The sequence below is a fragment of the Anomalospiza imberbis genome, chromosome 6, assembly GCF_031753505.1.
Source record: "Anomalospiza imberbis isolate Cuckoo-Finch-1a 21T00152 chromosome 6, ASM3175350v1, whole genome shotgun sequence".
In the NCBI taxonomy this organism is placed as follows: domain Eukaryota; kingdom Metazoa; phylum Chordata; class Aves; order Passeriformes; family Viduidae; genus Anomalospiza; species Anomalospiza imberbis.
In genome coordinates this window covers 58,812,698-58,956,113 of record NC_089686.1, presented here as the reverse complement: position 1 = coordinate 58,956,113, position 143,416 = coordinate 58,812,698, and the positions used below count along the sequence as shown (strand labels likewise).

Here is a 143,416-nt window from a genome sequence, read left to right as displayed (position 1 = left end):
TCATTTAATTCTCTTGACTACTAAAACCCCCAAATTATCCAACATATAACATCCTCATTTTTGCTAGAAAGTTCAAAGTCACTTTGAATTTGAGGACCTGTTCTCAGGGAAAAAAAAAAAAAAAAAAAGGTTGAGTTTTAGTCACAAAACCTTCAGGGAAAGAAAAAATACCAAAAAGTTAAAATCAAAATACATCACAATGTAAGCACAGTTTCATTTAAAAGTCAGAGGAACAAACAAGGCAGAGCCAGTCACCATTACCTTGGGCTTCTTCCAGTAATCCTGAGGTAGGTATCATACAGGAATGCTGGGGCCTTATGGCTTACAGCAATCCAGTAATGATATAAAAGGTGATTGGAAGTTAGATTTACATTGGGCCGTCTGAAGGCCTGTTCGAGAGGGTTCCTCTTGAAAGTGGAAATTACATGGTATTCTGAGAAAGAAAAGTTGCACAACAGCTTCGATAATCACCATGTAAAATGTAATGCTTTTCAAAGTACATTACAGGGTACAGCATCAACAGCAGAGTTTTTTTAAATAACCACCCTAACTCTTCTTCAATGCACAGAAACTAAAACAGTTATAAGCTTTATAACTTAAAATACTGTTGAACGGGTTATTATTATAATCCAGAGGTGGTTTATGCCTTCATCTTCAGTACCGTATTTTATTGCAGCTTCTCTCTTGTGGTTCTCTACCTTAGAAGTTGGTGGTTTCAAACACTGACAGCAATTTCAGTTTATAAAGCAAGTAAAGCTATTTAAATAGTCATCTCTATTTCATCAAGAGGGTTATTCTGCTCACTTGTGTGAAGAATTTAGAATTTTAGAATTTCTCACTTTGTGTGAAGACTGAGGACTCTGCAGTCATCTGAAGTGATTTTAAATTATATTTTCAACCAATTTATCTAAATTTAGGCATTAAGAAAAAAGCAATTAGAGTAGGACTCCATGAGAAATTCTTGGTAACACCTGTCAATTCAGTACATAACAGATATTGCAGGATCAGGGTCTTTAAAAGTTATGTGGAAATTCACCTCTCCTTTTAATCTTCTCTTATAACTTTATGCTGTTGTTTATAGACAGCACTTAAATACCCTGATCCAAACTGGGATATAAGTGAAGTCAGCAATTTTCCAAGTTTAATTGAAGCAATAATGTTTGCAACAAATCCACGTAAAATGGGCAAAAGCAAGTAAAATAGATTTAAGTACTGAGGTTAACTGAAAGAAAAAAAATAATCTGAGCTTCAGGACTCAATTTCTAAAAAAACTGAAAACTAATAAATGGTTTTACTATGCCAAAGAGCTTGTATTGTTCTTTACATTAACTATTACAAAGCTGCTGGCCCGTGGCTTACATCCTAGGCAGGATATCTTAGAGTTGAAAATATGTAGTTATATTTCCTTAAAGGCTACTCTTCCCTGTACATTAATTGTTCAAGTGTCATGCAACAATCTGAATATTAAAAAACCCACCTCAACCAACAATCAGCTTAAGCCAAACACAAAGAGCTACACAAGGGCAAAACTACTACCAGACCTCTCAATTATGCAGATGTACAAAACATTTAATTGTGGGCTGCTTATTCATATGTTTTTTCATATGTATTTATTGATGTTGGCATTACACCCAGCATCACTACTGCTCCTCTGAGCAATACTTCTCTCCACACACTACTTACATTCTGTGGATTAGGTCATGGCAGCAGCAAACAGAAAAAGCAGTTTTCCCATAGTTTAAATTATTAATGGAATAAGAGTAACAAAAAAAATACCAATAAGAACGAAACGAGATGGAGGCAATGCTGCAAGGGAAGAGGGAGGGAGAGCATTAACAGTGGAAGCTAATGAGAATGCACAATTCACTGCAAAATTGAGAGGTATGGCTAAAATGCCAGTTTCAAAAATAAAATGCATTATGGTTTACTGATTATAACTTGTTTGATTTTCTTTTTGTATTAAGGCTAATGAGAAAAAAGAAACATGCCATACCAACTTCACTCCAGTGGAAAGGATTGGTGCCACCTGTTGTACAGTTATACACCATAACTTTTCTTGGTCTGGGGAAAAAAAAAAGATAACAGAGCAAGTTAGAAGAAAAACAGCCTTTTAAATACACAGAAAACAGAAGAGATGCCCAAAGTTATCCTTTCCCTCAACAGCATCATTTATATAAAGCAGAAAGCATCAGTCTCGTGGTCAATTTTTTGCTTTAGCAACTTTCAGTATTTTTCTCCTTCTTTAATTATCTTTTTTTTATATCAGAGAAGGCATCACCCACACTACTGCAGGTTGTATTGATTACAAACAAGACCCAGGAAAGAATTTTCAGACATAGCTTCACAGTATGATGTCTTCCTCTGGCATAAGCAAGTTACTCTTTGAGAGACTAACCTGCCAGAACCTTAGATTCCTTTGCTGAGGGAACAGCAGGACACTGATGAGGATTTCAATACAAGGCTGTTTTACTAAATACACAGTATCATTTCCAAATATTCAGTACTCTCTTTTGTCACCGTTTATACCTATTAATTGCAGAATACCAGGCTGCAGCGAGTGTGGTATTGACAACAACATCTATTGGGACAAGATCTGCTAACGCATCGTTGGAAGCTCTCATTGTTCGAAGAATTCCTTTTCCTGCCTTGAAGAACAAAACAACAAAGAGAGACAGAAGAAGACCCAGCAGTGAAACATATGAAGCTTTTCTGCCTCCCAAAAGGAAGGGGAACATTAAGTATATTCATTACTTACAGCAATGAAGATACCACTAGGTCCATTGAAGTTATCAATCCAGCCCTATTAGGAAGGGGGAGAGGGAAAGGATTTGGTTAGAGCATACTGAAGTCAGCAGCTTCAAGTGAAAATCTGAGCAGTTTCTACATGCATAAGGGGTGGAGGAAACGGAGACCGAAGAGGAGAAAGATTTTTTACTCCATGTTGCTAATTTAAGTTTTTCCATAGCAAATTCTGGTGATGTAACAAGCTCCTATGACTCAGACAAGAGATCTACGCACAGGACACCGTAGTTCTTCAGAGAGAGGGGTTTATTTATTTCTTAGTGAATGAACTGCAATTGTCCATAAAAATATGTTCATGTTCAAAGTATTCAGGTTTACAAGTATTTTTAGACTAGGAATTTAGGTGTATTTCATTTTTCAACCACAATACATTCTTGCTCAGCTTTGATGACAGTATTTAGACTCTATATATTGTTATCAGTCATCCCGAAGCAACCAAGACACAACTTCATGGTGCAAGAGATTTTCCTCTATGAAGGTCACTGGATAAAGAGGCTCCCAGTGTGTACTACAGTCTACAGCAAGATGGTCAGGTGACAACTCAGGGACTTACAGGAAAAGGCTCCTTCCAGCTGGCACCAATGATGGATGGCCTTACAATGGCAATGTTTAAATTTGCACCTTCCTGCTGCACCACGGATTCAGCTAAGGCTTTTGTGTATGTGTACGTATTAGGTCTCTTGCCTAACAGTTTAGGAGTAATATCATTCACTAGGTCATCATCCATCCACCTAAAGAAACAAAAGAAAAAGCAAGTGTAAATTACTGCATGCTGCTTCACTGGAGGGGTGAGGTGTGAAATGATGAAGTTACCATGACTATTTTTTTTCTCATTTAAAGAAAAAGGGACACACACCTAAACAAAAACAAGTTTCTCAGAAAAACAAAGGATTGCACGTTCAGTGTCCATCAAAAGAAGCATACTGGCATTTATTTTTTGCCCTGGTAATTCATTTATAACACACCACCTACAGAGCACGCAGTACACTCATTTACAATAATCCAAATTCTGCCAACCAAGTTCTCAAAGATGGAGTGCAGACACTGCAAATTAGTCTTTGGAACATGGGCTCACTGCATTATGATCTACATAGTGATACCCCTCTAATGGAGTCCCAGCTATATTGCTAGCATCCCCTCCACCTTTGTGGTGGTGAGCAATCACATACCATCCCTGAAGCAAGCTGGTCACAATGGTTCTCCCTTTAAATTAGTTAAATCTTGCCATTTAGTCTTGCTTCCCAGTTCATATTAAAAATGTAATAACCTTCAGTCATAGCACACAAGTAAAAAAGATGTGCCTCTTCAACTGTTGCTACTTTGGTATTTTCACTGCAAAACAGGACTTGAATTTTATTTGCTTTGGTCTCTTAGTCACAGAAATGGAAATTATTGTTTTTCACCAATGTCATGTTACAAAATGGCCACACATCAGACTCCTTTCATGGTATGAACAGGGTAGGAAGAGGGGTAGTAAAGGCTAGAGATCACTCTTTTATAACTTAATAAAAGCCTCCCCTCAGGAGTTCTAAAGTACACACAGCTGTCCCAGCCCATACCAAACAGTTTAAGTTACATTTGTCTCTTCACAAGTCAGATAATCAAAAATATGACCGTTTTGCAATCCCTCATTTTTAAGTGCATTTAAAGTCAATGTTACCAAAAAGGCTGGCTCAATGTGCATTCTAGGTGGTAGCTCACTTGGTTTTAATGTTAGCACTCTTCCACCTAAAATAACAAGTTAAAGTAGGTATTTTACTTTTCAATTAGTTTTTTTCAGTTTCATGCTTCTCTTCCAAGAGGTGATACTTTGTACAACTGGTAAGAAGGAAGAGAGACTGATGTAGAGCTGCATTACACTTATCCCACATTGTCAGTGGTTTCAGAGTTTGACAGCTACCAAGTAAGACCTCAGGACAGTTAATATACACAAAAAAATACCAAATGGAAAGTGATTTTTCCAACCCATAATGCCCAATTCAAGACTTAAAGCTAGAGAAAACAGATTTTTAATGTCTGGGCTCTCAGGATACCTAACAGAACCACTTCTACAATAAGTAATATTTGAGCATCTCCGTCTCATCTTGCAATGGCATTTAGGTGGATGTAGTAGAGGCAGCTGTTCAAGGCACCTCAGTTTTATCCTCTCCTTCACAACGCTGGTACCAGCACAAGTTATCAGCATCTCCTGATTCAGCCAATCATACAGCTGAAAGACCGGCACTCTCAGCACAGAGGAGGCATCACGAGCAGATGCGAGCATCCCTATCCTTCAGTACCCCTCCACACCCAGCCCAGCTTAAAGGAAGCATAAACCTTAACCCATGTCCCTTACAGGAAGGGGAGTGTCAGTCATGCTGTCAGACCTATGGGACAGCATAAGCTAACTCTTCATCTTTACAGCTCCTAACTGTTTTTTTAACACTTCAATAGCAGGAACAAAAAGGATACAGATTACCCAAGTAAATTCATAAAACATAACACGTACTCAAGGGAATCTATCAGCTTCTTGGGATCCACAGGAGGTGGGTACACGACTTCCTCAATTTGTTTCCGATTGCAATATGCATAGGCAGTGGAAACGTGCATGAACACCTCCAGATTCTTCATTCGGTGTGCCAAGGAGAGGAGCTGTTGTGTGGCAACCACATTTAACTGCACTGCATCTCTATGGATTAAACAGAAATGTCATTAGTAGAAAGCAAGACAAAAACAAGAAATTTATTCCTAAACGCCTCAGTGCTGGGTATATAAAGTGTCCCTGAATTCTCCACCCTACCCCAAAAAAGCAGCATGGGGATTGCCCTAATTTTCTGCTTAGACTAATATACCACAGTCCTAATCTAGAACATCTTGCAATGTTCAAGATATTTCTCCTTTTCTTACCAGCATCCTTTGATTTCTTCTATCTAAATCCCAATTATGTGCTTTCCATAAAACATAAAGGAAATAATCCAACACAACACCAGGCTTCCATAAGATGCACCTCTGAACTTCCAAGTTCAAGGTGAGTTGGGTCAACAACTTGGAAGCTTAGTGGGCCAGTAAGTTGGAGACTGGCATCTTCTTGTAGGATAGCAAAAGGCTCCATACAGGATGGAAGTAAAGGGGGAAAAAAAGGCAAACCACCAAGAACCACACCTCCACTCCAGGTTCACTGCTGCTCATTACTATCTTTAAAGACACTAGAGCAGAGTAGGTGTATCTCTACAGCTCCCAGCAGATAACAGCTTGCTGACCAACTCCTATGATTATTTTATTGTTTACATCTTCTCTCCAGCCTACAGGCTTGCTGTGGGCACCAGTTTCCTTGTACAGAGTGTACTATCAAGTTTCAAGAGCACAGCTAAGCAACACTTCTTTGCAATAAAAGTGTTCAATTAACAACAACAACATCAGTATCCCCCAAACAATCACTAAGTTCCAGAATGCTTTATCTCACATTATTACTGAAGTGGGGGACAGAAAAGGGGAGCATTACTCCAAAGCAATTAACATCAATGGTAACTAATTAGTTTGCTATCTCCTTCAACAAGTCAAAGGAGCCCATAATCCCAGCTGTGTGCACCACTTTTTCCACTTCTTGTTTTCATCTCTCTCCCAGTGCATCTACTTCTCCCCACTTCTTCCAATGCCAACCTCATTTATTAATAAGGGACTTTTAAAAGACAGGAAGAAAAGCTGAACTGTATTTCATCTCCTGTTTTTCTTATCAGGTAAGAGAGCAAGCACTAGAGCCTCCCACACACAACTTTTCTCACAAAACTCTATCCTCTGAAAATATGCATTTCCTTTCTAACAAGGCAGGCCAAAGGAATAGTTTGCACTGCCCTTTATACACCAGGACAAGAACAAACATTACTAGGGAGCACAGTAGGTGTACCTACAGCTTATTTGTAGCCTTTCTACCCAAATTTGCACTATTGGGCAGACACCTGATTCACTCCCTCCCTTTGAGCACCACTGGTTTACCAGAGCAGGGTAAACAAAATTTTAGACTCACCTTAGTGTTTCATTGAATCTGACTGTAGCAGCACAATGAAATATGATATTAATGCATTCTATAAGTTCTTCCTTGACTGGTTTACCAAGATCCAGTTCAGGCTGCGTAAGTTCACTCACTACTACTATTATTTTTTCTTTGAAGTCTGGTTGCTCTTCTCTCAATCTGTCAAAGAGCTGTCAAAAATAACAGGACTATAAACTCAGTGAAGGTAAGAGAAACATTTCACTTAAATGAAGAAAAATCCCACATTCTTTGTCTATACCTCCTAACTGCTCAAGATCATCAGGAAGTTAGGACAGTGCATTAGCAATACCATAAGAATATGTTACAGACTTCCTATGAAGTAAACTATATTTTTTTCCAACATAAGGAAAGGGAACAATCTACCCACTTCTCAAGCTTGATAACAGCTATTCAAATTCTTATAAAAGTCATGCTGGATTTTAGGTTTAGAAATCTTGCATTAAGATTCACAAATTTCCAATTATTTAAGAAATACTATCATCAAATTATGCCAGTCTTGGAGAACTTCCAGATTATTAAAAACACAAATAGTTTCTCAGGCTAGTTAAACAAAAAAGGCATATGACATTAGAACATCTGATTAAGTCTTATCAAATTGGTGTTTAACAGTTCCCTCCGAAAAAGATCTCACCAAAATTATATTTCATCACAAACTCTCCTGATAAATAGCTGGGTTCTAACCAGGTGGCTTAACACACAGATCAAAATTCTTACCTCATCTTATTTACACTCATTAGTATGCAAGTTTTCCTGAGTCACACAGTAGTGTGGCAATAAAACACCTTTGAAAACTGCAGAAGAGTAGACCCTTCTTTACTGTCCAGGGGACAATATCTTGCAACTGCTTCAACACCAGTCAACTATAATGTATTAAAATCACAGCAGTGCTTTCTTTTTCCCACCCAAGCATAAGGTTACACCAAACACAAATAGTCAAAAGACATTTCCTTACAGAATGACGTTAATTAATTTTAAACTATAAATTAAGTCACCTAAAGGTGCAGTTTCACAACACTTCAGGCAATCTAAGTTTATATTTCTACCAGAGATTGGTCCTTCTAATTTCTTTATTCCTGTTGCTTCTCTGACACTGGAAGAGCAAGAAGCCCTAGAGCTGTGTGAGCAGCTGCTCAGGTCCAGCTCTTTTTTTTAGAGATGTTTTTTTCAGCCCAAACATGAGTTAATGCAGCTCATTGTGTGGCCACCTGAAGTAGCAGTGTTAATTCCACAGTGAGAACACAGGACATCTCCACTTTTCGAGGCTCGACTGCACTTTGCAAACATGAAGCTTCACTTTATAGGATAAAGCTGCCAAGACAGCATTTAAAGCCTCTGCAACTCTTATGTGTACAGCAAACAGTTCTTACCTAAGGGCAGAAACTTTGTATGATTTTAAAAAATTAGCCTGCTATGTTTTCGGTTGGAATGATGGCATCTTCCTCCAGGGAGCTGAAGCAGCTGCCTGTTAACCATATTAATGTGTGATACTGCATTGTAACAGAAAAGCAGTACCATGGATGAGCTCTTAAAGAGCCAGTTTTTATTTTTAATGCATCTATTACATCTCTTATATCCCTTTTCACAACCATAGTCATGCACTATTCCTACACGCCTCTCACTAGCATTGACTCCAGTACTAAGGAGAAGAAATGCCTAGACTGTATGCAATACATATGGCAAATGAAGTCCAAAGAAAGTAGAAATCTCAACACTGTTTTGCTATTTGTAGCCCAGTTTACTTCACATTTATTTTATTTATTACCGCATTCACCCATTTAGATTTCAAATTCTTCAAGAAACAGAATGTTGAAACATCTGCCGAACACTTAATGAGTCCACCTAAATTGTGAAGAATTACTGGCAGTGCCTTGCAACTGGACAGCTTAAGACAATAGATCTCATAAAAATTTTCATAGACTTTCGGAAGAATCTTGATGACATTAAAGCCATTTAAACAATGGACTTTTAATCTTTTCTAATCACTTGACGAAGACAGAACAAAGATCTGGCCCTATTCTCCATCTCTGCACAGATGAGCAACTCCATCCCTGCAGGTTCCTGCCTCAAGCCGTAACTCTGCTTACCAGGACTTCTGTGAACCTGCTCCAGCAATAAGCGCTCACCAAGACTCAAATCACATCAGATTTTTATCTCAGTGAGAGCTGGTACAGACGACAAGGAAACTTTGACTCAAATTTAAAAGCCTTTTATAGGAGGTTTCCTAAAAACCATACTGAGCCTTACAGCTTACCAAAGTTTAAGTCAGTCCATACTTAGGGCTACTTCTCTCTCTGCCCAAATACTCCCCACCTTTCTTTGAGTAATAGTGTATACAAAAAGTGGATTGAGAAATTTTTCCTTCTGCATCTCAGAGCTTAGTCTGGAGATATTTTCCTTGTTTCAGGGCAGTGACAAACTGAAGGTTTTATGTAGAGAGAACATGCAACTGAATTTTAAGCTAGAACCCACTGTAACTCATTCTGTTGTGTTTTATGATATTGCACAAGATTACAGGAAGATGCTTTTTGAGCAATGAGTCACAGTTTTTTGACTGGTTACAGAAAATAATTACCTAGGGAACAGCCATCCTCATATCTGCTATAATCCCAGCTAGTCAGAGTTGTAGAAATCCATTGCTGTACTTTAAACAACTTACCCCTAAGTGCATTCATAGTTCCTTATTGATTCCCCTTTAGCACCTTCTAAGAACACACTTTGTACAGACTACACTGTATCGCAATGAAAAAATTAAACTGCTGATACCTGTGTTTCTCAAGACAAAAGCCTAGACAGAAATAAACAAACTCTGCTTTAGCAAAGTTCATGCTAGAAATCTCTCCTCATCCTGTTCATCCTTCCCATTATGAACAGGATACTCTCCAAGGAGAAAGATGGGCAACAGAGATGGATGATTCTACACTTAGAAAGAAGAGCCAGCCTAGCTCACCAGAATATCAAGGTAATGAGTCTTTTCAGGAGCAAAGTATTTGACCCAGCTTGCACAGAAAATCATTTAGAGAGCCACTTGGATAAGTCCACAGCACAGACCTTCAGTGCCTTTCTAGCTGTCACAGGCTGACCAACAGAAATCTGTAAATCTGCTAAGCCAAACATTTCTGTTCCACTTACAAATCTAAGTTCCTGTTGACACATTCTTATTTACTGCTTGATCCAGTAGCACATTCCAGAAAAAAACAGAAGGCACAAGGTGAAAAAGTGACTCACTTGAGATCTTTAAGAGTCTCAATCCACCTTACAACTCCCAGTCCACTACCTCTTGTACTTGATTTTATATTCCCATAACAAGCTCTAATACAGATTTTTACTTCTCATTTCTGCATTACAGCTGAACATCCTGCTCCTGAATTATATACAGGATAATTTTCAACTACTGGCTTTGCTAGAGACTAACATCTTGAAGCAGCTATAGAAGCACCACCAGGTCTTAGATTTTGTGTTTCTGTTAGAATTTTAAAAAAGAAAAATTAACAATAACATTTTGCTTTAGACAAACTGAAGTTGTTCTCAAAATGAAATGAGAACATCATAAAGAAGGACAAATATGAACTTTGTAAGCATATGACACATACCTTACAGCTAGTAATTTCTTCTATTCGTGCTTCAGGCGACTGCTTTGCTTTTTTTCTTACCAGCACATACACTGCTTTCACTTTAGGACAGGATCTGAGCAGCTTTTCCAAAAGCACTTTTCCCACAAAGCCTGTAGCTCCTGTCAGGAGGATGTTTTTTCCTTCATAGTATTCAGGAATGGAAACCATTGTGACCTTTACGAAAGATAAAAACAAAAAGTTTATTAAAGAACTTACTAAAGAGTTCAGATTTGCAGAAGATTAAATAATTATATCTGTGCTGTTTATATCTGTGCTGAAAGAAATGCTTAATAGATTTTTTTACCTATAACCAGTACTTGAAGCTGTATTTTTTTACAACATTCTGAAAGACTCCCACAGGGTCACTACAATCATTCCAGATCTTCTTCTAAACTGCGCCTGTTAACAGGGTTTTAAAGACTTAGGCATCCACTCAGCCAGGAAAATAGCCCAACTCCAGTGTGTTTTTGCCTCTGTGTGCACGGTCCTTTACCACTCCAAGGGGCTGCTCCATGTGAACTAAAGGTTGTATCATTAAAATGTACTCACAAGTGGATTCTTCAAACCCACTGACAGAAGACAGGGAAACAAGCATCCCAATTGCTGGTCCAGGAATTTTGACTGTGCCAGCAGAGCCCCCTGTCACTGTTAGGATGAGCCTCCCTACCAATTAAACTAAACCAGAGAGAAGGTTGAGTCAGTTATTTGGAATAGTTTTACATTTATTACAAAAAACCCATACAGATCCACAGATAAAGAGTTTTCCAACTTCTTCATCCATTAGTCATTTGGGAGGAAAAAAAACCAAACAAATAAAGTCATTAGAATTCTCAACAAACTAAGATGTAACCACAAATACACCTCCTAATAAAATGAAGGGTAAGAGATTATTACTCAAATTAAGCACAAAGCTAGAAAGTGCTTGAGATTTTGCTTCAGTTAATAAGTTAACCTTTGCTTCAGTTAATAAGTTAACCTTGACAATCATGATTCGTCCCCCTCCCTTCATCAACCTCTTGGAAATTATGTCATTCTTGCTAAGAGAAACTGAAACTCTTTAAGGACAAATATGGTATGTCTCATAATAAAGTGAGAACATGGCCTTTAGGATCCCTACAACTCAACCACAGTGCATCATCCAGAGCTGCCATTCTTTTAAGTCAGCTATAGCAACATCTTCACTGTGACCCTTAACCAGCTCACTTTCACTAGATAAGAAGGTAGCATTATGGATACACTTCCACCACATTTTACCCATCTTTCTGATTAGACTCATAAAAATCCTGAGCTGATGTAGTGACTGTCTCATTATAGTCCTCCACAGCAGTTCCACACAAACTGCTACGACTAAAACACTCCCAAAAAGGGACCACAGAGAGTCACAGAATGTTCTGAGTTGGAAGGGACCCACAAGAATCATCCAGCTCTCAAGTGAACAGCCCACAAGGGGTTGACCCTTGGGACTGACAGTCTTGGTGTTATCAGCATCATGCCCTGACCAACTGAGCTCATCTCAGGGATAGAATCCATAAAACCATGGTACTAAAAAAAAAAAACCTGACAGAATTGAGAATCTTTAAACACAGATGGAATGCTTCTTAGGCAAATATGGATTACAACACTGAATACCTTAACAGGGTGAGAACCTTTCTTCACCTGCCACCCAGGAATAAAGGTGCAACTTCTAAATACACTCCATTCTTTCAAGACAGCAAGATACTGCAAGCAGGGGCTTAGCACAGAATGCATGTTAGGAGTGAACAGCTAATTTGTCCTTTTTGCCTGAAAAGTTCCAAATGTTTTTGGAACACCTATTTGTCAGGTACCCACCGTATCAAAGCAATTGCGGTCTGTTTTTCATGTGCTCATATTTCAACTCTCTCTGAACAAGCTCCAAATGGTTACTTGCTAGAAATGAGTTACTACATGCACAAGTCCTGGCTTCACAAGTCTGGGTACCAAGTGCTATGTCAGATACTCCAAATCCTAATTTTGACTCCATTCTTTGAGAAGTGAAGCATCTAACAACAGACAGTAGGATACAGCAGCAAGTTTAGAGCAGAACAAGCACTACTATTTCCACTGACCACAGTACATCATCTGGAATTGTTTCTTTGAAGGTCAAGAGAAAAAACTATTTACATTAAACCACTTTCACCACACAGTTAAGAGACTCTAATGCAAATTTGAAAGCACAGCTCCTGCCATGAAGCATGGAGTGCAAGACACAGCATGCTTATGAGTCATTTTTCCCTGTTCAGTTACAATACAGGCCTGTTGTCTTTACGAGGGCCCAAAGTCACAGTTAATGCTCTTCAGGTATGTCTTCCCCATAACTTTTCTTTTCCTGGTCTTTGTGTACACCATTCACTTCCTCTTAAAGATCTGCATGATCACTCCCATATGTAGGACAGCATTTCAGTTCCCTCAAAGAGGGAGGCAAAAACTCATGCAATCATTACTGCAGCAATGTTGTCACTAAGATTCAGTTTTGTCAAGGTTCCTACACACCCTTCTTACTAATTCACCTAAGTAGCCATAATCTCTATTTTTCACACTTTGAGACTCCTCAAGAGTATCTCACACTACCCATTCACCTGTCCTTCCTCAAAGAAAGGTTTAATCCTGCTTCTGACACAATGCCACAACCTCAGCATGCAAACCTGCTAACATGGGCAGAGTCTTTGGATACGTCCACACAGGAGCCTTGGACAACACCCAATGCATGGCTATAGTCCAACATCTGTTTCTGAAAGCTAAAGCAATGAAAAGTTATGCTGTCAGTGGAAATACCTGTGTTACTGTAGTCCATCTTTTTTAAGTGACTGCAAAATCTGACAATATTTAGGCTCAAATGATGTAAATAAAACTGGCGCAAAATAGATCAAAGTTTCCTGCCTCAGTAATTTCTGATCATATTCCTTTGTGTAACAGGCTGAAATCAGAATACCAGACCTACAAAACATCAACATCCACAGCTATGATGAACCATAATGATGAAATGGGTTCAATTAAAAAACCAGGAACATGCACAAATACTCACATTCACACTTGGGAGGTAGCAACACTTATATGTTTGCAGGCTAATATATATTTTTTTTTTTTAGGATTGAGAAATGTTTCCTTTAAGAAACTCTTAATCCCTCTTTTCTCTTCAGCTTGTTCTCCAACAACCAGACTTTGGTAGACCTTATTCATAGCAACTTCCCACACTGAGATTGTCTTCTACTTTCATTACTCTGGAAGATTCTAGCTAGAAAACATAATTGGTGACATCTTCAGAAGTACACATCACTGTCAACATTACAGCAACAAACACAGGGATTGTGAGCGAACTGCCGAAAAGCACCAAAACGGATTTAAAGGGTAAAAACCACGCATGGAATCTAGGTGTGAATGATCAAAGTCTGAATCCAGCAGCCTATGCTTTGCTCTGTTAGAAAGAAAGGTTATCTCAAGCACAGGGAAGGGAAAGAATGTTCCCATTCTCCACCTACCCTTCCCTGCCTTCTCTGAGAATGCATCTCCACATGCCAGTTAGCATAGCACTGCTGGCAGCTTCTCATCTCAAACTCAGAAGGATCTTCCCTCACAGGTATAATATATTATTTTTTTAAGTTGTTTACAGCAGCAAATTACTGAAGAATCACAGAATTTATAGGGTTGGAAGAATTATTTTATAATTCTGTTTGTAAATAAAACTGTCAAGAAATACACACAGTTCCTATAAGAAATTTATTTTAGTCTCTAACACATAACAAGCTGGTGCAGATGCCAAAAAAAAAAAAAAAAGAAACTACCTTGCAAGACACCACAGCAATAACAAATTTAACATGTTGAGGTTGTTAAGTGTCAGCAATCACTTTATCTATCTGCTTTAGATTACAACTTGCATGTTTACAATAGCTGTTAACCAGCAATACATATTGTCACCATTATCCAATCATCTGTTAACAGCTACCTCTTCAAACACAAACAGAGAACTCCTACCAAACACAAAGATGTCTAATGCACTCTGTGGGATATCTAAAACCCTGTATCATAGACACCTTTTTGAGCTAATAAGCAAAAACAACCTAGAAGAAAGAAATCTGACAGTTGAAAGGCTTAATAAGAGTTCTGTAAAGAATTCTCACTCTAGAACAGAAATATTCAAAATTCCCACATTACCCATAGGTATAAACAGCATTTGCTAGAGGAATCTTACATGAAGTTGCTACAGAGCAATTGCTGCTGGGATCCTTCTGAATTCACAGGTTCAGGGCTAAGCCCATGGTGATGCTTCGTAGAGATGCTTGTGCGAAGGGTGCTGTCCTCTGATAAGTCAAGAGTTCATAAGCACTTCAGAAAAAAAAAAAAAGAAAAACCACCAAGCCAACACTCCAGGATCCTAGCCAACATTCCCCATCTTGTAAAAAATTCTCGTGTCCAAGGCTGAGCAAGTGCTATTATGGAGCAAACAACAGCAGCTCTGTTTGCCTCCAGAGCTACTGCAGCAATATTTAACTCACAGCTTCAGAGGGCTCTGGCTCTCAAAACAAGGACAATTCTGTTTTTAACAGGAAAATGATCAGTTCCCAGATTTGTCCAAACATAGATCAAGATGCTTAAAGATGTGCTTTCCAAGTGCCAGGAAAGCCTGCTGCAGCTCCACTGAATGTTGAAATGCTAAATCCAGCAACTAGAGAGTGTGCATGTGTGTCCTTGCTAGAGATTAAATGCTCTGTCTTCTAGTTTATCACTGACAAACATTAGGTCAACAGCACGCTCCCTCCAAATTCAATCCTATCAAGATTATCGCTCGTCACAGGAAACGGAAAATGTGCATTTCCCAACCTCTCCAATATCAGCAACAAGCCACAAAGTTCTGCAAAAACACAGCCCAACAAATCCATTTCCCCCTTCCCTCTGACAGCTTGAGCCCAGCACTAGCAGGAGGAAAAAGTAGAAAAAGGTGGTAGGAGCATTTTGTTTCGGCATATTCAGAAGATGAAATTTGTCCAGACAGCAAATCTGAGTGCACCAAGAGTGTTTAAACACCACACACACTCACCACTGCATCCACACCAGACAAAAATCATTACAGAAGTCCCTCATACAGGGCTTCAATTGTCACATTGCAAGGACACCATCACAAGCCAAAAAAAAAAAAATCTCTGGGAACTGGAGAGATTGGAGAGACTCAGGCAACAAAGGAAGTAATATTTAACTCATCTAAACAAGGTTATTGCCAGAAAGACAAGTCTGGGTCATGTCATATTATATCATCTCATCATGTCTCATTTCATCTGTGCCTTGTTTCCACAAAAGCAAATCAATGAATGCTATCAGCAGAATGCCCACATTTTCAAGCACCACAAGGGCCAATGACCTACCCTATGTGGCCAACACCTAGCCAGCATATCTCCAAAGGATACAGTCTGTTTGTCTTTGTGGTCCAAGGTTATATCCATTGGGAAACCTTATCTGTGAAAGATACTGCTTCAAAAGAGGAGTAGAGACTGTAAACTGCTTTGGGTGCAAGTTAACCTTAAAGCATACCTATTCCAAACTTCCCAATCACGTGCAAGATTTGGGATTGTTCCCTCAGCTAGCAGAAGGACAGGCATATCCATGTTTTAGACTTCACCAGCACTCTTATCTACTGTCTGCAACTTCATTTTCTTTACTAGCTGTAAGCCAGGGACCAAGAAAATGTAAACACACCTCCAGGAGCTGAAAAACATACTGGCAGGCTTGGAAGCTAATTAGAACAACTAAGTTTTGAAGACTTATCAAAATGGGCCCACTAATCCAACACCGACTAGCCAGTCTTTGGCTTGGCCCTGGTAATATGCCAGACCTCAAGTTTCTCACTACACACTTTCCACACAATAATGGGGATGGATTCAGGCTAATCCTGTGTTCTCTACACGTGAAGTACAACAAAACTAAATCAATCTGAAGGACCAGGCCCGAGTCACAGCTGCAGCACGGGTAAATGCTACCAGAAGACCCAAAACTCTACGGCAAAGAATATGGCAAACTTGTGGCTGACACTCGGTGATTTAAGAGAATTTCTGAAAAATAACAAGGCATTTCAAGCTGGTTGAACATCTTCAGGACTGAAGACTAGAAAAAAACTTCCCAACTACCAATGAAGAGATTTGTCCTCTTTAAATCATTTATCTAATGAAACACAATACCAGTTCAAGTAACCAATCTAGTTAGGTCAAAGTTTACATAGCTGAGTGTATAGCTCTGTGTACAAAAATAAAGTAGACTTGCTTTTCAAACAGTTCTCACTATTCTTAACCACTGAAATATGCTAGATACTGAAAGCATGCCCTAGAGTGTGTGCTCCTCAAGCTACGTTCCTCCTGGATATATTACTACCACTGGCAGCACATGCATTCAAGGTAAGGAGCAGTATTAAATTGATTTAGGTGAGACTTAGCTAATACTGCATTTGATCTATTTAACAGCACTATAGCACATTAATATCAAAATTCAGATTGATACCAGACATGGAAATAGTTCTGTCACTTTCTTTTAGATGTCAATGACAAAACCCAAGTACAGTATTCACTCAATTGCTTTGGGAAGATGGTGAATTGGGACCAACTAACCCATGGCCACCCAATAACTTATTAGCAGAATTCAGCCTAACTCTTCAACCACTTCACCAAAGACACCCTTGTGAAATAAGATACTCTGAAGTGGGGGCTGTGCTCACAATCATGGAGTATTTAACCTCTTTTAATCCTTTAGTCTTATGGAGCAGAACCTGATTTCAATTTCAATGCTGTTGAGTTGATCTCAGCAGCAATGCATGTGGTTACACAGATATTTCTTCAGCATGTGTTCACACACCTTCCTTCCGTCAAAGTTCTGATTTTACTACAAATTTCCACTTACTTGTGCTTCTACTCAGGGGGATTCTGTACCAGATGACTTTGTAATTACTTCTTAGTAAGTAATCTGTTCACAAAGTACATACTAGGGAAGTCCCTTGCTTTGCTGTAAATACGTTTCTTATACAGACAGTTCCTCCTCCAAAAAGGAATTGGAACGAAGTAGGAGGTTTTGACAATCTCTTTATAATTAGGTTATAAGTTGACGTTTTTTTTAAATTGTTTGCTGCTTGAGCCTATTCATCAAGCGCACAGTGAAGGGGGAAAAAAAGTCTCTTTTGGTATAGTTAAACTCATTTCTCAACATTGCACGGAAGGCACAGATCAGGTCAGGAATTAAGATATTCCACATAAGAACATTTACTGTACTCCATCTCCAGTTAACATGAAAACATGTTTAACACACACGCAGGGAGAATTTTAAACGAGTTCTATGAAATCTAGAGGTGGACAGATTCAAGATTTGCTGAACAGAACCTGAGTTCCAGATCATTTTATCCAATTTAATTGGAAATCTGCATTAGAAATCTCATTTGCACTTTTGGCTATGAAAGGATTACAAGATAAAGCCTCACTGTTTATGAGGGTAGTTGCATAAATCATGGCTCTTACTTTGCATAAGTCATTACTCTTGAGTTAACCCTGAAAGGAGAACAGAACCTGTCTGAAGGACAAATCTACAGCACAATGAGCAGAGCAGCACTCACAGCTGACTCTCCATCACTAGTTATTCACTGCCTTAGGAAAACAGGCCAAAGGCATCACTTCAGCATTCACTTCAGCCTGCTGATATTCAGCCCTGGTTATCGCTAGTGAAAGCTTTAGCAGCAGCAGGATTATTGCTGCAGTTGCTACTGTGATACTGTCATTTTGCTGGGAGGGAAAAGACAAAAATCAAGTAAATGGAAGGGGATGAGGGAACACAGAACATTCAAGTGCTCATCAGTTTGTCAAGTTTCAGTGATAAGAGACTTTCAGTCTTTAAGTTCCAGGGTTAACGCCTTAATCTTGGTAATTAAAACCCAGATTCACCTTTTTCATATTGATCAAACAAGACAAGGATAACTACCCAAAAACTGCACCTGCAATTATGTTCTGTTCAAACTCATTATTCACAAAGCAATTATAACTGGAATACTTAATCAAGAACAAAGGCCCAGCTCTTATTCTTCTCATGTTTTAAATTACATAGAAGGCCTGAATCACGTTTTACAATAGACATTACACGATGAATTTAAAAGTCCTAGGAATCAACACTTCCAGACTCCTCCCATACTTTCCCAAATCTCTTACAGTTAAATGGTATTTTCTCTTCTATTATGTTCCTGCAGAAATCCACAATAATTCTTTTGAAACCTAAAAATTACTCATTTATCTGACAACTCCTCTACCAAGTCATATTTGAAACATAATTGCTTTCAAAAGAAAAAAAAAAACACACTACCTTTCGTCCAAAACACGTGGAACAAACTACAGCCAAAAAAATAAAAGCCCATTTCCACGATTTTCTTATCTTTAGAAGTGACTTAAACAGATATTCAAAGCAAGTCGTACCAAGAGATTGCCTACCTGTCTCCCAAACAGGATGCTGGCAGCCTCCCTCCTCCTGCTCAGGAGCAGAGCTATTTATTCGGCAGGAGGATAGGATCGCGTGTAGTGCCAGAGCTCCAATCTTAACTCCTATTTATGCTAATGGATGTCCTCTCCGGATCTATCAATTACACCTCTTGCACAAGGAGCTCTACAAATTTACAAATACCAATGGCACAGAAAGGCTGAGGTTCTGTGCACACACAGATACCAACACCAACATCTGCTAAAAGCACGGCCTTTGTCACCACACCGAGGGCAGAAAGTGGCAGGGTACATCCCTATGGTCCCCACTGCTGGGCAGAGCTCAACAGAAGAACAGTGCTCACCGCAAATCCTGCGTGGGAGATGCTCAGAAGACAAAAAAAAAAGTGGGAATACCTAGTTTATTCTGATAAGACAGGATTTGTTACTACAGTTTGCAGCTCCCAAAATGTGCAAGTGTCGACTTATTACTGCAAGGCTTGGAATCAGCAACAGGGAGAAACACCTGATTCTCATGCACATCATGCAGGGATGTGCATGGTGGTACTAACCATGGCCAGACAGCAAATGTTTACATGATGCAAGTCCTCCACAACACGTACCAAACTAGCCAAGCACAATTTTTGCTGATATTGGCTCTTTTTCAGAATTTTTAGCTTGCCACTCTGCAGCTCTGCTTTCTGCAGACAAGTAACAAGCAAACTACACGAAACATCCTCAAGCACTGAATATTTTGTGACAAAAAACCAAACACACACAGATTCTGGCTGAAGAAGCCAACCAAGCCTGCAGTCACTGCAACAATTCATGTCTTCAACAACATGCAGGACCCTCTCAGGCACTCACTTAAACCTTCCAAATGGCTGTGTAACCATTTTAGTTTGTTCTGCATCCCCTTCCAAGCACCGGAAACAACCCTTGTGAGGAACTGGGAGCTCCTCCAAGAGCTAGAACTCAGAAACAGGAAGATGACAGAGAACCCTTCACTTTGTAGCAGCCAGAAGGAGATTCAGCTTGGCCTTAGCGGAGATAGGGATGGTTGCACTTTTGCTTCGATGTTAAATTTTATCTACAAGTATAGATGTGGTCAGGCTGGGTTATTCTGGAACTGTAAGAAGAAAAACATTTATCCTGTCCAAAACCTAGAGCCACACTTAATTTAGAACAACTCCCCCAACATGCTTTCATTGTTAAAATTGTGTCTAGTAAAGCTTCATTATATCTACAGTCCAGCAATAAAGACCAAGTACTTGCAGTAAAAAAGTTAGAGATATTGATTTGTCGTTACTTTATAGCTCTGCAACAGGTAGAGTTTAAAAAAAAAAACCTATAAAAACATAACCCATAAAAATAACCTTTCCTATCCATCTATAGGCTTTTGATGGGGAAATGGCTGAATTTTAAGGCACCTATGTGAGTGGATAATGAAAAACAGGGTAGAGGAGCTGAAGAGTGAAGATCCTAGAAATCTACCCTATACCTAGAATATAATTTCCAAATTGCTAAAATAATGGTATCACAGTTAAGAAGCACAGACATGATACAGAAATTGGGGATCCAGAAATTCTAGCCTGCTGCAGTACAGATGGATGCCACAGATAGCAAAACTCCCACATGCTCCACTTCTTAATTATTACCGAAAGAGTTATTAAAATATAAAAAAAAAAAAAAGTTTCAGTTACTAAAGCCTTGAAGTAGGTCAAATGAAATTAAAGCTCTCTATTTTCACGGGAATCGAGCTGGTTTCGATTACAAGCTCACTACCAACCACTGTATCCCTGCAATCAGCCACACTTTAAACTTCATTCATGGAAGTGCTTCGGAGCGGCTCCCGCCCCAAGGAGGACCGCGAGCCTCCCGCAGGGCACAGGCGCAGGAAGGGCTCTCCTGCTGCCGATGGAGCGCAGCCGGCGCACGGACCGCGGGGCCGCGGCTGCGGGCACGGCCCACCCCGGCTCTCCCCACACACGCTCGCTCCTCTGGGCGCCAGAGGAACTCGTGGCCTTCCCTGCGAGCCCGTTCCGTGCGCCGGCCGCGCGGCACGGGCTCTGCCCGAGGGGAGCCGCCGGGCGCTGCGGCCGCGGCCAGCGGGAGCCGCCGGGCAGGCAGGCAGGCAGGGCAGGGCCGCCGCCGCAGGCCCGCCCAGCGCCGAGGGGGATGGTGGTACCCAGGCCCGGGCCCTGCGGCGGGCGGAGCGGGGGCTTTCGGCCTCGCCCACGCTCCCCGCTTCGCTGAGCATCGACCGCGGCCGCCGCCACGACGCGCCCCGGAGCTCCCCGGCACCCTCCATCCTTCCCCCCCCCCCACACGCCCCCCCCCGGAAAGGCGCGGCCGCCCCCTCCCCCAAGGCCCCCCTCCCGGTCCCCGGGCGGGGTCGGCGCGGCCGGGCGCGGGGTGCCGGTGCCGGTGCCGGTACCTGCTGCGGGCGGTCGCGGCGCGGCCCCGGCGCTGCCCGGCCCCGGCTGTGCCCGCCCGGCGCTCGCCGCCCCGAGGGTCCCGCACGGCGGCCCCGCACGGCCGCTCCCGTTGGCCGCTGCGCGCGCGCTCCCCGCGCGCCCATTGGCCGCTCGCGCCGCCGCTCGCGGGACGAGCGCGGCGCGGATTGGCGGGCGCCCGGCGGCCCCGCCCCCACCGGCGCCGCGCGGGGGGGTGGGGGGGGTGGGCCGCGCGCTCCCCCCTCACACCCACACGCACACACCCACGCGCGGAGAGGGTGACGCATCCGCACGGACACACGGACACTGACACACGGACACACGGACACAGTGCATACAGACACACTGACACAGTGCATACACACACACCCACACACAGACACAGACACACACACCCACGCGCGGAGAGGGTCACGCACCCGCACGGACACACGGACACTGACACACGGACACACGGACACAGTGCATACTGACACACTGACACACGGACACAGTGCATACAGAGACACACACACAGACACACACACCCACGCGCGGAGAGGGTCACGCACCCGCACGGACACACGGACACTGACACACGGACACACGGACACAGTGCATACTGACACACTGACACACGGACACAGTGGACACACACACACAGACAGACACACACACCCACGCGCTGAGAGGGTCACGCACCCGCACGGACACACGGACACTGACACACGGACACACGGACACAGTGCATACTGACACACTGACACAGTGCATACACACACACACACAGACAGACACAGACACACAGTGCATACACACACACGGACACAGTGCATACAGACACACTGACACAGTGCACACACACACACACACACACCCCCACGCGCGGAGAGGGTCACGCAGCCGCACGGACACACGGACACTGACACACGGACACAGTGCATACACACTGACACACGGACACAGTGCACACACACACACAGACAGACACACACCCCCACGCACGGAGAGGGTCACGCACCCGCACGGACACACGGACACTGACACACAGACACACGGACACAGTGCATACAGACACACTGACACAGTGCATACACACACACACACACACACAGACACAGACACACAGTGCATACACACTGACACACGGACACAGTGCATACAGACACACTGACACAGTGCATACACACACACAAACACACACAGACACAGACACACAGTGCATACACACTGACACACGGACACAGTGCATACAGACACACTGACACAGTGCATACACACACACAAACACGCACGGAGAGGGTCACACAGACACACACACGGTGCACACACAGACACACGGACACAGTGCATACACACTGACACACGGACAGTGCACACACAGACACACACAGTACACAGACACACAGACAGTGCACACACAGACACACTCACACACACACACAGTGCACACACAGACACAGACACAGACAGTGCACACACAGACACACAGACAGTGCACACACAGACACACTCACACACACACACACAGTGCACACACAGACACACAGACAGTGCACACACAGACACAGAGGGTCACACAGACACAGTGCACACAGACACACACACACACCCTGTCACACACACACCCACTCACACTCATACACTCACACAACACACAAACACACTCACACACATACACATACACTGCTGCGAGGGGCAGAGCGGCTGCTCCGTGAGGGGCCGGGAGTGTCCCCGTGTGTCCCCGCAGTGTCCCCGTGTGTCCCCGCATTGTCCGCGTGTGTCCCCGGCTGTCCCCGTGTGTCCGTGTCCCAAACGCTGCCATCACAGACCAGCGCGGGTCCAAACCCGGCTCCAAAGCTCCAAGCGCAGAGCTCCAGCCCCGGCTGAGGCTCTGGGAAAAGCGACCCCGGCCCTCAGAGCACGGAGCCACCGGGCCACGGCAGCAGCGCCGCGGCACTCGGGGCAGCCCGAGCCCGCGGGGCAGAGGCGGCGGGACCCCGTGCCAATGGCAGAGAATCGTGGAATCGTGGAACCACCAAGGCTGGAAGAGGCCTTTGAGGCCATCAAGCCCAGCCACCAACCCTGCGCCGCCGCTGCAACCTCCAAAGCACTGAGCTCAATTTTGAGATCAAATTGCTATTGATAGGCGCCGTATTTGTGTGCAAAAGTCACTGCGCTCCACTTGCCTCACCGTTTGTTACCAAACAGTGCAACGTGATGTCCTGGTGCTGTGCTGCCATGATGCCATGCCCAGCCACCATATACCATTGGTTTCACAACTAAATATTGCACAGATGGACACGCATCAGCTGAACAAAAAAAAAAAAAAAAGAAGCATTTAAAAGTTAGGAAACACTCTATCTAAACTTGTGCAACCTGTACTACCCACATTACTGTACAAATAAGGTATTATATGAGAATTGTTGTAAGCACAGTCCTGGCTTGTGCAAGGGCAGGTTGGTTTTTCAGAATGGTTTGTGCTTGACCCAGGCCTTGAGAATCGGAGCTCTGCTTGCATCCTCCACAGTAGCTCAGTGATTATTTTACACTTATTTTTAGAAGTGTGTTCTCATGATCTTTTCACTATGTAGTAGTTACACCTGGTACCTATGTACTTCCTGACAGAGCACTTAGAATCACGTAACTGTAAACTCCTTATCATAACTGGCTAGTGGACAGTTTTTCACAGACTATCCCTTGGAAAACACCTGCTCACTGAAGCTGGGACATCTCCCAGTCATTCATCCATATACGAAAATTAACTCAGGCAGACAAAGATTGGAGTCTGAATCTCCCACAGTCCTGATGAAAAGTTTTACCATTTCGTTGTACCCTGCTCCGCACCAAGGGTTCCTTTTTTTGTTGTATTGAAACCCTCACCTGTGATACAGACCTACGGACTGTGGGATGAGCCTTTTCCATTTCAGATTACCAAGAAAAGATGAGTCCATTGCAGCACAGACACAGAACTGCAGTCAGTGCACATGAACTCTTAACAAAAAAGCAAAAAAAAAAGTAAAAAATCTCTAGTTGGTATATGCAAATCGAAGTTTCTCAGATTACTACAGCAGTTAAATTTAGGTACATTTTTCAGAAGTCGCTTAGTAAAATGTGTCTGTGACACCAAATGAAAGTCATGGGGAATATCCCAGCAACATTTCAGTGTGGGAGCAACAGTGTCATTTGTCCAGTCTGGTTTTTGAAAACAGCTAAAAAATTGTGGTGGTTGAAACCTTTAATAAATACTTCTGATCATTGTAGTCCATAAATAAATGATAATAATATCCTCAGATCATTGTAGTCCATTGAAAAATTATAATGCAGTGACAGTGGATTAACTGATACTCTCAGGATAAATGATTAATAATAATAATAATAAAGCAAATCTTATTTTTTCAAGATTACTCTTTCAAAGTCACAATTAATTTATCCCTTCTAAATACTTATCATCAGGAAAACATCATAGTGACATTGTATCATAATGCATTTGCATTTCAGTGTAGTAACATATGGTTACTTCTCTAAGATCCTACCGAACTGGTTATTCAAGGTAGCATTGTGAATTTTTCATTGCAGGAAAGAGAAGATATCAACACCAATGTGGCCTGGACTGGGAACACTGAATAAATTATTAAAAAAAACCCCAACTGTATTTGAAACTCTATTACCCAGCCCAGAGATAGCGTGACACAAGGTAAATAACTGCAAGTGCTTGCAAGGCGAAATCTTGGTTTGTTACCCATGAGGGTGAGACAAACACCTAAATGCTCACTATTGGGGGGAAAAAAGAGATTCAAATTGCATCTTTAAATTGATCCATTTGTCTAAGCAATGCTAGCAAGTTACTTTAAATTCACAGGAACCTTTTGGAGCTTTCCAGACTGCTTCATTATACCTCTCCAATTTTAAGAGAGGACCAGTGCCAGACACAAACCACCATTAATCAGCAGGAGTTACAGCCACGCTACAGGAGCTCAGTGCTCATATGGAATTTTTGTTTCTCTGTGCAAAACTTCACTTTTTACAAATATGTACATTAAGTACCTATATATACACTGTGTACCTCAGGAACCGAGCTGGTTTTATGCAAACTGCGGTCGCGTTTCTTTGTTTCGGTCACCTGCGTGACTGGCACCATGAAGTGCTTTGCATAAACCAAGGCATGTGTTTACCCAGGCCTAGCTCCTTGTGAAGGCCGTAGGGATGCTCACTTCCATTCCTTGCTAAATGCAGCCCATTTAATTAAAAGATTAGTCAAGAGAAATGTCTTTTGTGCTGCCAGAAGAAAGGGCACAGGCAGGTTCTGTTCAGCGAGCTTAGACTGCTGTAATATTTCATTTGTGCTCACGCTGGACGCGGCTAACAGCCACATGGAAAGAAGGGGCTTATAAAGGATGCATTTGTGATGCAATGAGCACTAACATCTCTTGTCCTCAAGCTGCAGTGCATTCCAGGCACAGTAATATAGGCTAGAATTAGAAAACTTACTGCTGTGCAGGATGCAGTGAGAAAGGAGCAGTCCCACAGAAGCTCAGAACCTGCTTCAGTATGAGCAGTAACTAACACAGTTAAAGCTTGCTTGTTTTCTAATTTGAGGTACTATGGCTCAAAGATAAGGGTCTGACCAAAACTTGTTAAACCAGTTTAGGAAAGGTGCAGGAGCTTATTTTTAGCTGTGGATTAAAGCTAGTTAGTGCATTTAAAGATATCTTTGGATTCAAAACAGGAGAGAAGAAATTTGTGATTTTACTCTCCAAAGAGTCAATACGGATTTTTGTCAAGTGCTTCTTTCGTTTTTTACTAATGAATTAACTGATTTAGGATATTTATTTAGTGATCTGAGTGGGTTTTAAACTCAACCCTGAATATACTGCTTATTAGATCTCAGTGTACAAACAGGATGGGTAACAAATATATTGTTTGCAATCGAATGCATTCTGCTACCTTTTTAATGCTTTCCACCATAATGTGCTAATTCCTTGGGGTTTGGGAGCAGCTGTTAGGATTATGATGTATATTCAGTAAAGATTACTGAATCGGAATGGAATGGACTTCTGCAGATTGTCTAGTCCACCCTCCCTGCTCACCTAGAGCAGGTTCATCAGAGCTGTGTCCAGCTGGGCATTGAGCATCCAAGGACAGAAACTCGACACCCACTCTGGGCAGCCTGTGCCAGTGTTTGGCTTCTTTTGCAGTAATAAAAAAAGGTTTTTTTCTTTTGTTTAAGTGGAAATTCCGTATTTCTCTTTGCAGCCTCCTATTCTGTCACTGGACACTGCTGAGAAAAGTGTGTCTCTGCTGCCTCCTGCCCCGGTGTTCATCCACAGAGCTCACAGTCAGTGTGGTGGCCATCTGCATCCCCAGGACCTTTCCCACAAAGCTACTTTCCACCCACTTCGTCCCCAGTCTGTACTGGTGCATTGGGGTTTTCCTCCCCAGTGCAGGGCTTTGCATTTCCTTTGTTGAACTTTACAAGTTTCCTGTTGGCTGATTGTTATCTTTTCCTGCATGACTAAACGCAAACATTATTTCTACTTTTGTGTGCTTGCCACATCGCTTAAAAGCAGCAGAAATACCTGCCATGAGATCTGAATATGAAACTTCATTTCATTCTTCTTATTTTGAAAAAAAATAATGAAAACACCTCTTAACTGGCCACTGTGCCAAGCCCTGCCAGCTTAATATGAATGATATTTATATTTGATATTTCCTCTCTTTTTTTCATTGCCTTTTGGCATATCAATACACTTAATTATAGTTTAGTACACTGAGTATATTGATAAATGTGTGGGGAATAGAAACCGTTGCTAGGAAAGGCTGACAGCCATCAGGAGTGCTGCAGGGGGAAGGGATCCTTCAGAGGAATGATGGAGGTTTAGTTATAACTTGATCATGAGAGGCTTGGCTCATCAATTCATTAAAAAAAATGGGGCTCTTTGGGCCATATGACTAAAATAAAACAGTTTATAAAGAACAGATTTTTGTACAGGATAGACTTCTTGAAAGAGCCTTCAGAGGTATTGAAGATGCGAAAGTTGTTGCTCAATTATTTTCACTAGACTGGCTGAAAAAAAAATATTGGCCAGGTATCTCTGTGAGGAGCAGAGGATTAAAGGGAGCTGAATGGGCTCGTGGTGCTCAGCTGTCCCAGGCACGGGCTCACAGAAGCCCCTTTGTAAAACGACTGTGTGATTTTTAACACAGCTGTGCTTTGCTTCCTCCAACCTTCTTTTAATTGTCCTTCAGTTTGCAGCCTAAATGCGTTTGCCAATACACACCTTTGTTTCCGTGCCAGCACTTGCCTTTTTAGCCAACAAACCACTCCTGCAGTGATACATTTGGAGGGAGCAATCTTATCCCATTTCAGCTCTCATTTTACAGGGCTGCTAGAAGAACTGCAAGTTTTCTCTCGTGTAGAGAATCTCTTTCTTATCTATTCTTTGCATGTTTTTCAGATTAAATTTGTGATTTTATACAATATTCCAGATAAAGTTTCACTGAGATCTCAGATGGCAAAAAATATTTTCATACCTCTATGGAAATCAGATCTCTTGATGGCAACTTAGGTTTATATTTCTTTTTGGCATAGCTGCCTCATGCCAGCAGTTCATAAAAAGTGTGATTTTGAAGACTATATTTTGGGTTCCTCTTCTGTCATGTCAAACTGAGGTTCTAGCATGTAGTGGTGCTGTTTGTTCCCAAGCACAAAATTACACATTTGTATAAAAATAGAATTTCTTCTCATTTCCTGCAGTCTAGGCTATAGGGTCTTTAAGTATTAATTCTAATTGGTAGTCATTAATTATTTGTGTTATAAGTGTTTCTTCACTTTATCAGTGAATTTTCATTATCATGTATCCAACACCTACATTACTTATAGCTATTTCCTTTTATGTCAGCTCATTTCATGCTTCACTTTGCCTCTTTATTCTATTTATCAGTTTTCCATATCAAAATGTTGGAAGCTACTTCTTTCTTATGCTTAGTAACTACATAATATACCCCAAGTGCGTATACTTTTGAATTCATGGTCAGTTCTTCTATTTCTGTTTTAGTTACCCTTTTCTTGCATAAGCTGCATGATTTATCCTCCAGCACTGATGACACACAATCACATCTGGCTCCCAAAAACAAGGGTGATCATTTCTCCCTCTGGGTAACTACATAAACTTTACAAGCTTGTTATTGCTCATGAAGATTGCTTCACAATTTTTTCTGTTGTTCTATTAAACAGTTTAATGATATGCTTTCATATAAGCAGAACATCCTGCCTCAATGGTGTGTTCTCCAAAGACTTACTCTTGAGCTGTCTGATTTCGTAGGTTCAGACTTATTAATGTATTTCTCATGTTTGCTGTGTTCAAAGGAAGCCATTTCATGCTTTCACCTGTGAAACAATCCCTTCTTCAGACATAATCACTGTTTCACAAGTTTGTATTTTGTCAGTGGCTACTGTACCATTTATCCTTTTGGTGAAGTTGCATTATATTCATTGCAACTTGATGTGACAGGGGCAGACAAGAAGCCTGAAGCAGTCAGTGATGAGGGCCCTCCTCACCAAAGGAAGATGCACAAGTGAGAACAGGGCACTGTTCTGTTGCCTGGGGTCTCCATCCCCACAGTGACCGTGCTCTTGAGGATGGGTAGCAGTCCTGGAAGAACTGGGACAGAGCTATGTGTGCCTTGATCAGATGAGGGATGGGTGAAGCCAGGTTCTGAAGATGATGATCCATGTCACAGTGATTAGTTACCCTCATGTCAGGGCTGGCACAGTGACCCAAGAGGCTGCTGAGAAGCCTCCTATGGATGCCTGTAGCTGAGCAATCCAGAAGCTGAGACACCAGCAAAGGATAAAGAGAGTAGAGAATTGGGATCACTTATTTTTTGTAGCCTGCATTGAATGAAAAGTGGGTGCAGAGAAACTCCTGCTTGTTCAGCTGACCCCAGGGACAGACTGGGTGAGGCCTCTGAGTGCAGAAAAGGTGTATTGTGACTGCTGGCCACCAGTTTGCTCATGAAATGCTACTGCCTGTGCAAACCCTACCTCAGAGAGCTGTTCCTTTGTCATCAGGAACATTACTTCCCCACAACCTTCAACTGTTGTTGCTCTTTCTAATTGCCCCGTGCTTTCCACCCTAGAGTAATTTCAAGAAGTGTTATACATATTTTGGTTTTACTCAGGTGATACAAGGAACTGCTGATCCTGGTTGTGGTGAGGAGAAAGTTAAAGACAAATCTCCTGCAGAGTTTTCTGTGTTTTTCTGTTTTCTGAACTTGGAAAGATAGCTCGACATGGCAAAAGCAAGTAAAAAAAAAAGCCAAGAAAGAAAAGTAATTAAAGAAAGAGAGGGGGAAAGGCAACAGAAAGTAGGGCAGGGAAAGATTTCCAACAGAAAGATGTGTAGGTGGATGAGGAAGAGCTGAAGACTAGCCATCAACAGTAAATGGAGTTGTAAAAATGACACTTGACTTGAAATAATTTGTGATGTTGTGATGTGCTTTTGACTTTTTGGACTGTGGAGACAGAGAAGGTGTTTAGAAAACCCATCAGACATGGAAATGGAGAATCATGTAAACTCTCCTTTATTTTTAGTGTGAATCCTTGAATGGATAAGGAAAAGATACATCTTCTCTCATAGCTGCACTGTCAACATCCAGTTGATGTAGTCTGTAGATCAGATATTTGCTATTCTTCACCAAGATTTCCAGGCTGCCATAGCACAAACAGCCTGTAAGAAACAGTCTCAGACTCATGGCAAATGGCAGCTTCAAAGGTGAACGAGAACAAGATCCCTGCTGAAGGCACCTGCTTGTAACACACGTTGAAGTATGGAAAAATGCAAACCCTACCTTAGGAAACTACATCACAATAAAGCAAGGATTGTGCTGAAGTGATTCCTACTGTGCCTGTGCAGGGGTTACTCTGTCAGCATCTCTGGCCAGAGCCTGGAAACTGGCCCTAAAAATCTGCAGCAGATATAGGAGCCCAAAGAAGAAAGGATCAATCTGGTGTATGCTTACCTTCTGGCTCTTAGGCCCAGTCCCAGGACCCATTTTGAGATTTTTTTTTTCTTGATTTACTTTATTTATTATCTAGAATTTCATGTGAGCCATTGAGTGATATAACCTGGGATGTGATTTGAAATTTAAAATTAGTAAAATAGTTGTAGCAGTAGGAGAAAGACCGCGCTCAGAAACTGTGGAACTTCATCTAAGTAACTTATTTACTTAAAGAGACCCACAAGTCAGCAAGAGCAAAGTAAAATAGTGAAGGCCCACAAACAGGATTAGTATCTGTAATTAACTCATCCGTGGCATATTATTTTGTCTGCATTTTCCTTTTTGCCATTGGTTGTACAGAGCAGGGACCACACATGGTTTGAGATGCTACTGCAGTTCCAATAAATATTTGACATTGATTTAGAGCCATCAACCAGCCATTTGCAGTTTCCAGATAATTTGTTGATGACATGCACTGGAAGACAGAAGTTGAATATCAAGGAGAGCAACGCCCTTTGTTTCTTACACTCTGCCTCCTGAAGCCTCTGCTATTGGCCACACTAAGGGTAGCATTGAGAAAAGAAAACATTGGCTCATTTGGCAGTCATTATCCTCACTAATATCACTGAGCAGATCTACGAAGGTTGAGCAATGTACTCTGTTTATGGGGCATGGTTGCAAGATGCCACCGGTGTAGGGACACCCCTGTTAAGATTAATGTCTCATCAACCAATGAACTATATGAATTCCAACACTGAAAAATGCTATGTTCAGATAGGTTACACTTAGCTGAACCTCTATTAGAGAGCTGCTTAAATTCACCTTAGAATTATCCTATTAGAACAGAAAACAATATTCTTGGCCACACAGTAAATTTAAAACTCCTCTAAGTGAACTGTTGTAACACTCACTGCATGAAATTATTTTTTTAAGACACTTGAATTTGCAATCTGTGATTTAATAGCAGCTGAAATGTCACTACAACATTGTTGCAACCTCTAGTGGGGCTTGATAACTAAGGCAGAGTAATCAGGTCTTCAGGATCCCAAGGATACAGCCTTTTGGGGCAGAATTTAAGGATATACTGGACATCTGTCAAGTGTTTCTGAGCCCAGCATTCAGTCCTAAGCAGACAGCAGGGTGTTCAGAAATCCCAAATGCTGTAACAAACCCACAGGAGCTGTGGCACTTCCCAGAAGGGTCAAATCTAACGTGCTTTCACTGCAGCTATCGCTTGCAAATGCACAACAACCCAGCAAACTCCATGTGCTGGAGTTAGAAAAATGCCTGGTTTGCCCATGAAGAATACACAGAGGTTGTCTACTACAGCTTGAGCCTAAATTTAAGCACCAATTCCAATGGTTATATACCAGCATCTGAAGATCCCCCACCTAAAATATCAGCCTAAATGCAATGGTCCTTACTCCAACAGAAGGACACAGCAGTAAGTCTGAGCTGTGATCTCATTTTGGAGCAGCCTAAATATCCAGTAATCTGGCGATTAAGGTGCCAACAGTGGTGTTGACAGGCCTGATTTCAGTCCTCAGTCGGGTTGATGAGTGGCTTTAGCGCTAATTCTTTGTCCCATTGTCCATGAGAGTGACCTTGACAGCAGGCTGCCATACACCCAGAATGACAGTCTTCTGGAACCTCTTACTGCACTCTTGGGCTCTATATAATAAATTTTTCAGAGCAGGGATGTGGATGAGGGCAGAACGTGGATTAGAAAATACTTCTCTCCTTCTAACTAGGATTCCCCTAGGGGAGAAAACCAATCCCACTCTCCTAAGGAGAGAACACCTTTCTGCTCTTTGGGGTGTCAATTACATTTATCTCTGTTCTTGGCAGGACCAGCCAGTGGGATTAAAGTTGAATGCATTGCTTGGAGAGGCAGGGTTTGCAATCAGGAGCTGAGGCAGGCAGACGCCTGAAAGGGAACACTTCAGTAACCTCACTCAGATCGATTTGGTGAGCTTTGAGGCTCAGCAGCAGAAGAAATCAAACTGGGCATTTCTTCTGCGAGGCACTTTAATAGCTGCTCTTATTCGACAGTGGGTCAGGATCTCTGGTCTTTGGCCATGCTGGAATTTAATTTTTTTTTCTTTTTCTTTATTGCTGCTTAACTTAGGACAGCTTTTTTCCAAAACTATTATGGCATAAAATATTATTTTGTACTTGAGTTTTTTCTGTCAAATCCTGGTTTCCGTGACATGAGATCAGCTGCATTTAGCTTAACTATTTCCATTAGCTAAACATTTTCATATTTCTTGAAGTTTCATGGAAACGAAAGCTGTAGCACTAGGATTCACTGACTTTACCTGAAGGGCAGCAGTCCATTTTATAGACAGAATGTGGAATAAATCAAGTCTGCATATTGTCTTAAAAAGGCTGGAGGTTTTCTTTCCTTTCCTCCAGGTCTCATTCCTATTTCTTCGTTCCTTTATCTTCTCTTTGTCTTACTAAATTGGGTGCTACAACCTCTTGGAATCTTTTAAAATCACAGAGAAAATTTAGTTGGAAGGAACCTGGTCTGGTCTGACCCCCCACTGAAAGCAGAAGCGACCCCAGGGCTTGACCAACTTCAAAAAAATCTGTTTTCTCTGGCTGCAACCCCCCCTCCTTCTGCTACTCTGATTTACACTGATCCCATCTATTGTTTCTATAAACGTTAATGCATGGTAAAGGAGTATTAGTTGTTTGGAAATGAACTAGACACACTGCAAGCACAGTGCCTGAGTGTTTTGTTTTGTTCTGTGCCTCGGTGTGTAGGTGGTGAGTTCTGATGAGCTTCTGTGAGCACAGGCTCGTGTACAGCCACACCACTGTGGGCTCTGGAATTTCTAAGCCCTACGTTACAATGCAGGTAAGAGCATGCAGCACTAATTTAGGACAAAATATATTACAGAGATATTGAAATGAATTCTCAATCCAAGCATTACAAAACAATAAAGCTCAGAAAAATAGAGAAACAAACTATGTCAGGATAGAGCAACACAGCTCTGGCTGACAGTGGTGACACCAGGCAGAAATCAGAGTGGCAGTGAAAACACTTCAGGGTTTGTGATCTCTGGTTAAGTTCCATGGTGAAGCATGAAATGCCTCTGTCTGTTACATGGGAGGAAGATAAGGCTGCAGACAGATTTCAGAGCATGGCACTGACCTGGTGGCTTTTTTGCCAAGGTCAAATGCTTGTCAGAAGTTAGGGCACCATCAGCCAGCTGAGTGAGGAGCCACAGGCAGAGCAATGTCCGCTTCTTCCCCTTAGGAATGTCACTAAATGGAACTGTGCCTCCAGTCTGAGGCCCAGGCAAAGATGTGCTCTTCTTGCCCTCCCTCTCAGAGCCCTTTGCCCACTCCAGGACTGTCCCTGTCCCTGTCCCTGGCCCTGTCCCTGTCCCTGTCCCTGGCATGCCTGCTCAGGGCCTGGCTGCACCCATGGCAGGCAGCGCACAGAGACCCCCGGGCAGGCTCCGGCAGGGGAAAAGACTCAGCTGAGAGCAGAGCAGCTTAAGCTGCAATATGTTCTGGACTACGTGGCAAGCTGAAGAAGCCCCATCTCTCATCGCCCAGCTAATTAGTTTGAGTGCAGTGCCAGAGGGTGCAGCGACACCGACTCCGGTCCCGGGGTTAGCGCAGCTGGCTGGGCTATCTGATAGCTCAGACTCTGCAGCACACACAGGCCACACACACCTTCTAAAGGATGCTGGCCTAATTATCTCTCCTCACAGTTTTTAACTCACAGGAGCACCTTTTTTTCTGGAAGTCTGAAAAAACTTTTGTCTGTCTTTTAATTGTAAATGCTGCAGCAGAAACCATCAAGAGCTGAACACCCAAAAGCCTGTGCTCCGGACAAAGTCGCGTTTTCTCTTCAATATGACAGAATCTAGAAAGAAAAATCAGGTAACGAGAGTTTAGTCATAGTGGAGCTAAGGAACAGTGCTAGGCTTTCCCCACTGACCAAACTGCTGGAGGGTTTGGCTGATCCTCAGTATTCCCATCCATGTGTAGATGGATGGTCTGGGAATGCCTTTGGGCTCACCAGTACAGATGTGAGACTGCAGCACTCTTTAGCTTCTCTGTCTGTGCAGTCAGTGGGCAGGAACTCTGAGCTCCACCACAGTGCACATCTTCAAGACTTCTGAAACAGTCTCCTTGGCTTTTCCCTCATGTGGTTTTTTTTACATTTTCATTCCTATGTGTCTGTTCTTTCTAAAATTTTTGACTAATTTTGTTGTCCAGAACAGTTATTAAACCCTATTTCTAGTCTCATATACCCAAGGTTGCACAAAGATATGCAGAGAAAGCCAGTGTTTATTCTTCTTCCCTTACTTAAACATGTGAGACCATCTTTTTAACATGATAGAACTTATTTTTAACCCTGCTCTAATGCGAAAGACTTTGAGATTCTGTTAGATGACTTCAGCTTCATGAGGCTGAAAAATGTGTGTTGGTTAGGGTTTTTTTCATTTTGGCATTCACCTATCATATGCAACACGCAGTTTTACCCATCTTCTCTTCCATGGATCCCTTTAATCTCCTTTTGGGACAGCTTGCAGTTGCTCTTTATCCCAGCCATCACAGTATTTCTTGAGTGCTCCATGTTGCCATTCAGTCAAAGGTGAATGGCACCAAACGTGAATTGTTGTTATTGTTATGCTATTTGTGGGCAGGCTAATCTTTCTTATAATTCAAGTTTAGGGCCACGGCTTATTTCTTCATCAAATGCATTTGGTTTTGAAGTTCTGCAAGGGTTTACCCTGTTGTAGGGCATTCGTTTTAGAAGGGCTGCCTTGCTGGGTCTGGCTGTAATCACCCTTTTGGTTAGTCCTGGTGCATCAGGAGTTTTTATACTGCAGGCTGCTGGGTTTGATTAGTGCAGCCCTGCTCTTTAGTACTGAGTCAGCCTCACTTGGCAGCATTTCCCAGGTTACCCAAATGACCAACCCTCACAACTTCATTTACTCCAGTCTCTGAAATAATCTCACCACACCCATCAGCATTCTCTGTCCTTTCCTGAGCTGCTCTCCTCAGTTTCTCTGGGATGTTATGTTATTTCAGAGCTGTGCCTGTCTGAATTTCATAGATTCTTACGTACTGGAGGCTGATAACTGCAGAGCTTTCTCCACAATGCTGTGTTGTTTATAAACCCACTTCATTTGCAGGTCTTGAACCCTTTCTGATTGTGGTTTCCTCATGAGGGGCAATATGGTGCTTCTGGGATTCAGGGCCTGGGCTTTCTACCCCTTCTTTCTACTGCCTAGGCAGTGGTGGAAGACTTGTTTTTGGATGCAATTTAAAGTTATAAAATCCCAGCTGAATGCTGAACAGTTCATATTTCAAGTAATAAAATATTCATTTGTTCCCACTGACATTTTAAAACACATTAGAGAAGCATTTATACTGATTCCCCCATTTGTTAAAACTTAGAAAACTCCCATCTGGATCCTATTTACTCTGATGTCTTCTTTTAAAACTTTGACAGTGATGGCTCACCTGAGTGAAATGAAAATGCTGTGTTTTGATACTGATTGTGATAGTGATAATTTGATTTGAAAGTGTAAAATTGTTGTTGGAATACTCCAGATGGCTGCTGATGTTAAATAAAGCACTACTGCCTTGAAAGAGAGAATCTTGTTCTTTGAGTGTGACAGATGCCTCAGAAAGTTTTTACTTGGCACACTTTGGTAAATATTAAAAAGATAATTTTGTTGATAGGAATATCTTACAAAACAAAGAAGAAAATTCATCACTGCAGAGTGGAGTTCTCTAAAAGGAAAACATTTCTTTAGTAATTCTTAGAAACAAAAGAAAAAGCTCAATAAAATAGCTGATCTAATTTTCTTGTAAAAGCCATGGAGACCTTAGGAAAATGTCATGAGTCAGAATGGTTTTTCTTGCTAATGGTTGTGTGATGGGATCAGCACAGTCCACTGTGCTGATACTCCTGTATTTCTGAGGGAAATACGGAGAAGTTGCTTGTGGGTGTGAGGAAGAAAACTTTGAGAGAAATTCTCAGTGTTGCCAGGTACAGAAGGAAGGTGTACAAATGTAACTTTGCCACAGAGTGCTCTGGGGAGAGCAACTGATACAGGAAGCTCTAAACAATAACAGAGCCCATAGAGTTGCTGGAACTTATTGGTTTTTTTAGGTATTTCTAGTTGTTCTATGAGGATAAGGCAGTTTTTGGCTCACAGAATGTTTCCTCTGTGTTTAAGCCCTTCTGTGAGGGAAGAAGTGACAATGTTAGGGAGGACTTAGATCCTTGTTTTCCTGGCAGGCTTGAAATGTTAGAAAATAAGAGTAAGCTGACTGCTTCTGCTGGGAAGAAAAAGATAAATATCAAAACTGAGTCAGAAAGAATCCTATATGCCACATCCAAAGCTGTGTTGCAGAGTCTGAACTGAAGGTAACCCAAGAGCCAACTGCACTTTTGGAACTTCACTAAGATTTGCTCACAGTGTGCTAGAACTCAGTTCTTTGCTTTTTGATGCCTGCAAGCCCATTTTCTTAATAAGCGCTGCAGACATAATTTCATAACTTGGAGGTTGATGGCATGTGACTTTTAGGTTCCCAAGACACATAAAGTGAAATCAGAATGAGCAGTTTTGCTCACAGATCCCTTTCTGCTGTGCCGTGGCACTGGCTGATACAAGCAAGGCCCCAGTCACAGATGTGTGTGTGTTCATGTTTATGTACAGTCCCACTTGCCATCTCTGCTCATTAAATAGTAAAAAGTGAATACTCTCTGGGAGACAAGTGAAAAAGCATGAAATTCCTTTCCTGAGTGTGTTGGTTTGCTCACATTTCAGGAATGGACTGGACTCCTCAAGGCTGAGACAGCATCACAGGTTGAGGAGAGTGTACTTCATTGCAATGGCCAGCACATACCTGCTTGCAAATCTTTGTCCTTTCTAGTATATTTGGTTCCTGGGACTCAACAGCATGAGGTTCGTATTTCAGTTTTACTGGTGGTGAAGCTGAGGTTCAGAAAATTTCACAGCTAAAGGCTAAGCAGCCTGGGAAGAAAAAGATTCAGGCTGCTAAACCCATAGTTGTTGCTGCTCTTCTTTCTAAGCCAAACTGAATCTGACTCTGTCCTACATACATATAAAAATATTATAGCATTAGGTTTATCTAAAGACTTCAGCAAATAGCCATGAATCCTGAAAAGCTGAAAACACGGAAAGGCTGCAGCTGAATGTCCTACAGCCTTGGACAGAAGTTGTATTTAGAAGAAAGAATTTTGTGTAACATACTTTTTCAAGAATTATAGTAGTTTAAGGACTCTTTCGTAGAGATAATGGGGTTTGAGTTGGTTCTGCTCTGTGGATCAAAACTGACCTTGTGTCCTCTCACACAAGACAAGTATTTTTTGTTTGCCTCAGTCTGAAAGGTGACTCTTTTTGAAAACATTTACTGTCTCCCAGCAAACAGTGACAGTGCTGGGCAGGTTTTGTCCACAGAGCAGAAAAGTAGCTGAAATGTCAGTTTCCTCTAATTCATTCTGCTCCGTCCAATTTATTGTGGACAAGAAGTTATATAATTAATACATAAAGGAATATCATGGTCATATCCATGATCAGCTACTCACAAGAAGAGCAAAGTGTACATGTGGGAATGTTACTGATGAAAAACTCAATGTGTATGACAATCAAGGATGCTCTGTACTATGTACTGACACTAGAAAACAGAATCCACTGGAATGGATGCAGGAATATTTGTCAGAGTCATGCTAAACTAAGGTTATGCTTCTCAGGGAAACGATGAAGCTCATTCTTAGAAAGGAGGAAAGAAATGTCTTTCAATTCACAAAGCTGACTCAGAAATGACTATGCATGTCATAAAGCATGTTCATACAACTCTTGACATGGTTTGCAGGCCTCAGCTCCTTCATTCCCACTGCCTTCCAACCACATCATTAGCCTGACAGCAGTTAACCACCAGAAACTGCCCCTGGCAACACGAACCACAGTGCCCTGACCTAGAGGAAGGTGCACATTTTGCACAATGTGATACCTCAAGGCAAGGAGCTGGAGGAGCAGCTCCAGCTGGGGTTTGCTCATGAATGCTCTCTGCCCATGTGTGGCAGAGTTGCACAGACCCCGTGTTTGCTGCAATTTAAACCTGCAAGTCATTAATCCCCCCCTGTCTGTGTGAGCTCTGTGCTTGCTCCACACCTGTGCCACAGGGAGGGGATTACAGCTCTGTACCTGCCAGCGTGGATAGAGAGTGCAAGGGCAGCTGCACAGTCTTCTCCTGTCATTTCACTCTCACCTCTGCTCCCCTTCTCCCTGTTCTCTCCCTCTGCACAACGCCTGTGTATAAGTGGTATCTGCCACTTTTTATCAGCTTTACATGTAGAAAAAGCTATTGAACCATTTCTGAAAGATAAATAAAATTTCTGTTATGGAGAATACTGTAATACATTGCATGCTAAAGACATTCCTGTTAAAAAAAAATCTAACTTGTACCCTGCATTCCTATTGAAGTTTTATTAAAAAAATACTTCTTAGTTAATTAGATCTGTAATTCTACAGATAAGACTATATGAGGAGTGGAAATGTTTCAATAGACTTGTACCTTCCACTTGATTTTTCTTTTCAAACAAAGAATTCAGCTGCTCCAACATCAACATCACTACTGAATATTAATATTGGAGAGTAAATTTTCACAATTCTGTGTGCACCGATTTCCTGATGAGTTTGAATTCTGAAATATGAAAAAGATTTGGTGTGTTGATTTGCGATGTCTTTTATCTTTGTAAGAAGCATACGGTTTTTTCTTGCATCAGATCTTTGTCTGGGACTCTGCTGGGCATGCTTTTATAATTTTACTATGTTGAGGTGATTTAGTGTTTTGAATTATTGTAGGCAAAACTCCAGAGGTAGAACTTGATTCTCTTGATCCAGCTCCGGATATCCTACAATGATTCCATGATTTTCTGTGAAGTGATTGGTTGGAAAATTGGCTAGTGGAGCAGATCCTAGAGAACATAAGTTAAATTATTCCTAATGTCAGGTCAGGCAGGAAAAAAATTCAATCCTAGAGCAATAGGGAGCAAATATTCTTGAGCATTCTTTCTGTACAGCTTTATTCACCAGCAGTGTCATGTGGAGTAAGAAGAGCAGCTCCTGAGCCTGGATTTCTCATAAAGGAAACAACATTTCATACAGTATTTTCTAGAATTTCTCACAGTCTCCAAGTTTCAGCTTTCTTTTCTTTATTAACCAGGGTTAGCACAGACCGGAGTCTCCGTTGCTTTTGCTCAATGCATTTGTGCATTTGTGCATTAAAGGTAAAGGGCACAGTAAATGCCAGCTTTGTATAATTTACAGCTCTGATCTTGTGCTGCCTAAATACAAATAGACTCTTTATGTGTGGGAACAGTGACAGCCACATCCTGGTCTTCATCATGAGCAATTGAGTGCTCCATTTTACCTAGGACTGGAACAGCTGGTATGAACAGCAGCTTAAACTCAAGGAAAAGAAGCAAAGGAATAAAGAATGGTGTGTCTCCATAGGGCTTAGTCTAACGTGAGCCTAGAAGGAAAGGAACCAGATGAAATCTGCAAGGAAAGTAACTACAAAAAGTAGGCAAAACTACTCACACTGTAAGAGTCAATTTAAATTTCAGACTTCTCAGCAGCACAGTGCTGGCCTCCAAAAGCTTCCTCTGTTTCATTGTTAAGCAAAATGCCCCTGTGTGTGTCACAGCTACACGTGGCAGAGGAATTAGGAAGCAAATGGTGGGACCAAGAGAGTCTCTTACTGGTGAAGGACACCTGGAAAGGAATGTGCACCAGTAAGGTGACTTGCCTGTTGAAAATAAAAAAGGGTCCAGAAGAATTCACATAATTTACAGATTATGTGAAAGCTTGCCTGCTGCTCAAACACAATGGACGTGGTGAGAAATCTCTGAGACACATAAATCACCTCTACTTTCTGGCATAATACTTGCATCATGTGAAGAAGAATGTTGAGTAGAAATATGCACAAACCACACAGGGAACAGTGGGGTTTGTCTTTACAGTAAAACATAGAGCTTCACTGCTAAATGCCTTTGCCTTTGTTTTCCAGTTTGTAATGATGGATGATCACCCACTTGGAATGATGTTATTTAACCAGAAAGGTATTATTTGACAAATGCTTTAATTTTTTTAGAATTTTTACCTTTTTATGAAATATTGTGTGGCTTTAGTGCTGATTTTTCTAGTATTAAAATCCCTTCCTTAAGCCATCTGAGGGACATCAGATATCTGAAACTACCATATGGCACACTCATATGCATTCCAGCAAGTTTTTTTCCTTGCTCTTTTGAAAATGTTGACAATTTTGACTGTGAGAAAAATGTTTAGCTAGTATTCATTAATTTTGAGAGTTGTGATAAAAAGCTGTTTCACCTCAACGTGAGAGCACCATCTAGAGGCAAATAACATAAACTGTAGCATAAACCCCTACCAATCCCTCAGGTCATTAGTCATTACGTTTTCCTTCAGAATTCTAGGGACTTTCAGAATTATGTTCAATATACTTTTAAAAAATAATCCCAAACTGACAAACAATCTCAAGCAATTGCAATGCTGTTTGAGATTTGCAATTAGCCAATTGACTACACCTATCCAGCCAGAGAAAGGGTCATTTCAGCGTGGCAGGTTCAGCCACACCAGCTAGAAATGATTGGCTCAAGCCATACTGGCATTAATAAGAACATCTGAAGAGAGCTGTTTTTTCTTAGCTGCCAGGCCATGGTGAAGCTCGTGCCACCAAACCTTCATCATGTTTCTTTTATTAAGCAGCTGGATTATTTAATTAAGCTTTAATTGTTTTTGTAGCTTCACCTAGCTGTGCAGAGATGTCTTAGATATACATTTTATGGCATTATAGTCTGCTTTATAAACTCACTATTCCCACTGATACCGATGCAACAATTCTCAGTGGTTTTGAAGGCTCCTGTAAATCAGGGGGATGAATTATTGAGCCTCTTGTTTCCATTCTCTGGGATGTCAATATCTCCTTTTCTTCCAGCACAAAGTAATGTAGTAATCCTAAGGTAGGAAAGGTCTTAATTTGATTATTAAAATACTTCTTATGCTTTGTACTTCTAGTGCTTCCTAAGTGTTTGCTAAGGAGGATAAGATCTAAGTGGTCATGGATTTCTTTTTCTTTTAGGCTTTATGCCTGGAAATCATGTGACCTGCACACAGCACCTGCAGAGGATTGAAGATGTAGCTGAATACATGGCTAAACTGGATTTAACTTCCTGTGCTAGGAGCAAACGTCACCTGACAAAATGTCACAACATGCACTTGTTCCCACTCCTTGTGATTCTAGCAGAGAACAAAATTACCTTTGAACGTTGCAGGAGACTTAAGCCTTTTCTGGGATGGCAGTTGAAATTTACTTGAAGGATAATTCCAGGTTTGAAGGATAATTTCAGATCTAAGGGTACCAGAAGATCACTGAAAGTGATCTCCAGTACAAGACAGATTGGAAGGGACTATTTCAAGAGCATTTAGTGACAGAACTAGGGGGAATGGCTTCAAACTGGAAGAGAGTGGGTTTCGATTAAATATTACAAAGAAATTCCTTACTGGGAGAGTGGTGAGGCACTGGCACAGGTTGCCCAGAGAAGCTGGTGCTGTCTCATCCCTGGAAATGTTCAAGGCCAGGCTGGATGGGGCTCTGAGCAGCCTGGTCTAGTGGAAGGTGTCCCTGCCCATGGCAGACAGGAGAGAACTGGATGATCTTTAGGGTCCATTCCAACCCAGGATATTTTGTGATTTTCTAAGGATCAAATTAATATCCTTGAGGATATATGTGGCTCTCCACAGGGAAATCAACATAAAAGTTTGTCATGGCTTAATCCCAGCTGGCGACCCAGCCCCACACAGCTCCTTACTCACTCCCACACCAGTGGGATTGTGGGGGGAAATCAGAAGGGTAAAAGCTACAAAACTTATGGGCTGAGATAAGGACATTTTAATGGGGAAAGAAACAGCCATGCATACAAGCAAAGCAAAACACGGAATTAATTCCCTGCTTCCCAAGAGCAGGCAGGAGTTCAGCCTGCTCCAGGAGAGCAGGGCTCCATCACGGGTAACAGTGACTTGGGAAGATGAGCACCATCACCCCAAATGTTCCCTTTTTCATCCTTCTTCCTTCTTGTCCTGACTTTATACACTGACCATGACATCACACGGTCTGGAATGTCCCCTTGGTCAGCTGGGGTCACCTGTCCTGGCTGTGTCCCCTCCCGCCCTCCCAGGCACCCCCAGCTCCCTCACCAGTGGGGTTCACAAAAAGCACAGAAGGCCTTGGCTCTGAGCAGCCCTGCTCAGCCCCAAAAAAACATCTCTGTGTGATCAGCCCTGTGTTCAGCACGAATGCAAACACAGCCCCACACCAGCCACTGCACAGAAAATTAACTCTACCCCAGCTGAAACCAGCAAAAAGATATGCAACTGAAATTTTATTCACATTGGGAAACAAAACACTGACAGATTACTTGTTTTCCGCATACCTTTGGGTTTAGAAAAGTCTTTATATACTGGAACTAAGGGCAGCTGCAGGCCCGGCGGGTACAGCTCAGCTTGAAATGTTCTTCTGCTTCTGGTTCTTCTCAGAGCTTTGGAGAGGAGACGTCTCTGTCCCTGAAACCCGCCGAGCCTTGGAACGCACACAGGGACCCGTGTGTCACTTCAGGAGACACCAAGAAGCCCTGCCACTTTGAAAGGGCAGCTGTTGTTTCACTGTTGCAATTCTTGGCTCGGTAAAGCGCCTCCTACCCGCACTACAGCCTGGGAGTACCACCCTGGAGGAAAGGCATGGAAAGCTTGCCCAAGGCTGAAGGCAGCACTCCGATTACCCCTTTTCCCAAGAGGTTTCTTTAGCTGAAGTGGCTGACAAGGACCAGACTTGACACAGGGCAGTGGGTTTTTTGTTTTATTTTCGGGTCCCCGGTCCTGCGTGGGACTCGGTAAGTGGGTGCTGCAGGGGCTCCGGCGAGGCTTCAAAAACGCCTGCCCCGCACCCAAGGGTGGCGCAAGATCTCCTCCAGCTGCGGCCTGTCCGCAGGCTGCTTGGCCAAACACCATCGGATCAGATGTTGGCACTCTGGGGAGAGAAGCCAGAAAGCGCCGGTCACTGGCCGAAGTCTCCTGCCCGGCTTCCCCCGTCGCCCGCGGGGCCCGGGCCGCGCCGCGTGCGCTCAGGGCTGCGGAGCTGCGTGAGGGCCGCGCCGGGCGGCGCCCCGCCATCGGCCAGTGCCCGCCTTCTTGAGGCCGGTACCAACCTGGAGACACCTGCTGCCAGAAGGAGAGCTGCCCCTGCACGGTGTCACGGTCGTCCCTGAACGGGAGGTTCCCGCAGACCATGACGTACAGCAGCACGCCCAGGGACCAGATGGTCGCTGCATGGCCGTGGTAGCGGCCAAGGCAGATGCACTCGGGCGGGCTGTACACAGGTGTTCCTAGGGGAGACAGGCGGCGCTGGCTGAGGCAGGGGCTGCACCCGTGGCCACAACTTCCCCCCTCGAGGCCACCTCGCGTCCCCCAGCCAGCTGGCCAAAGGCAAGAAACCATTCTGCAAGGCAAAGAAGGCCAGCGGAGCAGCCCAGGCCCTTGTGGGCCTGCTGAGCCGAGGGGCCGGGAGCCGGCTTTTGCCGCCCCCCTCTGTCGGCAGGGCCGGCAGCCGGCTCCTGGGGCACGGCATCTGCCCCGTGCCAAAGGGCAGCCGGCTGAAGGCCGCAGCCCAGGAGGGAATGGGGCCGTGCAGTGCCTGGCACCGGGAGCAGGGCCCAGGCCATGGGCTCACCGGCAAACCGCGTGTAAGCCCGCTCCTGGAGGAAGGTGCCGCAACCGAAGTCGATGAGCTTCAGGTCGCCGCTCTCCGGGTCCACGAGGAGGTTCTCCGGCTTGATGTCCCGGTGCAGGACGCCGCAGGCGGTGCAGTGCCGCACGGCCTCCAGCACCTGGCAGAAAAGCCAGCGCGCCATCTCCTCGCACAGGAACTCCTGCTCCTGCAGGAGCTGCAGGAGATCCTGCGATGCCTCCGGACGCTCCATCACCAGCACAAAGCTGTCAGGCTGTTCAAACCACTCGAGGAGCTGGATGATGTTGCAGCAGCCAGAGTCCACCTTCTCCATGAGCACGATCTCCATGGGCACGCGGGTGCCGTCGGGCTGTGAGGAGGACAAAATCAGTGCCTCCAGCAGGCCTGATGCTGCCCTGGGGCTGCGCTGCGCCCTGCCTGGGATGCCCCAGTGCCCCCTTGCGCAGCCTCCCTGGTGCTTGGGCTTCCTCCCGCCCAGGGCACGCTTGGGGGTGCCCCCTGCCCGGCCCCACCACCGGTGTTTGGCATGCCCAGGCCCGCGATGCCGCGGCTCACCGGGCTCCCATCCGAGAGGGGGACGCCCGAGAAAACGGTGCCCACCTGCAGACGAATGTGGGAAATTTACTTTAATATAGATCAGTGGCACTCAAGTCTTCTGCATTGGATCAAATTATATAGTTCAAGTTCTGTGAAAGTGGGGGAAAAGCATTTTCAAAAGCTTGTCATTTGCATGCTTTAATGGTATTAAAAGTTATATTTTCTTAAAATCCAAGTTAGAATTCTGAATTAGGAACTCTTTAGCACAGTCTGTTTCCAGACTGAACAGATCTTTGTAGATTGCTGATTTCGGAGGTTAAAACTTCACTACCGCATCAGAATACTGATGTAAGAACTATTACACTTATTCTGTAAGTAAGATACTGTGTTAATCACTACCACAACTTCTTGCTTCTTACATATGATTTCTCTCAAATGCTTTCAAAATTTTTCATATAGGCCCAGTTTCTGCTGTTTTTTTCTGTCTGGGAATCTGTCAGTCTTTGCTCTGCAGCTGATTAGAAATACTCTTATGCCTGATTCGTGCACCTCAATATTTGTGGTAGTGACCTAGCTGAGAGGAGAAGTCAACAGGAAGGTAGTAGCATCCTGAAGCATTCTTTCTAAACCCATAGGAGTTCCCCTGTCAACCCTTTAGTTGAACAAGAAATTAGCTACATCACAGTCCAGATTGAGCCTTTGTGCAACCACAGCTTATTGATTTCATCAGGATTCCCGCAGGGTGAACTTGGCCCAGTTTCTCTTTGTTATCACAGTGACTGTGGAAAGGTTCTGTCACACCTGGGCTGCACCAAAAGCAGCGTGGGCAGCAGGCTGAGAGAGGTGACCCCAGCTGCAGGGCTGCATCCAGCCCTGGGGTCATGCAGGGACATGGACCTGTTTGAGCCAGCCCAGAGAGAGGCCTCCAAGGCTAGCAGAGAGATGGAACATCTCTCCTATGAGGAAAGGCTGAGAGAACTGGGATTGTTCAGTCTGGAGAAGAGAAGGCTTTGGGGTGATCTCCTTGCAGCCTGCCAGTACCTGAAGGGAGCCTGCAAGAAAGATGGGGAAAGAGTATTTACAGGATGAAGGGGAATGGCTTCAAACTGAAAAAGGGCAGGTTTTGATTGGATATTAGGAAGAAATTCCTTCCTGTGAGGGTGGTGAGGCACTGGCACAGGTTGCCCAGAGAAGCTTGTGCTGCCCCATCCCTGGAAGTGTTCAGGGCCAGGTTGGATGGGGCACAGAGCAACCTGGGATAGTGGAAAGTGTCACTGTACTTGGAATAGGGTTTTTGGCTATCTGTTTTCTTCTCACAAGTGTGAGAGATTTGTTTCTCAATGACACGAATAAGGAATCCAATAATATTAGTTTCAGTAGCAGAAGCAAACCCATCCATTGTGCACCTGCTGGTCCCCCATGCCCAGGAGAGGGCAGCAGTAATAGAAAAATATCTTTCTAATGAATTCAAAAATTGAAGAATATCCATGTAAAGCTGATAAGCAATTTCTTCTCAGGATTCTTACCATTCTTCCTCATTTCCCCAGCAAGTAAACTCTTATCCTTGCTGGTAGTACATGGGACTACTGTATCTTTTATTGTGTATGTCAACAAAAGAAACAACCATAGAAAAGAAGGTCCCTAGTTAAACCCTAAATTCCAGAACTTATATCTATATGAGTTTAAGGGAGTCTCTTAGAAACCCATGTTGTCCCTAAAATGTCACCAGCACCTCAGGGAAACAATTTATAGACCTTTTATTAAATTTAAACTTGTGTAGTCTGGAACACAGTGAGTCCATTGATGATGTCAGTACACTCACATCAGTTGTCAGGATTTAATAAAAAACTTCCTTTGCCAAGGCTGAGCTTCCTGTTGTGCATCCCTGCCTCTACAGCATTTAAAGAACTGTATTTACTAGGGAATGCCTGCTTGCCTCTCAAAACAGAAAGCTGGGAGCTGAGGAATTTGATCTGTAGGCCAGATTGTCCTTCTGAGATCACTGCCACAGAGAGCATTTCCCAGCTAGAATGTTTGGCTTGTTGGAGCAGTGCTTTTGGAGGAACCTCACATGAGAGTCTGTTTGAAACTGTACCAATAAAAAACCCCAACACCCTGACAGTCTGGTTTCAAGAACCACCCAGGAAAATTTGGCCCATTGAATTTACACTGAAGGAAGCCACTGCTCCTGAACTCTTGGAAGTGTTGTCACAATTGTTTTGGGTCAGCAAACTTAACTATTCAACATTTCAGGCACCGTGTGCATACACTGAGCAAAGAGAGGAGCATTACAAAAGGCTGCTTCTCCTTGTTGCGTGTGAGATTTGGTGTGATAAATTCAAATTACACCTCCTCCCGCATAATCTTTTGTACTTTTGCTTTGTTTTTCTGGTCCTGTAACAGGTATCTGGAAAAATCTATTAGATGTACAGATGCAAAGATAAAATGAGGCAAGGAAAGTGCATGGTAGACAAAAAATGACCTCTGTGATACCTCCACCTCAGCAGATCGGCCCTTGATTGCAAATATTCATGACTAATGGCATCATTTTAATTATAATGGAACACTTGTTTTTGAGATGCTGCAAATGCATCAGATTTTCAAAAGCTTTTGCATTCGAATGTTTTGCCAGTGCTTGCTGAATCTCCTTGAGCTGCAATAGTTTTCTATGAAACTTCCTGAAGCCAACTTGCAGCCAAAGTAATATATGATAAAATTCTAAATGAGGTGAAACACATTGATGGAAAAACTGTTTAAATGCACAAGTGTTCTTTACATAAATACTTTCACATAAATATTTTTCCACATCTGGATTCCTTTTCTGATGAAAATAAAAAGTGAGGGGACAAAATCCTTTTGGGAAACTCATGCAGCGGTGGATGGTATCTCTTGGCATGTGATATTCTTAGTAATACAGAAATTTCTAAATCAGGTCATACTAAAGATCCATCTTCTCTATCTACCACTTATCAAATAATTCTGAGAGATGAGTGAGGCAGGAACTTCTTTGTTTATGTTGGTTGTTCTTGCAGTGGTTTCCATTTTAATTATTCAGGCAACCAACGTACCTAAATAAATCTTAGTGTTGTATAACACATTAGATCACCCAAAGAGCCTCTTTCAAAGAGAGATAGAACCTGCTCACTGTCCCCTGGAACAGAGGCTATTTCTAGTCAATGTTTTGCTTAGTGTAAACAAAACTGAAGATCCTCTACCTACCTTACATAACTTGTTTCTTCCCCTAGTTACTGCATCACTTGGCTTATAATTAAGTGGCATTTGAAATGCCTAGTTCAGTTTCCTTTGTACAGCTAAAACTTTATTATTTTCAACCTCACTCTATATATCTTTAAACATGATATTTGCTTTAATTTCCCCCTTGCTTTTTACTTTTCATTGGAAGCCGCTATGTAACTACCTCAGCCTAGAATCCTTCAAAAAAAAAAAAAAAACAAAAAAACAATTGCTTCAGAGACATGGTGGAAACTGTGATCTGAGTTGTTTGCATGTCTTTCACATGTTTTTTTTTTTTTTTTTTTCCCTTTGCTTCAAGAAGGATAAGCCCAGAAACTGCAGGTCGAACATTTTCAGTGTTCCTGTACAATCACTGCTGGGGCTGGACTAGTGCAAGATACTCACCTTTTGCCATAGTACTGGCTGGGCAAGGACTGGCAGGAAAGAGCACTGCTGCTTGAAGTATGGGGGATTCTGACTAAGGAAAAAAGTGTTTCCCTCAAAGGTATTTAACCAGGTTGCCCAGAGAGCTTCCAGGATTTTTTTCTTTGCAGATTTTCAAGACCCAACTGAATAAAGCATGCTGGGTGTGAATTAATTGTCCACCCTGCTTTGAGCAGGCACTTGTGCTACAGAACATCTGAGTCTTTAAGTGTTTCTGGAAACATGAGATAGTTGAAAGTCTCCTCTTTTAAAGATGTTACATGGTCTGTGGTCTCTCCTAAACACTGATAAATTTGAAATGCCCTTTGCATTTTTTCACAGTCCATACTCAAAAAACCAGAAATGTGAGATATTTCGGTGGAAATGCAAAATATTGATGTGATATCATCACCTAGTTAGTCTAATGCTATTTACAATGCAGGCACAGAAGCTGAGCTAACACCTGTGTCTCACCATCACTGGAGGACTAGGATGCAAGTAAATGCCTGTGACAAAGTATTTATCATACTTGTGCAGTGAGATAATACACAGAAGTGTTTTATTACATGGAGGTGGGATTGGCACCAGAAATAACAGCTGTCAGTGTGAGACTCTCCAGAAATCCAAAAAATTACAATCATTCCAATCAGCGTTCATAGTTTTGCAAAGAGCTTTTACATCATGCTTCAAAAGAGCGGAGTTATAAACTAAGCAGAATAATATCTATTCATATTTCTTCAGAAATATGGTATGTAGTGTGCCAGAGGGCTGATTATAAATTAGGAATAAAAAATCCCAGAGAAAACCCCAACAGAGATGGATAAAATAGTGAAGGCTAATGGAATGAAAATAAGTGTCTGGAGAGCACAAAACAGACACACATGAAGTGAAAACCTAGCAACACCCAAGAAGCTTAAAGATCCAGCCTGCAAATTTTGTGTAACTCCTCTGTGAAGATCAATACAGGGAAGACAAGATGAGGTTGCAGCCCTGGCAGTGGGAAATCTGTGCCTCTTGCAGGTGCCAGATCCCTTGTGCCAAAGCTGATGCATGTTACATAACACAGCAGCAATAGACTGGCAGCCCCATGGCTGGAACGCCACTTCTCACACCAAACCAGGTCAGCTTTTGGTCTCCATGACTTTTCATGATGTCATGGAAAGGTATCTCCAACCACAGGAGTGATGCAGGGATCCTTGGGTGATATTTCCTATTATTGCAGGTAGATTTCAGCTTTGAGATTTGTGCACTTAGCTTTTCCTGGTGTTGTTTGATGAGAAATATCACAAGCAAGAGACCTGTTGTGACACTAGTGACAACACAGCCATAGGGCACCCTTTCCAGAAGGATCCTGCTCTCTAAGTATGTCCTCAATGTGATGAGGTCATATTTGAGCTTGTCCACAGATCTGTCATTCCAATGCACTGTCCTCTCCTTACATTAATCAGGATGCTGGGCCACCCTGATTGCTCAGCCTGAGGAGACAGGGACTGGACACACCTTTGTGAGCATTAAGGACTCCTGGGGCGATCTCTTTACAAGTACTTCCGACACACAGCTCCACTGTAGAAGTCCCTAAGAGTTTTAGTGAGTTAGTTAGGATTTGATCCAAGAACAGCTTTTCCACTCAGCGTATTCTAGGTCCAGTGGCTCCTTTAAGGACAGATTTCAGAGCTCCAGAAAGAAAGCTTCCTTTTAAGTATATGATGCTTGCTAAATACTAATGATTTCCGAAAGAAAAAAACACTTTCTGGCTTCTCATGCAACCTTTAGTTCAAGGCCAGCCTTGCAAAGGTGCACGTCTCTGCTTGGATATTGCTTCCTCTCATATAACTCAACCATGTGCACCCAGCCTAGTGCGTCAAAAATAAGCCTTTTTGACCCTACCCAGTTGCAATTTAGAGTCAGAGTTATAAATTTCAGACCTGCTGTTCTTTTTAAATGTTCTTTCATAAATGACTGCAACCAAAGCCCAAATCCTCGGGTGCTGAAAATCTGCATTTGCTCCTCTGAGTTGATGTCAACCTAACAGCTGCTCCAGCAAGTGCTGAGTGTTAACCAGAGGGATGCACTAATTTTAAAGTGGTGTGCAAAGAACCCGATGTGCAGAGTGAATGAGGATGTTTAGAGAACAGAGTTATGTAATTCATCTATTTTGGGGATCAGCCATCCCCCAAGTTCTGGAAAAGGTAACTGGGTTGGGCTATTTATAGAGTCTGCTCCTGCAGTTACAGCACAGAGCAACATTCAGCTCACGCCACCTTCTCTGTGCCCCAGGTGAATTTATGCATCACAAATGTCTACAGATCTCTCAGATGCAAAGAGATTCAGGGGTCCAGGATGCACTCCCACCTCAGCATCCGTTGGCACATTAGCATGCCCTGTTTCCTATCAGCTTCTGACCATGCCTTGAGTTTTCAGGTCATTTGTATTACAGACACACACACAGATCCCTTTAAGGTTTCCTGATGTAGGAAAGAGGAGAAGGGACACTAATCTTGGGAAAACTAACACAGCAATTGCCTAAATTATTCTGCTCTGTAATTTCACAAGGCATCTAGGGAAGATGGCTTAGGATCCTTCCTTCACATGATTCTCTGTTTCTAAGATGCATTTGTAGGATCACTGCAAAAGTATGAAGCCCATTGTTACTGCTGCAGGATGATAATTGTGCAGAACTGATGAAAAACTGCAATCTGTACTCAGAGATCTCAATCTTGAAGTCATACAAAATTGTAAAATTACAAGAAGAGAAGGAACAACTTATAGAAGGACTGTATAGGCTTGGACTGCTTCTTATGGATTCTGCTTTTTAGATATAAATATTTGTATATCTATAGCAATTGTTGTATTTTCTCAAATGTTGAGAATGAGCCATTTGTTTAGGTAGTGGGCAGTGAGAAAAAGGCAGAGAAGACAATAAGAGGAAAGTTATCTGGGTAATGGTGAAAAGCCTGCTCCTAAGAGGGGTTTACCCAGAAAAAAAATAATTTAAGGACTGGATTCTATGGGGTTCACCATTTTAGAATGACTAGGAACCATGGAAAATGAAGTGATTGCTTGGGCAGAATTGGTAAATTCTTACCCTCACTAGTCTATCCCATGAGACAGGGAGATCACAGTGAAAAAAAAAAAAACAAAAACCAGAAAATGAGGGCAGAAATTCAGGGTTAGGTCCTCAATTACTGATCATTCTAGTATGTCATTCATGCTCAGTGCAAGCTATGCAAATTTTGATTTTTTTACCTAGTCCAAACTGCAGAGATTGAAATGACAATGTGCAGTGCATGCAAGTGGTGATCTAGGCCCCTTATAAAAAGCAGAGAAAATTAAGATGGAGAGCCTAAATGTCATATGGAAGGAGACACAACCTACAAACAGATTTCCATGGAGGCTAAGCAAAGAAAAAACAGTTACTGAAAAATATTAAATTGAGATAGTCTGTGTAACATTCATATAAGGTGCTATTCTTCTTGGTGAACTGGATTGTGAGAATTACTGCTAGATTTTCATGTTAGTACTGATATTTCAGGAGATGCTAGGAAAAAAAATAGTTTTGAGAAAATTTCTGATCAACACAGGAAGACTTAAAAATATATAAAGAAAATAATATGCATGGATTTAAAACGAAGACAATTATTAGTTCAGGAATTTGATTTTGACAAATATTAATAGTCCAGCCAATAATTTAGTGAAAAGGCTGTATTAAATAAAGCAGGGAAAATACAGAAAATGTGTTACCCCTCTAGCAAATAATATAAATATATGTAAAAGTATATTAAGAGATTATCATGAAGAAACTTCAGGTCAACATATATATCTATGGAGTTAATATTTGATAAGTATTCACCTAGAAGTTTTCATTGAAAGGGGTTTATTTCTGGGACAAGGTCCTTAATATATAACATAAAGCATTTTATTTGCTGTAATTTATAGCTCAAATAAAGAAAAGCTTTGTATTAAATACAACATATTTTTCATTCTTTGAATCACCATTATTAGAGGGACTGCATCTCCTTGCGTGTTTACACAGCACTTAGCATAGTATTTTCTTTCATACCCAAACAATGATTTATGCCAGTTCTGTATATTTGTGAGTTTTCAGCAGACTGTGGACTGAGATTTTTTCAGGCTAGTCACTGGATTGCAGGAAAGGTCTGAAATGTCATCCCTCTCCTGCAAATTGCATTTGTCATTCCCATGAGATTTCATCAGGCTCCAGACTGCTTGCTTGGGTGCTATCTGCTCATCTGCAGTGGCTGCAAAAATAGGGGAATATGAACTTGAGCTATCTTTTCAGGAGAAAGGATAGAAAAATACATGGCTACCTGCATAAAACCTGCAGTCCTTCTCTGTTTTATCCTGTATCATCCCGAGTCTTCATGGTTCTTTTATGCAGAGCTGGCACAATCATTCTTACACTGGTTTTGGTAGGTCAAACCTGACACTTGCAGGTATCTGCTGTTTGTAATATTTAACTATTCAAACCTTTTTTTAGTAGATGTCCTAAATGCTTTTAAAATGCTGGATTTATAGAATGTTCATGTATGTGATTGTGTGTGCAGATTTTTACTTAACAAGAATTTTTAGATTTTTTACTTCCTGAATCCCGAAGTCTTGAGTGAAGTACTTGAGACTGGCCAAGGAATGGGAGTGGATTTTAGACTCATCCCTGTTCCAATATTAGATGCATTTCCCTCTGGGATTACTTGTGCTCCAAGAAGTGCTGTGTCCTTGTGTGGCTTGTCAGGGGTGCCATGGTGGTTTCAGGGATGACACAGAAGAACCTGAGCCCTCATAGAACTCCGAGTGTCCTGCATGGCACTGGAAGGGAACTCAGGCCTGCACAAAGCCCGCAGAGCCAGCAAGGGCCTGGAAATATTCCGGCCTATATATGACTATAGATGTGTGTGAGCATGCATGTGCATAATCCAGTTTGGTATTATCCCTAAAATCCAATGATCCAACAGCAGTTTTGAGTATTGTACCAGCTTCCTGTCTACTGGAAAAGGTCATAAAGCACTGTATTGTTCATTATAGCATTGAATTCAGCAGAGCATTGACAGCATGGTGTTTCAGTTTCATGAGGGCTAATATTTATTGATTAATGACTGTAAAATAACTTACCAGAACTCTAAAATCCAAATCAAGACCTTGACTTTCACCGACAATTCTATAAATACTTACATATTTAGTGTACAATTTGCTAACAGTACTTTAAAAATGTGCCAAGATGTACTTGTTGAAAATAATTATGGTTTTTCTTATTGTTCAGGATGCACAACAGCATTTTTGTTACTGACCAGTGAAATGTGTAGAGACTCAAAGGTAGCTGTCCTTCATGGCTTCCCTTGACAGCCATTTTAGCATTCCTCCAGGCTGCTCTGGGCTGCTTCACCAAGCTTCAGATTCTTCTCATGAGAGAGAGATGAGGTAAGCAGGAGCCTCCATCTGGTCTTCAAAAGAGCCATGTAATGCAATGTGACATTCTAGGCAGCCATCCTACAGGGTGGCATGCAGAGAGCGAGCACTCGTGCATTCCTGATCCCACCAGCAAAGCCTGCCATGCCCATGAGAGGTCAATAGGGAAATTCTGTGATAAACTGGACATGGCTGAGTTACACTGAGGGCAAAAGGAAGTGTCCATTCATTGTATGTGTTCCATTTAATTATTTAACTCTAGAAATAGTCCGGGTCACAATTATCATGACAGTGTTCAGTCCATCTCCCCAGGTAAGCAAGTGAACTTAAAGTCAGGTGACTGGGACTAGAATCTACCAGCTTCTGTTCTCTCTCTGATCTTTCTCTCAGTGATGTTTGCATTTATTCCACCTTTGTCTAAATGTCCACAGCCTAGGAAAAAAGCATCATCAGTATATACTTTCATCAGAACGTAAACAGGGAGATTTTGGAATACTCTGATTTTCAAGTGAAAGATTTTATGTAACTGGAGAACAGGTGTACTGGTGAGCAATTATATCCACATGCACAGTTGCCAATAGCTGCTAAAACGATATTGTATGAAGACTGGACAAAACTAGAACTGTGATAGGTGATCTTTTGAGAAATCCTTGTGCTGTTTTTTATCCGGTTGGAAACTGTCATGGGCTTGAAGCTTCATCTGGCTGCATGAACCCAAAACCCACCTGAAGATGCCCAACATTGCTTACATAAATTACCAGACATGCTGCTGTGGTATTTGAAAAGACACAAATCTTGTCAATCAAATGAAGTCCTAGGGAGTTTACTGACTGTCGCTTTGGCTCTTCATTGTGTCAAGACACAAACATTCCTTGGACACATTTAGAAAGTTGCCTCACCAATCATCCAGTGTGTCATCAATTACTTTGTTCCCCTGCTCAATGACCTACTAATATTCTTTAAGCCATAGCTGCAGTTCGAAAGCATTTTATCTGGAACTACCCTCTGGAACAAGCAGTGTGGGAAAAGCCTGCTGTTGGAAATACAATGAATCTCACTGCTGCAGGAATCTCACTGCAGCATTGAAGCATTAAATCTACAGAATGGAGAATTCTGTAGGAATATTAATAGACCAGATTACATCATTATTTTTTGAAAATGTGCTTTAGTCACTGAACAGTACAATTCTGGAAAGTTTTGTGTGCTTTAACTGTATTCCAGTGATGTACCTCAGGATGGGTTTAATTTCAAGATGTGGTATAATATTTTCCCATGGCAAAATTAATAGAATACACAAAAAAAGTTTTAAAATAATTCAGGATTTTTGCAATATGGTCATTGTTCACCTACCTGGCTGTAAAATCTGTCTCATTGCTTTCCCCTTGTTTTCAGCCCTGGAGTCTGATTACATCCAAAGGCACAAATTCAACGTCAGTGGCACACCAGCTGCAAACAAAGCAACACAGATTTCTTCATGCCCAATTGGTTCAGGTATCTGTACCATCTATAAGGGAAGGTCAGGGAAGGGTAGGTTGCTGGCTGATCAAGAAAAACCCTTGTCAGAGGAAAAGGCTGTGGTCAGCTCTTCCCTTCCACACTGTGGTTCCAGCATCTTTGGCTTTGCAGGCCTCTCCCTCATCCTCAGGAGTGCCATGCCCCTGCCTGGTGTCTGTAATGTCTCCTGGCATGGAGAAGCCTTTCCTGTAATAAACTTTTGAGAATGTATTATTATGTTGTCTCATTTCCATATCGCATTCTGTGAGTTGATGTGAAGGTAGAAGAGAACACCCTACTCAAGCTTAGATCTAGCCTGAGAAAGTTTGCTGTTGTGCATGAAGAAATAGTCACACATGTGAACTAAAATCTTCTAAATATTTTTGCATTTCAGCCTAAAAAAGAGCCCATGCTCCCTTTGGAAACTCAGAATCCACCTTGTTTTCCCTGTTCTTACTCCAAGAGGAGCAAAAATTATCTTCCATAGGTCAGGTCTCATTTATAGGCACAAAAAATTCCTAAGAACCTGCAGACTTTTTTCGTCCATACTTTGCCTTTGTATTTATGTGCACAGTCCTTAGCTACAAAATATCATTAAATACCTTTCAACTGAAGAGATAATATTTAATTTTTCTATCTGTTGTTTCTTTTTTTGTGGTAATGTCTATAAATTTGGGTAGTCTTAAGCCTCTTACTGAGCAGCAGCTCAGCTGTTGTTAGCCCTGGTTTCCTGGGATCAGTTCAGTAGTGCCCTGAATTTTCAAAAGGATGCTTAAGACAGGGAAAAATTTGAATCTGAACATGAATCATCCTCTGACTGAAACATTGAAAGTCCTCAAAACCATTTTCAGCTCCTCATTAAACACTGGATACACTGTGTCCAAACAAAAGTGCAAACAATTACAGTATGTGGTAAAAAAAAACTACATTCATTTGGTCCATTATCTGTCATTCTCACTTTTGATATGCCAAGTTTAGCAAACAGGGATGACATTGGGTAACTTATTAGCAGCTGTATTTTCAAATAACATAATTTCTGGATATGAGGGAGAATAATCCAAATCAAGTAAGTTACTTTTTCTGCATGTAAAGCAATGCCCATTTCGAGCTGCCATGCAAAATTTCTTCAATTACCATCACAGGCTCTATTTGTTTACAAATAATGGGCACATACTGATTATTTTTATTTTTGTGTCTTCTCTCTCCTGAAATGAACTGCATCTTTTTCAAGGTATCAAGTTAAGCCATCTTTGTTTGAAATTTCAGGTACGACCCATCACTACCTTTGAATAAATATGACACTAAATTTTCTAACACTTGCCCTTTACTTCAGCCTTTGCTATCACATGCTGAAGGTTCCATATGAATGCCAGGCCTCTGTAAAAAAAATTACCTTGAAAGTTTCATTAAAGTTTTTGCATACGTTACAGTAAAATCTAAAAAAAGGGAGTTTTCCATTACCAACTGTGTGGAGACTAAAATCCTTGCCTCTTATGCCATTCCACTGTACATTTTTAGTCACATTATGCCTAGGAATATCCTTTTGTAATAGTTTAGTCATGTTTTAGCCTTCAGGTTAATATCCTGGTGTTTCCAGGAGATCCAAATCTCCTAATAAAATATATTCCCATGAACCCCTGTATGCTGCATTTAAGAGAAGGATATTGCCAGCTGACAATTTAATGCTGGAAGCTGTCTGTGGCAAGCTGTCTTTACTCTTTTTTTCTGAACTTGTTCAAGTCAACTGCTTCATTAATTCTCAGTTTACTCACTGATCTGTAGACTGAGGGAACCATGAGATCTCTAGAGCTTTTTGGAGTTTCTGGTTCTTCCCTCCCTTTCCCCACGTAATTGTACAATTCTTTATGAGATACAACAGAACTACAACATAAGCGAGAAGCATTCATGGTAAAAGCAATAATATCTTGCAAATTCTGGGTTACAGTGTACAGTTGCAAACTGTTTTTTGCTTGTGGATGCTAGCTTGGGTTTTGGGGGGAGAAATACACTGGAAGTCAGAAGCATCTAACACAGGAAAAAATATCTTGCAGCAAAAATAATCTTTCTTCATGCATATGGGAAAATACTGCTGATTTACACATTGCATGTCTTAGAAAGCAGGCAGAATTCTATATTTCTTTCCCAAAATTTATAAAGTACTAGTTTTTATCTCAGCTGCTTCAAATGCCTTCCTTCTACATAGCACATTTGGGATACTCAGGGCTATTCACAGATGCAGGTAAAACAGAGCAGTGAGGGTCTAACACCATTTCAGCAACTTTTCAGTGGCACCAGCTTCTCATTAAAAACTTGATCCTCTATCATTCTTAGGGCCTCTGCTGCTTACTAGTTAATAAACTTTATATCTGACCTGGAGAGACTATTCTTATTTCCCACAAGTATTACAAGTATTATCTTTTCGGTATTTTGTAAAAATATTTAGTTGTAATCTTTCACTTGTAGATCACTAACCTTACTGTCTCATTTAAGTTTTACCTGCCTGCATTTAACAACTTAAAAGTTTTCTTTGCAAATCCTTCCAACAGCTTCTGAGCTCACGTTATCTTGGGCACAATTCTGAATTTAAAAGTCAAACTTCCTCACAGCTTCCCAGGACTGACTTTCTGTTGAGGCCTCTTTACCCTGTAAATGAAATGTCAAATCAACGAAAGCATCTGAGGGTGGGTACATGAGGGTCAGGAGGGTGTGTGTGACAGTGACATCAACTGAGACAATAAAAGGGCTTCCAAGTTACTTAGAAGCTCTATTTTAAAGTTACATTTAAAGGGTCCACTAAACCAATTCAGTGGTCTTTAAATATACTTGACATCAAGAGACAGTCATCTGCTCACATACCCAAGCCAGAAATCTCCTAAACATTCTATCTGGTAAGTATAATCTTCTTTTTTCCAGGTTCTCTGGAAGACTTACTAGAATATTTTATCATTGATTCTTTACTCATTTTTTGTGTTAGTTTCTTTTCAGACTATCTTAAAAAGTGAATATTAGTAAGATCAAACTGTTCTGTTATCTGAACTAAATTTGTGAAATGAAAAAGTCAGAGACAGAGAAAGAGAAATATCTTGAAGTGAATTCAAGTCCTGAATTTATAATCCTGGGCTGGATGGACTGCCAGGACCTCATTGATATGGTCATGTAAGAGACCGTGTTATAAATGCTTTTCTGACCTAGAGCAAAGCTGCAGAAAATATTGCAAAAAATGGCATTGTGGAGTTTTATATCTCTTAGGTTTCAGTTACTCTGTATCACATTTCTTAAGTGGTAACAAAAAGATGTCTTTTCTGCCTGCCAATACTGAAAATCCAGACTAGAAACTGGTATTGGAACTGTGTTGGTTTTGCCTGTTGTAGCATCGTCAGTGGTAAATATTTTCTAAATATATTCCAAATGGCAGTTCTGACAATGATGTAAAAAACAGAGGGGAAATGCAGGATTATCCCTGATAAAATGAGGGGCTTAATTCTGATTTTTCTTCTGTAACTCAGCAGGGACTGGGATAACTCAGTAGGGTTATGCCTTTATGCAAAATTGTCAGGGAAAGTGTCAGCCTCTTCATTCTAAAGAATACGCAAAAGAAATAGAGAAATAGAGGAAGTTTTATGCTATAAGATTTTTAATTTGAATAGCTATACACAAAGTATTTCACTGGACTTGAAGGCTACAAAGTCATAATGATGATGGTGATGACAATAATAATAATATTGGAAGACTGTGGTGCTTTTCACCCAATTATGCAAGAGATAGGTACCTAGATGATGATGATGATGATGATGGTGACAATGATAATGCAGGGCAGCTAAAGCTGACCGAAATGAATGGAGTTGCCCAGGAAGTAACAATAAGTTGCCCACAAAATTAGTATTAGAAGTAAATCCTTCATTTGCATTCCTTGCTCTAACTCATTTCACAAAAAAAATTTCAACAACTCTTGTCTGATTTTTTTCAACTTTTTTTTTAAATTTAAATTTGTTTGGAACAAACAGAAATAACTTGAATTACAGACTTTACATGTATTCATTTCAACCTTTGTAGACCAAATGACTTCTATAAGAAACCTGGCCCAGGCTGCAATCATTTTATGTGCCATGTGCTTTTTTACCACCTCTGACGGAAGACCAATGGTGTAAGTACATTATCTCACACTAGATGGCTTTTTCTGCTCCTGAGAACGTGGTGGTTTGTCTTTGCATGTGTGTGTGAGTTCTGTCCCTGCTTTTGAACCCTTTGGCCAAGCTGGCCAAACTCTGTTCTCTAGAAATAGCTATAGAGATCTCAGACACTTTGGGTATATATGAATTTTTTGAAAATAAGCAGATGAGTAGAAGGATAAAAATCATCATGTAAGTCTTCTCTTATTATTCAAATTGGATAAGCTCCATGTCTTGGGGGTCTACACAGGTGAACATCTGTTGTACTGAGAGAATCTAGCTGTAACTCACACTTAGGCACTAACATCCACCAGCTGAGACAAAAATCCGCAGGGAATCGTGCTTCCTTAGCTCTAGTGATCACAGAAAACTACCACTGAATAAATGCCATAGATTCATTGATCACTTACCTAATATTAGAAAAGCCCTAAGCTCCTCTACAATAGCTGAACTAGATTATAGGAACAATATTGTCACAAAACTGAACTACTTCCCACTTGTGATGCTTTCTCGCTGATATATCCATTACCAATAACAAATCACCACCCACTCTCCCTGTCTTCTCCAGATGTCATTCTATGCCCTACAGATCAGCCAGGCAGCCCCTACAGCTATGTATTGTGATTCCTTACAAAAGTTCCCAAACCTGGGCCTTTGAGCCAAGTTCTGGAACACAAGAAGGGCTCCCCGTGGGCCTCTCTCTTTGCTTTTCTTTGCTGCAGGAGAAGGTCCGTGAGTGAGATGCAGCTGATGCATAACCTGGGCGAGCATCGGCACACGGTGGAGAGGCAGGACTGGCTGCAGATGAAGCTGCAGGACGTGCACAGTGCCCTGGAGGACGCTCGCACCCAGAGGCCTCGGAGCAAGGACGACCTTGTGCTGGGCCGGAGGCTGCTCCCGGAGCACCTGCGGGCAGCAGTGCAGAAGAAATCCGTGGATCTGGACAAGGCTTACATGGATGTCCTCTTTAAAACAAAGCCGTAGTGAGAGCAGCCAGAGCGTTGTGTCTGTCCACGTGAGCACATGTCTGTGTAGCATTGATCAAGTAGGGCATTTCATTCATATTTATTCCAGCTGCAGTAAGGATTAAAGGCTCTGTTCAAGGCTGTAGCCCCTCTGAGTGAGACATTTCACAACCAAATTATAGAATGTATTTACAGTCTACCCAGGACCACTGCTGGTACACTTTGGCTGATGTATCTTGTAAATTGCCAGCATAGAACAAAAAAGAAACTCAAATCAGTAAGAAAGCTGGAAAACCCTTTAAGGCCAGTTCTACAACTCTTACATGGGCAGTATTTGTGTATAATCATCAGGCTGCTTGTATTGTTAACCAGGAAGGAATAAATGCAGAGGAGGCTGTCTCCAGAAAATGGCCTAGGGTTAAACTTTGTTTAACTTTGTACTAATGGAAATACGTAAATTAAACCCACACCTATTTCCAGAAGAAGTCCTAAAATCAGACGAACATTAATTACATAGCAAAAGCTGCATGATAATAATTTAGGATTAAAGACTGCAAACAGAAAAGGAATAGGAAAGCAAAGCTTAAGATTAAAGTACAAAGGGATAAAATTAAAACAAATTCCGAAGAATTTTGCAAAATACAGAAATGAAGGGAAGGTTTGATTAGCTTCCCCTCCGCCAAAAGATGAAACCCTGTAATTAACTGCAGAAACAGTGGGAGCAAAGATGTTAGAACATATGTAAGCATGGCCCTAACTATAGAGCTGGGAAATGATTCTACACCAGACAATTACAACTGAAACAAAAATCTTGTGATATATACTTTTTGTCCCTCATTTTTTCTATAAATTATCTGTCTTTGAACTTCTGTATGTTGTGCTAGGCCACATGTGTAATTTATTTGTGAGACCAGTGGCTCTCATGAATAAAATTACTCATTTCCATACGCAATTTATTGTAGGATTGGCATCTCAGTTTTCCAGACCTCCAGAAGGAGAATCATTAACATGCAGAAATCAACCTGGGAGAGGACCCATTAGCTGGAATACATTCAACCTCCAAGCAGGACTCACAAAGAATTGTATAGGGAAAAATCAGTGATGGCAATGATTTTAAAAAGCAGCAAATACAAAATTACTTTGCATGGTCTATGCACATATGTGCTCAGGAGCCTCAGTCATTTCTGATGATAAGAAGGTGTTCCCAGCAGGAATGCTGGTGGGTGCCTCCACGTTTGACACTGGCAGAGCTCAGACCCAGACGAATTGCTGCTCTAAGCCCAAGTGGCTGCATGGGTGTTCCCATGCTGGCTCTTATTTGTTTGTTTGATGTCTGGCGTGCCTTGGGGAGTCTCACAAACCCCTCCTAACTCCCCACAAATATAGATGCAACCTGCTGAGGGCTAGAGATGTGTTTGTAACCAGAGACCTGCAGGCCATCCTCTCAGCCGTTCTCGTAGCAATGCAAAGGCCCTGATGCTGGGAGCAGATGGCACAAGGGTTCTGTGCCAACTGTCTGGTTGTAGGATCGAGGCCTTAAGGTGCACTTTCTATTTATTCTTTAATCAGGCATCTGTGCTAACTTCAATAAATAAAATTGCATTTTTGTATCTATGTCTCACTTATATATTACCAAATAAAGTGGACCAAAAGCTCTTGGACATTATGTTAAAGCATACGAACTGACTGGCCTGTGACTGTTTGGATATAATTTAGCATTTGGGGTAAGACTATTAAGCTATTTAATTTTATGACAGCAAAATAAGCCCAAAAGTAATGATGAGAGTAATTTTTATTTTCCTTTCCATTCTTCCTGCATACAAAATCACAATGGTGGTTAAACAAAAGGTATTTACCTAGCACAAACCTATTTATGTCCCCTTACAATAATGACACATGCAAAAACTGTATAATCTTCAAGTGCCAAAATCATAACCTGTTTCAGTTTGATCTAAACAAAAAATTCTGTTTTCCAAACAATTCCTCCTAATCTTCAGCTATCCAGTAGATGAACGATGATTACACAAACATTTAAAATTTCTGTACACTTACAGTATGACTTTTCAGGACTAAAGACAACACAGTGGCAGATTAATTAGTGCTAGGTAATAGCCATTAAAATTAAGATGTAATATTAATATAATTACTTACTAATTATCTAGAAAGTAGATTTGTTGTGGCTTTTCAGCTTAAACCTCTGATCAGTGTAGCAACAGTTAAAACAGCAAAGGGTTCGGTGTGGGGCAGAGGATGTTACCAAAAACATTTCAATACCAAAAAATGCAAAGATTCATCTTCACCTGGACAAAAGTGCAGTTTTGGTCATCTCTCTTTCACTGATTGAGGAGACCAGAAAGAGGATGGTGAGAAATTATAGGGCCACTGAAACACTTATATATAATAATAAGTCTCATCATAATAAATTGTAACAACAGCAGTCAGAAAAGAAATAAAAGAGGCACAATAAAGGTATATCAAATAACCAGTCCAGATGTGGCCTCACTAGGGTCGAGGAAAGGGGAAGGAACACCTTGCTTTATAATCTGACAAAGGGCTTTTTTGGCCTATCCCATGCAGGTGCCTATTGACTGTACACACCTGTTTTTTATAGAATTCTCAGTGAAAATCAATTGTGTCTCTCACTGGTGACTTATTGAAAAAAAAAAAAAGCCAAACAGAAACGAGACAGATTGTGAGATCTGTGGGTAAAACCTCCTGCTGGCTCTTTGACTGATTTGGCTTTCTAAGATGCTCCTGACCTCACCTGCTGTAAACGCTGGTGTTTGGTGCTGCTTGGTTCACCACTGGGCGTGTGGCATCTGACTCCATGCCTTGTTTGCACACTCTGACAGCTTTTGTGCCAGCTGCTTGCCCCTCATTGTTCTGCTGCTGGCTTTCTGGAACTGTGTGGTTTGTCTCTCTGGCCATTGTTAAAGAATAGAAAAGAGAATTCATTTAACAGATTCATGGTTTGCTGTCTGTTGTAGCAAAGCTGCCATCCTTTATGGGATATTTGGATATAGCAAAGGCACAAGTCCTCGCTCTCTTGCCCCCTCTTCCCCTCCTGTCTCCAATGTGCATAAGGATTTCTAAAGTCCTTTCACCTGGTATGGAAGTCAAACCCTGCTTGTATTTCATAATGCTGCATCAGAGAATATTTTGGAAAAAAGACAAATATTTTCTTTAGATGTGAATCTGTGTGGGGCTCACTATTGGGTTATTCTTCCTCCTCTGTCCCAGAAGGAGTGGGAAGGGTTTAGTGGTCCCTGTGACACTTCAGTCCACCGAGGGTGCCTGAATTGCGGGACAGAATAGTTCTGCTGCAGTGTTATGGAATGACAGCCTCGTCTACTAATTGTATTCCTAAACAGACTGCAGATTGCACAGACTCCATATTTCCTCTAGAAATTGTTTGCTGTACAACCACAGAGTTGTAATTTAAATCGGGAGTCAGTTTTAGGATGAAAGTTGAGCTATCAGAGACGTCAAATCACCTGAACTTTATTATATGGCAACTGGCCCGCTATCACCCCCTCAGCGCAGCTCTTCAGGGGAGATGCCGGCTCCACAGAGGAGATTCCACAGGGGGAGCCCGGCTCTTCAAGGGAGATGCCGGCTCCACAGAGATCCCCGCTTTTCAGGGGAAGCCCGGGTCCACAAGGGAGATCCCAGCTCCTGAATGGAGATCCCGGCTCCACAGGGGGAGCCCGGCTCCTCAGGGGTGATCCCAGCTCCTCAGAGGAGATCCCGGCTCCCCGGAGGCGATCCCGGCTCCCCGGAGGCGATCCCGGCTCCTCGGAGGAGATCCCGGCTCCTCAGAGGAGATCCCGGCTCCCCGGAGGAGATCCCGGCTCCTCAGAGGAGATCCCGGCTCCTCAGAGATCCCGGCTCCTCAGAGGAGATCCCGGCTCCTCAGAGGAGATCCCGGCTCCCCGGAGGAGATCCCGGCTCCTCAGAGGAGATCCCGGCTCCCCGGAGGCGATCCCGGCTCCTCGGAGGAGATCCCGGCTCCCCGGAGGTGATCCCGGCTCCTCAGAGGAGATCCCGGCTCCTCAGAGATCCCGGCTCCGCAGAGGAGATCCCGGCTCCTCAGAGGAGATCCCGGCTCCTCAGAGGAGATCCCGGCTCCCCGGAGGAGATCCCGGCTCCTCAGAGGCGATCCCGGCTCCCCGGAGGCGATCCCGGCTCCTCGGAGGAGATCCCGGCTCCGCAGAGGCGATCCCGGCTCCTCAGAGATCCCGGCTCCCCCGCCCCGCCGTTCCCCATGGCCGTCGGGCGGCGCTCGCCGTCCAGCACCGCCCCGGCCCCTCAGACCGGCCGCCCCCGCTCTCGGCGGAGGGTTGCGCGGGGCACGTATCTTGTTTCTACGTGACTTGTTGCGATTTCGGTTTTGCTGTTTCACTTCACTCGCCGTCGGCTTTCCACCCGCACGCTGCACGCCTCTCACCGCCCGTCCCCGGCGCGGCCGCGGCCCCTCAGGCAGCCCCCGGCCGCTCCCTGGCAACGGCGTCCCGCGCGCGGCCCGCCCCGCCCCGCGAGTCTCGCGAGACGCGGGCGCTGCCGCCGCCTCCTCCGCGGCGCGGGGGCGGCTCTCGCGAGAGGTGGCGGCGGTGCCGGGCCTGGCGGAGCGGCGGCGGGAGGCGGCCGCGCCGGAGCCGGTGAGTGCGGGCGGCCGGGTGCGGCTCCGCGGGCCTCTGGCACCCCTCAGCCCGGCGTCCCGGGGCTCCCGCCGGCCGGGCCGGCGCCGCTTCCCGTGCTGCAGAGCCGTTAGGATCGGAAGGGCTCGCCGGAGATCCCCCAGTCGCGGCCCCGCGCGGCGGCGGGGTCAGGCGGAGCAGGTGGCAGCGCAGCGCGTCCAGGTGGGTTGGGAATGTCTCCTGAGGAGGGGGCTCCGGGAGCTCCGCGTCGGCTGCCGGCGGCCGCGTTGCGGTGTTCTCACCCCCAGAGCCCCGCAGACAGAGCTGCCTGCGCCTCTGTGTGTGAGCAGGCTGGGCACGGCTGAGACTCCTGCCTTTCGTCTCTCCTGTTTATCGGTAGCACCTGCAGTCGCCGTGAGGCCTGTACGGAGACAGTGGTGTTGCCTGACAGCCGTCGTGTAATTCCTGAGCAGTCATTTACCCGCTCAGATGATTTCATAATGAGTTCAGTGTCTCTGTAATTTTCTCCCATGTTGCCATATTTTATTTGTAGAAAATATCAGCTGTTTATATGACAAATCTGTCATAGTACAATTACTTGTTGCAATTGCCTGTCATTAGTTTTTTTTCTTTACGTTCACTTTTGTCTGTAGCTACAGTGTCTGCATCTTTTTCCTCTTTATCTCTGGTCCCACTCAGCGTGTCACTTTAGAACGCTTTTCTTTCAGAATTTGGATCGAGCTCCATCATAGACCGCTCCCAGGTTTGTTCCTGTCACTTGTCTAGCTTCTTTGTCCAAAGGAGTGGTTGAACCTTGTGTCTTTTTGTTCTTTATTGTTGGCTGCCTCTTACAAATTCGAATACATGCCTAAAATCTGTCTTCTCAGTAGCCTTTTGACTGTTGACGCTGTTCTCCTTTCTTCTGTTTGCCTATATTCTTCACGGATCACTTTCAGTGATTCATTTAAAGAGTACTTAGGTCTGTTGTTGCTTTCAAGCTTTGTTGATCCTTTCCCTGGAAGATGCTTTCTTTCCCTCCTAGGTTTGCCAAAGAAACAATTCAGATTATCAGCCTCAATATTCAGAGTTCATAACCTGGTGGTGCACACTTGTTATCTTTTTTCTGAGCTGAAACATGTGTGTCTGCATCATCTGGAGTCGGATACCTGGGATTTCTATAGCGTGAGCACAAGTACAGTCAAAAGGAACTGGATGATTTTTTTCCTTTTTTTTTATTTTATCCATTGCCCTGTAGTTAAGGAAGACTGTTGCACTGCGTTTGGCAGGTCTGTCAGTGTGTCTTGGACTGAGTCTCTTGCAAAACATCAGAGATTTTATTTTCTTTTCCTATTAAGACCTAGATTGTCAAAAGCCTTTGAGTATTACCCCTGGATTTGTACCATTTCTGTCTCCAAACCTCATCATGCATCCTGCCTGTGCTTGTCGTGTCCCTCTGTGCAGATGGTGCTGTTTGAGGCTGCTCTGGGAAATGTTTTCAGCATGTTTGTGTTTGTGTGTTAATGCCAGGGAACCCGGGGGTTAAGAAAGACAACAGGCTAAAGCAGCTTTCACATCCCACATTAAATTCCTTCTTGAAGCCCACTTTTCCTTTTAGGCACAATTGCATTTGAAAATGGTGAACAGCTGATGTGTGGATGACATTGTGTGTTAAATTAGTAACAGATGTCATCACTGTTGGGTTTTCTGTCACTCTGTTATAAACTGTGTGTTTTTGCAGCTTGTGTGCTTCAGGCTGGGGCTGCTTTGTCCTGTATTCATACGCAAAAATCAGAACCTCATTCTGTCTCAGTTCCTTTCAGCACAGCTTTTCTTTAGCAATGTTGCTTAAATCTTGGCCTGGTACTGTTGCTTATCAATGAAAGTGTGTATCTCTTTAAAATATGTATAAAAGCTAATTTAGACTTCATTTCAGGTGTGAAAAACCGTGTGTATGAATTTCCTTGCTCACTGAGATGTGCTGTCACTGCTGGGTACAGACCTTGCTTGTTCCTTCAGGAAATGTGCTTGCTGCTCTGGTGCCCTGCGTCTCATCCCTGGTGCCGGGTGTGATGGAGCCCTGTGCCTGCCTCTCTCTGTGTTGGAAAGCCACCAGGGGTGGGGCCAGAGGCAGTGGCAAGGAGTTGGGCTCTGCTCCCTTTTCCTGCACTGAGAGCCACGATTCTGCTTTTGGAGGGAGAAGTTGCTCCATTCACTGGGCTTTTTACAGGTGGAGCTGGGCAGGTTTTACACAATGAGCCCTAATTGAGAGGGGGCTGGGAGTCATCTGCTTCTTGTTTTTTAGGTTTCCAACTTCAAATAGCTGTTCGATGATTGTGTTCTCTTTAGGAATTAAAAAGTTAAAGCTTGCAGGCTAGTCACTAGATATATCTGTTGTTTATGCTGCAGTGGATAGGAATACCATCAGCTTCCTGTGGCTGCTCAGGTTTTTTTTCCCACTTGCTCATTTAAGAGGAGCATCAATCCTGACCTGCTGTGTTAATGTTGAGCCTGTATTGCAAAGGATGTCTCTGAGCTGTGCTATAATCAGTGTCAGTTTGATAACATTTCAGTGATGATGATTTATAAAGCTATTTTATGTGGCTGAATTGTGACTGATGTCTGCACTAGTTTGCAAGAAACTCACTTGACAGGTATGGATTTCCATGGTGTGTGGTGTTTGCATTATGAGCATGTGTCCTTTGAACTGTATTTCTTAATTAGGATGAAATGTCACCGTGCTTGCATTGCCGGTACATCTGACTTGGAAGTTCCTTTTTGTTGCTGCTGCTTTTGTGCTTTGATGACTAGAGGCAGTGAACAGCAGACTCTCACCCCTTACAGAAAGTGTTAAATATTTAATCTGACTCCTAGAGTTTGTCACAACTAATGCCAGGTTTTGTCCTTGCTGGTGGCTTGTGTGTTGGAGCTTCCTGATTATCCCTTTCCAGTGCACTCTGCTGAGGGGGCAAGTTAGAGCAGAGGAACTTCTGATACCTGTCCTACTTTTGGAAATGCTTCTGACCAAAGCTCAGAGCTGAGTAGAAGCCTGAAGTGTTACATGTTAGTTATTTGAATGTTGTCCTCAGTACTGACAGCAGGAGCCATCAAATCTTTGTTCTACCTGATGAGTTGGTGGCCAGAAGACATCTTGGCACTCTGCCTCAAAATTGCAGGGTATGGTAATCATCGTTTTTAGTAAGACTCCAGATTTTTGCAGCCTACAGGTATTCTCAGCAATTAAAGTGTGACTAGCTGGCTTGAAATGCATTGATGTTGGTTTTGATTAGCTTTACTTCTTCGCTGAAAGATATCCAGAGAGCATTTTATACCCCCCGCTGGCCTGCAGTGCCTTGAAAAATGCAAGTCCTGCATCTCACGGAACTGCATGTCCACTTCTGTCCAGCACCTGATGTTGTCTGAATCTTGCTTGATGTGTTCAGCAACCTTTATGCATTCCATTTGGTCATGGCACAGACCTGAATATGCTTTAAGTATTATTTCAAATAATCTGTCCAACATCTAACACAAATTGGTGTATGATACATCCTTTCATGAGCTCCTGAAGTAGTGCTGTAAACACATTAATTACTGTATTTTGCAATGTCTGGCATGGCTCTACCACATCGACTTTTAACTTCTCAAACCCACTGGGTCTTTACAATTCCCTTGTATTTCAGTAGCCTACAACTTTCATAAATTAGTGATGATTCTGTCTTCAAGTTGATGTTAGCAAATCTGAAGTGTTCTAGCTGTCTCTGATGAAAGCTTTGAAAATTAAAGTCTGCTTCCTGATTTCCTATTATTCCCTGTGATGATTCTCTGGAGTATTTGCTTTCTGCAGAAGAGTATGAAATCATTCTTTACACCTGGAGAATTACTAATTAGCTAATCAGAATGTCAACCACTTTGGCCAATATGCCAGTGTTATGTGATCTGCTGAGGATATTTGGATTTGATTCTTTATTTCATGTGCCTTTTGATCTTCACCAGCATTTCAGATCTAGTTCCTTGTTTTCATGGAAGGCTTAGAATAGTATTGGGGTCCAGGTACTCTTGCAGGGATTTTTTTTTTTTTTTTTGTTTTTCTTTTTCACTTGTACACAAGGTCAGAATGTTCCTCAAAACACGCTTTGTTTGTTGCCTGCACTGTGAATCCAGGCAAAAAAAAAAAAAAAAAAAAAAAAAAAAAAAAAAAAAAAAAAAAAACAAAAAAAAACAAAAAAACAACCCACAACTGAAACATTATTTTCTGCTGCAGGAAAAAGTGGGTTCACAGAAGTGTTTATAAATTAATCAGGATGACTGGTTAGTTACCTCACAGAGTTTATGCAGCATTTTCTAATTGAAAAAATAAACTCTTTTTAACAGAGAAAACAAAAGAGTTCTTTGTTTATAGTCTTTATTCTAAAGGTTTGTTAAAACTTAAAATTGAGAAGTACATTTATTTATAATCTGCACAAAAGCACCATCAGCTGTGGTCAAGGAGAAAAATTTGGCTGTGTTACAGCAAATTGTTTTTTAGAGTAGTGTTAATTGTTGAGGTCCAGTGGAGTGGAGGATGGAGGGAAGACTGTTTATAGTGTGACATGCTTGGAACTAAACAAGAAGTTTCACAAGATGTAGCTTTGGACAGTTGGGATTGTTTCCCTTCTTTTCATAGCTGTGCCCTGGTTCTCAGCTGGGTGCCAGCCTGGCACTTCATCAGTGACACTGCTGGGCTTCCCTATAAGCTGGCAGAAGGCAATGCTGTTGTTTATGGGAAACAGTTCCATTTGTTTGTTTCTGTCCTTCTGTGGCATCTCTTGTTTGTGAGGGCCTCAGCATGGAGCTGCAGAGCAAAGCACACAGAGGAGCTGATCCTGCTCTGAACAGGCTTTTTCCTTGAAGTGTGTGTGGACCTGCATCTTCCTGTTGAATTTTCATTATAAGAAAGATGGGGAGGAGGCAGAGAGTGTGAGACAATTTAAGAAAGTAGCTTTAAATTGGCCTTTCAGCTGCAGTTCTCATAAAAACAGCTGCTTTTGCACATCTTTTGAGTACAAAAGCTGAATTCAAATATTGGCCTCTATGCGAAGAATCAGAACTGGGTGCTTAGTGCCTCTTTGTCCTAAGGCACCTGCTTTGGTGTGTACCTGAGAGGTGAGGTGTCTATAAAGCTCTTAGATGGTTTTAAAGGGAAGAGAGGGTTTGTGGAAAGAAACGAAAGGTGTGGTGCTCCCTGAGCCCCGAGCTGCTGTGGCGCTTTGGCAAAGCCTGGAGTGGAAGCAGGGCCCAGCAGAGGAGGGAGCTGGGTGATGGCACGGTGGCAGCTGTGGTGTCCCTGGGACATTGCTGCTCCTGGCCCTGTGTTCACACGCTGCTGTTGCCAAGGGCAGCGAGGCTCGCTGTGTACCTGGCTGGAGAGGAGAGGCTCAATCTAAAGAACACAGTTTGTTTCAACTCAGGATACAAAGTCTTTATTCTTGGATGGCTTGTGTGCCTGGTATTGCACCTCAGTTGGGGAGGACTGCTCCTGGAATTAGAAACCAGCCTTCCTGCCCCTAGTCTCCTTAATAATACTTTTTCTGTTCTCACACAGGTTGTAGGTTTCTCCTTGTTTCTCCTGATAAATGTGTGTATATCCTACAACCTTCTCCTTACACATTGACTGTGGTTTGCTAACCTGACTTTCCAGGTAATACACAATGAAATGCTTATCAGGACCTTTTTATTTTAAGCAGAAAGTTGAGTATTTCCTGTAATTTTAAATAAAATGTTTTTTTCCTCTTCCTGACTCTATATGGACACCTGACTGTAGGTCTTCCAATCAAAGTGCATTTCATTATAGAAACTGTACCAGGAAAAAGCCCAACCCTGTGGTGGAGACTGTATACTTTGTATTAAACCTGTTTGCTTGGGTAAAACCAAACATGAAGGCAAGATTTGGATGCAACCAACATTTTTAAGAAGCTTGTTCTCTTCTTCCCCTGTAATAAAAACTTTTGGGTCTAAATTTAGCTAGGAGAATCTAAATTTGCCAGGAGAGCTATTCCATTTTCCATGACTTAAAGGACAGGTTTTTTGTGAAGTAACTTTGTTTTAAAGAGGTCTCAGTTGCTTTGGGACTCACTTCCACATAGGATAAGTTTCACTGAATGTATTACAAGTCTATTAAGGGTGGGGTGAGGTAGAGAGACAATGTTTCTACAATATGTAGCTTAAAATTATAAAGAAACATAATAGACTTGCCATTACCTGTAAGTTTATCTAGCTGTAATTTAATTTTTTTTCCAGATGTTATGCAGTCATCAGCTGCTCACTTGTGGCTGCTTTATCATTTTTGTAACCAGGTCGTGCTGAATTGTCCAACTCTGTTGCTACAAGTGTCACTTAGAGGTATGATTGAAAACCAATCTTTGGAGTTTGGCTGTCTCTGCTGACAGTCACAGAGTGGTTTGAGCTCTGAGAGAATTCTAAAGGAAGTTCAACAAGACACAGACCCTGTTTAAGGAAGGGTAGTTATTATATCTATTTTATTAAGGTTTTGTGACTTCTCTGCAAAAGTCAGTGAAACTGGACCACATGGAGTGTTTCTAAGGATTGCTGTTGATTGCGTTTTGTAGTGAGGACTTGGATATAAACGTTAATTCTGTTTTCCTCTTGGTCAGCCATTCAAATTGTAAAACTGTTGGTCTCTGTTCTCTACTTGGGATCCTCCTTTGAATTAACTTTATACATTTGAAAGAAAATCATGGTATGTTTGTCTTGTGTTTTATAACCAGTGACTTTTCTGTTTGGACACAGTGAATTTAACTGTTGCAAAATTTAATTTGCCTGCCAGCATTTATCGAACTATATTTTTAATAACAAAATACTCTTTTTAGTGCAGGTATCAGCAAAATGTGTAAAATACTATTGTCATGCAATTTCTGCTTCAGCGTATCCTGTTTTTCTGTGATCTGCATTTAAAAAATCAAAGCCTAACAACACTAAATTCTGCATGTCTGACTTTTTTTCCTGTGTGGCATTACTTAAAGGTAAACACTGCTCTCTTAATGTAGGTTGTGAGTGCTGCATGTGTGCTTTTCAGAGCAGTAGTGTGAGGAAGCTGGCAGTGGAATGGCAGGACGGCCTCATCCTTATGACAGTAACTCCAGTGATCCAGAGAATTGGGATCGGAAATTGCATAATAGACCTCGTAAACTTTGTAAACATTCAAGGTAGGTGCTGTGTCCCATCCATTGCATCTCAAAAACTACACTCAAAGTCCATCCTAAAGGCTACTGTATCTGGTTGTGGCAAGTCCTGTCATAAACGTTGTAATTCTTCTTCAAAGGAACGCTTCTTAATTATTTTAAAAGATGTTTTCTGACCTGATTTGTCAGCTTCCCCAATCTGTGCTTAGACTTGTTTTGCCATGGGTTGCATTTTAGTCCTTTTTTTAAAAAGGAAAAAAAACCCAACAAATGAACCAAACCTAAATGCCTTGTGTGCATATCAAAACACTGGTTGAGTGATTAAATATATGATTTTTGGGGGTGTTTGCTAGGAGTTACATCCCTAAAATATGTGCATCTAGTCCATGATGAGAACTAATAGTTCTTGCATGCCAGTATCACTCTGTGTAGCACTTTCTTTGTTAAGCTGTGTGTCATACCTTATTTTTGCATGCATCCCTCACAGTAAGAATGTTTTTTTAAATGCTTCTTGATTTGACAAAATGATGAAATTAATTAGTGTTCTTCCAGTATACAGTGTTCAAAAATGAACTAAGCAAAGCAGTTAGTCACCTTGCAAATGTATGAGAAGAAACATATTGCTGGAAAGATATTTAAGCATCCAAATAAGTGTGTATCTTTCAAGTACTTTGCCCTTTTAGAAGTGCTAAATATAACTGAAATCTCTCTGTAAACGAACTAAAATTGTTAGTTACTCAAGCTTTCCTACTGGCAAGATGATAGGGAAAGAGCTAAGGAGCATATTCAATACCAGCTACTCACTCCACATTTTACTTATATATGTGCAGAACTGGACTCAAGTGTTGTCCAAAGTATTCTCTAGGCAATTAATACTGTGGCTTATTTTCCTGCCATTAATTCTTGAATGATTGTGAGAAACTCAAGAGGGCAGGACAAAAGAATGCAGCAGTAATTAAAAGGCTCATGGGGAGACCCATGTAATTAGAGGCCTGTGCTGTAAATAATGGAGAGGTTAAGGCAGACCCGAGGAGGGTGGCTGGTGCTGCAGGTCAGGGTAGGTTTGTGGGGTGTAGCTTTATGCAGCTGATGTTTTTATTGAGGGTAGGTTTGTGGGGTGTAGCTTTATGCAGCTGATGTTTTTATTCAGGGTAGGTTTGTGGGGTGTAGCTTTATGCAGCTGATGGTTTTTATTCAGGGTAGGTTTGGGGGTGTAGCTTTATGCAGCTGATGTTTTTATTCAGGGTATGTTTGGGGGTGTAGCTTTATGCAGCTGATGTTTTTATTCAGGGTAGGTTTGTAGGGTGTAGCTTTATGCAGCTGATGGTTTTTATTCAGGGTATGTTTGGGGGTGTAGCTTTATGCAGCTGATGTTTTTACTCAGGGTAGGTTTGGGGGTGTAGCTTTATGCAGCTGATGTTTTTGTTCAGGTGCTGGTGTCTGGGGGGCAGCTGATGCTGCTCTGCCTTTAGGATTCCAGTGTGGCACAGCCTTGGCAGTGAGCAGTGTGGGTAGGACAGGGCTTTGTGTGGAAGTGAGGGCTGGGCAGTTCCCTGCTGAGCCCAGTCCAGGGGGTTCAGCTCTGAACCTCCCATGACCAGGGATCTGGAATAGAACCTAAAACTCGGTGACGGGGCTGTTAGGAACTGAGGGGTCTGACACCTGCAAACACCCGGGTGCTCTGTGTGACTGAATTCAGCAGGGAGCCAAGGACACAGGCCTGGTCTGTCTCCTGCCAAGGACACAGCTGTGTTTGTCACCTGTCAAGGACATGGCACTGCCACCACAGGGAGACTGGGGAGGCACAAGCCTCCAGCAACATCATGTGGTCGAGAGGGCTCTTGGGTGGGCAGTAGAGTTACTGCAAGTCTGGTGTCAGCAGTTCAGAATTGCCTCTAATCAACATCTGCCCTGAAGGTCCAGAAGCTACTGAGTATCTTCTGAGACAGGGAGAACCCAAAGGTTGAAGAATGACTTCTCAATTAGTCACAGAAATTATGGTGATGGGCTGTAGTCAGCAGGCAAGTTTGAAATAAAGTGTGGTAGCTGGAAGCTGCAGCTGGGTAAGTCCAACCCAGAGGAACAGGACACATGTGTGACCGTGTGTTGTCTGGGGTGGATTATCTATGTTGGGGAAATGTTTCAATAAAAAGCTGTGCAGCTTTCCGCAAAGATTATTTGATGCAGAGAGGCGTTAACTCAAGGACGTCCATGGCCTGTGCTTTTCAGAAAAGCTGCTGTTGGTCATTTCATGCAATCTGAATTCAAGGGTCACACATCAAAAGGTAGGAAATCTATGCCTCAAACATAATTGCAGCTATTGGACATATTTCTGGCAAAACACAGTTTGTTTCCAACGCTGAACAGCGTTTTTATGAAAACTGTATGCTAGGGATATAGTACTCAGGTTAACATCTGATCATTTAAATTTTTTTTCCCCAAATAAAATGTTTTTGGAAATATTTGAGAATGAGAATCTAAATGATAGTTTGACATTGTAATGGAATAAGGGATAAATAAGGATACACATTTTGTTACCTTATTCCTTTGAGATACTGGATTACTTCAGAGAATCTAATTATTGGAAAATGGGGTACTTTATTCAAAAGCCTGAACAAAGTAATTGGATTTTGTATGGCTGAATATGGACATATTGCTGTTGTTTCTGACTTGACACTTTTTCCTCCAGACAAGTGAAAGTCTATGTGAAAAATACAGTATGAGGGGAAAAAAATGCATTTGGAAGCATAAGTTGTAATAATATAACTAGAACTGTTATGTTAAAAGGTTTGAGTACTCCAGTCTTGTTTGTCTTACTCAAAATACTCCTTGTTATGATTAAGAAAGAGAATATTTCTGGTTTGGAAAACATAATGTTGAAGTAAGAGCTTTGTAATAAATAATCTCAACAAAGGAGTAATATAGGAGAGAGATTCTTAGCTTGTCACTTCTTGGTGCTTTGGAGTGTTTAATCCTCCGGCCTTAACATTCTTAAAATAGCTTAGATAATTTTCTTGACTCATAGAAAACATAATCTAGGGCTGTGACCAGCCCTGTGTGTAGGGTTTGTGTGGCAGCAAGGAAAGCCACGGGTCTGTTTGGGGCCGAGGACATGGGGCAGAACTGTCCAAAGGGGAATGGACTGAATCCTTGTACAGATCAGCATTATATCCTGTTCTTTCTAGTTTAGTGAGGCTCCAGTTTTATAAAGCTGCCAAGTTGTAGTGTTGTTTTCTCTCCTCCTGTTTCTTACTTGTTCTGAGATGGGCAATGGAAGGGAAAACTCAGAAGAGAGAGATGTGGAAAATAAGGACTAAAAATATAATGCATACGATTCCTGGTATAAATCTGCTGAGCCTGTCAGGATTAATTTATATGGTGTTAAAGATGACTAAATAATCATACAAACAGTCTTGTTAGTCTAAGCTACTACAGAAAATTCTTGCAGGTGCTTTTTATTAAAGTGCCTGAATAAGATGGAAGAAAATGTTCATGAACCATATGTTGAATTAACAGTGGTGAAGGTTTAAATAAGTGGTCTCTGAATTCATATTTTCATTATTAGGCATTGCTGTTCCATACTTTTTATTCAAATTTTCAGCAGTTATTAGTTTTTTAACTAGTTTCATTAGTTATTAATTTTAAATTATATATAATTTCTCTATAGTGTTGGAGTTTTGGTTGTTGTTGGAAAATTTTAATTCTCTTGCATTGAGTGCTTTTTCTAGAGTTGTGGTGAAAAATCTTTGGCTTAAATTTGCCTCTTCAAGATTTGTCCTGGATTTTTCTAAGTATGCTTCTGTTTTAGTCCCTTTTGACAGTTTCTTATTTGTTCATTCTGTTTAGATATTATTAGATCCAAAGTCTTGCCTGCACTGCTGCATTTATGAACAAAATGTGACTCTGCTTTGATTCTGTTGCCATGACTCTTGGATCTTTTAAAATCTTCAGTTGCTTTCTAAATCTTGTCCATACATGAGAAGTTGTTGTGCAGATGCTAAATGCTGGGAATTTTTCCCCCCAATGTTGTTTCTAGCTGCTGGGAGGATACATTCATGGGTTGTGACTGGAAGGACCACACGTCTCAGCGTTTTGTAAAGTACATGAAGCATACATGAATAGAAGAGTTCCTTTCTCATCTGTGGAAGGATATAAGAATGTATAATCTGTTTTCCACTGTGGGAAAGGTTTTATTTCTCTTCCTGTGATTTCTACAGTTGAACATTTTGCAAGATGGGGCAGGCCTGCCCAAGGCATGACATGAAAATAATGAGCCCCTGATTTGCCAGGGGCTCAGGTCATACTGTGCATCCCCTGCTTTCAGTCACTGCAAACATGCCTAATCGCAGCCTGGTACTGGCAGATCAAAATCTCCTCATCCAGGCTTTGTAGGCACCAGGATGGAAAGCCCTCAGGAGAAACTGAGGTGGGCTGGGAAGAGCTGGTGTTGGAATCCAGAAAAATGGGCTGCACTCAGTGATAACTTTCAAAAACACCAGTCTCTTAATCTTCTGCAAGGTACCCAGTGTATAGTGAGTGATCTTAGAGTTGTGAGGACTGAGGTTTTGATTTTTTTTTTTTTTGACATCCTTCATGTCTGCAATGGCAGCTTATTGACACTGTTGAGAAGGGAAACATAGCACCTTCCAGGGCAAAAGCACACACTAAATCCTCCTGAACCTCTTCAGCACCCAAATTGCCTTTCCCAAATGTTATCAGATACTATTTGTGGTGGACTTTGTCACATTTAATTGGGACACAAAGCACTGTAGAAGTGAGTATACTCAGAACTAGAATTTTTTATGGCCAACTCTTCATTGTTTGTACCTCTGAGAATGGAAACTGTAATAGCTGCACAGTTTGTGTTTGGTCCCAGTTCTTTTGAATTTGAACTTCTAAAGCTGTTTTTTAATAAATGGAGACCCTTTCCAATTCTAAGGAGGATAATATTACTCTGAGTTTTAGTTTGATTTTTATTCAACATCCATGTTGAAAATGCAGCAGAAATTGGTATATAAATAAAGGCAACCAACGTTCTTTTATGAAAGTCTCGTGTCTGGGAGCTTGGTAGAAGTCATAAGGTGTGAATGTGTTCCCTCCTAAAGGTTAAGTCCTTGCTGCTTTAAGAAATCCCTTTGGCAACTGAACACTCTGCTCATGAGATCCTTTCCTGAAATGGAACTGCATTACTAAGAAGTACATTACTCACAGCTGAGAGAACCCACTGAAGACCAGAATTATGTGAATATTAAAGAATTTTGAGGGTGGAAAGTGTTGACAGAGTTTCTGCTTTGAGCTGAAGGAAGATCCCGTGGCAGCCCCCAAATTAAGCAGTGAGAATTCTTTCTGAGGGCTTCCTCACATGGAGCCCCAAGTCAAGTGTGGCTTCTGGACTGTGTCTCTGTAAGATTTGGATGGGTGCGTGTCCTGTCCTGAGAGCTGTTTTTTTGGGATTTGGGAGCCAATCCATCCATGGCATGTTTTTTCTACCTGATGTAGGAGTAAAGAAGAAGACACATCCTAATTCTGCTGTGGAGAAGAGACTCCATTTAGGGAACCAGGGTACTTTCTCTTGCTGCTGAAGGACTGTTCTGTTAGGGGCAAAAAGTGCCTGAGAGAGGTTTTTCCAGCATGCTTTTCATGCAGCCTATTATAACTATGTCTTCCCTGGCTTATATTGAAGGGAAGAAAGGGCTTACAAGGTTGATGGTTATTCTTCCCCTGGGGCATGGGGAGGGTGCTTGTGTGAACCATCACAAGACCCTAAACCAGGAGAAAATTCACTGGTTTGGGTAATTGAAATTGTATGAGCAGAAATTTTCCTTCCATGTGTAAAGAGCTGACTCTTCAGCCTGGAGTGCTGATCTTCTCCTGCCTTTCTCATCACAAGTCTCATGTTTTTCCTTCTGACTTCCCTCTTTATTACAGCAGTCATTTGCTGAACAATCCTCCTCATTTCTTCAGCTTGCATCAAGTTTTAATTTCCACCCTACGACATCTTGATTGTTATTTATTGTAGGACTTACTTTTAAGCTATTCCTCCAGTGTATTGTGACTCCTTAAAACAGCCTGCAGACATTCTAAAAATAATAATTTAAAGAAAGCTGTTTTGTAGTGCCTAGTTATCCTCCCGCCAAAAAATCTTTATCAAATTTTACCGACTCGTGTATTAATTTGCTTTGTTGCTTTTTGTGCTTGGTGGGCTCGCCTTGATGATCTGTTGATGTGAAAATGCACAATGATTTCTGATCGGTAAATGTACTGATGTAATTATTACTAACAATGTTTAGGTTATATTACAAAGAAGAGTAATTTTTCCCTAGCTTAAACTTGCTGGAAAAGGGGCGCTTGTAGTTAAAGAACGGAGGTTTTGCTGTCTTGTTCTCAAAAGGCTCTTGCTGTACCTGCTTATGAACTCGGTGTCAGGTGCATTCATTTTAAAATTAATCGGGGCAGACGTTGCGGGAGCACTCGGAGCGTGCCCTGAAACTCGCGTGCCTTCGCTGTCGGGGCTGATCGCGGCGCGGCGGGGGCCGTGCCGGGGCAGCGGCGGTAACCTTGTCCCGGCGGCGCGCCGGTGCCGGAGCCCGGGCGGCGGCGGCGGGACCGAACTAGCTGCGGCAGCCGGCGCTGCCTCCCCGCCCGTCAGCGCGGGGCCAATGGCTGCGGGCCCGCGGGGCTGCGGGGTCACACGTCAGCCGCGCAGCACGCATGGCTGAGTCAGGCTCCGCGAGAAGCCCGCTCCGCAGCCAGCGGGCTGCGCTCCCCCGGATAAGAGCCGCCGGCGCTTATCCTGGAGGGGAGGATGATGGGGGGAAAAGTAAGGCTCGCTGACGGTGCCGTGAACTACTGAAGAAATGATGGAAATATCAAATATGCTGAACTTAACAAGTAATGCCAAAGGATGCTGATCTGGCTTTCAAAGCTGCCTTTTCGGAAGGAACAGAATTCCTTTGTGCTCTGATTCCGAAATTGTTCCCGTGCTTCTGTGTTTCTTCCCTGCTAGACACGAGAGGAAGGTGCGTATTTGTTAACAGGAATAACGTGTGGGCATTATTCAGGAGAAGAATGAGGAAAAGGCGAAGTACTGTCCTTTGTGTGCACAGGTCAATTGAAATGTCTGCTGCTGACAAAGAACGGGCTTGACGGGGAGGAAGAGGGGCATAAGAGCTGTCGTTGTGTAAGTCCTGGCAGGATGAGCAGAAGGGATTTCTTCTAAAGCCTCGCAGCATGGCAGCTGTAACTTAGTGCATAGATAAAGCTCTATAGCCTGATTCTACAAGTGTTGATTATGGGAATCACCCTAGCAAAGGGTGGATCTAAGTTTATATTTAAGGCGAGTTAAAATAAGTTTTAGAAGATAGATGGGGGAAAAAAGGATAAAAGTCTTGGTCAATTTTCCACTGCTGCGTTCTTTTCTTTTATTTAAGGTTTCAGGGTGGGTTTGGGAGTAATAAGGATATTGGTTAAGCACCATAATTCTGCGTAGACATGAGCTCGTTGTATAAAACAAGTATATTTATTGGCAGTATTTGGTAGGATGCCCATGGAGTTTTTATGTTGGAATACATGCTAATTGTTTTGGCAGTAGGATTAATTCAGTCTAATGACTTCTTCTAATAATTAGTAATATATTCAAAGCAATCTGTTGTTATGTATAAAGACTAACTGAAGCTCTCTTTCCACAGATGACTCCAAAACATCATTAAATTGAAGAGCATTTACATTTTTTAAAAACAGCTCTTCCCTTAACTACAAAAATAGGAAGCATTACCAGTATGACAAAGTTGCCATTTTGATGGTACTTTTTTTCCCTCCTTCACATCATATTAAATAGATTTGCTTAAATACAGCCTTGAGCTTATTTGGTTTTCTTCATGAGGCAACTGCTTTTAAAGAAAATGCCTCATTCTCTTACAAAGACAGGGCTTCCTTGATCCCTGTCTAAGGGGGAAAATAATTTCTGTGACTGACTTAAAATTCTTGAATGGGTGTAGTGCACATGTTCCAGCATTCCTTTGAAAGCAAGGAAAAATGAGTATTGAATTTGTGAATATTGCCAAAATACATGAATATTCATGAGCTTGTTTGGTTGTTTTGGTTTGGGTTTATTTGGGGGGGGGGGGGGGTGGTGGGGCAGGAAGATGTTTCTTTTTTTCCCATGTAGGAAAGTAATTGATAAAGCAAGGTGTTCTTCCATTTCAAAAACTTTTGGGTACTAGGTGGCCTTACATATATGGGGCTTTTTCCAGCTTTAGTGAATGAAGGGATGAGGGTTTAAACGGTGTTTTCTTTGTTCTTTTTCCTCTCTTATGCATTTAAATTAAATGCAATGTCTCCTTTAGCACACAGGAGAAAATTCTGCTTATGGGTTGGTGCTGTGCCTTATGGCTTCCACAGCCCAGAGTGCAGCTGGTGGTCATCAGCCAAGGAATACATTGAAAGCTGACTTTGCAAACACTTCTTTTCTGGGTGAGATGGTCCTTGTAGCTTCAGATCTCTTTCTTGGAAGCTTGAAGTAAGGCTCTGTGGAGGCTCCACTGGGTGCTGTGGCTGAGATTTTGGGTGAATACAGCGTGGCAGCCATGGCTTCTTGGCACTTGGAACTTGCAGTGTTCCACTGCTGGTGGAGGAGTCCTGGTGGTGTGTCTGGTCTGCTTGGTGCTTCTGTGGACCACAGGAATTCCTGTTTGCCTGTTCTTCAAATGGGGCAGCTCTGCTTTGGTCAGTCCCATTTCCACTGGTGTAGATTGGTAGGAAGCTGCAACAGCACGGCTGTGGAAGTCCCAGTGAATGCCAGTTTGTCTTGCCTTCCTCACTGGGCCAGGTTTGTACTTAGTCCCTCATCAGTGAAGGCTTTGTGCGCTCCCTGCAGAAACAACCTCCTGGCCCCACTGGCTTTATGTTAGAGAGGGAGAAGAGGAGGTGACCAAGTCCTTCTATCAAATAAATCAAAATGTCTTGGTAGTTCTGATGTCTTCCTTTTTTATTTGAACACTTGCAACTTCTTCTAAAGCCTCTTTACAGGAAAAGAAAAGTCACAGGCCTTCTTTCATATGTACAGGCCACAAATGAGCTCCTTTTTCAGAGTAACAATAAAGCAGCTCAGGGACACAACTTTCCTAGTCAGGTATCACAGGGTAAGGCTGATGCCTGTCTCTTCTGACATGCTGAGCTCCACCTCTATTTTCTCTTTGTTCAGATTTAAGCTCACGTTAGTTTTCTTGTTGCTTGTAGAGCAAAATTGTATTTAAGGGGTAGCATTGATCTGAGTGCTCATACTGTTGAACACATGGAACTTCAAGTTTGTCGACTACACATCCAACAGATGAAAGAACTATTTTTTTGTGAATTGTGACTCAACACTGATGAGATTTAAGACTGACGTTTTTAGATGGCTGTTACTAAGATGAATGAAGATTCGTGATTCAGCCAGTTGCTTTCTCAAGCCATACTGCTTGAATTCTCAAAAACCGTGCAATTTTGGCTTGTGTCTTGTGGCTAATAGATGATGCATTGGTCTCACAGTTATCATCAATCTGTACATTAAAGGAGGAAAGTACAACATAGGAGTAAGCAAATGAGTGCTGTGGCCAGCTGCAATTTGAACAGCCCTTTGAAATTATTTACTAATCTGTCTGTTTCAGAAACAGTTGATTTACTATTCAAGGATCGTGTCCTCCTCCAGCTGGCAGCCTCTGCCTCTCTCCAGTGTGGTGTGCTGAGCTGAATTGATGGCCCCGGCTCGGCAAGGATGGCCGTGGCTGGCAGCAGGAGCAGGATAGATAATCTCTGAGCACTTCCCCCCTCCTCCAGGCTTGCTGGCTGCTGGCAGCATAGCAGAAGTGGCCCCAGTTGCCATTCAGGGAGGTACAGCTGTGCCTGCCATGGCCCTTCCTTGGGGCACGGCTCAGGAGGAAGCGTGGTGCCAGCTGAGTCAGTGTCGCTTCCTGTAGCACCTGTTCTTATCAGCTCCTGGAAGAGATTATTAACTAGGGTTTGCCCTGCTTCACTGGGAACTCTGAATCACTGCTTGGAGGGTAATGGGGCTTTTAGATGGTTTTCTGGATTAAGAATCACATTTTAATTGCCTTCTCTGTTAAAGAGGAATTCGTGTTTGCTCTGTCAAAATGTGTGATAAGCCTGCATCCCATTAGAGTGGTTCAGTTTCATTTTCTAGCGTGTTTCCCTTATTTAAAGCAAATAGAGCTCTTTAACTCCTGAGAAACAGTGAGTCATGCATTTTGATACTATAAAATGTGACACCTGCAAAGCTCTGTTTTCTCACAGCATGGTTGGAAATGTTATCAGGTCTAGGATCAAAGCTGTGCTTCAACAGAGGCCTGGTCACGTGAGGCTTTATTGGGATTTGCAGAGATGTTTTGTCACCAGACTGCTATGAAGGTGTTTGAGTACTCCACACATACACACCCCCTTTTGTGGCACCCTTGATTATACCATAGCATGCAAATATAAATGCACAGATGAGATACAGAGCTTCTTAAAAAAAAAAAAATTTTTTTTTGGAAGTTTAGTTGTAGTAGTAATGAATATTGTCGTGCTTAAACTTGGGCTAGACTTTGGTCTTGAATTCGAGACTGTAATCCATGTGTCTAATAATTTATGGGCATATTTTGTATCCATTAAAGTGGTTACATTGTGTATGTGTATATCTGTCTCAAAGGAAAGGTGCAAAGGTTTTCCTAAATTGTTGATGTTGTTTTTGGGGTTTTTTTGGAGGTTTGCAGATCTCACTCTTGCAAACTTTTGCACGTTTCACTTTCAAAATAAAGAATTTGCCTTTCTCTGATAGAGAGGTAAAACAAGTAAGGAGACTTGTTAGCTGTGCTGAAATGTTATAAATTTTAATACCTTCAGAACTGCATTGGAAGTGCTCAGGAAATTTCCTTTTAATGGAGGTGCTTATTCTTGGACTGTAAATCTGAACATTTTCAGCCAGAAGCAAGGCTTGCAGTTCTTTTCCCTTATTCAATAGACCTTTGGCTGACTCCACATCCCAAAGATGCATTTCTTACTGCAGCATATTTTAAGCTTGGCAGGAAACAGGATTGCAGTAGATTCCCTCTGCACCAAACTTGTGCTTTGTCAACAGGAGATCCTGCCCTCATTCTGGCAGGGCAGGGAGGAGCTCGTGTGCCATAGTGAGAGGTACATTTCTGACTCCTTGCCTTGTGCTAAACACTCGTCTGTCACAGCCTCTTCATTCTCAGTTGAGCTCCTCTTCTTATCAATCTCTGAAACCTGAAATTGCAACATCTCATGCTAGTGGAAAGCCTTGATTTTTTTTTTTTTTATCATTACTTCTAAGCAACCTAAAAAGAGGACACTGCTCGATCTGGCTATCCAGTGAATGCTTTTCTATTTGTTGTGCTTGTCTAAGCCAAGCCATCATTCTTACCTCTCTGTGTTCTCCTACAGCATTCCTGCAGTCATGATTTCAGGTCTCTTGGTAGGAGTTATGGGATCTGCAGGTTGCAAGCAAGTGGGGCATTGAGGTTCCTCTGGGAAATCATGACTCTGCTTTGTCTGGTAGACCTTGTAGCTGTGCAGGAGTCTGGGTTATCCACTACCTGAGGCTTTGGGAATTTCTTCAGTTAAATCCATAAATAAGGAGTGTTGTCATGCTCACACTTGAAAGGTAAACAGCAAAAAACTGCTTTAGGAATTCTGGTGGGGTGCAAGGACACAGACAAGTCAGTGCTGTCCAGACATAAATTTCTCTCTTTTAAAGAGTATAAATAGAAGATATAAGGATTTTTGGCAAATTCAACAATAGCTGTTGCACGTTGATTTTTAATTTTTAGATAGTTTCAGGGAGTTGTGGGATCTCAAAACTGACTAGTTTTGTTAGTTGGTTTAATAATTGCAAAATGTAATTGATATCTTAAGTTCAGTAATGTAACTTAAACACAGTCTAAAACATCTTAAACTATTATATTAAATTTGCTGGTTTGGAACAAATATCCTACTTGTTACTGACAGTCTGGTAGGTCGTAGCTTTGATAGTGTAGTTCATGTCTGGGTTGTAGTGGCTTACTATTGTTCTTTTTAAGAATAAGTAAAAATTTAAAACAGAATGTGCAGAAACAAACTCTTGGCTGGTGTGTCTTGATGTGTCCCCTCATTTAAGACTGACTACCTTTGCAAAGGGCAAGTTGCAGGAAAAGTGTAAAGTCATCCTGTGGCCGCAGAAGGTTTTGCCAAAATAGCTTGCATTGGAAAAAAAAAAGATCCCTAACTTCTAATTTCATTCTTTGATGAGAACATTTAATTTAACAGTAAGAATAAAAAAAAAAATGCATGTTTGTATTTGACCTACCTGTTCTGAAAGAGATTTGTGTGAATGCATCTTCACAGGCAGGCTCAGCTGATCAGGTGCTGTCTCTGTAAATCACACAGCAGCAAACAGATAATTCCTGCTGCCTACTTAATGTTCCAAGTAATTGTAAATACAAACATGAGTGCAACAAAGAAAATGGAGTTGGATAATCCTAATCTAGGGAACATCTCCATGGAGTGTGAATGCCTTGGAAATTTAGATGTGTAATGTCTCTGGAACTTTGGAATGCTGAACATGTGACTTATTTCTGCTTTCAGCACCTCATCCCGTGTTGCTAAAGGAATAGACTACACCAAAATGAGCCTCCATGGTGCGAGTGGTGGACACGAGAGATCAAGGGACAGGCGCAGATCCAGTGACAGATCTCGTGACTCGTCCCACGAAAGAGCAGAATCTCAGCTCACTCCATGCATCAGGAATGTCACTTCACCAACAAGACAGTATCATTCTGGTGTGTGCAGATCTCTGCCATTTCAGGATTAAAATTCTCCAAATTTGAGTACTATTTTGTTAAAGGAATAGAATAAAAAGTGTTAGTGTTGATGGCACAACATACAGATTTCTTACATATGCCCTGGGGTGGGAATACCCTTCTTTGATAGGTTGTAACTTTTTTTTCCAGTCTGCAGTGTGTATTCCTAAGTGATGCTCTTATTTAGTTCAAATCACAAGAGCAATCTAATTTTTATAAGATAATTGAATGCATTCCCTTTACTCTGTAGGGTCTAGGTATTTGGAAATAGAGGAAATAGGGATTTTTTAAAGTGACAAAATATGGTTTGTTTCTTTGAGCTGTAGCACCAACTGTGATGCAATAGCTTTTGTGTTGAGTTCCTTTTTCAGTACTAGAGTAGTAAATTTTCTTTGTAAAGACTTTTGGGGAAAGTGAGGTGGATTTGATGTCTAGGTGATACAGACTTTGGAATCTCATAAATGGGCAGTTACTTTTGAAGGTTTTTTTCAACCAGAATAGATATAACCAAAATAATTTGTACTTCTCAAATGGATGTGTTTGTGCCCGGAAAGACACAAACTACATAGGACTCCTGTAAATCTCTGATTTCATTTCCTGTTTTTTCTCCTTCCACCTCGTCACCACCAAAGATCGCGAGAAGGATCACAGTTCATCTCGGCCCAGCAGCCCCCGGCCCCAGAAGACATCCCCCAATGGTTCTGTTGTCAGCATGGGCACCAGCAGCAGGAACAGCAGCCAGTCCAGCTCAGATGGCAGCTGCAAGGCTGGTGGGGAAATGGTGTTTGTGTATGAAAATGGCAAAGAGGGAGCTCGGAACGTCAGAACTTCCGAGCGAGTAACGCTCATCGTGGACAACACCAGATTTGTTGTAGATCCTTCCATTTTCACTGCACAACCTAACACAATGTTGGGCAGGTTTGTATCTTTTTTGGGTTTTGTTTTTTTTTTCCTTAGTCCCCAACGGTTACAGAGAGCCATTAATCCTTTGTGGATATTTAAACTGTTTGAATAGCTGTTGGACTCCTGCTGCTGCAGCTGATCTTGCTGATGTTACCAATTTCTAAATGCCTTTAAATAAAAATCAAATGCAAGTTCTCTGGTTTTGCAGGGAAGCCAAGAGATGTCTCTTACCTAGAGATGACAGCTGATAAATAAATTACCATTTCATGACGTTCCCATTTCTTTCTGTCTTCCTGGGCATTGCTTCTATGTTCAGTCTGCCTCACTCTTCCTCATTTTTAAAGCTAGGTGCTTCATAAAACGAAGTGGCATAGCGAGTGTAGATAGTCTCTTTCAAAACAGCAAGGAGGAAAATCTTGAAGGAATTTATTTTGCTTAGTGGGCCTACCCTGACAATGTTCAAGGTCAGCTCATTTATCTTCTGAAATGTCAAATAATCAGTATAACAGCCCTGAGCCACTCAGCAGAGAGGCTGAATGCTCAAAATGATCAACACTTGAATGCAAGTCCGCGATATGTGTGTAATGTTTTCTGTAGAAAACTATAATGAGCAACATATTTAACATGTTTGCTTGGTGGGAAGAGATTCAATACTTGACTTGCTCAAATTCTGGTTGGTTTTGCCTTGTCCAAATGCAGAGGGCACCACTTAAAATCTTGCATCAAGAAATAAAAGAAAGGTTTGTCTGTGTCACTTTGGATTTGGCTTTTTCATTAAAACACAGCTATTTCTGAGCACACAAGGATATAATCATATTTAAAATACATGTATATAAATCTCTTTGCCACAGTACAGGTAATAAATGTGATTAAACTATTTCTGCTCTGTTTAAATCACTGCAGTGTGGGATAAATAGTACCTTGGATCCCTGTTTTGTGAAAAGTTGAGTGAGTCACAAAGAAGGCAAGAAATGCTTCTCTGTCTAAACTGTCAAAAGAAATAAATGGAAGTAAGAATCAATAGAATTAAATAATTGATTTAAAGCACTTGCATATTATACAATACATGCATACATGTAAATATCCAGACAAACTGGAAGTGTGTATCAGCTGAAAAAAAGCAATGAAAGTTTCCTGTTTCATGCCCAGCCTAAGAGTAAGTGATGCTGCCTAATGCACTGGATTTTTTGTGCATGTGTGATGCTGAGTTATTCTCCCTTTGGTATTGGTTCAAGGAACAAGCTTATTTTATCCTCTGCTAATTGAAAAGTAGGTTAATAAAGATATGGAAATAGTGCTCTAACATGCAGGTTATTTATAAACCCACTTTCCCTCAATGTCAGTCCTCAGGACAGTAAGCAGGAACATCTTGGGAGGTAAAAGTAACTATAATAAGAAAGTGTTATTTGCCTTAAGCCTGTATCCTGTTGGACTGCGTTTTTCTAAATATTATTTCTTGTAGAGTGGTCAGCAAAGACACGTCAGATCATGAATTGAAAAACATAATCCCAGCTGAACAGAATGCACTGCTTTTCCCCTTCAGTTTCTGTACAATTTCTTGCATTTTATTTTTCTTACTTACAAACAAGAAAACCATAGTGAGGAATTCTAATCCAAATTACTGTCATTCTTGAGCAGGATGTTTGGATCGGGCAGAGAACACAACTTTACACGGCCCAATGAAAAAGGAGAGTATGAAGTTGCTGAGGGAATTGGTTCCACTGTGTTTCGTGCTATTCTGGTGAGTTTTTAGGGGCAAATACTGTTAGGACAAGCACTATCAAGAAGTAAAACTTCTTGGTTTAACCCAACTTGCATATCTAGATTTTATGGATGGCATAGATACTGCTCTTCATACTGTTTAGTAGAGGGAGGAAGATGCTTGATATGAACCCCCTTTTCCTAGATATGAACATATGACAGTCAGGGAGAGAGAAAGTACACATGAAAGAAACCAAAAATTACTGCTGCCAGCAATCAGTTCACCTTTTCCCAAATTCCAGTGTATTCTGCCCTTCTAGAGCTGAAATTAGGTGAAACAGAATACTGGAAGTGAACTTCACGCAGTTAACAGGAGTAAAGCAAACTTCAGTCTGAGGTGGAAATGGCTCCTTATTTAATATCCACACGAGGAAGCAGAGGTGCTGGACTGCTTTGTCAGCAGCCTTGGAATGGGAAGAGCTCAGTGAAGTACAGATAAAAGACAGCAAAATTATCAGTATTAAAAGTTGTTACTTAAATAACAGTTTTAACCAGAACTCACTGATCTGAATGCAGCTCTGAAAACTGATAAATTTGAGGACAGGAGGATTCACTACGTTTAACATTTGTTGCTGTCTTACATTTTGGGGGCTTTCTTTGTGGAGAGGGTATCATGAATGAAATGATGAAATGTTTCTGTTGGTGGAGGTTGTGCATTGTGTTTTTTCTTGGTGCATCCTGCAGGATTACTACAAGACTGGGGTGATACGCTGTCCTGATGGGATATCTATTCCTGAACTGAGGGAAGCATGTGACTATCTCTGTATCTCCTTTGAGTATAGTACCATAAAATGCAGAGATCTGAGTAAGTACAGAGTTTATTAAAATAATTTGAATTCTACAAATTGACTTAAGTGCATGTGTGTTAATTCCAAATCATGTCCTTTATTGAGATAAAGAAGATGGCTGGCACTACATGAATAAAATCCATCCCTTTTTATCTCTTATGTAATAAAGCCCTAAAACCAATGGATTTATGTTCTTTGAAAATAATGTCTGATATTTCAGCATCTAATTCTGTGCTGTGGCCGCCCTGTGGAATACTTGGCTCTATGGCTGCATTTGCAGAACAGATACAGTAACATTCAGTGGTACCTTTTTTTGCAGAGGACACAGAGGATAATTTTTCATCTCCTTGCTTAGGAGAATGGGGCTGTCTCCCTGGTGGCAGTGGCACAGCTTTGCTGGTGGAGTGGGCTGCTCCAGGGTTCCCAGCACGTGCTGTTCTCTCCAGCTCCCTCACTCCTGAGCACAGCCCAAGCCTTGGCCTGTGCCTCTGGTTGCTGTGCTCTCCCTGTGTGTGCAATGCAGGGCCAGCCCATGGCATTCCTGCTGGGAATGCTGTGCTGGACCCCAGTGCCTTCCCTGGCAGGGCCACCCACCCTGCCCCTCGCCTGAGCTCTCTGTCCTTACAGGGATTTAGCAGCTCCTGCCCTCAGGGCTTTGAGAAGCTTTGGTTTTAAGCTGCTGCTTATGAAACATGAGTTGTGTGCTCTGTTCTCCCAGCAACTGGCTTAAATGATGTTTCTTTTAGGAAATCCAGGAGCAGCCTCGCACAATTACCAAATATTTAGAAGTAGCAAAATGCAAAGGAGGTCTCAAAGTCTGCCCAACACTATGTTAGTATCTGCAGGACAGGCTGTAAATATTCAAACAAGGTCTGAACTTACATAAGCTCATAGACTAAGTGTCTTTACACCTGTCTGCAGTAATACTACCAGATAAACAGATCTACTTTTTCTTATTGCTGCCTTCATCTCTTTACCAAGCTCTCAAATGTGCCTATGCTTAAAATTTTCTTCTAGGTGCTCTCATGCATGAATTGTCAAATGATGGTGCTCGCAAGCAATTTGAGTTTTACCTGGAAGAAATGATTCTCCCACTGATGGTAGCCAGTGCCCAAAGTGGGGAGAGGGAGTGCCACATTGTTGTGCTGACAGATGATGATGTTGTTGACTGGGATGAAGAGTATCCCCCCCAAATGGGAGAGGAGTATTCACAAAGTAAGTTTATCCTCATTGTTCCCACCAGGCCATGCCGTGGTAGAGGTAGCAGTGAATGTGCTGATTTAAAGTTGTTGTACAGAAATGAACCTCTTAGTTTGAGTAGTTCTGCTTAATAATATTTTGTTTCACAGAAGCATATGTTACTTGTTACGTTCAAATGTAATTAAAAAGAGAAGGTAATTTTTATTATTGAGGTATTGTCAGCCAGTGAGGGGGAAGAAAATACTTCTGTAGAAAGAGCTTGAGGAGGGAGATGGGTAGGGGTCATTACTGTGGGAGAACAACTAGAGGTTTTTTTTGAGGAAGAAAACAAGTGTTACTATTTTTGGAGTATTATAGTTGTGTGGATGATGAGTTTAAGCACCTGTAAATGGACTGTACTGTCCATTTACATCTTATCCTGCAAAATGTGCACCCAACCCATTCCCCAGTATCTTCAGCTGTTTTTCTCTAGAGTTCTTGAGTTTCTCCCCCTCTTCTGAAATAAAAATACTGGAGTAAAGCAAAACAGTGGAAAAGATAAACTTTGTGTTTTAAGGCTAGAAGGTTAATATTTGCAAACAGGGAATTTTTTCTCATTAAAATGTATTTTTAGTTATTTACAGCACAAAGTTGTATAGATTCTTCAAATACATTGAAAACAGAGACGTGGCCAAATCGGTTCTGAAGGAAAGGGGGCTCAAGAAGATCCGACTGGGCATCGAAGGTAAGGGAAGCATTGCTTGTGCTCTCCCTCTTTGGCCCTCAGGGTCTGCTGCACTTCTCTGCTGTATGGCTTTCTCTGTAGATGGAAAAGCAAGGGGTCAGCATTGTCTTTCCTGCTGAGGCTGGGTGACAGAATGGCCAGAAGGGGAATGGTACCCAGCTAGAAAACCGGACTATGGGCTCCAGACTGGTGTCCAGGCTGTGTCTGGCTGCTGGGCTCTGTGCACACAACTTAGGTGCTTTCTTCTGCCTTCATGCCCTGTGCCCTTTAGTTTCCACACAAAATCTTCTCTGTGCTTTGTTTGAAGTAACAAGGCATTTGTACAGCTCTGGATATTGTGTTCTTGGGCTGGTATCCTTTCCAGGGTGTGAAATGAAAAAATGTCATGTTAAGTGGCAGGCAGACATTTTCTTTCAGGAAGTACAAAACTGTCCAGTGGATCAGTGAAATGCAAAGAAATACTGATCTGAAGTAAACATCATGTAAGTTAGGAGGCTGCTCTGTAATATTCCACTAAGTAATCTGATTTTTATCGTGAATGTAAGAACTGGATTTCTTTGCATTATATTTTTCTTGTGATCGCTGACCCAGATATTTTAGAATCCAGCCTTTATAATTAGCAGGATTTCTATCATTCACTCACCAAGTTGTCATAGTTACGTTTGTAATTTGCCAAGAAAAAGCAAATGCTTTTAACTGGTGAGCTCTAAAATAACTAATTTCATCTGAACAAGGTGGCAGCCTTCTAGCTAAACAAGAACTGGCCCCGCCTGTAATGCTGGCTAATAGCAGATTATTTCTGCTGGCATTTCTTGATTTGACAAGGAACAGCTATGGTACCAAACTGTGATGCTGCTGCCCTGCAGTAATGTGTAAAATGGACATTATTGTTGGGGCACAGGGAGAGGTGACTCGAACACAGCACAGCCATCTGCACTGGCAGTGCCAGTGGGTGCTGTGCTCTGTACAGTCAGTGCCAGTGGGTGCTGTGCTCTGTACAGTCAGTGTTGGTGTTGCTGTGCTCTGTACAGTCAGTGTTGGTGTTGCTGTGCTCTGTACAGTCAGTGCCAATGCTGCTGTGCTCTGTACAGTCAGTGTTGGTGTTGCTGTGCTCTGTACAGTCAGTGTTGGTGTTGCTGTGCTCTGTACAGTCAGTGCCGGTGTTGCTGTGCTCTGTAGAGTCAGTGTTGGTGTTGCTGTGCTCTGTACAGTCAGTGCCAATGCTGCTGTGCTCTGTACAGTCAGTGTTGGTGTTGCTGTGCTCTGTACAGTCAGTGTTGGTGTTGCTATGCTCTGTACAATCAGTGTTGGTGTTGCTGCGCTCTGTACAGTCAGTGCCAATGCTGCTGTGCTCTGTACAGTCAGTGTTGGTGTTGCTGTGCTCTGTACAGTCAGTGTTGGTGTTGCTGTGCTCTGTACAGTCAGTGTTGGTGTTGCTGTGCTCTGTACAATCACTGTTGGTGTTGCTGTGCTCTGTACAGTCAGTGTTGGTGTTGCTGTGCTCTGTACAGTCAGTGTTGGTGTTGCTATGCTCTGTACAATCAGTGTTGGTGTTGCTGCGCTCTGTACAGTCAGTGCCAATGCTGCTGTGCTCCTGCCTTTGCCAGGTTACCCCACGTACAAGGAGAAGGTGAAGAAGCGGCCGGGCGGGAGGCCGGAGGTGATCTACAACTACGTGCAGAGGCCGTTCATCCGCATGTCGTGGGAGAAGGAGGAGGGGAAGAGCCGGCACGTTGACTTCCAGTGTGTGAAGAGCAAATCCATCACCAACCTGGCGGCGGCAGCAGCAGACATCCCGCAGGACCAGCTGGTGGTGATGCACCCCACGCCGCAGGTGGACGAGCTGGACATCCTGCCCATGCACCCCGCCCCCAGCAGCGGCGAGCTGGAGGCCGAGGGCCAGAACCCCCCGCTCTGATCGCGCTGCCCCACCACAAGCATGCTCCTACAGTGACTGTACCCAGCTCATACCACACTGCAATGCCAGTTTCTCCATTGTGCTCCGGTGTTTAGGATATTGCAGCAGGGACCTGGCACGGCCCCGGGGGATGCCTGGTTGCTCTGGGAGGAGCGCGGCTCCGGCTGCTGGGCTCGGTGACGTTCGTGTCTGTGTTTACCAGTAGGTTTGTGACGTTGGTGACTCGTGAGCTGGCCTGGCCCCGCTCCGCGGCCCCGCAGCTCTGTCGTGGCACGGGGTTAGGAAGCAGAGTGGGAATTGATAGTAGCACTTTACAAATGGTTGACAAATGGAATTTGAAGCCATTTTTTATAAACGTATTGCACAATACTAACAAAGTGCTTCTATCAAAGGTATTAACTGTACATAGTTTTGCTCTGAATAGATTGACCCTTTTGAAGTTATTGTATATGGTTGAGCACAAAACTACTTAACTCTTGGGTTTTTGGATTGAGGACGTGATTCAATGACCCATGTAACATCTTGTTCAAGTTCTTTAGTGAATTTTTTCACTTGTTTGCAGCGTGAGCCATGTTCAAAAATTGTGAACAACGGACAGGGGCTTTATCTTAAATTTTGCCTTACCTTAAGCTGTTCACAAATATTTATTTAATACATTTTTCATAAGTGTCATGAAATAGGAAAATGCAAATGGTTCATTCTTCATTTATTAATGATTGTAAACAAGTTTTTCATGCAAATAAAGTTTCCATTATTTTAATGGGCTTGAATTATCTGCAAATCATGAATTTTGCAATTAGTTGCTTTTCTTTCCTCAGGGGAAGGATGGTTACTATTAAGTGAAAAACAAGTATTTCTTTAAGATAATCAGCCTATTTCAACACACCTACCTGTTGTGCTTTAGTCAGGCTAAACCTGGATCTAGAAGTAACAGTAACTTTTCTGGGAATATTGTCATAACAAAGTGGTGTAAGTGTAGTTAAGGCACTGGCTTTCCTCCCTTTTCCCCCCATGGCTAAAGAAATGATAAATACCAAGTGCTTCTAGCATGCACCTTCAGCAGGGTTTTATCAAATTTATTTATCAAAGTAAATGCTCCATCTTAGAACAAGGGAAACATTTATTTTAAAAATATTTAACTGTCTAATACATTACACTTTAACAATATTTATAGTAAAGGATTCTTACAAGAAAGAATAAACAGCTTTATGGTACAATTAGTATAAGAAATATCCACATGGGGACCGTTTTGCAGTGTAAAAACACACCATACATCTGAAATGGTCATTTGCATATAAAAGCTACCACTGATGCCAGTGAGTTGCACAGTGATTTAAAAAAAAAATTTCAAACAACAGAATCCAAAATATACAAGTATTGCAAGCTATACACAGCTAACCAAATCAACACAGAACACTGTAGCAGGTTATTCCACTTTGTCTGAAGTTACACATGGTAGGATGAGTTGCATTCTGACACAGCTTTTATGAAGTTCCCACATAAAAGCCTCTCAGTCCCACGCGCTTCACAGACCGCAGAGCTCCAGCAGTAAATGCACTTGGACGCTGGTGCCGGGTCACTCACAGGGGCCAGGGCAGGTCGCTGAAGTCCACGGGGCCGCCGAGCCCCGCGTCGGCCTCCAGCAGGCTCATGATGACCGCCATGGCCGCCTCGTCGTTGCTGGGGCTGCTGGAGCCCTGCTCCGTGTCGATCATGTCCATGCCGATGTGGGAGTTCTCCCCTGCAGGGAACACAGCACGGCCAGCACCTCAGGGGGCTGCTCCCCTCGCTGCCACCCCTGCAATGGCTCATCCGGGGCCAGGGACAGCCCTGGTAGCTGGGTGGCAGAGGAGGGACACTGGGCCACTCCTCAGCAAGGGCCACCACTCCACAGGGACGACCTGAGTGCCAGAGTGCACACACAACACCCTAGCAGCATCTGGGGAGCAGCTGAGCTGCTCACACCAACTCAGGAAAAGAGCACTACCTAAGGAAATTCCAGTATTAAGTTTATAAAATAGGCTGCCAGGTGCCTCTTGGGGCACACAGAGTGCTTTGTGCCTCAGCTGGAGCCTGCAGATGGTGAAAGCCAATTACTGCTAAAACCAACCATCTTGTTGTGGTGTGCATGTGTGTTCAGCTGGTACTGAGGGTGTTCATGTGTGACTTCACTTACCCAGGATAGAGGAGTTGTCGGAATAAGGGTACCCAGAATTATCCTGGATTTGCCCAGACAGCAGCCCAGCTGAAGAAATGTCTGGAGTGCCACCATTCAAGATCTTGAAAGACAAAACAGAAGCTCTAAAGCAGCATGAAATGGTACATTAAGTCTTAAACTGTCCTATACTGGAATTTTTAATACAGGGTAGATGGACTTCTCAAAATAACCCTGTGGTTTATAACAATCTTCTAAATAAGGAGAAATAGCAAGGGGGTGCTGAAAACACCCAATCCTCCACCTGCATTTTCCTTTATACCATGCCTGTTCTGTGGACATGTTGAATACTGTAGGGCAGAAGAAGAAAGAATTACTATTACCAGAATTGTAACTCTGTTCCAACCTGGAGTTTTATTTCAAGAACAAAGAGAGCTGGGAATACACAGAAATATTTACTGTCTGTTCCAGTACAAGCAATTCTTACAAGCAAGTCATCATTTCTGAGAAAAAAAGGTTAAGTAAGTCTGAAGCAGTGCATAAGGATCTGGGTAAGTGTTCTTGCTTTGGATAAAGCTTCCATAAGCATTTAGAGATTGCTGGAAGCAGCCAGGACAAGAGTTCAGGTGGCTCAGTGCTGGTAATGGCACCTGAGTGCTACCCAAGCAAGCAATCTCAGAGCAAGGCAGGTGGACAGCCTTGACTTGAAAATAACCTCCGAGTGCCCAGGCAAGCACGCAGTTGTGCTGGTTTGTGCTCAGGAACACTGGTGGGATGCACTCGGGCACAGCCAGTGCTCAGTGCCAGCACTGCCAGCGTTCACCAGCACGGGGTGTCAGAGAGTTTTTGGAGGGTGGAGACAAGAGGAGAGCTGTTGTTGCAGCTCTGCTGAAAACATCCAACCTAAAGGGCAGGTGAGTGTCAACCACTGCTGGAGTTTGGGACGTGCTGCTGGCTGCCCTTCAGGCAGCGCTGTACAGCGGCTGTGACCACCTCAGTGCTTTGGCTCAGCCCCTTTCCCAGCCCAGCAGCCAGGAGCTGTTCCCTGAGCACAGTCCCACGTCCCCTGCCCTGACTGTGGGGAAGCTCCTTCTTACCTTCTTCCCTCCAGGCGAGGATGTGTCGGGCGGGGGGGTGCTGGTGATGTTCAGGGGACTTGAGCCACAGCTGGAAGGTGATGATCCTCTTATCCTAAAACACGCATAAAACAGGGCATGCATTTACAAATAGCTCAGAGGCTTGGAGTTTTAAATGCTGACTTCAGTATCAAGTCCCATAAGGTGATAAAAGCATGAAGCTTCATTTTTGTAATCTCCCTTTTTCAGTGCTCCTCACACCAGCAGGAGCAGCAATGCTGTTATTTGCAGCCAGACCAACAGTCCTGTGTAAATCCAGCCTGCTTGATCTGCAAGATTTACCTCCTCCCTGTTTTTTTCCTGGACAGCCTTCACAGAGTCAGAAGGAAAAGGTCCTAAGGGGTCCCTAAGGGCTGCCAAGGAAAGCCTCATTTTTGAGTATTTTACTTCAATTTCCACCAGCTAAGAGTTCCAGCTGCTTCAGTCACAGTAACCCAGACTCCTCCAGTGAGCTCCTGCTACAGAAGTCCACTGGACACTGGATTGTTTGTAACTGCTCAAAGCCACATTGTTCACTTCCATTTTCCATAGCTTGATCAAACATAGTTAATAATGAATAATGTATTGACTACAGGACAAATGAATCTCCAGACTAAAGGGAGGAGGGGTAGTTACAGAGAAAAGCAATGGAAATGGGATTCTTCTCCTTGGCAGAGTTCCCCTGGGAAAGCTGAACAGAAGGCAGCTTTGGAAAATAGTAACAGCTGCTGAAAAAGGACTGGAACTAACCCAGGGTCCGGACTGAAATGCAAACATGGGTGGTAACTGCACTACTACACTCACTTGGGCTAATTAAATGTTTTACAGCTACTAAAAGAGATGGTTAAGCTTCAAAGTAATGATTCAACCATGTTTTTCTTCTTTTCCTCTTTCCCTTTTTTCCTATTCCTACAGAGAGGAATGAAGCTTTAGGGATAGGTCTGCTGCTGCCTGAAGTGAGGACAGAGGGAGTCTCCTGCCTGCAGCAGGAACAAAACTATGGGAAACAGACTGAATGTGTTCCTGGACTGCAGCTCAGTCTGCTTAAATTGCTACCACAAAACATCTGCTGGGTGAGACCCCTTTTACAGGGAAGGGAACACAGTTCCCAAGAGGAAATCAGTGAGGAACAGGGATTTTTAGCCAAGAGAAATGAAGTGGTACCCATGGAAAGCAGCTGCTCACACAGGTGAGAACACAAGAAGCAGCTGTGGATCCCCACAGTCCCTTAGTGACCCTGTGCTTAACCCAGCCCCACATCCTGACTGCCATGGGAAGGCCCCAGCATTGTGTCCTTGCTCCAGGAGCTGCAGGGGAACTGCAAAGCTCATCATGCACATCTAACAACTCCAAAAGCATCTGAGCAAATGGACTGCACGAAAACAAACATTGCTGTTTTGGCACACAGTCAATAGCTTTGGCATTTGGAGGTTGTGCCACTCACAGCCTCAAGTCACTGGGAAAAGAACAGTCTGGAATGGATTTTTTCCTGGGTAGCTGCTCTTTTAAACTCCTGTTTCTGGTAAACAGGCCATCATCATCACCACTGCAAAGAAATGCCAGTAGAGTCTTTTGCAGCAGGAAGCTGGAAGGCTGTAACTTCATGCTTTCCCTGTGGGGGCTGACTGCCTCAGGGATGCTGAACAGGAATCTGTAGCTGTCTCAGAGGTACAGATCATTCCTTATTCAGCTTGAATTAATTGTTCTTTCAGAGGAAATTAAGGAAGTCTAACTCCTCTTAAAGAACAGTAATAAAACAACTTCACACCATTTTCTCTCACCTGTGAATCTCCATGATTTCTTCAGCAATCATCCTCCCTATTTTACCTGCCCCAGCTCTTGTTCCACCTGGAATTCCAGGCACAGTGGGATGGGTCCTTTTGGGGCCACCTGAAATGAGCAGAAATTTTAAGGTCAGAGAAAAGCTTGCAAACTTTCTACACAAGGCAACTGTGTTTAGGCTTTGAGTGGCTGCAGGATCTTCTGAACTGGATTTATTGACAGTTCCACCAACTGGTGAGTGACTTCAAATGGATGAAAACTGTGGCTTGCACTGAGCTGTGCTGGGTCTCAGATGTCCCTCTGTCCCAGCAGGGACAGGACAGACCCCAGCTCTTAGAATCTGGCTGTTCTTTTTCAGAATTGAGCATCTGGTGCTACCTCTTGTCCAGAGCTGGTACAGCGTGGCCTTATCAGACCTGCCCTACTCTGTGCCCAAACAGGCTCTTCTCCAAACATGTTTGTTCTCTGCTTTGTGTGAAGAACTTGCCAGTGCATATTCCATTTAATATGAGATAAACCCAAGGTACCTGATGACTGCAAACAAAGCCCCTGCAGGTAACTGCAGGAATCTAAAAGTGAAGGGAAAAGTGAGGTCTGACCAGTTGGGAGCTGTTACTGTAATCTGATTTCACACTTGCACAGCACTTGGGAGGTTGGAAAGAACACTCCACTTGCACTCCCAAAGCACTCCACTTGGGAGGAGCACTTGGAAAGAGCCTGATATACTCCAAGCAGAGTAAAGCCCACACCGAGAGGGCAGGAAAGGCCTCAGCATTGCTTATCCAGAATGGATAATGCTTCTGGAAATGCATATTTAACAACAGCAACCCTCAGCAGGTGTGGCTCAGACCCAAAGCTAAACCTCATTTTGCTTAGGATATTAACAAATCTCAGTGCAGAAGGGCAGCAAATGTGTGCAGGCAGGATGAGCTGCTCCCAAGGCAGGAGAGCCAGTGATTCCTGAGCACAGGAGTTACCTTCTCCAGCCTGGAGCACGCTGTCCATGCTGTGTGGGGACGCTGCCAGCTGGGGAAAGGCCGCGTCCCCGCTGTCCAGGACCGTGGTGCTGTGGAGTGCAAGGATGAGAAAAATCAGGGATAGAAAACCCTACAGGTAGAAAACCCTACCAGTGATTAGGACCCAAGTTATGCTGCCAGAGTTTCAGCAGTGTCACCCCTGTGACTGACACCAGGGCTGGATAAACAACAGAAATCAACCACCCTGTTCCACCTCAAAGTGTGCAGTGCAGGACCCCAACAACTTCTCAGCACAGAACTCCTCAACAGCAACTATTCTGCTGAGAAGCCTCCTCAGGAGAAAGGAAAAGGGGAGGGAAATACCTGCCAAGGCAAAGAAACACATGTTCCTTAAGCTCCTACAAAGACCAAATCCCAGCTTTTCCCAAAGAAAGAAAATATTTCATTTTCTGCGAGCTTTAACAACCAGAAATTAAATTACTGCAATTTTTAAACTAAACCCCTTCTCCTTGGGGTGTTGTCTGGAGAAAACACCTGTTGTCATACAGAAGGTGTGCACGTATTTAGGTCAAATCTCACATGAGAAAAGGGCAAAGCAATGGGCATTCCCAGGCACCTGCTGAGGGAAAAGCACTTACGAAACGACTGTGTTTGTGGAGACAATGTATTCTACTTCTTTGGTCCAAGGGTTCATGAAACTGAACCAGCGACTCCGCAACGTAATAAAAGAGCCATCTTTTATTTTAAACTTGTAGCAATTAGTTGTAATTTTTTCTCTTGTCTGCAAAACTGAAGACAGGCAGAAAGCAAGTCATTTGTGTGTCAAGCAGGCACCACAACATAAACAGAGCCCTTATCAGGGAAAACCCAGTTAATTCCTCCCCACATCCCTCAGGAAAAATGCTATTTCTCCCTCATCCCCCTGACCCATCCTGAACCTCAAATATTCCCTACAAATCCATGCAAGTCTAAGATAATTGCAGTGTTTGGCACATACAGCACAATGCTCTTGACTACAGCATTTGCAAACAGCAATACCCAAATCTTTTCAAGTCTGTTTGGTTTCCTAAATACACAACTGTTCCCAATATTTTGAACAAAATTTCTATCCTGATTTATTAAGAACTGTACCTTGTCTGTGACATTCTGCAAGATGTGCTATATCATCTTGATGAAAATATTCATAACACGAAGTACCTAGAAGTTCCTGGGGTAAGTATGCCAGGATAGCTGTTGCCCTGGGGAAGGGAGGGAGAGGAAGAAAATAAAGGAAAAAAATACATCTTTTCAAGTTGAAGTATTAGCCAAAGATTGCTAAAGCTCACACTGAGGCTGGGTAAGGCTCAAGTTATGCAGAAAGGAATTTTCAGCTTAGAAGGTAGAAAAATTCCTTAAGAATACTATTTTTAATTCTCAGGTAATTAAAAAAGTACCTAACACCCCGAGCTCTGAGGTATTACATTTGACCTACCACCACCAGAGGGGAAGTAAGACTTTCTAAATAGCTTTGAAGATTTGCTGTAATTTTGGGAATTTAAGCCTGAAAAAGCTGCCTTGTAGCAGCCACAAGGTAACACGAAGCTTTCTGCACAAAGTGCCACTGCACAACAGACATGGAAGGATTGGAGAACTCCAGAGTGGGACAGAACCAACACCACACCAAAATCAACTTAGAATTTTTAGAATAATTTTCTTATAAGAAAATTCTGTGTTTCTTAGAAGAAAATTACTGTGGGAGAAGTGACGGCTCCTTGAAGAATCAGAAATACGTGTCACAATTTCAAACCACTCCAATTCAAATTAAACATGGAGGGCAATAAGGAACAAACCCAGGTAGATCAACACCTCTTCTTTAATCTCAAAAAAACCCAAATTAAACATTATAAAATGCAGACATTAGTACATATTAATAACTATGAATAAGAACAGAAGGAAAAAGGCTGAAGCACAAAGTCCGTAGTATTTCAATGCGGGGCATTTTTGTACGTTCCCAAACAAAAGAGAATTCAGCACCAGTTGAGGACACCTCAAGTCCTCCTTGACAGGGAGATCGACACCCTCAGCCTTGGAGAAGGAAACAAGAATTCAAACTGACTTTTGCAGGGTGAGCCTTATGCCAGGACACTAAACACTCCAAGAAAACTCATCAAAGCAATCCCTAAAAGCACCACAAAGCAGCAAAACCAAGCCTATCTTTAAAATGGAAGAGCTGGGAACCCAGTCAAGCTTATTCCAGTATTTTTCCAAGAACTTTAGTAACCAAGGCTTTTAGCAGCACTGCTGTGGTGGGATACCCAGCATAGGTGGGGAACAACCAGCATGAGCAGCTACAGGTAGTTTGTCAACCCTTTTCTTTTCACAGCAGGATGAACAGGTGCTGTGGAAAGGAGAATCAGCACCAAATTACAGACATCAACAGACTGGGTGCATTCAATATCTGACCATGTTCTGTTATGTAAGGAAGGAAATTGTTTGTGTACTTCTGGAATTTCATCCTGTATTTATTTTTTTCCTCAGCTCGCTTCTCCCACTTAACAAGGCAGCTCTGAATCCTGAAGCTGTAACTGATGACATCTGCATAGATAAACTTAATTTTCCTCTCAAATTCAGCATGCAAACCAATTAAAAGTCCTGAATAAGTAAGAGCAGAGATGATTCTCTTTAAAACTCTGCTCAGTGTAGCTGCCATTCCAACAGAGAACATTGTTAAGCAGCTCCCTGGCTGTGGCAGCCCAGCTAATTGGTACCTAATCCATAGCTGTGCTTCTCCAGGGACCATGAAATCCATGAAGACAGAAAGGGTCACAGGGAGTTTAGGAAGGTTTCTTTCCTGAGTTCCTTGGGCAAATGACAAATGAACAGTGCAAGTCTATATGAACAAATCAACATGACTTGGAAATAAATGGTTTTCAACTTTTACAGGCGCCTAAATATTCTCTAGGAAAAGCAAGGATCATTGGATGTCAGCTTCAGGCCTACAGATGAGGCTTTCTTCTAAATAAATTCCCTTTCAAAGAGTCCTTTGAAGTAGCATAGACATCCCAAGGACTGTAAACAACAGCTGGAAAGCAATTCAATAAAAGCATATGTGTTTAAATCCAATGGGTCAACATTTTCTGAGTCTCATTATTATAGAAATGCCTTCAAACTACACATCAGGGGAGTAAGTCTGATCTTTTGAAAATAAAATTTGTCTATAAAGAAGACAGAATGGCATTTTCTGAGCAACAGAAAGCTACAAATGCTCCCACAGCTCCCAGAGTGAGCACCAGCTCTGAGCACTCAGGAGTTGGGATTTTCAAAAGCTTTCTATCAAATTAAAACCAAAAACACCCAACCTAACCAAAACCCACAAACCCAACCACTCCAAAACAGATAAGTAACATTAAAAAACCCCATATTTTCTGCACTTCACTTCCTCCCATGACTATCCTCTACTTCCTCTCAAAGGGCACTAAGGATCAGCTGAGTCTCCCCTGAAAGCAATTCCAGCAGGCAGATTCTGTCAGAGTTTGGAGCTTGGGCTTTTCTGTATCTCCAGCAGCTGAGCCAAAGCCACAGGGAACTGGAACAGCCTCATCTGGGCAGTCTCAATCCCTCTTGACAAGGAAGGGAACCAAACAACCTCTCTCCAACCAACCCAGCATAACCTCTCCATTAACATCCTTCAACCTCCTACTTCTCCCTTGATGATTCAGTAATTTCCAAGGAAGATTCAGGTCATATGTGCCTGCTACTAAAGAAAATTCAAGCCCTTTCTTTTGGAAAAGGAAAGAATTAGCCTTCTAGATAATAAATTGACATTTGAAAGCAGATACCACATGGGCATAAGTTCTCAAACCGTTTCCAAGAGATAACCCTTATGAAAAGCTTTCCTTCTTACAAACACAAAGGGTCACAGAGAGAAGCATTAATCCAGCAGAATGTGTCCTAGTAAACAGTTATGTAAGTGTACATGCTAGCAAAGCCTAACCCAGCCTCTGCAGTCTCTTAACTGCCTGGTGTTTGCAAGAGGTTTCAAGTAACAGAGGGAGCAATTGGGGTCCAATTTCAAAACATTTTCTTCTGAAGATGACACACATACATAAACCCCCTGATGAACTGGCAGAAAAGATCCTGGCGTTATTCTGCCACGTTTGTGGAAGTTTGGGGGATTTTTTAAATATTTATTCAGTCACACTGCATTAATGTGTAGTAACAGCTTTGAGCTCCATCTCAAAAGCCAACCCAGTAGAAAAAGCTAAAAAGGGCAGCAATTTCTTTTCCCAGGGGCATTTGCACTGCTGCAAGGCAAGCTGTTGGTGAGGCAGTGCTGGACAGTGTCCTAGGGTGGAAGCTGCGGGGGGAATTCTCACCTCTGATCTACAAAGACGAACTTGCCGTCGATGGCGTGCCGGGACACGTATTCCGTGGGCTTCACCCGGATCTCGCCGTTCGCCGGCTGCGGGACCACGTGGGGATGGAGCCTCCCGATGGCCACGAGGCAGCTCAAATTACAGCCCTCGTTATCTGGCTCGTTGTCTTCATCCAGGCCCATCTTTGTTGGAGGCCAGCTTTTTAAGTAGCCTGTGCTATGAATAGTGCAAAAGCTTTTGCGGTCTGCTGTGAAAAGAAAACAAACAAACAAACAAAAAAAAACAAAACAAAAACAAACCAACAAAACCCAAGAAAGCAGTTAGGTCGTGGGTACACCTTTGGAGAACTTCAACTCAGTTCTGCTAATAATGCACCTCTTGTCTTATTAAGGAAGTTTAGGATACTCTTCACTAAGGAGGGGCTGGGGGTGTTCAGCCTGGAGAAAAGGAGGCTCAGGGGAGACCTTGCCACTCTCTAAGCTGCCTGACAGGATGGTGGAGCCAGGTGGGGATTGGCCTCCTCCCAGGCAAGCAGTGACAGATGAGAGGACACGGCCTCAAGCTGCATCAGGGGATGTTCAGGTTGGACATCAGCAGGAATTGCTTCACAGAAAGGATTGCTGAGCATTGGAAAGGGCTGCCCAGGGAGGGTGGAGTCCCCATCCCTGAAGGTGTTCAAGAAGTGACAGCACCCAGTGCCACAGTCTGGCTGACAGGGGGATGTTCGGTCAAAGGCTGGGACTCAATGATCTTGGAAACCTTTTCCAGCCTTAATGACTCTGTGATTCTAAGGGATTTTTCAGCACTCCTGCTGTAATGCAGCTAATCTGAGATAATCCAATGAACAATTTATCTTGGCAAAACTACTGTTTATGCTGAAACATCACATAGCTCAGACCAAGGTTGCTTTCGGTAATTTTGAGCAGAAATTGCATCACATTTTATTATTTCAGTAACAGAGGCAAATAACCCAAAGGAATGTATGAAGAAATTTGTAGATTGATAAATAAGATGCCTCTTTCATCTTAACCTGAGGCTCCTCCATGTTTGGCAGAACATACTCTATCCGGGGTGCACAGGGGACAGCTGTACACAGGGGGGATGAAGATTTGCAATGGCCAGTAAGAGTCAGTACCCAAAAGAATTCCTCAGCACTGAGCAGGCCTGAAAACTCCAAGGAAGATGACTTTCATAGGCAGGTGGAGTAAAAGGTTTACGCCAACTACACAAACTGGCTTCCTCAGCAGCGAGCACAAAAGCAGGATCCAAGGCTGAAGTTCAGCCTGAACCTCACAGGGAGTTGGGGCAGCTGCCACAGCCAAAGAATGCACCAAAATTATTCTGCTCTCTTGCTGTTTGTCTTTTCACTTGAACTAACACCAAATGTATCATTCACAGTAGTCAAAGAAGAAATCTTCACATTTGGGATAAATATATATTCCAACATGCCTAGAATAATAGCCTGCAGAGGAGAAAATATTACCAACACTGCTAATGCTACAAGCAAATATTCCAGGTGTAGAAATGCCATGTTTCCAGTACTCAGAATGTACCAAACCCACAGATGAACTTAGAATTACACTCATTTTTTGAGGTGGATATCCATCCACACATCACTGGGCAGAGACCAAGGAACAGCTCCCCTTTACTGGAGACATTGGCCAGGTGGTCAAGACTGAACGTGATCTGACCAATGTCTGAAGATGATGCAATGACCCCTCAGAGCTGCTGGCACAAACTGCCTGAAAAAAATTTCAAGAAAGCAGAGTGGAGTATTTTGCTTTAAATGCTAATACAGGTGTGTAAGAGACACTGGAGGGGGACGAGAGGGAGTTTGAAGAACTAACAGACCTAGACATAGCTCAGAATATTAATAAGAAACATCAATAAATGTAAAAAATTCAACCACTGCGAATGAGCAGCATTAAAAAAAATCCTGACAGCCTTGGCAATAAAGGCACGATGGTTACCTTTCTTTTTTGAGCAGGTTGAAGGGAAATCCTTGTCTTCTACCTTGACGGAGGGCCTGTTGCACTTCATCCTGCAGAAGAAGGAGCGCCGTGCTCCGGAGCAGAGCCGCGAGGGCCCGGGCGTGATGTCCGTCTTGACCGGGAGTCCGGCTGGCAAACAGCGAGGGAGGGAGGGTCAGTACAGAGGGAACCACCCCCAGAGACCCCACCCACACTGCTTCAACCTCACTGGGCCTTGCATCTCCTGCTTCTGAGGTCTTGATGTGCATGACAGTGCAGGACCCAGCTGACCATACTGATACCTTGGGGTTCAGCGCTTTGTTTTTCCTTTTTTTCGATTTTGTGCTGCTTTGGTGTGTGGGTCTGGGTTTCACACAGGGGGATAGGAAGATGTGGGTTTTCATATAAGGGGGTAGGAAGATGTGAGTCTGGGTTTCATATTAGGGGATGGTGAGCTCTCTTCACAGAGTAGGGAGACAAAACAATTTCTTCTCCAGCCAGGGACCCAAGGACAGCCAACCTGGATCTCAGGCCCAAGAGCATAAACAATGGGGACTGAAGAGACAAAAAACATGAAGGATGGGACTTCATGGGCTGGGGCTGTAATTGGACAATTAGCTCCAATATGCTAAAGGACCAAAACTTATTATAAAAGTGAGATCTTGTGACCAAGCCCTCTTTTGCTTCCATCTTGGAGCCATCCGGGAAGAGCCACGACTGTGGCTCTGGTACTGCCAGGGTGTGGCCTTTGAAGGCTCTTCAGTAAATATCCTTTTTATTCCCCTTAACTCTGTCTAGCCTCTGTTCCAGCTGCTTAAGGCATCAGTACCAACACTGCAACTTCTGACTCTGCTTTCTGCTGTTAGAACACTGAGGCGAGCTCGAGAACATGGGGTTCTGAGTGCAAAGATCAGCAAGAGATTGGACAAATCCACACAAGTCCTGTGATGAACACTGCAATTGCTCTGTCTGATTAAAAATAGAGACATTACTTTTCCACAACCAGAGCAGAAGTCCATAAACAGTCACTCAGGAGGCTCCTGACCCTTCAGACTGGCACCTCTCTATCACAACACCCTCCCAGAAAACACGTGTGCATAGAGAGCAGAAGAGCCTCAATTACACTCCAGGGAGAGATGGAAGAAAAAAGGTAGCAGGAACTGCATATCCCCAAGTCTTCCAGTTATGTCTCAGAAGTCTCTCCTTCCTTGCAGAAATAATTGTACATGGACATGCCCTAAGAATAAATTCTGACCCTTATCATATTCTCACAGAGGATTCTTTTCTGTGGGAAAACCAACCAAAACACATCACTCTGAGCCACCAGCAGAGTGCTGGTCCCACCACGGCTCTGGGAAGACATGGAATGTTTCCATGCCATGCATCAGGAGCACAGGTATCAGCAAGGCCAGTGCTCCAAAGGCTGGTGGAGGATTTAAATCACACAGCAACTTTTCCACAGCCTGCCATCCCCTCCAACCATGTCTGCATGGGGGTATGTAAAATCAAGCAGCTGTCAACACGAACAAAAACTTCTCAGGCCTTGTGGACTTTTAACATAAGGAGGAATTCCAGCAATTCTAGTATTTTAGTGGAAAGTGTGCCTCCCTTACAATTCCACTGGAGTGAGGTGATCTCCAGGAGGTCAGGCTGCCCTGCACCACATGCCCTGCAAACTGCTGCACCGTGGTGTGAGTACAAGCTGTGCTGAGTTACTCATGCCAAGATAAAAATAAATACGTGCATACATCCTCATACTCTTCACCAGTATGAGTTCTTGAAATTCTACCAATCCGTCTATCATAGCAGATGGGAAGACTGTAATTCATAGTATTTATTTTTGCCCTAACTTTGTCAGAGCCATACAAAAAAAAAAAAAAAAAAAAAAACAACAAAAAACCAGGAGGCAGCACTGGATATTTATGCTTGACAACTGATGAAACCAGGAGCCAGAAAATACTTCAGCTGATTCTGCTGAAGCCTCCAGTCTCCCTGCCCTCAAATGATCTCTCTCAACTTCAGTTTCTGAAGTTGAGCTGGTGGCTTCTGTGAGCTGAGATCCAGGAGATTTCTGCTCCTGACAAGCATGAGACTTAATGACCTGGAAATCTACAGTTGTAAGATACCACCTTCCACTTAAGCAGTGCAGACTCCTCTTATGAGAGGAAATTAAACACCCACTCACCCCAAAAGCAGCAGACATTCAGAACTACTTTAAAATACCAGAGTAGAACAGAGCTAAGAGACATGGCAAGAAATGATTGCAAAGTTAAAAACCTTCTGAGAGAAAGGCTGGGTCATTGATGGCAGTAAGCAATAAATAAGCAGATAAATAAAATTAATCCTCTAGCTTGGCTGACAGCTAAGGACTACCAAGATAATGAGTGTATTCTGACCATTTAGAATGATGGATTAGAACAAATGCTTCATACGTTCTAATGGAAAAACGTAAAGCTTTGATGCCTGAAAGAGAGAGGACACCTCACAAGTGAAGCCAGCTCCAGTAATGCCTCTGTGCCACAGTGCATGCCAAACCCAACAGCTTTCAGGAACCTGTTTCACACTTTTTTTTTTCTTTTTCTGTTTCTCACTGTCTTTAAGCTACAACTTCCTTGGCATGAGACAATCCAGAGAGCATCCCCACTTGTGACATGAGGCAAAGCCCCAGCAGCAGTGACTCTAGATGACATTTTTCCCAAAGGTGGTAACACTCACTTTTTGCATCTATAAGTCTTTCTCGTGGCGCGGTGTCAGAAGAAGAGAGCTGCTCCTTCACTTTGGCAATGTCTTTAGGATGGAGATAATCAAATAAACTTTGACCAATCAAATCATTCTGTAGAGATTGAACATTCAGTCAAAAAGTAAAATAATGGCTCAGTATGTTTTCTTTGTTTTAGCATGCACTATGAACAATCCTTTTACACATAGGTGTAACCAAGGAATACCAAATATCCAGATCCAGCCTCATTGCCGGGAGTTTGGACTGGATGACCTTTAAAGGGTCCCTTCCAAACAAACTATTTCATAATTCTATGATTTGATGGAAAGTTTTCTCTGTGTGTTGAAGTTATTACTACATTACACAGTAATTTCTGTCACCATTTTCAGTAAGAGTTTTGCAGAATTGGCATGCTCAATTTCCCCCCACCAAATCTTCTGGTTTTTACTCAGTCTTACTTCTTCTACCACACATTTGAATGAAAAAAAATCCTAATTGCAAATGTTCTCTTTCATTATTTAAATATGAATTTAGTATATACCTAACTAAAGGCTGGCTGAGGAAAACTTTTGAAGCTAATACAGGTTTAAATTTGATGAGGAGTGCAGATGACAGAAAGAATGAAGATAATTTACACAATACATGGTCCAAGTTAAGCCTTATGTTGAGTATATGTTAAAAACCTGGCTTTGGTATAACTGCTTTCCAGTTTCCATCAGTAAGCATGCAAGCAAAACCAGAAGAGGTTGACTGTTCAAAACTAAGTTGAAAAATCAATGTGATGCTACTGGAAGAACCCCAGACTGATGCTTCAATATTTGCTTGCACTCCCAATTAGGTAATGCTTTTGCAAGCCTTGAGGGTAAATCCTTGAGCAGAATGCATCAATCAGTGAATTAAATTTAGTTCCTTTTCACCTCCTTGCTTAGAATGGAAACCAAAACAATATTCTCTAATGACATGGCAGAAAAAAGCTCTCTCTCTTTTTGCAACACCTCTCAGCTTTCAGGACAGACTCTTCTCATGCCTACCCCCTAGTTAAAGGCATAACCATCAAAAAGCTCTCAAATCTTTTAAGACCTAACGTACTTAAAATGGAAAAGAATACCTGACTGTAATTGAGGATCTTGAAGACAGATTCTGAAACAAACAGTATCTTTCCTCTGTCACAGCCCACAACAAAAAGGAATCCATCTGCTGCCTAATCGGGGGGTGGGGGGTAAAAAAAGTCAAATCCCAAGTTATACATCCACATTGCATCATTATAACCTTTAAAAGCACTTTGTGTACAGTAGAATTTCTACACTAGGAGAGCTGTCTTAACATTTAGAGGTAACTGAGTCAACAGGAAAAAAAGTGAAATTACAATGAAGGGTTTTTTTTTGCATCTGCAAACATTTTTGGCACGATTCTGGGCATTGTGCCCAGAATGTAAAATAAATTTTATGAGAAGAAAGAACCCATGTCTTGTCCAATAATATTATGATTATGTTTAATAATGCCTTCAAATTAAAATGTTATTTTAACTGTACTTAAAAAGCTCCCCTTTTAGAAACCAACCATAACCTGGATATTTATTTCTGTGCCTGGAGGCAACTAATTCCTATTTGCAAAGTCCTGCCTTTTAGTCACACACAAGCATGCAGGAATAGGCCCCAGTTATGTATCTTCAGAGTCACAATGCTGCAGAAATTAAATTCTGCAATCTGGACACTGCAGTGCTTCAACAATTACACAGCCACTAGAAGAGCTGAATGACTGAGTGATGAGAGAAGCTCTCCACACTATAAAAGCAGTATAACAGCAGGCAGCCAAACACACTAAGTCATGTTACATCAGTGACCTCAATAAAAAGGTGCTCATTGTATCATTGGACACTGAAAATCCTGGCAAGGTAACCCAGGGCAGCAAGTCTGCAAGAAAACAATCCATGTGACTTTGGTTTGTACATGTAATAACTGAAGATTCTGATGGTTCCCATCTAAATCCCTCTCTTCAATCTTTCTGCTTAAATTAAGAAATGCTAGTCATCATTAAACTCACTGACTCTGTGAAGCAGGCTCCAGATTTCTTAATTATCCTCCATAATCAAAACATTTTTAAGCTGATACACAAGGCAGAAAAATACTGGTGGTGGGCTTTGGGAGGGCTATAGTCACTGATATTAATATCTCTTAATTAAAAGTTGGAACATACCCTGAGAATAAGATGTTTTAATTCATCATCTGATAGAAAAGCAGGCTTGTAGTTTGCTTCTGTATATGGGTTTGTAGCACCTAAAGAAAACAAACAAACGATTCCCATATCATTAACATTACACACTTAAATGAGCAATTTTCCTTTGGCTCCTTCTTAGACTGTTGTTCATTGCAGGAGTTCTTTAAAATGAACTTTTTTGACTTTGTTTTACTATCAACATGAGCTCTGTTGGTATTAACTTAAAAAAGGATGAAGCTTTTTTTGCTAAGACACAAGTACTGCATGAGGTAGAAATGCAAATGAAATGCCTCTGAGATATAAAAGTATTCCTTGACATATTACTGAACCCAAAGGCTGTCCTCGATTTATGGCCTAGTCTCAGAATTAGAAATTATAACAATAAGATATTAAAGAATAAAAACATTCAAACTATTTCTTCTCCTTATAACTCAGTAAAACATGACAAGCTCATGTAAACAAATCATATCACTTAGGAATTTACAAATCAATTCTCTCATTCCAAGCCAAAGATAAAACCCAGCATTACAATGACATCATCTTACAATGCCAAAACCCCAAAACTGGCAACAAATGAGGCAGCTATTTATTAAGGAGCAATTCTTCTCATTCTTTCCCTTCATAAAGGCAGAGGAGAGTCAAATTAGTAACCACTGAGGAGATATGAAGTATTAACCTCATCAAATGACAGCGGCAGCAAAGTTAAGCCTTCCAAAACTGCAAGGCTAAATACAAGTGAAGGCACCAGTTCTCCTAGAAATGAGAACAATCATCAGGATCTTTTTTACCATTAGCTGCATCCCTTTTTTTTTTTTTTTTTTTTTCTCAGTAGTGCATTTCTTGAAGGCTTAAAGCTTTTAACATCAGCACCAATTGTACCCAAGCACTGATTCACTCATATGAAGCTTTAGGAACACACAGCAATTTCTCACAACCTCAACTCTTCCAAAGCTGTGTGTTTCCCTTCAAGGGCTTGCAAAAGAAACTCGTCAAAAAGACCAAAATTAAGTTGTCAAAGTACTCTCTATTTTTTCCACACAGAGCTAAAGGTAAAAACACAAAACCTCAGAAGTCCTGTGGGAATATCATATCTAAAATCCAACCTCTATAGCTAACAACTTGGTACATTTCCTGCTTAGAGCAGTGCTCAGTGTTGCACCAGAATTAACTGTGCACTGCCCTTAAGCTTTTTGTTCCCTCTCCCCACCTGCCCCAGCTGCCTTGGTGTGTGGAGTCTGGCAGCAGGGATCAATAGGTCAGATGATGGAAAGTTATTATTTTCTCATCCCCAAGCTCCCCAAGTCATGTCAAGGTATTTACTGGACCATGAACTAGCAAGCTGTGAATGAACACTGAGCATCAGATGCTAAGAGAAGGGAGGAGTCCTCCCAAAATGAATGAACTTACTCCTTTTTAGCAAAAAAAGGGAGAGGAAAGGCGTGGCTTTGGGGAAATGCCACTTGGAATGGCCCTGCAGCCCCAGGGAACTCACCACGAAGTGTTTTCATGTGCTGGACAGCCATCCTGAGCACGGTGAGCTTGTCCAGCTTGCGGGACATGGCGTTGCACGTGGGCACCAGCGAGGCCAGCTCGTCTATGAAGCTGTTCATCTTATCCCTGCGCCTCTTCTCGATCTGACTGTGAGCCTCCCTGCACACACACACAGCAGAGCACGTCAGGCACATGGAACAATGCCCAAAAGCAACCTCCTCAGGGTGAGTGAGCTACCCTGTTACGTGGTACGCACATTTATCCCTCTCGGGATTTTTCATAGAGGTGCACAGAGTGAAAGAAAAAGAAAACAATTTCTATTTCTGCTCCTAGTTTTTCCCATGTGGAATGTGTCTGGAGAATTGTTCGCCTGGGGTGATTGCTTGATTGGATTCTGGTGAGGATTGTTTGAGCCTGGTGGACAATCCAACCCACCTGTGGCTGCACTCTCAGAGAGGGTCACCAGTTGTGAGTGAGTTAGATATGGGAGTTAGCAAAGTAGGTTTGTAGTTTTAGTATCTTCCTTTATATAGTATATTAATGTATTATAGCACAGTTATAATAAAGAAATCATTCAGCCTTCTGAACTGGAGTCAGATATCAGCATTTCTTCCCACTGGGTTTGCCTGCATTTTACAATACTGTTATCCTTATGGAAAGGACAGCAGACACTTCAGACATTTGATGTGAATTATTTGGGTAAAGAATGATTATAAGCAACAGGAAAAGTCGCAGCATGAGCTTCTGGTTTGTCAGGAAACACACCCAGTGTTGGTCAGGTTTATATTTTCCCATGTTAAGATTCACTGCTAACACTTTCACAACCCACTACTGAGTCTGAAAGAAGAAAGATGAAGAATGTAACATTACCAGAAACATATCTGGCTTCAATTTCAGCAGCAATGAGGTGACTAAAACCAAGCTATTTATCAAATTAGTTGTTTCACTCTATGCAAACAATGAAAAATGTGAACAGTGCAAAGAGATGGGAAAATCAGAGAAGGTCAAAGCTAGAAAAATATATTTTTAGAAGAAACATGCACAAATAATTCATACATGGCAAAAAGCAGGAGACAGATCTTTTAAATATATTTGCTTAGAGCATTACCTTGCATTTTTTATCCTGCCTTGTTGGTCTGCATACTCCAATCTGTTGAGAAATGACATCACAAAGTTACAGTGTTGAAAGCACTCAACCCAACTCTTTAACTGCATCTCACATCCTACTGATCCTCATTAAGATAAGTTTTTTTAGAATTTGTATGTTTATTTAACCTTTCTACAGCAAAGATCAGTATCTATAACATTGTGCCTCAGACTTGGGGGTGTTTTATCTTGTCTGTTCCATGTTGTTTCAACTAAGATTGTTTAGATTATTGCTTCATCCCAGCAAAGCAATAATTTGGGGCCACAGTGACACTGAGAACAGGCATCCACAGTCAGGAGACTGTGTCAGAACTGTGAAACTGAGATTTCAGTGACTGTATCAACAGTACCTTCCATGTTGGTCATCTTTATCTGTATCCATACCTTCCCTGCAGAAACAGAACAAAGCAACACATCACCAATTCAGCAGGACTGGCAGCACTGTTATCCAACTACCATAAAGTCAGAATCAAGTATTCCTGCCATCTCTAAATCACAAATACAAAAATGGGAGTATAAAACCAACAACCTGGAAGGACTAAGGAAGCTGTGTGGTTTTTGTAACATTAAAACATTTTCTTAAATTAGTTGTGTCTCCTTCAGAACTCACTAAATGGCAAAATTTGATGTGTTTGACAGTAAAACATGCTGCAGTTCAAAGATATCATCTGTTACAAAAATGTTTTTCAGTTAGCTACAGAAGGGGGAAAAAACCCAGCCTTGTGCAGATGCCTGTATGTTCTATAGCTCAGTTTGCCTTATAGTAGTTGATTTTGGGGAAGAAAATGGTAATAACCTAAATTAACACACCACTGGAGATGGCCAAATGCAAGGAGAGAATAAAAGTCTGTGTGAAACTAACCAGGCACACTGGAAATTAGTGCAACTTTCAGTGTAGATACATGGTTTGCTTTTGTTTCAACATGAAGAAAAGAAGAAAGGAGAGAGGCATGAAGAATAGAAATAAACCCCCTCATTACATTTAATATTGTAGCCACATGTGCACAGCTAAGCAGGAGAGGAGAGTGTAAGTTTTTGTAGCTGTACTTGGTAAATAAAAGTTAAATGCTCATGACTACACATCTATTTTTAGACAAAATAATTAGGAAGAGAATGTTTTGGTTTACATAAATCTGTACAACTGTGCTTACATGGACATTCCTAGGCTTGCTCATTCTGGTTTAATTTCTACCTGTGAATTTTAAGTCTATGGTAGCAAAAGACAGGGAAAAAACACTGGGTGTCTTTTTCAAGTGAAACCGATTACTAAAATATTTATACTTACTCAAAAGGAAAGCCATCGAGTCTGAAAAGAAAGAAAAATAAAGTACACAATATATAGGAAATAAGAACAATGTCTTACATTTTCTGCTTTAATTCTCAAGCTAATTCATATTCTGTTTGAAATGAAAAGCACAATGAAAACAGGACAATAGCAGTGAGCGTTTTCTAAAGAAACAGGCTTGTTCAAATTAATCTACTTTCTGAAAGAATAATTCTGCTTTTTAAGAAAAGAGAGCATAGTTCATTACACTTAATGTGAAAAACTAATAAAATAACTAACCTAAATTATGTTATGCAAATCATTGAGATACTGTTTCATCTTCAGAAAGGAAAGATCTGTGCTTTATGCGTGTTGTCCTTGTGGTTAGATAAATGGGATTTCAGAGGACTCTGAGGCCAGAAATAAAACATAAAAATAAAAATAAAGTATCCCAAGTTTCTCAGTTTTTGATTCTTGCCCAGCAGGACAGATGCACATTTTGCTTTAGACTAAATCCCAAGATGAACTTTTTACAGACTTTATCATATTACAAGGAAATTAAACAGAATTTCTACATGCAAACTAACTGCTGGCACCACTTCAAGACTGTAAAGTGACCTGAAATACCACTGAGCTTTACCATGATAAGAGGCTATGTTTTAGAAAAGCCTTATGAAAAAGCCTTCTCATCTCAGCCAATAACATACTAGTTATTCCTGTTCAACACTGGACATGAGCCTTCTTAAAAATATACATGGTAGCCTTTCATGTATGGTTCACTCCACTCTCAGATCAATTATCTTTGTGATTACTTTTAAAATAATATCATAATAATGCTAAATGTTTTCTTCATCTCCTAGTCTGCACACCTGAGTTATTGTCTTAGCCACTGACTGCTGATGCTCACAATTTAACAGCCCTTGTGACACCACCTTTAGCTCTGGGATATTTGTGTGTAAAAACCCCCCAGAAAGCCAAATCTAGAAGAGGTACAAGGTAAGTTACTAATGCAATAGGGAAGTCTGTTTTCTCATCATGTAATATTTCAATTGAAAGCATGACTCCCAAGAAAAGAAATTTACTGTTCATAGTCCTGTGCATGAAGCCTTGGACAACAGCATTTGACCGGCCCTTGCTGAAGTGACAGCAATAAGCTGGGCAGGGATTTTCCTGGAGGAGTTGCAGCACAAAGAACTAAAGAGCTGTTGTGGAGAGCTGAAATTGCAGCTGATGACTCCTCTTGCTTGTACTCAAGAGGTGATCAAAGAACCACCCTAAAACACTGGTCCTGCCTCCCTTATTCCCTGGCTTCACTGGTACAGGAAGCATCAAACTGGGCTCTAGGATGATTTATGTAATAAAATCATTAACAGGTAGCAGAAGTTGAGCAGTAGCATTTTGGAACATTTTCCCATACATACACATAAAAGAAGGGATCAAGGTAGTCTCCCTTAAGTTCTGCTTTCCAAGAGGAACATTTAGTGGCCACCATTTACTTTGCAACACAAAATGAACTATGGTATGACTACACCATATGTAGTGGTGTGGAGTGCATGACTACAAAATAAATAAACTTATTTTACTAAGGATTCAAGGAAACAGAGTTTTCACACATTTTAAAAAATGCACACAAAATCTAAAGGGCAGAATTATACCTTACAAGAACAAGCTGTCTTTTGGAAAAGAGGACTTGAGTAATGCTTCCTATCCAGAGTAATAAAAATGGAGAAATCTTTTCTAGAGAAGAGGAAGTATGAGGAAGGACTGAGGCTGTTCACTCAGTTTTGTAGCAGTCAATTCAACTAGAGGGACACACGTGCTTTTTGGGGAGACGAAAGGAATTCAGAGAGGTATTTAAAGTTTCATGCCTAAGTTCTCCTAAAAAGAATCTAATTCTTAATTGTGATGCTCAGCATGGATTAAAAATTCTCCTCCTCCTTGTAAAAAGAGCTGCCAACAATCCAAAGGCCCTCAGCAATAAAATCTATGCTAAGTTACATAAAAATGGACTCTGTGGCTGGATGAATAATGGATGTGGCCACTCACAAGTTCCCCTGCAGCCACACTTTGTAAAGTTACAACGCAGAGGAGGCTTGCACAGGCACTTGCAGTAAGTAGGTTGCTCTTGCTGTTCCCAGTGCAGGAGACATTACATGTCTGGGAGTTTGGCAAACTCTGCTGTGCCCTTCACTATTCTAAAGCAGAGGGGGTGGGTTTCCTTCTACAGCTGAGAACCACTACAAGATTAAACCAGCTGATTAAAAGAAATACAGCTCTAATACCTCAAACCAGAGACTATTCAGATTCATATTCAAATGAGAGCCCAAAACAGCTTAATCAGGTAAAGGTTGGCAGCACATTGATAGGAAGTGACTAAATAGGAAAAAATAGGTGAAGAAAAGGAACTACTCCTAGTTTTGCTTCCACTTTTCAATAAATTTATTATCTTCCCCTTCTGTTAGTCAGACATTGTATTTCCTATGTAAATGGTCAATATAACCAACCTTCACACAGCACATTTCATCAGTACTAATTCCATTCTCCCACCAGCCAGAATCTTTACTCCTCAGACTTACCCCATTTGACAGCCATCAATTCATCAATTCTAGCTGCACTGAGATGACAGCTTTATTATTATTACTATTAAATAATGAACTTGGCTCTCAGTACATAGTAGCTCTCTTCTTTATTAAAACCTTTAAAGCAGGTTGTAAAAAAGACGTTATTTAAAAACTGCTTTAAATATTTCTATAGTCTTCTATTTTTGTGTTACCACCTCCTTTTAGCAGTGCTAAATCAAGAGAAATCCAACTTACTGATAATCAGTTGAGCTTCCCTTCCTTTTCCTATTACAGTCCATTCCTGAAGTGCTAAGGGAACTGGAGATCAAGTCAGCAGGGTCTGGTGACATAAAGTCACTAATTGTAGAAGATATGTCCATCCTTTGGTCTGCCATTGGACTGTCTAACATTAGGGAAGAAATAAAAAACAACCCCCAACCAGAAAACCACTGCATTAATATAAGCAGATACTTAAATATTTTTAACCAAAAAAGTTATCTCAAACTTAGCATCCTTAAAAAACAGCAACAATCAGTTTCTGTTGTTTCCTACTGCTATAACAGGTAACTTCTCCCTTTCCAGTTACTGCTGTATGGAGTATTGCACACAAACCATGACCATTCTGAAAACACATTATGTAACACAAGTGTTTTTAAAGATTTGTCAGAATGATCTTGAACTAAACCAGGCTTACTCTTATGTTACCTGGCCAGCCAGTTGCTTTTTCCTAACAGGAATAATTCTGACAGGGAACACTTGTTTTAGTGTGTCTCTGCATTTGAAGATCATACAAGAGCTCACAAACTTTTAAAGTTCTATTTCCACTGAATTCAGAACATTTCCATAGAAATAAACACCTCTGCACAGAAGACTCCACAAACAAAGATAATATAACCCAATGGTGGTCAAAGAAGTCTAGTTAAAGGTACAAATTAATCTAATTGGCTTTTTAATCCTCTAGGCTGCAAGTAATTCAAATCTTCACTATTTAATCCTCTAGACTGCAAATAATTACACTGTTGGAAGAAAGCCTGTGAAAAGTTCCCTACTAAATAGCATCAACTGTGAAAGAGAAGAGGCTTTACCTGAAGGCCTGTCTTGGAAGCCTAAATCCACCTGGGCAAAAATGATGATGCTCAGCCCAAAGCAGCTGATAACCTTAGAACTCTTCCATGCCTCATGTTCTGTTGGTCAAATACTTTCAAAAACCTGAATGGGAGGGAAAGCCAGCAAGCTTAAAAAACACTTTAAAAACAATTGGTTTAGACACAGTTTACAAAAGCAATAGGTGTTTCCAACTCAGGGATCAAATACTCATTTCCTTACAAAGTGTAGAAACTTTACCCATCCATCCAAAGGGTTAGCTGTTGGGATCTGCATCTCCAATGGACCAAGCTTTGGGCAGAAGGAATCTCTGGCACCACCTCCTTTTGGGCCCTTTTTACCATCCTCTGGTGTTTGCACATACCCCCTCTGCTCACAATGATCACAAAATAACAATCATGAGCACATCTGCTGTCAGATGCTGCCAGAATGAGTTAAATTGCTGTCACAGAGCAAAGGACAGGCTTACCCTTCAGTCCTGACTGCCTTACGCTAAGGGTGGTCCTAAGTTTGGGCTTGGCTCACAGTTTTGTTTTCCACTGTAGCAGCAGTTGGCATCTTTGAAGGACAGGGGTTAAACATGGTTCTATTCTGCAGGCTTCAAGTTTTATACATAATGCACATCCCATACTACAACTCAAGCCCTCAAATGTGTCTCCCAGCTATACTACAAACATGTGGATGCCCTTCCCTTTCACACTGCTGTCACAAAACAAGTTTTTCAGCAAAACCTACTACGGAAGATTTAGAAACTGTTTGACATTTTCCTCCTGCAAGGAAACTTCCAAAGTCCATTGGACACAGTTTTCTGGCTGATCCACCTGTGAGCATCCTGACTGCCTTCCCAACCTGTGACAGCAGCAGAACTTCCCAAGTACACAGAACAAGCAGCTCCCATGACACTCTCAGAAGTTTACAAGAAAAACGTCCTGTCAACATGACCACACTGTAACCAATTCTGCTGAAGCATGTATGTAGACATGTTATGAGTTATTAGCCAAAAAAAAATCTAAAGTTGCTTGTTATCATTTTCTTCAGCTCTGCCAGAACCAGAACAGCAAATTCAGAATTTCACAAGCTTAAATTATCTAAATTTCTGGTCCTGGAAGGTCAGGCAAGTCAATGTCTTGGTACCACAAACTACTGAAGAAAGGATCAATGTTGTTCCAGCAGCAGAGCATCCAAATTGTTGCTGAGAGCTCATTGTCCATCTCACCCAACAACTTCTCTGTGGTCCTTTCCCAACCCCTTTCCATTTTTGAGAATGTGTGGACATACTGGTAGAGGCACATTAAGAGGTCAGCTGGCACCCAAACTGACCTAAAGCTAAATCAGTACAAATTTAAGTCAAATTATGAAATGCTACTGAATCCATAACCACATTTGTTTTGCTTTCATTCACACCCATAGCTATTTGTAGGTCAGGCCCTACTGTCTCCCTGTTTTCCCAGCTGTCTGCTTTGTCCCTCTTAGCCCCAGCAGCCCAACAGCTACAGACTCAATGGTGTTACTGTGGTGGATGAGGTTGCTGCATCTCAATTTACCAGTAAAACCAGTCACTGGCCATTTCTCTGTGCTTGGTTCAGACCCAAACCCATTATCTTCAGTCTCAGTTGATGTGCAGAAATTAGCTATAGCTAAACTTAGTTTCTGAACACCTCTCTGTGTGAGGGTGCTGGCTGAACTCACATTTTACTGCATTAGGTAACTTCAGGGACCACCTATGATGACCTCAGACAGAAGGCTGGGATGAGCTGGAATGAACAAAGGAAAAAGGGGGTGGAGGAAAAAGGGTTTGTAATACCAGAGTCCTCTCTCTTTAAGAATGCCTGCAACAGTAAGCATTTTAGCTTCAGAACCAGAACACCACACAGGTCACTGTGCACTAATGCAAAAACCAAATTGTTGTTCATCTCAAACAAAAATTTCATATCAGTTTTATAGAAAAAAAATTAAATCAAGTATCCATTCAGCTCTGCTGTTTTATACCTGTCTATATTCGATAGATTCAAAGCATTTAAGTGTCTTGACCACTTGAGCAGAAAAAAATACATAAAGAGCAGAATTCTTAATTTAATTTTCAGTCAGCCCTTTCTCGACCATGTCCCAAATGCTCACCCAGTCCTACATTTTAGCATTACAGGAATTAAGAACTATGCATGTCTCTTGAAATGAGTTTTAAAGTTAAGAAGATGTCAACTCAATGATCAGAGCAAAAATCAGCATGCCACACTAAATAGTGAACAGTTTGGAGAAATGTTTTTTTCTCAAGGCTGTCTTAAAATTCTAGGAAATTGAGTATTTTCTGTCTTTTCAGCCTCCATCTGCTGGATGTTCAATGCCTAAAAAGAATTCTCTAGGAGGAAGTACACAAAAGTCACCCAGATATATATATAAGCAAAGTTCAAATTTTTCATTTACGATGCCAAACTTGTTGCCAAAGTACTCTAAGGACCTACTTGAAAAAAATGTCATGGAGTCTACTTCCTGATTGAATTCTCCTGCAGAGGAGAATCAAATTATATTTGTCACTGTATCCATGACAGTTTGTCTCTACAGCCTGTTTGGGACTCCTTCCTTGGGATTCCCTTTCCTTGCATTTCCTCTTCCTCTGATCCTCTAGGCTAATGAGACAGCACAAATAAATCTTACTGTTCGTCCCTTAAAAAAAAAGTGAGATGACACGTGGCCAGCTTAATCATGCAGCAAAGCTGATCACGAGTACACAAACACCTCTGAGCAAATCAAGGTCACAGCTAAAGTAGGTCAGCTCCATGAGCCAAGCACCCACCCAGAGTCAGGACCTCTTTACACAAGCCCCATCAGCTCTGGTTCCCCCAGGCAAGAGGCAGCCATGTCCAAGGCACGCATGGATTTATTCTGAAAGAAATGCAATTCATAACTTTATGAATCATGAGTGTCTTGTATCTCAAAAGCGCAGTTTCGCAATGACAGAGGAAAACCGTGGTGTGGTTTCCTGAAGAAGTCATTGAAAAGATACTGATTGTCCCTATGGGTAATGGCTGAACCAAAAACAGCCCCAGAAAGGAAACCATCTACTTCCCTCCACAGCAGTATTCCTTTGCTGGAGTTAAGTGTCAGAGCACAAGCTGGTACAAAACAGAAAAAGAGGTTCTTCATCTTCCCTCGCAGCAGTTTGCTGCTGCTGGAGGCTCCCAACACACTTGCATGTGATGGTGGGGAGATTTCAGCTCAGCAGCACAAGGACTCCAAGTGTCCCTGGGATGATTTCAAGATGCAGACCAGCATCCATGGGCTCAATGCTGCAAGTAACAAGCAGCTCCTACATCAGAGCCTTTATTATGGAATACTCCATAGGAATCACAGGAAGATCTTTGAAGTAAAGCAGGGCGGTTTCCTTTGCCCTCAGTACTTAAGGAATACCTAAGTCAGAATACTTCCTATCTTCCCAATATATTGATACTGTTTTGTTTTTAATGGCTCCCTAACACCATTTGCAAGTACTCTGCACTTCCAGAAGAGAAAAAGCCCTGTGGCTTCCTCTCACATGCAGATGTATCTCACCACACTCTCTGGTGCAAAGAAGGGATTTTACCCTGGTTTGTTTGTTGAGGTCACCCTTTTACCGCCAAGTCCTCAGCATGCTCACCAGCCCTGGCAGCCTGTGATTCACATCTGAGTTTTGGAATTCCTCCTGACATCAGCAGCTCATGTTTGGACCCTGACCACACACCCAGGGCTGCTCCAGCCTCCTGCAGCCCCTCACAACAGGGCAGGGTGATGTCCTGCTCTGTGGAGGGCAGAGGCACAGCCCTCAGCTGCCCAAGAGACCCCCTCTTCCAAAAGCTGCTCCCCATCTTTCCTAAGCAAAAAGCAGCAGGCTGGAGAGAGGCAGCCCATGAATTTTAACCAGCCACAAAGCTACAAGATAAGCAATTTTGACATGGAGGGGGAAATGTCTCCAATAAAAAGAAGGAAAACCCCACATGCAGTTTCTCAGTCGATCAATCTGTTCAGTTACACTCCCATACCAAAAGCATCTGATCATCAGCAGAGTCTCTGAGAAAAGGCAGAACAGGTCACATCATGGCATCACCTCACAGCTTTCCAGACTCTCGGTGGTGATGGAGACACACAACAATGCATTTTAGCTTGCTCACAGAACACGGAGACTTCCAGATCAAGAGGGGTCTTGGTTCCTGTCTCTCCTTGTTTATGAGGGAAAGTACCTACAATCTTTACTTCCAGCCACTTTAACAAAGGATGTCTCGTTGCCTCAAAACCAAGAATAAGTGCTAACTAAAATAAGTTCCTCTTGCATGGGGGAGCTCAGAACTAAACCCAGAACACAGAAGTGTCTGAGCAGCACTCAGTAAATGGGAAGGATCACTTCCCCCAGCCTGCTGGCAGCACAACTCCTGATGCAATCCAGGAGGCTCTTGGCTTTCTTTGCTGCACGGGCACCCTTGGTGGCTCATGAATCATCAACATCTTTTCTGCCAAGCTCTATTCCCGCTGTTCAGTCCGTAACCTGTACTGAGACATGGGTTTTTTTCTCTCCAGGTGCAGGACTTGGCTCTTCTATTTCTCTTTGCTAACTTCCTAAGGTTCTTTCTAAGATATCTGGTGACCCTTTTCTCTGGTCTATAGAGATCCCCCTGCTTGGTAGCACACTCATATGGTGTCTCAGACACTCCTCCCAGGTTTGCATTTGTCTGCAGCTCTAAGTATAAAGTTTCAGACAGCATGGAAGGAAAGGAAAACCAACTGGTTCTGGAAAGAGAACCCAATAGAATTAAACAGCCTCCAAAAATCCTAGCTCATGCTCTTTCCTCAGTGAAGCAGACAAATACGTGTTTCAAGGTGGTGTAGTCACACGGGAAGGCCTTGTGGATAGAAGTATGGATCCACCTTCAAAGCAGAAAAGGAAAAATGGATCAAAACCTAAGCCAACCCATGTCACCTCCAGGAATCAAACCTGTTTAGACCAGCTGTGCTATGCATGAAGTATTTCCCTCCTTAACAGGGGACTGGGATATACCTGCTCAAGGTCTAGCTTAAAATTCTACAGAACAGCCACTGGAGACATCATCAGAACCAGCATCCTGATTATCCAGCTGACCCTCAGCCACAGGAGATTCCATTTCCCCTCACATCTCTAAAGTGTGTGCCTCTCTTCTCTACCTACCCACTGAATCCCAGCTGCAAGAGGGTTTCAACAAAGCTTGCCAGTTTGCAACCATTACTGAAAGCTTGATCTAGTATAAGCTCCTCGTCGGCCAAGATTAGACTCTTTGAGCTCTCATTCTTTGAAGGGAGCTTATGTTTGCATATTTCATCCTGGGCAGCCATCAAAAGGAAACATCACAAGGGAACTAATCAAGCCCTTGTGAAAAGGTGGTGATGCACACTCTTGGAAGTCAGTACTAACACACTGCTGTAACCAAAGGAATTTGGCCTGCTTCCATAATCAATCTGCCAGCACATGCCCTCCTCAGGTTCCAAGAAACTGCTTCCATGGGGAAAACAGAAAGGGACCTGCCCTTCTTGGAAGGCCAGGCTTGAAGGGATTTATGAAACCTCTACCCATAAAACAAACTGTAGCCTCTCTAAAGGCTACTGGAACCAAGAAGTACTGGTCCTCACATCAGCAGATACTGGGTACAGCTCCCAGTGCTGCAGAATTCCTAAACTCAGCCCCAGCACATGGAATGAGACTGAACCAGCACTTCAGGTGTCTCCACTGAGAGCAGGAACCACTGAATTCTGCCTCAGAGCTCTGCACACTCTGTGTGTTACTGGGTGCCTCATGACATTTTATAGACACACTGAGATCACAGATATTCTAGGAACACATGTTCATATTTCACCTCAAATGCCAACAGGGATACATTAAGGAGGGTTTCACCAGGAAAGTGTAGCTGCCACACAACACCTGTAAGCTAGCAGCTGATCTCCTACAAAGAGAAAAAAAAAGTTAAAATCAGAATTACACCCAGGTCTATCTGTCAATGAAAGATCCTCTCTCAATCAGCAAACTCCTTTGGATGTCTAAGGATTTCAACAGGTCCTGCTGTTCTAAAACATCCAGATTGATTTCACTGGAAAGGGATACAGCCATTATTCCATAAAATGGAATGAAAATCAGTCATCCCGAGAAATCCAGCTGCTTGCAGAAAAAGGACTGAGCCCAATGTCAGAAGTGTTTTAATTATTTAAACCCGAGACACCCAAGCCAACATACTTTAAAACAATGCTTCAGAAATGTTGTTCAGTACAGCATTCCAGAATTTCTGTAATATAAGTCATGGAACAAAGTAACATTAAAAATAGGGTTCACTAATGTTAAATGCTGGTAAAGTAAGTTCACAAAATCTATGTTAGGATGTGATATTTAATATTTATTCCAATCCTTATCAGAAGATAAGATTTTTTGTATATGTGTGAGAAGAAACAAGGTATTGTATTTTCAAGACTGGGGAGAATGAGAAGATTTAAAATTAAAAGACAACAGAAACTTTAAGTCCTTTGGGCCAGTTATTTCAATCTGCTCATTTGACATCAGAATTAATTGTTCTTTTAGTAAGGACAGAGTTAAAAGAAACAGACCCAGGCTCAACAAAGGAAATCTACTCAATTACTCTCAATTACTACAATCTAAACTTAGCTGAAGTCCTAAGTTTCCAAGCCAGGTCTAATGTGTGAGGGACCTAATGTTTCACAACCACTGGATGCAGTCCTTGCTCACTAACTCCAAGCCAGCCAAGGGATTTGGAGGGGGTGGGAGGCAGAGCAGGGTGTGTGAAAGACAGGAAAATCCATCCTACCATGTGGGTAAATCAATTATCCAACATTAATGGGCTTCAAGGAAAAACCTAATCAAAGTTGATATCTTTAATAGCTTATGTACTTTCAGCGTGCTTTGATCAGAAACACACATCCAAACCCACAAAACAACAAAAACCTTCTCAGCTGAGGAGGCAGCAGTTCTGTGAAGTCTCCCAAGTTGTACACATTACTTCTGATCTGTCAACAACAGAAGGTGCACTGTAGAGTTGACTTCAAAGCCAGAATTTTTGGAAGATTAGAAATTTCTCTGTAAGAGGACTGTACACAACCTGGAATGACATTTCTGGAGCAGGAGCAGCATACAAGATAGCAAGTAGGTAAACTACTTAACTCACTCCCCATGTTATACAAACAGTGGGAATTTACAATCAGTGCCTCTGTAACTCATGGCTGGGAATGGCTCCTTTTTGCACTTGCAGTGCAAGAGATGCCGCTTTTTGTTTCAAGATTTCATCCAACTCCTAGATTATGAGCACCAGTTTACAGCAGACAGATGTTTCAGATAGCTGTCTTAAAGACTTCAATTAGCCAAACAGAACAAGTAAATTTCTTATTGTTTAAATGCACATCTTCTAATCTAGAGATGATGAATAAAGCTCCACTGTACACTGTAAGTATTATTATGACTGCGATATGATCTGGACAAATTTAATTTCCTTACTGCAGCTCAGTGAAGCTCATGGATCCTCACAACCCAGCAGATATTCTTCCTGTAGTTCATAATCTCAAAAGTTGTCTTTCAGTGGCAGGAAGGCAAAATCCTCTTGGAAGTTCAAAGAAATGTGTCTTTAAAACGAAACAGCAGCCTAGCAAAACACTTCCTCATTTATGTCAAAAGTAGGGTTTTACCCTGTGATCACTGGCTTGGCACACCATGGAACCCCTTCCAGGGCTTCTTCCTCAAGCTCAGAACTACTGAGCTTGTGTACTTTAATACCTCTTGTTATAGGATCACTTGACTTTAACATTTCAAGTGAGCAAAGCTTTAACTCCAGTCACTCTTCTCACTGGCACAGCACTATCTTAGTACTCCATTAGTTACTCCAGCTTCCAGCCACCAAGTCCTTCTGTCAGGTCCTCATTTTCTTCCCTCCTCTTACTGCAGCATTGTAGGCATCCAAACCAGACAATACATTCAAGCCATGGCATGAATAATACTATCCAAGTAATATTTTCTCACTTGACTTTTAAAGTTTATTCATTATGGGAAGTTAGCAATTTTTCAGCTGAATAGATTGAACCACTACTCACTTCTTTTAGCCTCTGAAGTGCATCTATTAAGGTGAAAATCCTAATTTTCTTTTGAGTTGAACCACTTGGTCCAAATAGTTTTAAAGATATTGCACAGAGCTGTTTTCCAGTCATATTAATACTACAACAAACCCAAACACATTTGGCATGTACAAGACCTTTCATTCCGAGATCTATTGCCAAACTGCAGCTAAATACTTTATATCTTCAGGGAACAAAGCATTGGAACAAGAGGGCAAAAATATCACCAGAAGGAGCAAAGACAGGTGGTTCTATTTATAGCTGATACTTTCATTTCCAGTTTTTGCATATTCCCTCTGGTCCTGCTGGATTTCATTTCTGGCTGGAAGAAGCCACCCCTGCTCTCAGCACTCTGCCAGCCTGACAAAGCAAAGCCAACAGGCTGTCACTTTCCCTTCCATCCTAAAGTAAACCCTGGGAAAAGGAAGAAACTCTCACCCTGCCTAGAACCAAGCAGCTCATTCTAGCTGCCTCTCCACCATTTCCTCTAGCTCACATATCCTCAACAGGATATTTTTCCCCACTGGTTTTTTACAAGCTCTTTTTGACGTCACACAAAATCAGCTGTCAAATACAAACACATCACATCCATGTGAATGTCCACATTTCTTCTTTCACGCTATCTTAGAGGCTCAACTTAATTTTTGTTCTCCCGTGCTACCAGTGATTTTTGGATAAGAGGGCATCACAGCTTTTTGTTAAGTGCACAAGTCAGAATCTGGTAAAAAAAAAAAATCCAGAGAATGTACAATGATGGCATAGCTACTGTATACATTAAAGTTTGTGTGGAAACAGAAATTTGCAACTCTAAAATTATTGACAAATTTCCAGTTTTAAGAAAACCTCTCACCACACATGCATCTGCAACTGGAGTCCCTCTGTTGGTGGAACAACAATAAACACTGACATAAATAAGCTCAGCAGCTTCCTTTCCTCAAGTCACACTATTTGCCAGTTAAATCCAAATCAAACTAGTGAAACCCTGACACTGCAACAATTTAGCACTTCCTAAAGTGTTTTATGGAGAACACGTAAAGAAACACACATCAGAAGAAGATACACATGTCATTTGCAAGTCTCGGTTAATGCTCCAGTGTGGGATATAGATTTGTAAGTAAGCTGGCAAAAAGCTGATATGCCAAGACACACTTATAATGTATTGTAATTAGGAAATAGTTGGCTTCTGATTGTGATGGTGTGAATTATAGCATCTGTATCATCTCACCCTTCACATGAGACCAAAAACGGAATAAAAGTTTTTAAAACGCCTCTCAGTCTTCCCCTCTCTGGGTCAGAAAAGAACATAATCCGACACTCCAGAGGTAACACCACCGCCCATACCTGAAATCCAGGTTTTTGAAGGAGGGATTTGCTGCTAAGGCTGAGAAAGGCAACCTTTCCAAGCCATGACAGCTCACACTGGGGCATTATCCCACACTCTGCCCTTCTCAGAGAGCCACACAAAGCAGTTGGAAGCGCAGCCACAGAGGACACTGAGAAGTAGGGCAAGCTCCCAAGGCCCCCCGGGCCAGCACTAATATTGACACAGCACATTAGGAGCAGCATTGCTGTAGCTGACAACTCCCTGTCCAGCCAGAGCAGTGCTTGGGACTGCTGTGGATCAAGGCAAGGGATGGCAGGACAGGGATCCACAATGCCAACCCAAAGAGGTCCTTCAGCAGGACATTAAAGATGAAGTTAGATGTCTCACTGCACCATATACTGACCATTTAAGTGAATGCTCTTGGCTTCTGCTGCAGCACTAGCTACTTTTTATGCTTCCTTCTCTCTTCCTTGGATAAAATGGAATGTGCAATGTGACACATGTCCAAGGTGAGCCCCAAACACCCTACAACATGGACCTCACTAAAGCCAGCATTTTGAGCGGTTTTGGTTTTGAGGCTTTGTAATTACAGCATTCAAAGACTTGATGGAGTAAATCAAGTGATAGTTTAGGGAAAAAAACTTCAGAATATGGCTTGGAAAAAGTTGTATTTGTCTAGCTCAGGATAAGCATGAGATACTGCTGTAAACCTCACAGCAAAATTTCACAGAACAGCTGGTAGAACACCTTAGTGCCAAAGGGATGGCTTTACTTCCTTTTTTAGTCTCTTGTCACTCTTCCCCCAGATTTCCCTTCCAGTAATCCAGCAGAGACTTTTATGAAGTCCTCAGAGCCTGCCTGTACAGTGTGTTGAATTCATCAGGCTGAACAATAACTTGAGAGAAAGAACAGTCTTCTGGGGGCTCAGAAATCTCGAGTGCCTTGCTGAAAGGGCAGATGATACCCAGAAGCAGCTCAAAGCAAGGGGAGGAGACGTGCCAGAGAAGGGGAAGGGAAGAAATGTCCCATCCAACTACAGTAAGCAGTTAAAATATCCCTGTTACAGCGTTTCTGCACTTTCAAGATATTTTCAGCACTCCCACAGGATTGTTTTCAACACACAAATCCCTCCTTGGTTTGAGCAAGACAAGGTGTGCTGAAACCTTTCCACTCATCCACATCTGCACTGTGACATTTTCTCTGCTCTTTTGTGAATGGCAAGTTATTAATACACAGACACAGCAGAGGAGTATTTCCATCCACTCTGCAGTCACTACTGCAGTGGGAGTATAAGCTTTATTTTCTTGAGAAAGGCCTACAGCCATAGGACAGCCCTTTAGAGAAATGGCTGATACAACATATTCCTTTTTTGTGCCTCTGTACATTCACACTGATGTTGAGAACCACCACATTTCTAAACCCGTGACATTCAGCAGCTAGAGATACAGCTGGATACAAGCCTCAGACTTGCATTTTCCAGACAGGCTTTTAAATCCATGATTTCTAATTTAAATCAACAGTCAAGTTTGAATGTGTACTTTTACATTACAACTGAAACTGAAGAAGTTTTAAAATTGCTGCTGTATTTGGAACAAAGACTCAAGTTCCCAAATCATGACAGCCTTTATAAAGGCAGAAGAATGGTCAGGGAACACCAGCAGTTCACTTAATGGGATCCTTATTGCTATGCAGACATCTCAAACATTACAAAAATTAAAAATAACAGAAATGCAAGTTGGGAAGAACAGTGTGAAATAGACACACACATGCAAAAGAAGGGGTAAAAAATCCTGCCAAGACCAAACATGGGCAACTGAGGAGAAAACCTGTTCAGAAAAAACCCAACACAACAAACCACAGCCACCCAACCCCCAAAAAAGGACTCTTCATAAAACGGAAGGCTGCATGCTTGATTTTTAAAAAAAAAATATTTCTCATCCTTGACTCAAAGATCCATCCACACAACAACCTCCTTCCCCACCTAATCAAGAAGGGATGCAACACAGAGCAAAGGGACATCTGACTAACAGTTGCAACCAGAAGTTTCTCCAACCCATTGTTTTAATTCCAAAAGAGAACATTCCACGACCTACGCAGTCTGATCCCAGTGGACCTAGGAAGGATCACTAGACAGTTCACATTCCTCCTCAAAAAAGCTTAAGTAGGTTTAGATGATTTTATTTCTGCAAGTAGCAGACCTGTGCCAAATATTAATAATGCAGTCCCTTAGTTACCACTTACAAATGATCGTAATTACTTACAGCTCCTGAACAGAGGACAGCTTGGATACCATCCAACAAATCCCCAGCAATTAAATTTATTAGGAAATGGAAAACTTTCTACTTTCACTCAGTAGAACAATAGAGGCAATGAGTTCTGCTTAAGGAACAATGAAATAAACTGGTTCTCTTCAGCTTAGAAAACTGGCAGGACCAAGATCTACAAACTCATCAAACATCATGGGGACATCCAACAAAGCTTGGCTGAAAGGCTCAAAACAACACAGCCCTTCACATGAGGTGGAAAGTCTGTTGACACTCTCTGCCAGGTAACAGGAGGCCTAGAAGCTCATGTGGTTTGCACAGAGAGGTAGGACCAGCTCATGGAAAGGGATTCTGCTGTGGGTTACCACCACTTGTGGCCTGTGCAGTCCCTGAGCTCAAAATAACTCTGGGCCCTAATCCTACTCTTCACCAGGAGCAACTCACAGCCCTGCTGGAGACACGACTCTACAGCAACTGGGTCTTCTTTATGGCACACAATGGTCTCTCTTGCCTTCATTTGTTATCAGTAAAAGAACATGATCTCCATTTCTAAGTACTCAGAGAAACTTCTACTTACAAGTACGATATACATGGCATACTCACAGGGAAAGTGTGAAATATACAACATCCTCAAAAAACCCTTCCAGGTCAACTCTGTTTTAACTCACCTGCAATTATCACCCTACCATCACTCAGCACCAGGTGGAACATTTGAACTGAATCAGTAGAATTACAAGTTTAGCAAAGCAGTTTGTAAAAGCTTAGCTTATCAGAAAAAACCCAGTCTAATACAGGAAGCCAGGTTTATATGTTCGGTGTCTGCTTTCCTAAGTGGAATTTCAAATCCAGCTGAACTCCTCTGCAGCACCCAAAAACAACAGCACTGAGCAAGGAACCCCATAAAAGTCAGCAGGCACAAACCACCCAAAACAAACACCAGAATGGCAGACCTGAGCCTCACCTGCCAAGCACTTCAGTCCATACCTCAAACATCTCCTACAGTGCCAGATCTTTCCTATCATTATATAAAACTCTCAATTGTCTTTTTAAAAGAGGTCAAAGAGCCAATAAAGCAGGCAAACTGCTACTGATCATAGAATCATTAAGGTTGGAAAAGATCTCCAAAATCATCGAGCCCAACCTTTGACCTTTGATTACACATGGGGAAAAACCCAACCAGACAAACATGCTTAGATCAGAAAAGAATCACATATTTCAAAGGATCATGGACTAAAAAACAGATACAAAGAGTTCTGGCTTTTTTTAAGAGTCCTACTTTTCTGAAATGTTCACTTGAATCTCATGTACTATTGTGCCTTGACTTTAAAGGAGAAATACATATACTTTTTGTATGTATGTTTTCTTCAGTCACTCATCTGGTGCTCAACTGAAATGCTTTTTTATCTGTTAAAGTCCCTTCAGCTCTCTTCAAAGGTTCTGTCTTCTCTTCCACATGCATTGAATTTATTTGTTGTCCTTAAAGATACAAGCTTAAATTTATATTCTCTAAATTCTGAAGTAACTGACTAAACACAAAATATTTACCCTAAGCAACTGAACTGACAAATGTAAAGGCACCTTCATTACCTCCATGTTAAATCACTCCATCTTTGTTTCCCTAAATGTGAGTATCAGCTCCTCATGTTTCTGTCCCACTTTTGTCTCCCTCCAGTATCATTGCTCGAAATTTCACCTTACAGCAAACCACTGGTATTAATATTCTGTCACTGGTATTGATATTCTTATTCCAAAATAAAAAAGTGCTATATTTTAATCCATTCAATTATTAATATTACAGACCAAAAGTGGTGTTTGCTTTGCATTTTAGTTTTACTGAACAAAACTCATGAGTATTACATTTTATGTATGCTTTAGAGAATGACAACGTGAGAACCCCCGGCAGTATTTTTAACCTTTTGACTTGTTTTGCTGCAAGAGTCTCTGTAGTCCCCCTCTCTCTGTTCCAGGTCTCTCTGGCCCTCCCTGTCCTGCTCAGCCTGGTAAAAGCTGTATGTCCTTGCACTTCCTTCTACTCAAACACAGAGTAGAGATAAGCAGGCAAGTTTTATCTCAACACTGATACCAGATTCATTCATATCTGTTCCCTTGTACAATCCTGCATTCTGCTCTCCTCTGCTGCAACAGGAGGCAACCTCATCTACTATTTTATAGGACACATTGATATGCTGTAATTCAGGTCAAAGTTTACTTTACAAAGATATCTTGGAAGAACTGATGTGTTGTAAGAATCCTTTACCCGCCTCCCACCTTTTCTGTTCTGAAGCTTAGTTCTTCTTGCTCCTAACTTCCAACTTTTCTAGCCTGAATTTCACTAAGTCACCTCTCTGCTATTAAACCTCACTTCATTTTCTCCTACCAGCAACGTTTTCAGCTCATTGACTGAAGGATTAATCCAGTGAATTGCTTTTTCCTTCTTTAAGTGAGTTTAGTTGTGTTCCTTTCATCTGACACTTTAAATTTATGTTTGCAAAACAGTTAATTCCTTGAACTCCTTTCAGTTTTCTATTCACACTTTATCAAGTCTGAGAAACCATTAAAGTCATGACATAATTAACATCCTACATAGATCAACCTACCTTTGAGTCCAGCCTGATATCCTTGTTTACCAAGGCACAGATTATTTTGTGCACCTCTCTAATGTTGCCCTGGGAACTGCCAGTCAATAAAGTCCTTCTACCCTCAGTCACTTCCTCTTGGGAGTGTGACATACAGAACAGGATTCAGCTGCTAGTTAGAAAGGGCACATGTATTTCTCAAGCAAGCCAAGTGGAAATTGCCAGAATCAGTGCTACTGACTAATCCTTACTCAGCTCACACACACTAACTATGAATCAGTTCGATAGTTTATTTAATACAGGGCTAGGTGGATTTTTACAGTGCAGCATACACTCCTCTTTGGGAGATTCAGAAGACAGAATTCACACTATTTCATTAGTTGAGAAGTTGAAAATCTAACCTTTTAACCCTTTCTAACTGCAAGAGCTTTTAACCTCCTGGCTTCAGCATTCAGCTGGGTACTCCTGTACAGCACTGGTGCTTACCTAACCCACAGTGAACTTTTCAGAGATACAAAGTAGATGAAACCTAATCCTGTAAAGAAGTCATTTTTAAAAAAGCTACCAGTCTGAGTAATGACAGTAAGGTGATTCAGAAGTCAAACAGATACCAGCAGTGTGCAGTGGAGGGGAGAGATGATGAACTCACCAGTGAGTGTCCATTTAACTTCCCTTGCCAACACACACCTCAGTGTGGGAGCACACGGGTCAACTCTCAAAGGCAGATTACTGCACAAGTACCCACAAAGCCTCCAGGGTAATAGAAGCATTCAAGAAATACTCTGAAATGTATTTATTTTGTTTGTGAGCTGCTTTGGATAAATTTGCTCGTTTTCTAGAAGGCTGTTTAATCAACACCCAAGTGAAATCCATCTCCCACCAAGATCAGCACAGTCAAGAAAGAACCTGGATGAATGTTACCCCAGAAGAAGCATTGTTACCCCATAAGAAACATTGCTCTGTGTTGGGATGGCACATGGAACAGTCAAATCTAACTGCACTGAGATGGCTGAAGCCTACAGCCAGAGCAGTGGGAATGTGAAAACTATGAAGATAAAAGCAGAGTACAACACAAGGAGCCACCAGGAGCAAAGTGACCAGCCCTTTGAAGGGTGGAAAACAAGGAAAAGCTCACATGTGGAAATGATTGGGATGAGTACACTTCTGGAAGGGTGTGTGGAAAATACAGAACTACAGCGTGAGGAATGATTGAAGAGAAACTCACCCGCTGCTGCCAAACAAAGACTCGGCCAAATTCCGTCATAGGGAGGAGTTAAAGGGGATATGCTGAGTTGTATTTGGAGGTGAAAATCTAACCCTTCACTGCAACATGCAATGAGGTTGCAAAAATCAAAGTTAGCTGTACCTATCCCTAATGTTTCTCCTTTAAGCTGGTGTATCAAGGGTCTTCAAGGTGTTGAAAGGTCAGGGAAGTTTCTTTTTCTGCTTCCTGAAAGTCTTTGAAATACACTTGCCAGCCACTCCTCAGGCAAACCTGAGAACCTGCCCCAATATTATTCTGTGACCTGGTTGTCAACACAGCATCACTCCAAAACATCGTCACCGCCACGAAACACGCACGCACAAAAGAGCAAACAAAGCGCTCACAGAACTGAGACAAAAGGACAGAAAGCCACACACGGGCAATTCCAAGGGTGAATTCTTGAGTGTTTGTGTCTGCAAATAAAGTCAGAGGCCAGCTAAGACACCAATTACCAGGCTTTCCAAAGTCACCAACAGAAAAAATTCCACCACCAAAATTCAACAGAAAAATGGAAAAATAGGTTTCATTGACAAATGACAGAAAGCAGTACTTTTCCAGGTTTGTCAAGGGACACCATCATTCCAGTATGTTCGGGGCTACAGGAAAATAGCAAGCCACAGAAATATCCTAAAAGTAGAGGACGAGTCAGACGAGCGACCAAATATTTGTTTTAAAAAATAAGAAGTATGCACCCGAAATGTGTGCCAAAGAAAGTAGATTACACAAGTGTTACAGCACACCATGAATGAATCCTTGGAGGCTGAAGCACTTGCCTGAGCAAATCCTGTTCTAAAAGGCACGTTCATTTTGTCTAAAAAGCAGCAAGGACTCTGCAACACTAATTTAAGCACTTGAAGGAACTTTAAGAATCTTAAAATGTTGAACAATGATCATCAGTATGCTACAACACTACCTGGCTCTCTAATGAGATACCAATGGGGCATTTTTTTTGCTCACTTTTTTATTACATGGAAAATTTTTTTTGGTTCTGCTTCTTTCCAAGGTGTGCAACTATTTGGTCTCTATTAGTGTTCATATGTTCTAGGGAAAAAAATAAGTCAATTCACTTTAAGTAGAAGGCATGAATTCTCCTGTTATCTGCCGAGTTAAACTTTGTCTTACATTCCATTTATATTCAAAACAAAGTTTAAAATTTTTAGTAAATCTCTTTAATAAGGGCACATTACAGTCTTAAAAAAGTTTTTCATGCCACTGAACATAAGAACAATTCTCCTGAACAGCTATTTGATAAGAACATCAAGAACAAACTATGGTGCCAATATTTCTCTGAATGGAAGCCTGGGTAGGTTTTAGAAAGCTTTGCTTCTTGAAAACAGAATATTTAAACCAACTGGCAGCAAGATGAGATCCATGCCAAGTTTGAGAATCATTCTTGAACAGCAATTCAGGGTTTTTTTTAGGTTTTTTTGGTTTTTTTTAAACAGACATGTCCCCATCTCAAAGGCAGCAGAGGTGTGCATGATTAATGGAGTTCAAACCATGTATTGTCTCAGAAAAAAAAATCTTCCCCTCAGTCTCTTTCCTATATTCCATTTCCTCCAGACTTCCTGGCAAGTTTAACTGGAGCCATTGCTGGGTCTCTGCCAATTTTACATAAATTATCAGTTTGACAACAACTTGGACACAGAAGTGTTCAGCTCTAGCAAAGTCAGGTGACAGTGGTGAATGAGCTCCTGAGAGATCTGCGTATCTGAAACACTTCTATATTTGTCCATCTGGAAACCCAGAGGCACATGGGCCAGCGAGGGGAAAGGGGAAAGAGTCAGAGGTCTGCCTGAGTTACTCTTCCTTGTTATAAAAGAGAATTTTTAAAAAATGGCACAATAAATACTGGAACGCTCTACTGTATAGCTCCAGAGATGAAAGTAAAAAGTTGCTTATTTTCTGGCTTCTGGGTTTCAGTGCCAAAGCCAGATTTTTTCATCAAATTTTTATGCAGATTTATGAAAGAAATGACCCAACTCAGCTTAATCCGAAAATACTCTGTCACAAAGTCTCTTCTTCCACATGAAGGTTGCAGTGTAACACATTTAAAACAGCACTCTTCACACTTCCTGCCTCTCCCACCTCTCCTTCAGGAATACTCACTTTGTGAGCTGTTTCCTAACCCACAAAAGCAGAAATGTTTATGAAGCCACAAGTTGTATGGCATCAGCAATCTCAAATCACTCTTCTGGGGCAAATACTCAGCTTTGAACACCAGCAGATTGCCCAGGCCTGGATCTTTGCCCAAACATAAATGCCACCATGGAGCAGAGGGACAGGATATACAGATGGAAATTCTCAGCCAGGAAAGGCTTGGAGCACTGATGGAGGCTTCACTGTCCATGGTAACCCAGTTGCAATGATCATCAAAACTGCTGTCCAAACTCATCCAGCTGTCCACAGACGATGCAAAGGACTCATGTGTCATTATAAACCAAACTGCTGGGCACTCAAAACAGGATTTTGTCCTGTCAAGGTACCAGAGCAGAGCCCTGATGATCCTGCCATGAACAGTGGCATGCTTCCCACATGTTCCTTGAAAATCTGCAAAAATCCATCCGTCAGACCAGAATTCTTGGGAGGAACACACAGAGAAAGGACAGTCAGAAAAGCTGCACAAGGGCATCAGCTGTATCCAATTGTTAAAATTTGCTCTAAAATGGGGAGTTGATAATCCCCACCAGGAATGGGAATGTAGAAACAGTTTCTCCAATAGTTGACAGCAGTAATCTTCTCCTCTGTTGGGCTTTTTTCCCCTCATCATCTTATTCTTGATAATGACAAAAACATTAGAGTAAGACAAATGAAGAGCCACTCCAGCTAAGAAAATAAAGAAGGCATTTGCTATGGAAGAGTCTCATGGTCAAGTCAGATAAATGAGGACAGGAATTACCTCATTCAACAAATAATGCCAAGTACAGTCATTGAGATCGCATTATTGCCAGCTGGGATATCTTAAACAGACTGAACTAGATTTGAAAATGCTGTAATAGGGAAATACCCATCTTTCTTCAGACTGCCTCCTGGCCAGACAAGCTGACCAAGTTGCACATGTCTCAGATGGAGAAAAATGTATTTACATAAACGTCCTAAAACTTCTAACAGAAGTGAAATAGAAAATCCCAACATGAACCCAAACTAGCATAAACTCTTTATCTGTCTTTCTATTTAAAACAGGAATATCCAATTGCTGGCCTTGTATTTCTAAAGTACAAATAACTTCTAGTACTTCTAGAATTGGGACCCAAACTGCCTAAGAAAGCATTTGACAGCATTTTGAACAGATTGTTCTTTAATTACAGCACATTTCCAGCAATTCTAATGTTTTATGTGACAAGCCCCTCTAAGAAGTCACTGAACCTGACCTGACAGGTTTTTAAAATAAACTACAATATTCAGAGGCTGGTTTGGTCATTGCAGTGAAATAAATTTTAAAATAAGAAAAAAACAAAAAAGAAGAAACTCTATAAAAACAGGAAGAAAACAACACTATTTGTAATAGAAACTTCCAAGCCATATTAAATTTGGTATAGATTAAAACCACAGTAAAATGTTACTCTAGGGCAGCAAATTTGCCTAATATTCTGGGGCTTTATCAGATTGATAAGGAAAAAAAGCTATTCCAGGTATCAGAGCCTTCTAAGATCACAAACATATGTTAAGTTTCTGGATTGATGAAACTTGGGCCATGTCCTGGCTATAGCACAAAAATATTCTTAAGTATGTTGAGGGCACAGTGTTGATACTGACTTTTTTCCACTAACTCACTGAATTAATTTCATCAACAAAAAAGCCAATTTGCAAATGCCAAGACTACATGAAATGCCTTGGCAACAAAGCACATTAGGAAAGGGAATAGAGGAATAAAAGGGCCTCCTCTTTCTTAGTCAACAATTCTAGAGCTTCAAACTGGAAACCACAACGTGGTCAAGACCAGGTTAAAAAAATATAAGCCTCCAAAACAAACACCTGATTTTTCTGCAATCTATTCTAGACCACAGATTCTATCCCTGAAAAATGACCAGGATATTCAAGTCTATGGGCAAAATAAATATTATTTTCCAAGGTTATATGAAAACTAATAAGCCAGTAGCCAAAGTGCAGCAGAAAGCCCAAAACTCAAGGAGATTTAAAATACAATTATCAGAGGTCCTTGAGTGAATGATAAAAATATCAGTAGTACTCAAACCAAAGCCAACTTGCTGCCACTCTTAACGACTACAGTGCATATGCACAACATAAAGGATGAAAGTTTTGATATTTTAATAGATCATTTTGCTTCAAATTGGAACTGAAGTCCTAAATTTTTGCAATGCTCCAAGAAAATCCACAGACAACAAAGAAATCCATTCATAACAAGTTAAAGAAAAGAAAACCCAACCAAACCAGTTCAAGGAAACTATAAAATAGCAGCTTTGAAGACAGAAAAAAACATTCTTACAGAAAAAAAGAAAGAGGAAAAAAGTTAAAATAAAAGTTTATTAGCTTTATTTTCTCCTGTTTTTTCTAGGAAGTAACTTTTCCTTCTCACTTCACCTGACAAATATTCTGCAGTACAGCATTATTTAACAATTTCTACCAGTCTTTTTGATTTTGTCCATTTTGGTCAGGCAAATTATAAAAGGTAAAGGCACTTTAAGGAAGTTTCCAAGATAAAAAGAACTTGAGGTCAAGAATAACAGTAATTTCTGAGTTCTCTGGTGGCCTTTTTCATTCACCTTTGAAATCCTACATCAATCCCAAATGGACAATAAAAATTTTAGAGTTTTCTAAGTAGTCCTGTATCAAGAATACATCCCATCTTTAAAATACATGGATTCCATTCACTTATTTTTTAGCTGACACAGAATTAAGCCAAAAGGCTTCAACTGAATGAGCACCTAAGAATTGCTATAAAGTACATTCCTAGGAAAGTGATTTCAGAGACATGGTACCAAAAGATGCTGCCTAGAAACCACCAAACATCCTTCCCAGTGCCCATGGGAAGATGGCTTTCCATCCCAGCCACACAGGGAACGACTGTTCAGGATTTAGCAATGTGTCTGCTACCCTCCCCAGGTGCCACTAGACTGCCTTGTACCTGTGGAAAATAGAGCCCACCAACACCTGCAAGGAAAACCCAGCCAAAACCACCCCAAAACCTACAACCATCTGCCTCAGCTGCTTGGACTCGTGAATGGGCCCCTTGAAAGTCAGCAGAAAACGTCAACACCTTGGGTCCCAAGAGACTGGCTTGTTAGTTCTCCCCTCCAAACTGCTGCCAAGGAGATCTCCTGCTCTCTGAGTAGTCTACTGGCACCATTCCTGCACACGGCCAACCTAGTAAACTCCAGCATAGCTCCAGCACAGGGCCACAAGCTGCTCTGACATCAGCAGCTGACCCAGAAGTGTATCTGACACAGCAGACATTGAATAACAGCTTCTCAAATGGCAGCAGACTGAAAAGGTTACAAATTCTCAATGTGCCTAAGAAATATCTTTTTGCAGCTGCAAAGGAGAAAGCGTGACCTGAACAGAGAGAGAAGGAAGATGAATCCTTGCAGGAATGGGTTCTCAAACAATCCTGTACTTTACTCATGAAGAATCCATCATCAGGCAGTTCTTGAATCAAATCAAACTATAAAACAAGAACTTGAGCATCAGCTAAAATAAATTTGAAATAACACCAAACACAACAGAAACTATCAATCTTCTTTGGGGCAGAGACTGAAATGTCTGACTATTTTTTTAGATAATTAATATTCCAAACTAACAAAGCCTGAAGATGCTGTTTTGATCTGCGTTCTTCTGCAGAATGGATTAAAAAAGAAATTACATTTCTCAACATCTGGTGAAAGATCAGGTTTCCAAGGAGATGAAGTCTGGGCCTTGGATAAGTAGCCTTACTGCATATTTCCAACAAATTGAGGTAAAAAAGGCAGGTGCCATATGCAGTTAATGGCAGTGAGTTACCTCGATACCCACCCCGTTCAATGTGCAGCTCAATTTAACAGACATCACAGGTTATCTGACAATGTTCCGAGTCATTAAATACAATAAAACCAATTGGATAATCACAACTGAGATTTTTTCCTCACAAAAAAAAATCCTCAAAACTTAAATAGGCTTTCTAAATAACCCAATACACCAACTCTTAGGGAGAAAAGCCTTCTGATTTTTTAAGTGCATAATTTTTCTGCTTCAATGTCTTGAGTTTCAACTATGTAACACCGGAGCATCAGTCTGGATTTGATCTGACTAAAGCTGGAACGTATTTCCTACTGCAGTGCAAGACCACCACACCCATACAGGTATATACACACACCCCACAGGCAGGGCACTCCTGTGCTTTGCTTCATCCATCATCAATCTACTGCCCAAAATCAACCTACAGCAACTCCTAGATACACTGAAAGCTCTTTTGCCAGGTTTGAAAATGTCATCAAGCACCTCATTTGCGTCTTCAAGCACCTCCAAAACACAGACCGTCTTTTCTGTGAGTTGATCAAGCAGAATGTTCAATAACCAAATTTCAAAAGTTGGTAACTGAGTTCCAGTCAGCATCATCCAGTCAGCGACTGCATTTATCAAAATCAATTATTTCGGGCTGAAGCTCTCAAAATATGATGACAGCCAAAAATTAAAGTTTCAAAACATGTTTACTGTATCAAAGCAAATAGAGAAAGCTTAAATATTGCATTCTGTAAACTTAGAGAGAATGAAAAAGCTACACAAGATTAAAAATATGTATTTATTTTGGGCTTCTCTTTGCAGTCATTTACTTATGATATGCCTTTATACAGTTTTTATTGAAGACAACTAACTTCAGAGAACTTCCTAACACTTGGGGGTACAAGCAGCTGCCTTTTATTACTTTTCTGCCCTTTTTTAGAAACAGAACTATGGACAAAACTGATGGTAAAGGTTAAGAATGAAAGCATGCAGGTTACAGAACTGAATGTCACTACAGAATGCACCAAATTTACTTTGTTTCACTTAACAATAATGTATTCCTTCAGGTTTTCCTGTAGCTCCTGTCAAAGTATTACAAGACAGGCAATGGGCCCCATGCTGAAAACAGCTTAAAATGTTACATTTGAGCATGGAAACAGCACTTCTGTATTCATGTAAACTTAATAACCTGCATGTCTCCTGGTATCTCCAGCATCCTTGACATCAATTCCCTTGGAAAATCTGCCTTCCTCACCTGCAGCTCAAGGGCTGCAGCTCTCACAGATCTCAGCTTTGCCATCAGTCCTGCACAGCTTCAAAGGACTGTGTGCAGCTCCAGGCTCCACCAAATAAACCAAATGAATGCTCTCTCTTCTTACTCCTGGCTGCCCAAAAGAATACTTGAGAGCAGGTATTGGAAGGAGAAAAACAATTAAAGCCCCCCCTACAAACACTACTAAAACGTAATTCCTCATACATCCCTAGCAAGGGTCCCCAAACACAGCGGGTCTCTCGGGAGCACGTGGTGACAGGAACGTGGCAGCAGCCCCTAATTCCAGCTCTGGCTTTGTGGAATCCCAGCTCCAGCCACCTGAGCTTCACCATGCCCAAGCCAAGCAGCTTTCTTCACGTTCCCTGTGGTGCTTCTTTCCTGTCTGCTCTCCCAAAGAACTTCTTTTACAGAGCTTGATCCTTCGCAGCCCCACACACCACAGCTGGCATCCAAAGAGACAATGGAAATGCACAGTGTGGAAGAGAGTTTGGGATAAAACAGCATTAAACCCCAATGAAATGATGTGGCTGTAGGTTGTTTTACACACTCAATTTCTACAAGCAGGGGTAAAAACCCACGAATGGTCATGAGAAGCACAAACCCACAGATGTCAGGAGGAGTAAAGCCTTTCTCCTTAATAAGCAGCTGTGGTTTAGAGTAACCAGAGAGAGGTCTGTAGTTCCTGATGCTTCAAAGAGCTATTTACATTTGCATATTCCTGGAGGATACAAAACATACATTATGAAGAGGGCAGAGTTTAACCTCAGCCTCCTGCAAGACCGTTTACAGAGACAGTTAGCCAGAATTAATACTTAATTGGAACAAACACTGTTTCTTTTCTCCCTTACAGACTTAGCTGCAGCCTGTGTATTATCACTCACTCACATTTAAAAAGCCCTTTTGAAAAAAGAAAAGGTAAACAGGCAGGACGGGTACTTTCAATACCAGCATGTTAAAAAAAAAGAAACGTCATATTTTGAATGTTGAAGTTCCAGAATTAAAAAAAAAAATATATATATATACTTAAAGACTGAATTTTGAAAAGAGATTAGATCACACTCTGCAGCTGACCCTTTCTACTTCACACACTAAGGAAATACTTTAAAATTCCAGCAGGCATATTTGCTTCCAAGGCAAGAAAACACACCCACTTGTTCCTTCACCGTTGTTTTTCAAGCACGAAAATCTTCCCAAAACTGTTATAATCGAGGCACCGGAGTGACAAAAACCTCAGCAATTAAAAATGCTAAGCGATTCCCTTGCCTCCCCAAGCGCAAAATCCTCATCCCGGGAAGCCGCCTCGGTGTTCCCGGTGTGTTAGGTTCTCTGCCGGAGGAAAACCTCCCTTCCCCTTGCGACAGGCACGGCGCACGCAGGTGTCCGCCAGGGCAGCGGGAGAGCTGCTCGGGCTCAGGGGGATCCCCACGCCAACAGCCCCGGCAGGTGCCCGGGATGCTCCGTGCGGGCGCCAGGAGCCCCCGGCCGCGGGGCTGGCACCTGCCCGCAGGCGGGACCGGCCACCGCGCCACACAACCGGGGAATTCCCAAGTACCGCCATCCTTCTGGCTTTCACACGGGGCCTCCCCGACCCCGGAGTGGCCGGCGGAGACCCCGGGGCCCCGCTCGGGCAGGGCCGCTCCCGCGGCCGGGGAAGGGGCACCGTCCCCTCCGTGAGAGCCGCCCCAGCCTCCCCGTCCCTGGGGGGACTCGCAGCGGGGAGGGGGCACAGCCCGGCACGGCCCCCCCGACCGCCCCTGCCCTCCGCGGGACCCCGGCCCGGCTCTGCCCGCGGGCCCGGGCCCGGGGGCGCCTGCCCGCCCCGTCCCCACGGTGCTGCCACACCGCCGGGCCGGCCCGCCCCGGGGCCGCTCCGTAACGGGGCCCCCGCCGCGGTCCCAGCTCCCGGAGACACGGCGCGGCACCGCCGCCGGGGGGTCCCACGGCCGCCACCTCCCGGCACGGGCCCCCCTGCACCGCCCCCCGGCCCCTCCCGGGACTCCCGCGGCCCCCGGGGGCGGCGGCTCCGCCGGGGCCGCGCTCCCCCCGCGCCCCCCGCCCGCCGCCCCTGGCGCTCACCGCGGCTCCACGCGCCCCTCGCCGCGCCGCGCCCGGCCGAAGGGAGGGAGGGCGGGCGGGGGTCGCGGCCCCCCGGCAGCGCCGCACGCCCGGCGCAGGCAGCCCCCGTCCCTGACCTACTTTCCGCCTGGCTTGCCACCCGACGGCGCACCACTAACCTACTTTCCAGCCAATGGCACCCTCCCCCGGCCCCGCACCGGACGCGCCCGCCCGCCAACGGCAGAGCGGCTCCGCGCCCGCCTCGCCCAATGGGCGGCCGCCGAGCGGGCAACGCCCGCCCCCCCGAGCGCCGGCAAATCCCCGGGCGGCCCCGCGGCACCGGCCAATCGGGAGCGCGGCTCCGGGCCCTGCTCCCGCCCCCGGCCGGGGGGCGCCGCCGGGACCCGGATGTGGCGGTGGCGGCGGGGTCGGCGAGGGTTGGAGGCGGGTGTGCCCGGGGCGGCGGGGAGGGCTCGGCCTCGCCCGCGCCGCTGGCCCCGGCGGCGCCGCCCGCGGTGCCGTTCGCTCCCCGCCCCTCCGCTGGGGCTCGCCCGAGCCGCTGCGTCACGGCCGCGTGACGTCAGCCGCGGCCGTGACGTCACGCGCCGAGGTGTGACGGTCATGGCGGCGCTCCCCGAGCGTGGCCGCCGTGCCCGCGCCTCGTCTCCTTCCTTCCCTCGGCGGCGGGGCCCGGGCGCAGCCCTGGACACCGCCCCGGTGCCCCGGGGAGCCCGAGCCGTGGTGGGACCTCCCGTCCACCTTTAGGGCCAGCGCACGGGCCCCGTGCCCTCCAGCCGCCCTGCCAGAGGGTCGCCGCCGTGCCCTCCAGCCCGCCGCCACCTCGGCCGCAGCCGCCCGCAGTCCCCGGCGCTGCGGAGCCCCCGGCAGCCCCGCCTGGGCTGTGCGTGGGTGTGAAAAATGCATATTTTATGATTGGCTTTTCGCAAATATTAAATTGAATACTGTATGTATTATGTTATATTGATTAGAAGTGCTGTATTAACATTTTAATAGTATGGTAAATGTAGTTTTGTAGTTAAAATAGAACCTATGTATGTGGGGTTTTTTTTTTACTAACTCAAGCAAGAGATGAGATAATGAAGAAACTCTTCACACAGAGATGACAATGATGGGGGCCCATAAAGAATTACTGCCTCCTTATCGGAAAAGACAAACATTCTTCCACCTTCTCTCCGTCTTTATGGAACCACCAGGATTAAGGGGAAGAAGTTGACAAAAACCAGAAAAGTTCTTAATTTGCAAGGAATTTATGCATCATGTATGAGATGTATGAATATGCAACAGGCTACTGCTTTTAAAGATTATTCCTTTGTTCACAAGGCATGCTTATCGGGCTTAAGTGCCCGAGAGCATCCGGACGTCCGTAATTCTTTGCTTTTCATTGTCTTGTAATTGTCCTAACT

The 143,416-nt window shown here is 42.6% G+C and overlaps 6 protein-coding genes across 19 annotated transcripts in view; 3 read left to right on the top strand and 3 right to left on the bottom strand.

The window, feature by feature from the left end:
* FAR1 (fatty acyl-CoA reductase 1) overlaps positions 1–21,484 on the bottom strand; it is a 34,361-nt gene extending 12,877 nt beyond the window's left edge. The window contains exons 1-9 of the mRNA XM_068194690.1: positions 21,328–21,484; positions 10,423–10,617; positions 6,806–6,981; positions 5,291–5,470; positions 3,356–3,533; positions 2,756–2,800; positions 2,527–2,645; positions 1,994–2,061; positions 262–433 (exon numbers count right to left, since the gene is read on the bottom strand). Of these exons, the coding sequence (XP_068050791.1) occupies positions 262–433; positions 1,994–2,061; positions 2,527–2,645; positions 2,756–2,800; positions 3,356–3,533; positions 5,291–5,470; positions 6,806–6,981; positions 10,423–10,617; positions 21,328–21,471 (1,277 nt within the window). The 5' untranslated portion in view covers positions 21,472–21,484. The remainder of the gene's footprint in view (positions 1–261; positions 434–1,993; positions 2,062–2,526; positions 2,646–2,755; positions 2,801–3,355; positions 3,534–5,290; positions 5,471–6,805; positions 6,982–10,422; positions 10,618–21,327) is intronic.
* A 21,782-nt stretch (positions 21,485–43,266) lies between these two features.
* Positions 43,267–48,344, bottom strand: LOC137476602 (serine/threonine-protein kinase pim-1-like). The gene is made up of 4 exons (XM_068194966.1): positions 48,335–48,344; positions 44,141–44,758; positions 43,620–43,796; positions 43,267–43,441 (listed from the first exon to the last, which is right to left on the bottom strand). The coding sequence occupies exons 1-4, from the start codon at positions 48,342–48,344 to the stop codon at positions 43,338–43,340; spliced, it is 909 nt and encodes a 302-aa protein (XP_068051067.1). The 3' UTR covers positions 43,267–43,337.
* Positions 48,345–59,325: 10,981 nt separating this feature from the next.
* Positions 59,326–60,420, top strand: PTH (parathyroid hormone). The gene is made up of 2 exons (XM_068194991.1): positions 59,326–59,411; positions 60,159–60,420. Exons 1-2 carry the CDS (start codon positions 59,326–59,328, stop codon positions 60,418–60,420), a joined length of 348 nt encoding a protein of 115 aa, XP_068051092.1.
* Positions 60,421–64,010: 3,590 nt separating this feature from the next.
* On the top strand, positions 64,011–65,063 carry LOC137476601 (basic salivary proline-rich protein 1). The gene has a single exon (XM_068194965.1). It carries the CDS (start codon positions 64,011–64,013, stop codon positions 65,061–65,063), a length of 1,053 nt encoding a protein of 350 aa, XP_068051066.1.
* A 6,585-nt stretch (positions 65,064–71,648) lies between these two features.
* Positions 71,649–93,100, top strand: BTBD10 (BTB domain containing 10). Of its 2 annotated transcripts, none has more exons than XM_068194689.1 (8): positions 71,649–72,237; positions 84,832–85,025; positions 85,679–85,964; positions 87,588–87,690; positions 88,395–88,515; positions 89,516–89,713; positions 90,312–90,422; positions 92,030–93,100. In XM_068194689.1, exons 1-8 carry the CDS (start codon positions 72,137–72,139, stop codon positions 92,338–92,340), a joined length of 1,425 nt encoding a protein of 474 aa, XP_068050790.1. In that variant the 5' UTR covers positions 71,649–72,136; the 3' UTR covers positions 92,341–93,100. The 2 variants fall into 2 exon arrangements, with proteins under 2 accessions (XP_068050790.1, XP_068050789.1); XM_068194688.1 differs by lacking the exon at positions 71,649–72,237 and adding an exon at positions 78,994–79,232.
* A 281-nt stretch (positions 93,101–93,381) lies between these two features.
* Positions 93,382–142,291, bottom strand: BMAL1 (basic helix-loop-helix ARNT like 1). 13 transcript variants are annotated; one of them, XM_068194674.1, is made up of 19 exons: positions 142,172–142,291; positions 117,178–117,301; positions 116,348–116,495; positions 113,553–113,573; positions 112,618–112,656; positions 112,230–112,271; positions 111,123–111,280; positions 109,610–109,689; positions 108,522–108,614; positions 107,410–107,527; positions 104,695–104,844; positions 102,725–102,971; positions 99,501–99,607; positions 99,008–99,158; positions 98,370–98,458; positions 97,392–97,500; positions 95,593–95,686; positions 94,517–94,619; positions 93,382–94,081 (listed from the first exon to the last, which is right to left on the bottom strand). In XM_068194674.1, the coding sequence occupies exons 3-19, from the start codon at positions 116,485–116,487 to the stop codon at positions 93,921–93,923; spliced, it is 1,902 nt and encodes a 633-aa protein (XP_068050775.1). In that variant the 5' UTR covers positions 116,488–116,495; positions 117,178–117,301; positions 142,172–142,291; the 3' UTR covers positions 93,382–93,920. The 13 variants fall into 13 exon arrangements, with proteins under 13 accessions (XP_068050775.1, XP_068050783.1, XP_068050782.1 ...); XM_068194682.1 differs by having other exon boundaries at positions 102,725–102,968; XM_068194681.1 differs by having other exon boundaries at positions 102,725–102,968; positions 142,134–142,215.
* Between the last annotated feature and the right edge of the window lie 1,125 nt (positions 142,292–143,416).

Bases quoted from the DNA above. Each gene is read 5' to 3' on its own strand.
- LOC137476602 (XM_068194966.1), bottom strand. The intron at 43,797-44,140 runs GTGAGCCCATGG...TGTCTCCCCTAG, and splicing joins GGCTTACACGCGGTTTGCCG to GAACACCTGTGTACAGCCCG. The intron at 43,442-43,619 runs GTTGGTACCGGC...TTCTCTCCCCAG, and splicing joins CTGGCAGCAGGTGTCTCCAG to AGTGCCAACATCTGATCCGA.
- PTH (XM_068194991.1), top strand. From the start codon at position 59,326: ATGACTTCTATAAGAAACCTGGCCCAGGCTGCAATCATTTTATGTGCC. The intron at 59,412-60,158 runs GTAAGTACATTA...TCTTTGCTGCAG, and splicing joins TCTGACGGAAGACCAATGGT to GAGAAGGTCCGTGAGTGAGA.
- LOC137476601 (XM_068194965.1), top strand. From the start codon at position 64,011: ATGCCGGCTCCACAGAGATCCCCGCTTTTCAGGGGAAGCCCGGGTCCA.
- BTBD10 (XM_068194688.1), top strand. From the start codon at position 79,108: ATGCCAAAGGATGCTGATCTGGCTTTCAAAGCTGCCTTTTCGGAAGGA. The intron at 88,516-89,515 runs GTAAGTACAGAG...ATTTTCTTCTAG, and splicing joins CATAAAATGCAGAGATCTGA to GTGCTCTCATGCATGAATTG. The intron at 90,423-92,029 runs GTAAGGGAAGCA...TGCCTTTGCCAG, and splicing joins GATCCGACTGGGCATCGAAG to GTTACCCCACGTACAAGGAG.
- BMAL1 (XM_068194674.1), bottom strand. From the start codon at position 116,487: ATGGCAGACCAAAGGATGGACATATCTTCTACAATTAGTGACTTTATG. The intron at 112,657-113,552 runs GTAAGTATAAAT...CTGTTTCTGCAG, and splicing joins CTCGATGGCTTTCCTTTTGA to GGAAGGTATGGATACAGATA. The intron at 107,528-108,521 runs GTATTCTTTTCC...CAATCTCTACAG, and splicing joins AGATCCTCAATTACAGTCAG to AATGATTTGATTGGTCAAAG.